This window comes from Trachurus japonicus, chromosome 5, assembly GCF_045865225.1.
Source record: "Trachurus japonicus isolate A0001 chromosome 5, Traja_1.0".
Classification (NCBI taxonomy): domain Eukaryota; kingdom Metazoa; phylum Chordata; class Actinopteri; order Carangiformes; family Carangidae; genus Trachurus; species Trachurus japonicus.
In genome coordinates, this window is record NC_140911.1 from 34,116,368 (window position 1) to 34,258,796 (window position 142,429).

The 142,429-nt window shown below is 41.5% G+C and overlaps 9 protein-coding genes across 12 annotated transcripts in view; 6 read left to right on the plus strand and 3 right to left on the minus strand.

Annotated features, from left to right (window-relative positions):
* Window positions 1–855: 855 nt before the first annotated feature.
* On the minus strand, window positions 856–6,829 carry aurka (aurora kinase A). Its single transcript, XM_085777662.1, has 9 exons — window positions 6,494–6,829; window positions 6,033–6,092; window positions 5,062–5,416; window positions 4,915–4,957; window positions 4,626–4,817; window positions 3,831–3,969; window positions 3,590–3,738; window positions 3,191–3,365; window positions 856–1,932 (listed from the first exon to the last, which is right to left on the minus strand). The coding sequence occupies exons 2-9, from the start codon at window positions 6,087–6,089 to the stop codon at window positions 1,750–1,752; spliced, it is 1,293 nt and encodes a 430-aa protein (XP_085633788.1). The 5' UTR covers window positions 6,090–6,092; window positions 6,494–6,829; the 3' UTR covers window positions 856–1,749.
* A 4,355-nt stretch (window positions 6,830–11,184) lies between these two features.
* On the minus strand, window positions 11,185–18,028 carry prelid3b (PRELI domain containing 3). 2 transcript variants are annotated; one of them, XR_015035880.1, is made up of 7 exons: window positions 17,935–18,028; window positions 16,613–16,781; window positions 14,710–14,799; window positions 14,147–14,217; window positions 13,955–14,057; window positions 12,752–13,265; window positions 11,185–12,721 (listed from the first exon to the last, which is right to left on the minus strand). XR_015035880.1 is itself a non-coding variant. In XM_085777663.1 (6 exons), exons 1-6 carry the CDS (start codon window positions 17,964–17,966, stop codon window positions 13,149–13,151), a joined length of 582 nt encoding a protein of 193 aa, XP_085633789.1. In that variant the 5' UTR covers window positions 17,967–18,028; the 3' UTR covers window positions 11,185–13,148. The 2 variants fall into 2 exon arrangements, 1 of the variants encoding a protein (XP_085633789.1); XM_085777663.1 differs by having other exon boundaries at window positions 11,185–13,265.
* Window positions 18,029–20,130: 2,102 nt separating this feature from the next.
* On the minus strand, window positions 20,131–23,220 carry tubb1 (tubulin, beta 1 class VI). The gene is made up of 4 exons (XM_085777664.1): window positions 23,124–23,220; window positions 22,240–22,348; window positions 21,974–22,084; window positions 20,131–21,656 (listed from the first exon to the last, which is right to left on the minus strand). Exons 1-4 carry the CDS (start codon window positions 23,178–23,180, stop codon window positions 20,512–20,514), a joined length of 1,422 nt encoding a protein of 473 aa, XP_085633790.1. The 5' UTR covers window positions 23,181–23,220; the 3' UTR covers window positions 20,131–20,511.
* Window positions 23,221–29,858: 6,638 nt separating this feature from the next.
* Window positions 29,859–66,157, plus strand: gnas (GNAS complex locus). Its single transcript, XM_085777681.1, has 13 exons — window positions 29,859–30,029; window positions 30,076–30,273; window positions 32,443–32,515; window positions 36,321–36,375; window positions 36,644–36,763; window positions 44,852–44,949; window positions 60,112–60,166; window positions 61,057–61,130; window positions 61,330–61,388; window positions 61,500–61,620; window positions 62,292–62,422; window positions 62,758–62,825; window positions 64,925–66,157. The coding sequence occupies exons 2-13, from the start codon at window positions 30,135–30,137 to the stop codon at window positions 65,069–65,071; spliced, it is 1,140 nt and encodes a 379-aa protein (XP_085633807.1). The 5' UTR covers window positions 29,859–30,029; window positions 30,076–30,134; the 3' UTR covers window positions 65,072–66,157.
* Window positions 66,158–71,081: 4,924 nt separating this feature from the next.
* Window positions 71,082–90,463, plus strand: ipo9 (importin 9). The gene is made up of 24 exons (XM_085777666.1): window positions 71,082–71,327; window positions 74,381–74,442; window positions 74,568–74,654; window positions 74,738–74,939; window positions 76,248–76,336; window positions 76,496–76,582; window positions 77,085–77,204; window positions 77,734–77,834; window positions 78,503–78,561; window positions 78,688–78,839; window positions 78,958–79,056; window positions 79,316–79,422; window positions 79,622–79,761; window positions 80,395–80,557; window positions 81,872–82,098; window positions 82,400–82,548; window positions 83,294–83,422; window positions 84,445–84,720; window positions 86,156–86,322; window positions 86,826–86,959; window positions 87,147–87,266; window positions 87,810–87,920; window positions 88,024–88,100; window positions 89,598–90,463. Exons 1-24 carry the CDS (start codon window positions 71,168–71,170, stop codon window positions 89,706–89,708), a joined length of 3,129 nt encoding a protein of 1,042 aa, XP_085633792.1. The 5' UTR covers window positions 71,082–71,167; the 3' UTR covers window positions 89,709–90,463.
* A 1,305-nt stretch (window positions 90,464–91,768) lies between these two features.
* shisa4 (shisa family member 4) lies at window positions 91,769–101,560 on the plus strand. Its single transcript, XM_085777667.1, has 5 exons — window positions 91,769–92,055; window positions 95,311–95,488; window positions 97,825–97,961; window positions 98,110–98,301; window positions 100,182–101,560. The coding sequence occupies exons 1-5, from the start codon at window positions 91,968–91,970 to the stop codon at window positions 100,220–100,222; spliced, it is 636 nt and encodes a 211-aa protein (XP_085633793.1). The 5' UTR covers window positions 91,769–91,967; the 3' UTR covers window positions 100,223–101,560.
* A 2,884-nt stretch (window positions 101,561–104,444) lies between these two features.
* lmod1b (leiomodin 1b (smooth muscle)) lies at window positions 104,445–108,544 on the plus strand. 2 transcript variants are annotated; one of them, XM_085777668.1, is made up of 4 exons: window positions 104,445–104,566; window positions 104,701–104,994; window positions 106,094–107,821; window positions 107,904–108,544. In XM_085777668.1, the coding sequence occupies exons 2-4, from the start codon at window positions 104,707–104,709 to the stop codon at window positions 107,928–107,930; spliced, it is 2,043 nt and encodes a 680-aa protein (XP_085633794.1). In that variant the 5' UTR covers window positions 104,445–104,566; window positions 104,701–104,706; the 3' UTR covers window positions 107,931–108,544. The 2 variants fall into 2 exon arrangements, with proteins under 2 accessions (XP_085633794.1, XP_085633795.1); XM_085777669.1 differs by having other exon boundaries at window positions 104,445–104,523.
* A 2,558-nt stretch (window positions 108,545–111,102) lies between these two features.
* timm17a (translocase of inner mitochondrial membrane 17 homolog A (yeast)) lies at window positions 111,103–116,924 on the plus strand. Its single transcript, XM_085777670.1, has 6 exons — window positions 111,103–111,156; window positions 112,632–112,731; window positions 113,036–113,099; window positions 113,559–113,687; window positions 114,431–114,541; window positions 115,983–116,924. The coding sequence occupies exons 1-6, from the start codon at window positions 111,131–111,133 to the stop codon at window positions 116,057–116,059; spliced, it is 507 nt and encodes a 168-aa protein (XP_085633796.1). The 5' UTR covers window positions 111,103–111,130; the 3' UTR covers window positions 116,060–116,924.
* Window positions 116,925–118,424: 1,500 nt separating this feature from the next.
* Window positions 118,425–142,429, plus strand: part of LOC146988044 (ras-related protein Rap-1A-like) — a 24,670-nt gene continuing 665 nt past the window's right edge. The window contains exons 1-8 of one of the 2 annotated variants that reach the window (XM_085777683.1): window positions 118,425–118,570; window positions 125,854–125,942; window positions 126,866–126,934; window positions 127,281–127,337; window positions 128,192–128,332; window positions 132,853–132,996; window positions 134,222–134,349; window positions 141,988–142,429. The exon at window positions 141,988–142,429 is cut by the window's right edge and continues 665 nt beyond it. In XM_085777683.1, the coding sequence (XP_085633809.1) occupies window positions 125,886–125,942; window positions 126,866–126,934; window positions 127,281–127,337; window positions 128,192–128,332; window positions 132,853–132,996; window positions 134,222–134,311 (558 nt within the window). In that variant the 5' untranslated portion in view covers window positions 118,425–118,570; window positions 125,854–125,885 and the 3' untranslated portion in view covers window positions 134,312–134,349; window positions 141,988–142,429. The remainder of the gene's footprint in view (window positions 118,571–125,853; window positions 125,943–126,865; window positions 126,935–127,280; window positions 127,338–128,191; window positions 128,333–132,852; window positions 132,997–134,221; window positions 134,350–141,987) is intronic. The other variant, XM_085777682.1, reaches the window with a different exon arrangement.

The following is a 142,429-nucleotide window of genomic DNA, read 5'->3' on the forward strand; positions in this document are numbered from 1 at the left end:
TGGACAGAAATAAATGTTGTGACATTTCAGAAGCTTATTGAAATGATGCCACAGCAAATGCATTCCATAATCAAAGCTGGAGGCAGCCCAATGAAATATTAGTGTTTGACTTTTGTTTTGGACGGGCAGTGTAGTATGATTACAAATATACAATTAACACAGATGTCATCAACGCATTATGTAGGCCTATTACATAAACTCAACACACCTGTAACCGTTTAGGTTTTTGGAATTTATGCTATTTGATCTGTTAGTTACAGATTGTATCTCTCGCTTGGTGCTTTTATTTGTTTGCAATACGCTACTATTTTATTTACAAGTAGCAGGGAACCAAAGGCTGCATGGTGACTGCCCGTTACAATGCCACACATCATACCTTCTGCCATAAGTTGATACCTAGTCTTGTTGGCAATCTGGTGACAAATGCATACCTGGCCACACTACAGGCTGCAAACACCCCATAATAGAGGCTGTTAACACCAAGTCATTTTGAACCAGCAACGTTCACAGAATAAATAACAAAGGGCATCAAGATAAGAGTGTCAGCTGTGATCAGACCAACCCTCTGGCTGTCTATTCAGTCAGTGAGCACATTCAGAGGTTTGGACTTGGCAGGCAAACCCAGAGTGAATATAGAGAAACTCTTCTCTCCATCCTGCTTCGTACATTAGTAAACGTTATGATTATGTGTGTTTGTTGTCAAAAATTCTTGCTTTGTGTGAGGTCATGTGAACACACTGAAGACCAGTCATGGTCAGTCAGGTGTGGTGAACTGGTACACGCCATCCAACTACCACGCTCTGCTCCAGGACAATTTTACCATGACGACATAAAAAGTGAAAACACCACAAATCATACTTATCCGAACATATTTATTAACATTTATAAAGATTGATATTAATACTCTCAAATCTGTAACTTTTTAAAAACGCAGCTATGGTCTACCTGCATTTCCCTGAACGAGCTTGCTAAAACACAGTACTTAGTTGTTGATGCCAGTGTCGATGACAGGCAGCATCTCACTGACCCTAGACATTTAGTGCAAAGTCCCTTACCAAGTACTGGACAATTGACTGAAAGCTTGTAAAGCACAGAAGACAAACTAAAGACGACACCAGTCACGACACCCGACAGCCTGCTGACATTCAGATCCATGAGTGCTCAGTAGTCATTACTACATTATTAAACGAGTATTACCCGGCACTCATGGGTCAGAACTCACCCACCTCTGAAACTCAGCCTTAATTTTGATCTTAATTGCATCCCTGTGAAACCTCGTGACTGCTTCTTTCAAAACCACATGTGGGAGTTCCTGCTACAGTAGAGTCTCCAGAAAAGCAGGAACTACCACAGAGGTGGCGCTGAGTACTTTGGAAGGTTTAAATACAGCTGACATTCAACATTGCAATAGCTTTACAACAGGTCAAGATACGGCCAGGAGATTTTACAGGTGTGCTGTTATGGTAGAAATGAAGGAGAGTTGAGGATGAGAGTGGTCTGACCCAAGTGATAGCATTTAAAAAGAAAGAAATGCATTAATAAAAATTTCATAATTAGACAAAAACAGTAAAATATTTACAGGCAATATAGACTGCCAAATAAGCAAGTGGCTCAAAATACCTGCAGACTAGAACATCCACATGAAGTGATCTGGTGGTCAATATAGCAGGACAAGCAGATTGAAATAATCAGCTGCACACTTCCACATCAGTCAGTCACTGTGACCCCATTACTAAAACCCAAAGAGGTTCATTGTTTGGGCTCATCGTTGTTCAAGGTTGTGGGCTTCTTGGTCGACTTCTCGACCACCCACGGGTGGGACAGGACGCCCTGGATGGGGAGTCGCTGCACAGGGTTGTGCTTCAACAGACGAGCAACCAGGTCTTTAGCTCCAGCGCTGATATTGGACTGGGCAGGGTAAGTGTACTCCACCTGGACAACAGAGAGAAACAGGTAAGAGAAGGGCTGTGGTATGGGGCATCAATTAACTCTTCGACAACTGAGTGACAGATGAAACAGAGTCAAAGGAGTCATAAACCTGGGTGCTTATTTTATACTCAGTTCCCATAGAAGATGAATAGGATGAATAGCTGTCTGCCTGTCCACCTTTTTCCAAACGTCAAAAATGTAAGCCAGTTATGCTCTTCCAGTAGAATTGTATGTTTACGTAAACATACAATTCCACCGGAAGAGCAAAACCGGCTTCTGTTTTTGACGTTCGGAAAAGGTAGATAACTTTAGAACATCTGCCTGTTCATCCTTTTGATATTATGCAAACACCCCAGGATAATATCAAAAGGATGAACAGGCAGATGTTGTTTTATTGTTATTACACAGTTGGAAATCTAAAGTTATCCACCTTTTTCCAAATGTCAAAAACGGAAGCCGGTTTTGCTCTTCCGGTGGAATAGTATGTTTACGTTTCCATGGTTTCAGTAGTTGTCATAGTTGCAGTAAATGCATGGATCTATTAGGGGCTGTGTCCACCAGATGCGCTTTTTGCGCTCTGAGCGCCTGCGACCAACGGCCGTGTCCACCAGACGCGCTCTCTCTCTCAGAATGCCGCCGTTACCCGGTCACAAAACGAGCCGTCGCACTTCCAAGCTGCTTGAAGAGCAGCGCGCTGTTCCAAAAGTTGAACATAATTCAACTCTGAGCGCTCTGAGCGCCGAACTCCATAGGATTTGAATGGCAAGTAGAAGCCCAGGGCTCTAAAAGCACATCCAGTGGACACGGCCCCTTAAATGCTGGCTTTTAACAACTGATGTCCATTTGTGTGATATGGATTGTTTTTTTCCCTCAGATACATTTCTGTGGATATACTTTTCTTATTTGTTTGGCATGTCCTCATAATTTATAAATATTGCCTCTATTATTTGGTTAATATGCCCTCACAATTGAATAACTGTATTAATTTATCAATAGTGTCTCTATATTATAGCTTTTGGCCCACCCTCCATCTAGTCTATGGACTCCCACCTGTAGCTCTGGTCCTTTACTGACACGCCCTGAAGAAGACCAAGACGGTCGAAACCGGTCGGTGGTTTTTACTTTTGTTCTATATGCCCTGATTAATTAAAGGCTTTTACACATCACCCTTGTCTCCTGCAAGTGAGTGCCTGAAGTAAGCTCAGTGCTTTTTCGTTCATCTAACATCTGCCTGTTGTTGAAGCATCTTTCCTGCCCTTACCCTTGATATCCTGCGGTAGGTGTCCTCGTGACTTTTTGCTTCAAAAGGGGGTTTTCCGACCAGGAACTCGTAGCAAAGGACACCCAGGCTCCACAGGTCCACTTTTTCATCATGTGTTTTTCCCTCAATCATCTCTGGAGGCAAGTAATCCAATGTTCCACACAGAGTGGACCTCCTGAAAAGGGAAATGGGAGTGGTTGATTGTTAGATACTAGGTCATCAGTGTGTAGGTTGAGACAGAAAAGGTGACCCACAGTGCAGTGAAAATTAAGATCTGACTGAAGTGACTCGCAAATGCGACTCAAACAATTTCTCCTCTCCTACAATAACTCTACAGACTCACTACAAGACTACAGATTCAACACTTCATTAAAAATGTCAAAAAGCACATGTCAATACCTGGATGAGGGTGTGTGAACAGACCAGCCAAAATCTGCAATCTTCAGCTCCCCAGTGGCCCCCAGCAGTAGGTTCTCTGGTTTGATGTCCCTGTGTATCACCTTCTTGGTGTGGCAATAGTTGAGGGCGTCTGCGAGCTCCATGATGTACTAGTGCAGCACATAACAAAGAGTATGGTGAATCAAATAAAGCTCTACCTGCACACTATACATATTACAAGGTCTTCAACTGGCAAACTTACCGTGGCACTTCTCTCCTCTGAAAAACTCCCACATCGCTGCAGCTCACCGTACAGTTCTCCCTTGGGTGCAAACTCCAGGATGAGATAGACACGAGATGCATCATGGAAGTAGCCGTAGAGGCGTAAGATATTGGGGTGCCTGCAGGATGCCGATGCAGAGGAGTGTTCGGAGAAATTTTTATGAAACATCCAACCAAGGTTTTAACTAAGTAAAGGCCAATAAAACGAAAAATGTTTCAATAGGAAATTCAAGGAAATTAATTTATAGATGAGTTCCACACTGCGAGTTCACTCCAACCCCCCCCCCCCCCAAAAAAAACGTTCAGATTTGAACCTTAAGGCAACATGACCCAAGCCAGATGCTGCTGGACACGAATGGTCTGGTTGCAAAGATAAGATATATTATTTGATGACAGTCACCAAGAAGGTACTTTAGCTACACAGCATGTACCACAGTGGCGCGGCCAAACAGAGCGCAACTAATGTTCATGAAGAGGATTTACACAAAAAACACCTGTTATACACCAGTCCTGTATATAACATGTCACAAAGGTGAACATGTCATAGTATGAACTGAATCAATCACCTTTTTTCACACGCTTACTTGCATTAAAAAAAGTAAAGTATACTAAACATATTGCATGTCATGCATGACAGCCACTCATTTCCTTGAGTTTTACTTCATGGAACACAATTACATGATTTAGATGGCCAGTGGCAACACAATCAAACTTTGATTGGCCTGACAACAGTCATAATCTCAAAAAATTCCCCAAAATTTGAATGCCACTTTACCTGAGGTGAGACTGGATTTCCACTTCTCTCCTCAGCTGGTGTTCCACCCCGGCCTTCTCCAGCTGCTTCTTGAAGAGCACCTTCAGGGCCAAGATGAATTTACTTTGTCGCTCTCTGGCCAGGTAGACATTGCCAAATTTACCTTTGCCTAAGGGTCGGCCAATGTCAAAGTTTTCCAAGCTCCAGTGGTTCCTGTGTGAGAAGAAATGTGCCCATTGGAAGAGAATTTATAAACTCACAATTATGATTTAAAGACATGCACTTTAGTACACTAAATTAGAAGACGTACTTCGATCCAGGGTAGCCTGCAGAATCACTCTTGGCAGGTTTGCCTGAAAAAGAAAAAAGGGAAGGAAATTTTAAACTGCAATATAAATGTAAACACACAACTTTTAATGGGTTTAGTCCAAAGTTAGTCCAAATGTATAACACTTACTCTGAGGCTTTTCCAGCTTTGCTGATTCTGATGGTGGTTTGGTCTGCTCACATTTCTCCTTAGCTACATGCATCTTTGGCTGGCTTTGCTGGGAACCAGGTTTGGCCTGTGGTGTAGGTTTGGCCTGTGGTGTAGGATTTACATTCTTGACAGCAGGATTCACATTTTGATCAGAGGGTTGTGTGGACTTGACAGCAACGGAGACGTGAGACGTTGGCTTCTGGTGGCTCACAGGTCGCTGAATGCGTTGAGGTCCATTTGAAACACCCAGGACTCGGTGTTGTGGAGTTGGTGCAACTATAGCCATCTGTGACTGCTGTGACACAGGAATCCTCTTTGGTCCTTCACTACTCGCCTGTAATCAAAAGGAAACCCAACACTTTAAAGTCTTATAAAGATGTCTCTTTATATTTTTATATACATATGCATGCAACAACAACATGTAACCTCTGTCTTTTGCCATTTGCTTGTGGCCCTGAGCTAAACAGATCACAGAGATTACAATTTAACACCTGTTTCAAACTGTTATCTCAAATACCACATCCCAGTTATTCAGTACTTTATTGAAAGACAGCACTATAATCTTCCACAACTACATTACTATGAGTCAGAAATGGGATGTGCCAGAAATGAGCGGATACATTGTATATAATAGTATGATTTTGTTTTACCTAAATAAAATCTGTAATTTCCCAGCTTGGGATCAATAAAGTAAAGTAAGGTAAGGTAAGGCAATTTTATTTGTATAGGCCGTGTTTACAAACAGTTAGTCTCAAAGGGCTTTACATGGCATCACAACAACATCCTCTGCCCTTAGACCCTCACATCGACTGAGGAAAAACTCCATGGAAAACACTTTTAACAAGGAAAAATTAGAGAAACCTCAGGGTGAGCAACAGAGGAGGGATCCCTCACCCAGGACGGGCAAGTATATCTATCTATCTAATCTTGGGGGTGACATTGTGTTTTACCTTTCCTTCAGGCCTTTGAAGTTTCATGTCCTTGGTCAGCCTAAGTCTGGCGTCCATATTCTGGGGAAAAGGAAATTAAGACTATTATTTTGTATCAAAATCACAGACAAGAGATGTAACGGAGTTAGGAGTAAAAATAAAACAATATTCAAATCAATCTCCTAACTTACTTCTATGTCTAACAGGCACTGTTACAGTTTTGCATTGTCATAACAAAATAGTGTTAACGATTCTTACCGACAATGCCACATTGTGCTCACCTAGAAAATAAGTGACTGTACAGAAAAAACTAAAAACACTGTCATACAAAAACACCCTAAATGTCGGATTTCTTCTTTGTGTGGCCACCGTGCTGCCGCTCCTGGACGTGTTGTCGAATGCTAACTACGTTAGCTTAGTAACCAAAGCTAACACACACACACAGCATACAAAACTTTTGTTAATCAGACAATAACACTTACCCAAAGATACTATTGCACAGTGACCCTCAACAACCACGATACGATGATATATCTAGAGTTAAAACGAGCTGAGAGAAGCTCCCAGGCAGGTTTCCCCAGCTAGCTGGCTAACAGCGACGTCGGCTACTAAGAGGTGCTGTTTGTGGCTACATAAATAAAGAAATATTATCCTCTGTGGTGGTAAGACTGTCTCTCTAATCACCCTATTGCAGGGCCAGTCCTTCCAGCAGCACGTTAGAGGCTGTTCAAATTAAAGAAAAAATCTAAATTAATAAATATACGCGAAATATACGTGTATGACTAACACTTCCCCCTCAACGCTGCCTGTTTGATTTCAAACGTCCCTCCGTTGAAAGCCTTTAAATATACCAGCGGCTGTGATTGGCTGAGGGAATGCGGTATACTCGCTCCTCATTGGCTGGGCTTATCGACGGGAGCCTCCAACACAGCAGAGGGCAGCAGCGACAGTAGTATAGATACCCAGATAGCACACATACGTCGTGCCGACGTATTCCCGACGCATCAAGTTCCGTCGCCAAGACGTCGCATGGAGAGCGTTTGCTCATTGGCAAGATATCGCCGAGACGTCGGCCTTTGATCGAGCTCGACCACCGGCCGACGTCTCGGCGATCAATAAAAGCAGGAGCGGGAGCGCCAGGCGCTCCATATATTTAGCCTATAAATAATTCATACGACCTTTATTCATTTAGGTCGGGCCTTTTGAACTAGGTAGCCTACAATATTCTACAATCCTACGTAATAAATAAATAAATTATAATCCCTGTGTGCTGCATGTACAATTAAGAGGCAAAAGTCAAGTTTAAAAAAACTTTATTCATGCTTCACTCAGGTTAGGCTACAAAACAGCATAAATTCAATCAATAAAACCGTCATCAATAGATTATAACTTGTGAGTCCTCTTCATCAGCATCTCACTCCTCGAAGGCTCCGCTGGCCCCTGACGAATCAAATGGCATTAGGCCCCCCCCTCCTCATTTCATCTGCAGAGGCTGAGAACTGAGGAAGAAAAAGAGGAGAAAGATGAGGAAGAGATGTCAGGGCCAGAACAGCAGAGTCACGGAGTGTCTACACGTACAAAGTGTGTGTGTTAACGATTAGAAATGACTGAAGAGGGACAGGTTTTATGGATATGACGTGCTCAAATAAATCAATAACAAAGTCATTCAAAAAACACACTTTTGCGTGTCTGATTAGGCAAGCACAATGATCTACTATGAGTAATATGCTAAATGACAACAGCGCAAACCGCAGTATTTAAATGAGGGTTTTGCGCGTAACCGTTTGCAAAGGGTGAGCTGCTCTGATCAGTGTTGAGCAGCAGCTGCAGGTAACTGGGAGACCTGCTGTCATTCATTGAGCTGGAGCTGCGCGCTATGGCACAGAGCTCAGGTGTGGGACACTCAGGCCACACTCGGATCTAAACGCGCTGACCAGAGGGATCACTACGGAATGAAAGCGGTGACGTCTCTCAGCCCCGGTCCCAGAGCTGAGCAGCCAGGTACTGGAGAGGGAGGAGAGGAGAGGAGCGCACTGGACGAGAGAGATGCGGCGTGCGTAACGGCGCTTAAATTACTTTGATCGCATGATCAACAAAGCTATTTAACCATCTGAACACAACTACTGGGCTCATCATTCATCACATGTAACAGCTTGGCCTGATGGTTTTATATCGCAAAGCAGCAGAGGACAACGATATCGCTGCTTTCCTGTGCGCACTGCGCAGCGCTCAATTTAAAGGGCAAGACGGCGTGGTTTGGCCTTTAACTCGTTAATCATTCCATTAGTCCAGTTTCTCCGCGAGCCGGTGCAGGTGTCGCAACGCATCACCTGACGGCGATTTTTACAAATGTATTGACTGATCGATAACATGTTAGAAGCTATAGACTATAACAAAAACAAAAAATGCATCACATTTTTGGGTATGCCAGCTTCCGGGTGGCACTGGCACACTCGTGGCTACGCCATCTCAGCTGCCTACAGCTGTTGCTGTTACTGTTTTTAACAAAGACGAAAACAGCGCTTGATTACTGAAAGGCAAAGCCCGTGTGACCACATCAAGGTGGTTGTGTCCACACACCCGTACTGGTTTATGTGACTTAAGGTGACATGTCGGCGCAGGAGGGAGTGGGAACGTGGATGCGAGCCAGTCTCCTTCAACCATGCACGGAAAAGGAGAATGATAGGAAAGGTTTTTCTAATTTATTGAGAAACGATGCCCAGGTCAGCAATGCATGACAATAAACATGTGGTTCATTTGTCCTCTCAAGTTACATAAACCAACACAGCGTGGACACACACAACTCCGCTGACGCCGGTGATGTGTAGAAAAAGTGTTTCCATTACACTTTTGCGATACAAGTTTGTATCGATTCGTCTCAAAAACTAAAAACTTTTTTGCGATATTTGAGAGTTTTTTCGAAATGTAGGTGTTTCCATTACCAGTTTTTAATTTCGATATTTAGGTTTTGCGCATTTCAAGGGGTAATGGAAACGCACCTAGTGACAGTTTCCTCATCACTAAACTTGAACCACCATCCTCCCTCACTCACGTCGTGACGACAGGACAAAGCCTTTTGGACATAGGCTACCTACCTTATATTGTAGCCGATATGCTGTGTTTTCCTCTCTGTATGCCTCTCGTTTCAGTTTTTGCCCCGGTCAATCATCTGGTGCGCATCCGCTGTTTATCAGGTGCTTGCTCACTCGCTCACTGCTCTGCGAAGTAAAAAGGAAAGAATTGGTAAAGAATTAAGGAGTGCTGGAGTAAACAATGTGTCTTATTTAATGACCAGTGAGATGACAAGTCTTCGTGGTTGCTGCTCTGTGCAGTGTCCGGTCTTGTCATAAATCACTGACAAATCAACCTGATTAAATCTCAGCAACAATCACACTCTCAAGCCCTTTCCCTCTGCCATCGTGTAAAACTTCACTTCCCTGCCTGCCACTTCTTTCTGTAATTTTGATAAGCATACACATTTGTTTTTACCAATTTCAATTGTCTCAACAGTTAACCAGAGTAGCCTAATATCATTCTCAAGTCAGCTGTCATAAGCGCGAGGACAAAAATGTAGCCTAAAAAGCGTCTGCTATCTATGTAACCATGGTGAGCTCCAGAGACCGAGTCTCCCTCCTTCACTCATCCGCACACCAGCGCCTTGTGCCCGGGCAGCAGGCCGGCCAGCCCCCCTCTAGTTCTGGAGCATTTTTTTTTTTTTTTTTTTGCTTTGACAACGGCTTACCGGTCCCGTCACTTCTACCTTTTTCCAGCCAGATAACGTCCAATAGAGGGACAAAAATAGGACTTAACATTTTATTGGTGTCGGCTGTAACCGTTATGTTAGGATAACTAACGTTAAGTTAAACTAACGTTAACGCCAAATACAGTTATAAATAAGCTGGCACCTGTGCTGGTAGCCTGTTATTTCGACCGCGTTGTACCTCGCCACTCACCGGAAACCTTTAACTTTTACAAAATAAACGAAATAGGCCTAACTTTTCTCTTTTTTTTGGCAATATATCCCAAGTAACTTACCTGAAACGCACTCCGTCGACGTCTCTGGACCAAACTGACAGGAGGTCCCGCCGTCTGTGGGCAGGTCTGCGGCCGACTTAAAGCCGACGCACCAGAGACGTTTGATGAGCTGGCACAAATGAGTATCAAATTTGAAGATATTCGCCCATGGGCCGATGCTTGACAGATGTTATAAATTATAGGGCCGACGTCAAACCTCAGGCCGACGTCGGCCAGACGTACGTGTGCTATCTGGGATAAGTAGCTATCGTCTGTTTTTCGTGCCGTTTACTCACGCCAAGCATACTTATGCAAACATACACACACGTGTTTCAAAAGATTATGCATTTCCTCGAAATGACGTTTTTAGCTATCATGTGTATTGGCTGCCTCCCCTCCACCATTTTCTTCTTCTTCTTCAGCGTTCATCATCTTCTTCAGCTTTCATCGAAGACGGTAAATAGAGTATCTTTGCTTTCATGCACTACTGCCATCTTCTGGAATTAGTTCACCCCTGCAGTTCAGTCAGATTTTTAAATCCCATTTTCAATGGGAGGCTGACGACTTGACTACGCATCTTCCTCTTTGTGCCTAATCACCACTCTTCCATTACCCATAATCGTGTCAATATTTCCATAATGTCCCATTTCTATGGTTTCTATGGCCGGCTCATATTTACTGAAATAAGCACACCCTCCACAGTGCCTGTTATGTGGTTCCCAGTACAACCCTATTTTAAACAAGAGGGGATTTTCCTCCTGCCAATTTGCCAATCACTTGTTGCTTACTGTTGAGTTTACTGCATTTTCATTTAGATTGTACTGTCTGACACCAAGGTCAGAGTCCGCTCATTGTGGGATATAATTCTAAAAAAATACCGAACCTGCAACATTATCATAGTAGTTCCATTACAGGTGGTGCATATGCAAGACTATCTTGAGGGAACAACTGCAAAATAGAGTGAAAAGAACAAATGAAATAGAAAAATCACAATGACCAGCGCACAGATAATAATTTAAATAATTTTTATTTCTACTATTCATTTCACACAGTCGGTAACTTAACAGCAACATTCTATTAACTTTGGCCCTAACTTTTGTCAAGGTAAGACTTGACCTTTATTTTCCAGAATGACATTAAATTATACACAATCTTCCTGACAATACTTGACTAGATGAAAAAGGAAGTTTAGCATCTGACCACAGTGTGGCAGCATGCGGCTCTTCCATTTCAAACATGCAACAACAATGCATCCTACTGAATGATCAATGTTAGAAGAATGCAGTTGAACTGGCCCACACCTTGGCGTTCTTACAGTATGAAGAATAACTGCTTCAGCGTTTGTACTCTGATGACAATGAGGAGAAACAGACCTTCATGCACCTTCACAGTGCCTTTTGGAATGCATACATTCAATGAACATTTCTCGACTGAACCTCCCACAGTTATTCATGCCACTATTTTAACAGAATCATGTGCACTGGACGTTTTCTTACACAGGCCACTTTACTACTTAAAAATAGCTATTAATTTGAATAAATACCCACTCACGTTAAATATCATACAATCCATCTTGAATGCAAACTCAAAAACAGAACATTTTATTTTCACAATAGTCAGTTTTCATGAGAGCAGCAGCCGAGCCCGTTTCATTCCGATTGAAACCCAACCTGAAGAATTACTGGCAAAGGTCCTCTATTTAACAGGTTAAAAATACTGCCACATTCTACAGATGGTGACAACATTTCTTTTTCACAGGCACCAGACAACTTGTTTAAGTTAAAATCTCTATCACATTTCTCAATGGCCAGCCCAAGCCGCACTCACTTCCTCAAAACGAACAGTTTTTCTAAATGCTCCTGTCATAGGTAGAAAATAATAAAACTAGAGCGTTCACTTTCACCACACAGCTGTTTGCTATATGGCGAAAGACCTTCTCAAACACACAGTGTAAAGCACATTTAATCTCTCAAACAGTAACGCGATATACCGGTATATACACAAATTATCAGCTCCCCCAGCAAGTGTAGCAGCTCTTCTTTGTTAAAACATTTTTTTAAGTGCAAATAAAAGTCACTGCTAAGTCTCCGGCTTACTCTGAGAGAGGATTCCCATGTGTACCACTTAGACTGTTTGAGTTCTGAAAACAAGTTTTTACCATTACGCTTTTTGCACATGTGTTTGAGAAGATCTTTCTACATGAAATCATTGAAAACATAAATATGGCAAGTACCTTGATCCCTTCATTTAACTTAAATACCATCATAACAATATTAGTTATTAAATAATAACAAAATACAGTTTCTACCCAGGCTTTCAGACAAACACCGCCTGGTACAGAGTGTCTTGGTATCATTGAGGTCCCGCGAGAAAACATTGTTGAGGAGATGGTTTTTTACACAACCAAACCTGACTGTGAAATGGATCATTACCATCTCACCGTCAGTTGCTGTGTTAACCCACCGTTTACTCTGACACCTGAAACCACTTCCATGTAACCTTGACGCACATTGCACTTGACCCCTGTCTCGCACACAGCTTTGTTTTCTGCCACTATGTCCCAACAGGAGTTAATCCTCGCCGTCGCTCCTATACTGTTCATCGCACTGTAACTGTTTTCCTTGCAGCTCTGTTGTTGTAAACACAGAGGTCATGCCACTTGGTTTCTGGTTTTCTTATGGCAGATGGAAACACAGCTAGCAAAGTGTTTTTTTAAGAGGCTGGACAAAAAGCATTGTGTCTCATTTGGCACTTTTCTTTACATTTTCAGTTCTTCCAATGCCTCTGATACAGCTCTGCCAACGCTACGTGTTTCCAAACACACAGATAGTAGTATGGTTTGAAAAATGTCCCTGAGTGCACCACCCATGTTTTTCTCCCCAAGTCTCTCATGGCTGCAGCCCTGCCAAGCAGCAGCTCCTGAAAAACGCTTTACAGAATCCCTTTATGATGCATCCCGCTGTTAGACATGTATCTAATGTAGATAGTAAAGTGTATGTGATGGAGGAGTTAAATAATACAAAAATCCAGAGCACCAAAACAGCACCAGTGCATCATAAAGGGAGGCTGGTTTGCACGAGTGTGCAGTTTCTCTTAGACTCTATTGGAAATTAGAGGCAGGTGTCATTTCTCAGTGACTGCAGCAGCCATCGGGGTTCGGATGGTCCCACGCGCTGTGGCTGCCAGCTCCTCGATTTCTGCATTCAGCCGTCTGATGACCCACTCCATGGCTTCACGGCCCTGAAGAAAACAAAACAAACATTAGTCTATAATTAGTCTATAATTCAAATGGGGTCGCCTGAAATGTTTAGTCATTGAAAAAAAAAAAAAACAACTAATAAAAATATATTTTTTAACTAATTATTATTCTTTTTAAATTATGATTAAAAACACCACACTCAATCTTAAACAACTGTATTCTATACTTTCTCGAATATAAATCAAGTTCAAATAAAATGCAGCATTTAAAAATATGGTGCATCTTGATTGATGGCTGCGATCATGTGACTGCAAATGATGGTGGGGTCGCCAGAAATTTGTGATGTCAAAATGGGGTCATGAGCCAAAAAAGGTTGGGATAAAGGACAAGAATTAGACCACATGTTGCCATTGGGAGCGAGCAGTCGTGTTGAAGACCCTTCCAGGGGGTCTAAAGATAAATTTCAAGTGACACGGGATGATTAAAGGGACAAAAGGAGTCAGTGAGCTTCAACTGAAGTGTTGAGTGATCAGTGTCTGTGATTGGTCACGTGACTGGAGCAAAGGGAGGATTTTGACCTTTGAAAGAAACCTACACCCCTCTTTTTATGTGTTTTGTGTGTGTGAAAACCAAAAAAACCCTTCAAGTAAAAATCTTAGAGTGTACAATTTGTGTAGTATAATTCTTGTTGTGTGTGTTAAATGTCCTTCCCAGTCTTAAGGGATCTTACCTTTCCAGCGTTAGCAGAGATGGTGCTGGCCATAACGCCCTCCAGGTAACTGCTGAGGCTGACTCCTTTGACAGAGATGATAGCCTCTTGTGTCAGTACTGTTCTGAAATGAAATGATTAAGCAAAACATATTTAAAAGTTGCCTTAAAAAATTAAATCATGTGAAATTAATCCCAACAGAGTAAAACGTACTTCTCTGGATCCTCGGGGTGTGGTTTGTATGTTAACTTCTCATCCACAGACACCATGTTTGTGAACGTTATCTATGAAGGAAACATTAAAAAGGACACAAATTTAAATAAATGTTAAGACATCACAGGCCAGAGTGAGAATAGTCAGAGAAGTTATGAATGATGACAGCAGAAAAGTGAGCTGTCGACCTGTGTAACAAGGAGGATTTCATTCCAGTGTGTCTCAAGGTTTCATACACTAAGCAGTCACTGTATGTGCAGAGTCACAAAAGGAGGAATGAGGTGTGATATGGGTGTTTGTGGATGACACATCTAAAATACAACATGTTCTATAAACACCTGTAAGAGTCTGACAAGAACATATAGTGCTAAAAAAAAAGTAGGTTAAAATGGCGACCTGTAATAGTTACATCACACAGTAACTCGAGACAGAGACTTATGACCCATGTCCTCCTAGCTAACATTATGTACTATGGTAGTATCCTATTTCTGCTGCTAGTACATCAAGATAAGTGTCTGCATACTTATGTGTGCACAATACAAACATAGGAGTCAAATACTCACATTTGTGGACTGAAGTTCAAAAGTTTTCTCTTTTGGATCCACAACCGACTGCTCCTGAACATATGTGCATGTCCGCGTGTTGCCAATGATCTGAAGACAAAGACAGAAACACAGTTTACTATCAACTCAGATGAACTGCAAGGACAATATGCAATTTGATTTCACTTGTGCTGACTTGTTTTAACTTAGAAATGATACATTCACAGATTAGTTTACTTATTCATGAATTTCTTGCTGCCCCTGCTGCTTGGGCTACACTAAAAAGCATTGCTGCACAAAGATTCATGTCCTGTATGAAATAATGCACAGATCAACTACATCTACATTTAAAGGTGTACAGAAATGGCCGTTTGTCCTGTTTGTCGCGCCGAGTTGTCACGAGCTGCAACACGAGTTTACCCGAGTAAGGAAAACGAATTTGATTGGTCGCTATCGAGCGGGCGGGATATTCAAAGCTTGGGGCGAGACCGAGCTCGGTGTGTGTGTGCGTGTCTCAGACGTTTGAATGACGGATTACGGATCCAATATCAGTGGCTGGTGAATCGTGTACAGGCTGACGTATAATCTGTGCGCCTGCATTATCCAATGCGAAAAAAAAAATACACACTTTCATCCCGGATTTACTCAAAAATAGAATTTTGCACAAAGTTTGGCCTCCATCGTCTGAAAGATGAGTTATCATATTCATTTTATGATCCAGAGTGGGCTCAAATTCAGTTTTCTTTTCTGTACACCTTTAAGTTTCTACATTAAAACGTTTTAGAATTAATATTCAGCTTCTTTGAGAAGTTATAAACCTAAGACATTTTTAGAACAATAAATCTTACATACAGCGATTCAAATCTGTTAAAATGTGATATTTCACTCATTCGGGGTAGGTTTAATTCCTTTGCCTTGAGGTTGAATGTACCAATTAAGTTTCCTCTTCCAATTCTTTGTAAGTGTCTTAAACTGAAAGAACAGTGGCACACTGACATCAGAGGAAGTTGTTGTCACGGTACATCCAGTCTAGACGTATGCACTGAGGCTCAGTAGTGATTTAGTCTGGTGCAATCTGATTAAGGGTTATGTTAATATGCTACCAATCACTGGGGCAAGTCTGTGTCCTAGACTGTCCTTGGAATTAAAGGGGCTATACTTAGACAGCAAAGGTCAGTCAAAAGAACAGCATCTGATTGCCACATGTTTACACAGGTTAAAACACGATAGAGTGACAGGACATTGTCTCTGTCGAGCCTTATCACCATCTGTGTTCACAAAGTTCAAGAAACGGGGGGAAAGTTCAATTGACATGTTGCAGAAATCCCAGAGCCTCCGTCACTGCTCCGTATTTCAGTGACCTCCAGTTTTAACTGAGCTGACACAGAGACGGAAAGTTACATCACACGTCGTCATGGGTTACACCTTGGCAATGACAAAAATGGCACTACCGTGTCCTGTACAACACGAGCCGTGGCACAAGGCCACAAACTTGCCACCTCCAGTCAGCAGCCTAGTCTGCCGCGGCCGACACCCCGGGACAGAAATAGCTGTGCAGGATAAGGTCACGCTCACTGGCTGGAAAGCATTAACCTACCTCCGGTACTAAAGGGACTGAGCCTATAACTGGATTCACATGTGCTGTTTAACAGTCTGACTTTAAAAAGTTAATTTAAGCTAGTTTTTAACATAATATGAGAAGAGTATGTGTTTTATCATTTATGTTATAATCCCTTTCACACAGTCATACCACTCTGATTAAATAACCTTAAGAAGAGTGGCCAGAACAAAGCACAAACTGACGATCATGTGTTTCTCCATTCAGAGTCACATTTCAACAATTTAAGTAGATGCAGCAAGTTTTTACCACAATGTCACAATACTGGTCAGTCACCACTTCTGATAATGGATTTCTGATACTCACCGATTTCACTATAGATGGAAGGCCCCACTCTGTGCTGAGCAGTCTTTTACTGTGGAGGCGTCCCTGTTTGTCGATGCCTCTGTCCAAAACATCCACTCCAAACACACTGGGGTTCATGGGGTTGGGATACTTCTGCATAGCAGCCTTGGTCACTGTCTCCCAAGGATGGCTGTTGAGGGAAAGACAAAAAAGTGAATTCTTAGCTGTAAAACCTTAAAACCAAACATAAAAACTCAGTGTCCTAATTCTTCTTCTTCTATTCTTTTTAAACCAACTGCTTATGTATAGTTGTGGTATGAATGTAACAATAGCCTACATATAAGCTCAAATTTGTGGATTGCATAGCCTACTGCTTTGAATTTCTTCTCCTTTACACTTCGGAGAGAAACATTCTGGTATGATGACTTAATTAAATCAGATGCCTTAGGTTAGCCTACTGAATTTTCATCACTATTTGCCCCGCTATATTTGCTGTAGGCCTATCGAAAAAACAAGACATCTGCAGAAATAATATTGGCTTCTGCTTTGCAAAAGTAGCCTAATAATTAAAAAAAAAAAGTTAGATTAATATACTGGCTTATAGTGTGTAATTAAATGTGTCTAATTTCTGCTCTTCTATCTTCGAGTTGTATCCATTTCATTTCAGTCTTTTTTTTCTTTTTGATATTGCACATTGTTCTGTAATATAATTTTTCTTATGTAGCGTCTTTGAGCACTCGTAAAAGCGTTATATACCGTAAATAAATAGTATCAAAATGTCATCACTAGGTCAGGGTCACAAGCATTGTCTACCAGCTTTTACCGTATTTTCGGATAAAAAATATGAATGAAGTGGAGCTGAATGTCTTTCTCTCAGATTACCAGGCCTCTGTAACTTATCACCAAATTAAACCAATTTTATAGTAGAAATTCTAGTCGAACGTCGTGGTGGATGGTTGCCAGGGAGACGCGCCGGCGATGCCTTATGACGAAGCGCAGCACAATGTAGGGGAAAGGTCGCGCGCCGGGGGTTGGTCCTGCCGGCTGCTTACGCAATTCCGCCGCTTTTTTTCTACAACTGGGCACCGACAGCTCTCTGTTCACCTTAACCACGACTGTACACTGTCGGTGTTAGTGTGTTACCTCCTCTAACAACGCGGTATGTATGAAAAACAGTTACACGGTTAAAAACCATGCTCGTGCTGGTCACAGGATTAGTTACGTAGCCAGCTAGCTTCCTGCATTGAGCCTGACAGTGAACCCGTGACAGCCGGGCCACCTAGCAGACACACAAAGCCGGTTTAAAAAACAGTAATGTAGGTCACCTTAACAGATATACTCACTTGAATATGTGCTCTGATGTCCAGATTTTCATGGTTTAACGAGGTGACTGGAGCTGGTGAGGCTGAAGTAGACGAGTGGATGAGCCGGGAGGTAGGCACTGTCACACTGACTGAAATCAGTGAACCACGTTCAAAGACAAGCGCAAGTCCCCTCCCACTGTACCGGCGTGGTCACATGACTCATTACGCATTTCCGAGAGTCTGCTGCATGCCGCAGGAGTTCATTGACACTGAACGACAAATCCCTTTAAATAAAACCATGTAAGTCATGAACGACAACCGAAAATGGACGATTGTATGATTGTAGCTCTGCACATTAGCGTTATAGCATGCGGTGCATTTTCTATTCAGCCGTGCAAACTAATAGACATATCGTCCATTTATAACCTCTGATGTTACACAACTCAGCCCCGTGAAGGTTAAAAGTTGTCATGTGCAACCTTGGAAGAAGAAGCAGTAACTCACGAGTGGTGGAAACTAACCACATACATGGATATAATACTGACTTATGTTATGCAGTTTTATAGCCTACATTTCAGAGCTAAAATGCTTATCCCCCCTTGTGTTTATTTGAAGCCTTACAAGCTACATTTTATATGATTATTACAAAATTATACCAGCAGTCAATATGTGATGTAACAAATTGTTATGCATAGCACTTTACAGCAGTAACATATATTAAGTAATAATAATCATCAGGCCCATCTTAATAATAATGATAACTTGCATTTATATAAGTGCCTTTCAAAATACCCAAGGCCACAGGTCTGTGAGCAAAGCACATTGTTGCACCAAGAAGAAAGTCTATAATTAAATTATTTTGAAACTGGCCATTCTACTTTTATGAGTATGTTTAGATGCTAATGCTCAAGTAAAAATTGAATGCATGGCTTCTCGCCAACAGCTACTCACTGTTTGTTTTTTTCTATTTTTATTTAATGCTTTTTCCACCCCTACTGACATAACCTTAGCCTCACTCTAGAACACCTTGTCAATGTTGCATCAAGGATTTCTGCGGGCCATAAAGGTATAATATTATATTGGCAAGTTTTTATCTATCTATCAAGAGTCAGCCAGAGGAGATTAATTATGACACAATTGACATAAACCAATCTTGATTTTCAAGATGTTGCCTGTGAGGACATCTATGAGGGGTTGCAATCTGAAGAGGTTGTGAGATGATTAACATGATATAAGTCTAAAATTATATTTTAGACATATAAATTAAGTGAATTGACGTAGTTATGGTTATTTAGTAACTTAATAGTGAATCATTTTACTTTTTCAGGAATTACAGTCAGTCTGAGTTGGTTGTAATTAGTAGAAGTGCACCCTGTGAAAAGCTGCTACAAGATGACATAGTTTAAGCTTAAAGGGTGACGAGTCAAAACTGCTCTGGCCCCCTAAATAATTTCTGTTGAATGAGCGGTAGTTTCCTTATCTCTAGTAATGCTGCTAGCCAGGCGCCTCCTGTGCTAAGAATGACAGCTCCTACACAACAATTGACAGTTTTTCACCACCCTTGATGTACAGCATTGCTAATAATGTCTTTCTGGATCAGCTGAAATATGTTACAAGTGTGTTAACTTGTGGGTTTTGGTGACATTACCACACTGGTGCAATGCTTTAGGCTCGTCAGCAAGAGCCGTGGTCCTTTCTTTGGTAACATTTAGGCTAGACATTAACCCCACATCCTTGGTGGTAAAACTAAGTTTCTCTCTTCTTGACACAATTATTATTTTGTCACTTTAAGAAGTTTGCTCTCTGTGGTGCAATACCGCCTAAATCATCATAGCCTACATTCACATGTGGGTTACATTCAGCATTATCTTCTTTACCCCTGTATATCTCTGAGCCCGCTTGACTTTATTGCAGTAGTACTGGGACATTTCCACATCACATGTGCTTATCTGCAGAGTGCAGACACTCTGGCCAAGTTACACGTAATCTCTGTGTACCAGACTTGTACCAGTGGGAGGAAACTGTGTGACAGCCAAGAAGGGTATCACTGTCGCTGTCCATCACAGCAGAGTTCAATTAGGTTGAGTTCAACTTCAAATGAAATAACTGAATGAAAAGGTACATAATTTGGGTCTTTTATAGTAGTGTTGGAATGAACACACTCTCATTTTGGTTTTACTGTTTTTATTAACAATCTTAACTTAACATAACACTCAGTGCAACTTTTACTGTAGGTCTGGAGAAAAAACAGTTAATGTTACAATTTTATTTCATTAATTGGCTGTCGATTATGAAGAGCTGATATAATACAAAAAAAATTCAATATATACATGCAGACATTTCCATAATGTTGAAATACATACTGTAAAAGTAAAGAATTTAATTCTCAAAAAGAAAAAAATGTAGACAAAAAATTCATTTGAACAATACATAAAAGATGATAAGCACTATTGTGTAAATATGTCACGGCACAATTATCTAATAAAGGCTATCTAAGTCAACCAGAGGCATCAATTTAACTACAAAATAAAAGTTCATTTTCAGACAAACATTCCCACATTTATTTTCTCTTTCTTGCAACAAGGTGTGAAACCTACACACCCAACTGCATGCCTTCTACTCATCTACAGTTTCTGTGGTTGTTTCAGTCACTGTTTCCAGTTGAACTTCTGTGCGAGACTGAACATTTGTTTTCACCGATGATGTGGGTCCCTCCTCTTCTTCATCCTCTGCTTCCCAATCTAGATCGGCCGTGGCCTCTTGATACTGCTGGTACTCTGACACCAGGTCGTTGAGGTTGCTCTCTGCCTCAGTGAACTCCATTTCATCCATGCCTTCCCCCGTGTACCAGTGAAGAAAGGCTTTCCGTCTGAACATCAAGGAGAACTGCTCACCCACACGGCGGAAAATCTCCTGAATGGCCGTGTTATTGCCGATGAAGGTGGAGGCCATTCTGAGGCCTCGTGGTGGGATGTCGCACACGGCAACCTTGACATTATGTGGGATCCAGTCCACAAAGTAGTTGCTGTTTTTCTGCTGCATTGCAAGCATTTGCTCATCTACCTCCTTGGTAGACATTTTGCCACGGAAGACACCTGCAACCGTCAGGTAGCGCCCTCGCCTTGGGTCACACGCCGTCATCATGTTGCGGGAATCGAACATCTGCTGGGTGAGCTCGGGCACAGTTAGGGCTCGATACTGTTGGCTACCACGGGCCGTCAGGGGCGCGAAACCTGGCATGAAGAAGTGAAGGCGAGGGAAGGGCACCATGTTGACCGCCAGCTTCCTCAGGTCTGCGTTGAGCTGCCCGGGGAATCTCAGGGACGTCGTGACCCCGCTCATTGTCAAGGACACTAAGTGGTTGAGGTCCCCGTAAGTTGGTGTGGTCAGCTTCAGCGTACGGAAACAGATGTCGTAGAGGGCCTCGTTGTCGATGCAGTAGGTCTCGTCCGTGTTCTCCAGGAGTTGGTGGACGGACAGAGTGGCGTTGTATGGCTCCACCACGGTATCGGATACTTTAGGAGAGGGCATGACACTGAAGGTATTCATGATGCGGTCAGGGTACTCCTCTCGGATCTTGTTGATAATGAGGGTTCCCATGCCGGAGCCAGTGCCGCCCCCCAACGAGTGAACCAGCTGGAAGCCCTGCAGGCAATCACAGCTTTCACTCTCGTTCCTCACTCTGTCAATCACCTGCTCCACCAGCTCCGCTCCCTCCGTGTAGTGGCCCTTCGCCCAGTTATTACCGGCCCCGGAGTTCCCTGCAGTACCAAAATAAAAGTGTATGGGTTTGTCTAATTCTGTCAATAGGATGAATTGAGGGGGGGGGGGATTCACATTTAATAAATATTAAAAACTGAAACGTTTTGGATTTTTATAAATACAAACAGATACAAATCAATTGTGGGATTTTCCATTCAGGGGGCATCTGCCTTCAGAGCACCAAATGTTACAGTACCATGTATAATCATAGTTGCAGAGTTTCTTTGCCACAATAATTATTAAAGTCATCTGAATTTAACTAATTAAGGTATGTAAAGTATTCTCCCTTGTGTGACTTATTTATCAGTTGCCTCACCGTGGATGAAATTGTCCGGCCTAAAAAGGGCCCCGATGCGGCTTCCTCGGACACTGTCCATGGTGCCAGGCTCCAGGTCAATAAGCAGGCCTCGGGGGACGTATTTCCCACCTGTGGAAACCATGGAATGGTCAACAACAACAAAAACATAGCACCTGAGAGCTGTGAGTAATTTTGAGCTCATCAAACAAAACGTAATACAAATTAGTAATTAGCTGTACAAATTAACGCATTTCAATTGATGCACAGTATATGCTCTCTTTTACCGTGTGCCTCATTGAAGTAGACGTTGAGCCTCTCCAGCTGGAGGTTGCTGTCGCCCTCATAGATGCCTGTTGCATTGATCCCATGTTCTTCACTGATCACTTCCCAAAACTATAAAGAGAGAGTTACAGAAGAGAAGTGTCACTGCACCTTATTGTGTTCTCTGAAACAGGGTTTAGATCTCGCATGTGTCCTCCACTGTTTTGAACCTTTAATCTACATGTCTTTTTATGCAGTTGTGTTAAAGTGTCCTCTAACATTATCAGTCCATGCAGTATGACTGTCAAATAACTGGATATAGGTTAAAATGCAATCTGTTTTATATTGTCTCTTCCCAACACACATTAAAAATCCCTTATTTACACAATGAAATTACATTAACCCTTCAACAAATGTAACTATTTGGTGAAATTGTTTAATTCTCAAAATATAATTAGGGTATGTGTCACTTTAGCTATAGCTGTATTATCTTGCAGTCCTCTCTCTTGTTTTGTGGTTGCCATGATAAAAAAAAAAAGGTCCCACCCATGCCAGCCTAGCTTTGGCTCTTATCTTGTCTTTTGCTTGACAGGGAACACCCAGTGTCACTCACAACTGGCAACATGCAGAGGACCAGTACATGTCAAAATATGCATCAGTGGTGTCACTTGTAAAGAAAATTGAAGTTACAGATGTGGGTCCTCATTTTATCTATGCCAGAGTCATAAAAAAACAAAATTAAATTTCTTATTAACAGTGACTTTAATCATCCAGCGGTAATGCTTTCTATTGCTTATAATCAAAGAGACATGTCATTAACATTGTTTTCAAAATAACATTTCAAAAGTCAGACCTGTGCATATTAAAACTTAAAGAGTGAATAAATGGAGGAGTTTTGTTTTGTTACCTTTGAGCCGATCTGGTTGCCACACTGCCCAATTTGCAGATGTACAATTTCACGCATGATGGTCAGGCTACAGTACACAGAGCAGCTGAGGGTCTCTGATAGGATACAGTCCTAAAACCGGTCTGTTATATAGTACCAGAAATGATGATGTCATCAGGGAGTCACCCCCAGCTGTTACTCTATGAAGGAACCACAAAATGCTATACTATCTACAATAATCTGTTTAAATTATTATTTTTTTTAAGATGCCAGAGTAGGCCTTACCTTTATACTATAGAGGGTTTGAAACTTGAGTTTAGTTAAGTTTAATTTATTAAATTACACATTGCTGTCTGTTGTCTTCAGTCCTGTTGTATGTTGTACTTCATATTTATCCTTTATGTATTATATCTGAATCATATATCATGTTATATATAATAAATATCTTTGCTATATGCTATATTTATAAAAGAGTCCTCTGGAAGTTCATATTATAATTCTTATAGTGATTAAGTAATACTGTATATGCAAACCATATGAAATCCAAATAAAATGTATGAATTATCAGCTGTTTCAGAAGAAAGCATTAGATTAATGATAAACAATAAAAAATAAAAAAAAAAAGATTTTGTTTCTATGGCTAAAACACATTAGCTGTACAACCACACGATCAAAAACAGGAAGGAAGTGTTGCAAAGATGATGCTCCCCTGGTGAGCATCAGAAAAAAAACACGTTTTATTAACTAATATGGTGTGGTGACCACTTCACACGCTAACACACATACATTAGACTAGAGAGTATGCTGTTCACATGTCTGGCAGGTAACAGAAAATGTTTCCAAATTATAATGTTGCAGAAAAATTTAAAAAGAAACTCAAACATTTTAAAACTTTTTTTTTCCACAGACAGATTTCTGTAACATGGAAAATTCACATACTCCCTCTCTAAAGGTCCCAGAAATGATACACAAAATAATCAGCATTTCCATTTTAGCTTTTAAGTCAGTGTAATAATAATAATAATCTTATAAAAAGGATAGTTTAGTTCCGAGATTATGTATGAAGGATGCTACCATCTAGAGGACTAATGAAGCCACAACAGATATATTATTGGATTCTGGATTATCTATGTATGATTTAATTTATTAATTTTACTGCTAATGCTAATTTCCCTGGCAGTTTATCTGTCGATCTGTTATAGATGCAGATATATGAAAGTCAGCAAGAAACAGAAAACATTTTGTCCCTCACTAAGTGGCCTGTATGTGTATTTAGTGTATATTTTCTTCCTTTGTCTTTGTGTATGTATGTTCAGCATAATATATTTAATGATATATAATAATAATAATAATAATAATAATAATAATAATAATAATAATAATAATAATAATAATAATAATAATAATAATAATAATAATGGTTTACATTTATATAGCGCTTTACTATTGATACCCGAACCATACAGAAACCATCATTCATTCATACCACATTCACACCGGATTAATGTCGAAGTTCTCGAAACCTGACACTGTATTACTGTAATAGTCAAATAGTAAAGACAATATGATTATGCACAAATCACAACAGCACAACAGGCCTCTGGGTCCTCTGGACACAGTAGACACAAACTGAAAGAAATACAAAAACTTTAATATATTTTCTGTCTCCTTAGGTTTTTTTTTTTCATTGGTCATCTTTCATTGTCATATGCGTTCCCCTCATTGCCCATGAAGTTGGTATAGCCTAGTATTTTTTTTAATTTTTTTTTTACCTCTTCTTATGAAACAATGTAATTTATTCTTGGTAGATAAAGTGTATATCTTCTCAAAACCTGGACTCAGTACATAATCATTGCGCCTGGTCAGAGTTGATAACTGATGAGTATATGAAGAGAGGAATCTGAAAACAAAATTTTTCCAACTTGATGGAAAACAGTCAGTCATTCTCTGTCTTTCTGTAGCCATTTTGTGTCACTTCTTTTCTTTGTAGCTGTCCTCTGTCTCTCTGTAGGTGCTGTAGTGTCTCTTTATGGTTCTGCTTCGGTCATTTTGTGTCTGCCTGTGGTCATTTTATGTTGTCTTGTGCATTTTTATTATAGTTTTGTATATTTTTCAGCACTCTATTACTTGCACAAACAGAAATCTGCACATAGTCAAATGTATAGTCATATGTTCTTTGTGGTAATAGGTATTACAATTTTCTACTTTTATTTTACCAACCGCTTATACCAGTGTTCACATGTAAACTAATGAAAATCATATGGGAATTTACACATAAGTCATTTCTTCATTTGCTTATTCAGTTGTCTGTTGGGGTTCATTAGAGAGCCACAGTAGCATTTAGTTGTCATTGATGACCTTTATGTGTTTTGCCCTGAGCTTCTTTCCCTTGTCTTTTGACGTATTTGTGGAGGGAGGTGTTTTGCGTGTGTGCGTGTGGGTGGGTGTATGATTTGTGATGCACACAGTTTGCATGCTTGCGTGTTAGTGCTAAAGGAGAAAAAGCCACTTCAAGTTTAACAGAGAAAAAAAAAATTCAGATCACCATTACATGTAGGTGGGTTAAACTGACAGGATATCTGGATTTTATACCACTCATTTAAATCATACTAGCTGTACTGAGCTCAAGAAAACTTTTCAGTGTATTAAACCCAAACGTTGCCATTCACAGTGTAAAATTCAGGGTAGCCTATACTATACATTAAGCTAATGATCTTTGACATTGAAAGTGATTAGGTTATTTTAAGTGATACAATGCACCTTCTGTAAACAGAAAACACAGTTAAAGCAGAAGTAAGCGATCCGGTGGTTTTGGCTAACTTCTTGTCAGCCGATGGAGTTAGCAGCCCCCGCCCTCGTCCCTACGTCACCACATTCACGCGCATCCCTTGGCTGCACACACAGAGAGGACCGCCCCTTTATGCCGTTCTCTCTCCTCATTGGATAAAGGTTGTAGGATACAAGGAAAGTTTTCTCCTCGGCTTACAGCAGAGCCGAGTGACTGACAGACCCGTGTTTCAGACCAAACACATAAGTGATTGCCGTTGGAAGATATAACTATTTAAGACTTATAATAACACAAATATTCCGCTTACTTCTGCTTTAATCCTTACCATACTTATCATACATGTGAGCAAAAATGTTTATTCAGGTGCCAGCAACTATTTGGTTGCAGCCTGACAGTACTTGTAATAATAGGCTACCTGCCCAGTGTATTTGTGCATTAACCACTTGAAGCAGTTTGATGAAACAAGAAATTAGCTCAGTATAAACTAAAATAATAAAAGTTGAGGAACCGTCAGAGTTGATAAGCTGCAGTGGAGCACATGTGAACAACTCCAGTTTACTGATGTAGAAATGTTACTTTTTGAGGCCCCTTGGGGGTCCGTGGTCCTTGGGCAGTTTTGGCCCTGTTGGTGCTGGACTTGACCCTGTTTGGTGGTGGTACTTTTAAAAATGATGCCACGACTACAGCTGCATGGGACATTCCACAGATCAAGATATTGCCTTGTTCAACAGACATCCAGCAGTAGCTAACTCAAAAACAGCTGCTGTGTTTGAACAGTCACACAATAAATTATGTAGTCTATGGCCCAGTCAACCTAAAGGCTACTTTAGTTTTGTTTGTTTTTTTGTTGCCAGTAAATGTAGGCTATGTGAAACCATTCAGTGATAGTAGCCTGTTCATGTGTAATGATAAATAGACTTATACATTATATATAATAATTGAATCTGTGGGTTTTAAGCGTTATTGATTAATGTCTTTTGGGTGGATAGGTTAATAATCATTTTGCTTCAAAGAGGGCGCCTCTCCCCTTCTGTACCTCTGCTTCATGACGCTCCGGGCAATCATGTGATCCGACCCTGCGTCAAGCGTTTACAAGGAGGGAACCGGAAAGACTGTAATCTCAACTTCAAAGTAAAAGCATCACATTTCTCTAGGCTTTTTCAAAAAAGATGAACGTAAAGATGTGATTGATTAGTCCTTATTTATTTTCGTCTAATACGTGCAATGTAAATGATGTATGTATTTCACATTGAGCAAATAATGTGAATTATAATTTATGATGTTAAATGTAATGTAGTCTTGATTAATAGGCCTAGTTTGATACTTTGGAGTAGGTCAGTTGTAGAACAATTAGTTTGATTATTTAGTTCACTAGTTCCTTAGTCTGATGGTTTAATAAATGTCAGTGTTGTTACAGCAAGAGTTATTTGTGAAATTTCTGCACCACTACCTATTACTTTTACCTGAATTATTGATTAGGTACAGTATATCTATCATCACTGTCAGATCTCTGAATGAATCCTATAAAGCCCTATAGACTTATGTGTGTTGTGAAACAAAAAAAACACAAGCTTGATAAACTAAACCATTTATCAGAGTTGGATTGTTTTTAGACTCACTTGTGAATTAACAGATTTAAACACCCATCTGAATATGATAACATTTATGATAAGCATTTAGACAGCACTGCACAATTTAGGCTGTAGCGAATCTATTACTGTAATTAAATTGTTTAGTTATGCTTTATTGACGACACTGGATGTATTATGCAACTTACTGGGTTCCAGATTGTGGAAAATCCTTCTTCAGAATGACACTTTTGTATTTTTGCCAGCTTTTTGACAGATTAGTGAGCTCTGTGTGTGTGTGTGTTGTGTCGTGCCCCCTTTTGGTTATTTTGTGACTGTGAAGTCATTTTGCATATCTTTGAAGCTGTTTTGTGTCTCTTTGTGGCCATTTTGCATCTTTTTGTGATTGTTTTGTGTTTCTCTGTGATTACTTTGCATCTCTTTGTGACTGTTTTGTGCCCCTCTGTGTCTGTTTTGCATCTCTTTGGGCCATTTTGCCTCTCCTTGAAGCCATTTTGTGCTTCTCTGTGGTCATTGTGTCTTTGCTTCTCCTTGTAGTTATTTTGTGGTAGTTCTGCATCTCTTTTGGGGAAGGTTTGCTTCTCTTTGTGGCCATTTTGATCTTCTCGAGCTTGGGTCTTTGCAGACATTTTGCACGTATTTGTTGTCTTATTGTGGTAGTTTTACATCTCTATTTGCATTACTATGTGACCTTTGTTATCTTAACTGAGCTCTTTGCCTAACAAAAAAAAAGAAAAGAAATATTCATATGCACTTGAATAGCCTATAACCTGGGATGCTCTGATCCTGTGGGCCTGTGTCCAGTCTGGCCTGCTGAATAATCCATCCATCCATTCATCTGTAAAGCAGTGGTACATTTATTTCCATTATGTATAGTAACAATCAATAAAAACGCAGTGGAACAGACCGCATTAGTTCAAACCAGTCGACCCTGACGGACTGGCAGCACGAAGCCGTGGTCGGAGCTTTATTGTGAAAGTTGCAACCGGAAGCTGAGTTTGTCGTTCCGGAAAACTTGACCACCGTTCTTCGTTCCCAGGGTTCCGTGAGAGCCGTTTGCCCCACCCCACCCCTCCAACGCTATCTATCTCAATGTACAATTCTCTGAGAAAACGGGGGCAAAAATAATTCAGAGTATTTCTGCAAAAGAAACGTTTCTCCTCTCCCCGACCGGTTGATCGGAGCGGACGCGGCCTCTCGGCAGTAAAGATGAGTGTGTCGCCGCTGGACCAGTGATTGAAAACACCGCGGTATGTTCATGTATCATGCACATGTAACCATAATCTACCATACGGATTCAAAGGGAATACAAAAAGCCGAGAGACTTGACAGCGGGCTGTACCTGCGCCAAACGGGGAAATAACGGAGGATTTCCACGAATATCACCTGGATATTGCGTTACACTCAAGGACATCCAGCTGCCAAAAAAACCGCCTTTGCTCGCCCGGAGAAGCTTTCCGATGTGAGGAGAAATACAAATTAACGTTACGGAGAGAAAAAGGACGAAGAAGGGGCCTTTTTTTTTGGGTCTGGTCAAACCCTCCGAAAAGGCAAGCACCAGCATCTGTTGACGGAGACATGAAATAATTTTGTCATCGGCTAAAACAGGATATTATTAATAAGGTTGCTTACAGCCCACCCCCCACCCTCCAAAAAACAAAAAAAAACAAAAAACGGTGTGTGTATAATGTGACGGATTTGCGATAGAGAAAGAAGCCCCGGTGTAGCCTGATGATTCACATGCCGTCATTTTAAGAGGAAATATTTATTTTTTAATTCCTCTTCATCCGTCCTCTAATGTAGAGGGTGAACGGATTGCTTACAACCCCTGAAAAAGAATAATCTAATATATATCCTATATATTCAAAGAGTGGGGGGAGAAAAAAAAAGGTCGAGAAAAAATAGGGCTTTGGTTGTGAGTGGAAATGAATTGAATGGCAGTGTGAGATATCTGCCGAAGATGGGCTCCGGAGGAGACGTTTGCTGAGAAAAAAAGAAATGAAACATACAGTAAATAGCGTGAAAATCTCTGTATTTTAAACACGCCAGCGTTTGAATTAAAAAAAACAACAACCCACCGTTGAGGAAACAGGACCACCGACGTTCATTCATGTGCATCGCAAGGCTGGAAATTTCACATCCACCCTCATATCAATGTTGATGACTTCATTGCGGATTTACAGGGAAAAACACAGGAATCAAGCGGCTGAGAGGGCGGCATCATTGCTCCTGCTCCCCCCTTTTTTTGACTGATCTCTTGTTGATTAATTGCCAGTAAATAGCCACATCCATCCATACATATCTTGTGATAAAGCCTGGTGGGGCCCACCGTCTCTACTGCCTTCCAGGTTTTTCTTTTTTTGGTTTGTTTTTTTAAAACATCTGTTTCATCTTGCATCTGGCAACATAAATGTCACCCATTTTGAGCCAGGTGTTCCTCTGCTGGGCCAGTCGAGGAATTTAGGATCCATTGATTTCCTTCTGATCAACACCCTCCCTCCTTCCTTTCTCCCTGCACCCACCAGCCCACCCGCCCACCTACCTACCTACCTACCTACCTACCTACCTACCTACCTACCCCAACCCACCCACCCACCACCCAACCAACCAACCACCCTGCCTCCCCCTTGAACCTAACACTGGGTTTTTGGGAAGATGGGCTGTCTTGGCAATAGCAAGACCGAAGACCAACGAAATGAGGAGAAGGCACAGAGGGAAGCCAACAAAAAGATAGAGAAGCAGCTCCAAAAAGACAAACAGATATACCGGGCCACTCACCGGCTACTACTATTAGGTAGGTCTTGTGAAATTTATCTTTAATATTTGTGTGAGAGTGTATGTGCATGTGCATGTGTCTCTGTCTGTGTGTGTTCGTTTTAGGCCTGGAGGTCCATTTTGTGCTAAAGTGCTGCAGCCACAAAACCATACAAGTGTATTTTCACCTGTTTATACACATATAATAGCCATTGTTTCACATCGCACTGCTGAAAAAAACTGTTTTACGACAACTTCCTCACCCTTTAACAGCGAGGCATCAACAAATGATGCAATGACATGAAGTCACTACACGGCTGCCTTTGCAGCGTCTTGACACAGGGGCAGCTGAAAACCAGGCCTGTGTCCTGCATTCATGGGTTATTATGGAGCATGATTACAGAGCATGTGAGGGACGAGCGTGGACAGACGGAGAGACGCTCGGGCACCGTGCAGAGGCCGGGAGGCTACCAATAGGCTTTTTTTTTTTTTTTTTTTTGGCATTGTTTCTTTTCTCCACATGTGTAAATGTAAACTGCAAAATTAGCACTGTGTTGTGTTTTGTGGGTGCAGCTTTAACGCCGGATGCCTTCACCTTGAGTGATTCAGGCCTGTAGACTTGATGTGTGATGCTGTCTCTCAGTCTCACCTTTTTAATAATCCTCTTCATGCCGCCCTATCTGGAGATGGATATTCTCCAGTCAGTCCTTGAAAACTATTTTCCTCTGGTTCATAATGCTATTTGTAGCCTCATCATCTAGGCCTCTATGTCATGCTACACTGGATGGACCTAAGGCCAGGCAGGGCTAGTGTCTTGCTAAGCCTCGTGGAGTACGGAGGGCAAATTGGGATTACAATTAGGATTACTAGCCTCCCTTGAATGACTGTCCCATTCATTCTAATCTGAAATTGATCCTAGATTTGTACCCTCTCACTCACATTACCAATAGCAGGCCTGTAGCCTTAGCTAGCTGCTCTAGTGTTTGGGCTAGTGGATGTTGTGGCCTGGCTCCTTTCATTTTCAGTTTGCAAGGACACATTTAGGACTTGTGTCTTCTCCTTGAAACAAACTGAAATTGTGGATAAGGGGCATTTTCTGGATTCTTTAAAGTGTTTTTGAAGGTTTAACAGTTTTTGTCCATATTCTCCTGGTTGACAGGGGAAAAAACCTAAAACCACATGACAATGTTCAGAGATGATCCTGTCTCCCAGCTGATCCCTCTTCTCTTCTTGTCACTCCATGATTGTTCTTCAGATCCATCAGTAATTGAATCAATGTAAAATCAAACAAAAAAAAAAACCCCACTCTTGTAAACCCCATACCTAAAGTACAGTTGCTAAAATTAGCAAAATGCATTTAAAGACTCTATAGAGCAAAAATATCTTACCACTGTTGTAGCCAAATATATAGGACACAATATATAACTTAAGTCACATCTGTAGGGCCATGAGAAGAAAAATTCACATTTTCCAAAAAAATATTGTACTTTTCTCTTGTGTTTCATCAAATAACGGACAATTTTACCTCTTTAAACAACTGCAAACAGTTGTTTTAGTGAAACCGCATGAGAAGTTTAGAGGAGAAATATCAGTTTCTTGGAACTACAAACTACATGTAGACGCCAGAAACAGTGCATTTTACCTATATTGGATCATAATCATATTTTTCAGTCTAAAATCTCACAGTGCGTCAAATTAATTTTATTGAAGAACAAAGAGCAGTATATCACTCTTTAATGTAATGGAGTTCAAGTATAAAGTAGCATAGTGGAAGTTGATGGGTGAAGTTTTTCAAACGTGTCCCTAAACACACCACCACAGTGATTATACCTGTTTTTTTGTTGTTTTTTTTCTTCCACCAGAAGAACAGGCAGGCCTCACCTGCTGCTTTGATTGGCTCTTTTGAGGACTCGCCATCTTGCTTGGCCCCAGCAGTATTGCTTTTGAATTAACGTAGAGCTCAGTGAATGAATGAGGGGTTTAGGTATAGGACAGTGTGGGACAGTGTGGGACAGGACATCTGTGTGGAGAAACAAAGCCCCAACTTTTCAAGTCTTCTCCTGTCCTGATCTTCTACCTGGACACCAAAACACCACCGTCCACTAAATGTTCAGACGGGTCTCCGGCTTGGGGATTTTTTTACTGTGCCCGTGTTTTTAAAGGAGTTTGTGTGATTATAAACATCTGTCTGTCTTCTCTCTACTTTCAGGGGCCGGTGAATCCGGGAAAAGCACGATAGTCAAACAGATGCGAATATTGCATGTCAATGGCTTCAACGCAGAGTAAGTGTTGGTTTCCCTCATTCTGTATTCCCACAATTCACTACACACACAAACACACACAGTTAAGGTGGTTTTGGCAGGATTAGGTATGAAAATATTTGTTACATCCTTGATAATGTGATGATGGGACTTGGGAAGCATAATTGGTGGTTTCAGCAAATACAAATGATAGGAAAAGACTTTCAATGGTACAGATGCCAAGCAGGTAGAGGCACTCAACAAGTCTGAGGAAGTTCATCTTCACGATGTGGAAAAACTGTCATCAGGACATCAACAGACAACATGACATGGGAAAAATTCAATACCCCTATTGTATTTTGGCAGGTAGAACAAGTACATTTCAACTTCAAACTGCATTCATTTAACATTAGGACACTAAATGAAAATACTCTGCAACCATTTTGATACAAGATAAACTGTTTTTTTTTTTTTTGCAATGCCAATATTCTTTGGTTTCAGTGTGTTCATACAACATCTAGTGATAGGTATCTTAGTAAATATTTTTTCTTCTGGGGTTTAGCCAGTTGAGTGGACAAATCAGTTGAAATATGATGAACATTTTTGTGACAGTACACATTGCTTGTACCTTGTATATTCTTGTGTCCTCCGACAGTTGGGCCAGTGTAATGTCAATTAGCAGCTGTCCTTCTCGGTCAGACGGAGGAAAAAAAATGTCTTCCTTTTTTGTAATATGACACTCGCATATAATCGGCTGCTTACTCGTAGGAAAACACACAATGAAAAGTCTAGATATGCCGACTCGTTCTGCTGGTAGACTTTTTTTTTTTTTTTCCATTGGCATGGAGGCGATGGACACTTGTCACCGTTTTAAGAAATTGCACAATACGGTCTATAAAGAAAAAGAAGTCAAGTGTATTGGGGCAGGTTTTTTATAGTGTTTTGGAGTAAATAGTCAAAGTTGCATGACACAAGAAGAATGCTTTATCTCTTTCAGGTTTTCATGGAAACATTGCCTGGGGTATATTTTCAAAAACTATCCTTGTGAATTTCCTAAAGCCCGATCCCACCGTGTTGATGCAATGGAAACAAAAGTCACATTTTTCTATTCTTAATCATCTGTTTCCTAGAAAGGGGTTTTGGAGTAGGATCAGGACGAGTAGGGCATCATCATGCGCTTATTTTTGGGTCATGTCGAACTAACAGATGCTCCTCGCAGACGCAGACGCTCTGGTGTAATGACGAATCCACAGTCGGCTGTGACTCCCCCCGGTCGTATTTAGCCTGGGGGGGTTTGTTGCTCTCTTTGGGCCGGGGGGGTGGGGGTGGGTGTGTGGTGGGGTTAACCTTGCTGGGTTTCCCCTCCGGGTGCAGGTCGGTGCCAGTGTGTGCAAGGTGCTGGGAGGATGAGGACAGGAGGAGATGATAGGGAGTGACACAGTAATATAGGAGATGGATAAGAAGAAGGAGTTGAGAGTTGAGGTGAGAAGAGATTTGTTATGGCAGGTAGGTGTTGTGTTTAGTTTGGGGGGTGAGAGGAGAGTGGTTTCACTGTTTAGAAAAGACTTTTAAAGGGATATTGTAACATTTTGGAAGATTCGCCTATTCACATAATCCCTCTAGGTTTAGGAGTAGGTTCATTCCCTTTGATTGTCGGTGCAAGCTGTTTTTTGATCGGTGGGGCAGAGACGCGAGCTGCTCAGCTAACGCAACGGAGGTGCACGATATTTCCACGTCTCTCTCATCAAACTCATCAAATACACAATCCAACGACTCCAAAACACTCTCGTGGACAAGTTGTGACCAGAATATTCGCCACGCTATAAAATAATCACCTATAATTATGTAACATTACGACACATGAAGCAAATACTTGGAACAACTTGCGCTTTTGAAGTCATTCTGCCCAATACAGCAGCCATATCTGGGATATAGTTTCGACTATGCATTTGCCTCAAATACAACGGTAAACGGTGAATATGCAGGTTACAACTTGTCCACGAGAGCGTTTTTGAGTTGTTGGATTGTGTATTTGATGAGTTTGATGAGGGAAAGGCAAAAATACCGATCTAAAGACAGCTTGCACCAACAATTAAAGTTAATGAACCTACTGCTAAGACTATAGGATTATGGCAGTAGGCGAATTTGCCAAAATGTTGAAATATCCCTTTAAAGATGAATCATTTATCAAAATAGTTGCTAATTTTTCCTTCAATCCCATCATTTAATCAATGAAATTGGCCGACTCTTGTGAGAAAGAGGTGAAAGTCATAGTTTCCCAGAGTTTGTGGTGACAACTTCAGATAGTCTGGTTTTGTCTGAAGAGAAATCCAAAAACCCAAAGTGATCCAATTCACTATCACAGAAACCAAAAGTAAATCATTCACATTTGAGAAGCTTAGATTTTGGATTTTTTTCTTTTAAACAACTAATTGTCTATTTAGTTTGATGCCATTTCATTTTTCTGTCAATCGACTAATGAATTAATTGACTTGTCAACGCCTGAATGTTTCCACTGCAGCAGCAACATCAGCTCAACATCTGTTTTCTGTTGTGGACAATCAGACTTGTTGGAAGTAAAAAAGTGTGGGTGACGATTCGGATGTCTTGAACCTCACATGCCAAAAAAAAAAAGAAAGATACGAGCCGTCCTTCCACATGATTAATGATAATTCTTCAGTGGTCACATCTGATACGTCTTCATATAATTGAAATGGAGGTTTGAGGTGAAAACTATGGAGATTTATTTCACTTTGTCGCCATAACCAAACAAAAACAGACAGTCGGAGCAGTTCACCAACACACAGAGACGTGTCTGTCTCCATTAAGCAAATCTAAACAGCGTTTCCAAGCTGAAACTTGGTGTTGTCCTCTGCGATTTCCTTAGTCAGGGTTTCGTTTCGATTACAGCAGCACGCTGTGATGCTGATAGTGTTGCTTTTTCAGCAAAGTCACTTTGGACAGAACACATTCATTATCAAAAGATTTTGGTCGTTTTTGCCCCGGCGCCGTAACGTGAACTAAATACACTGTAACACAACTGTGCACAGGAGGAAGAGGAGGAGGAGGAGGATGCTGTATGTTGTAGCCTGTTGCTCTGAAATAGATAAATCACACCATACAGGTTCCGGGGTTGTGTCAACAGCTCTGGGATTGTTTGATTTTAGAGGAATTTCAGTATCAAATCTTGAGTTTCAATAATCAAACTTGTCTTTTGTCAGGACGTTTGAAAGCCGCGTGACGTTGGACCGTAGCTGCTATCAGCCACAGGTTGCATAACCTGAGTCACAGCCGTGCTGTGTGGTGATGCTGGAAGTCAGTTTGTCTTTACAACAGTAAATGGACAAAACACTGAGGCTATCAGCGTATTGGGCAATACTTCAGATTCTGCTTTGTGCTTGTGGTCAGTTGTAGTTAAAAACCCGACTTAAATCACCCCTGCTAAACAGAACCAGGACCGGTTGTACTGTTCTCATATGGCATCAGCAACTGCACAGAATTCAGGACTTGCACCCGGTCAGCAAAATGAAAGTGTCTGTGCATCTGGAGCAGCTATGATACTGATGTCTGATCATTTATCTCCAGAGATCCTGGACAAGTCGATGTTACACAGCACATTCCTACCGAGACACACAAAAAACAGAAGAAACAAAACATTTCTTTAACATTATTTTGGAATAATCTGTGTTTTCTTTAGATAATAGGATCCTGTTCAGCAGCATGTGTATTTGTAGTAGACTTATATCTGCCTTGTTATTCCATATTCACCATGTTGTGTTCATGACTCTAGTCATTAATGCTTTTATGTTTGAGAAAAATAACATGAGCTTTTCTTTGTTCTTCACAGGGAGAAAAAACAGAAAATTCATGATATTAAAAACAACATTAAAGAAGCTATAGAGGTAAGAAATTTAACCTTTTAAATGATAAAGTTTGATGTTTGAGATTCTTTTTTTTCTTCTTTTAATACAGTTTCCTATCATGGTGACAACATTTGATCATTTTTGACATTATTGGTGAAAGAAAAAGGAAAAATCATAGACCACAATACAACCAGTTCCCCATCTGAAAGCTTGTGTCCCTGTATCAGTAAAAACTAATCATTCAAATCTGAAGTCATTATTAATTATCACTGATGATGTGGTGTGATTCTGTGTTCTCTCCGTGCAGACGATTGTGGCCGCCATGAATACGCTCACACCGCCCTGCCAGTTAGCCTGTCCTGCAAACCAGTGCCGAATCGATTATGTCCTGAACCAAGTAAACCAGAAGGATTTTGACTTTCCTTCGGTAAGTTGCACGTTATTGTTCAAACATACACAAGCTCTCTCCGTCTCAGACTGCAGTTTGTTTCATTCCTCGTCCAACCACCTCAGTCTTAGGCCACCTCCATGAAAGTTTCCTGTCATCATAGTTTTATATTTATATATACTTTTTTTTTTTTACCCGAGGCAGTTTGTGATGAATGGATCAACGGCTGCAGCAAAAGTTCTGGTAAATTTAGATGTAATTTTACTAATAGGTGCTAAGATTTCTTCAAAAGTGGTGTTTCACCCAGTGTCACTGCAGCAGGTCCTTCATTGGGTTATTTTTATCAAAGCTGAAGCAATTCATGCAACTGAAAATTAAAGCAATTTTAAGAAAAGTGTTACATTTCCCGAGCCTTAAATGTGAATATTTGCTGGTTCTCTAAGTCTTTACCTTATAAAACTCAAAATGTTTTGGTCTTGGACTGTTGTCGGACAGAATAACAATCGTAAACTTCTTCAATCTGGTTGATGGTGAGGTGAATTTTACACAATTTATGGATATTTTTATTTGAAGATGAACTGATCATAAGTTTCTTTGAAAACAGGGACAGTGCACATTAATAACATCACTGTAAATGCGCCAGAATTAGCCAAGAGGCTATTTTTCATCTGTAGTCAAAACTGACAAAACTGATAGTACTGCTGCCATAAACTTAATTCCAATTGCTCTGTGCAGCTGATAATCAGCTACATTTGCACCGCAGACTTATTTAAAAACAAAATAGATATTCATCAGATGTTTTGTGGTCATGCTACTATGAAAATGTGATTGTAGCACATGAAGTGTGGCCTGCTGAACCCTGCAGGTCTGTATAGGAGGGCGAGGTGCCTCACACGGCGGCCTGTGTGAGTCTGCCAGGTGTGTTTGCGCAGTGATTCAGTAATTAGCAGGTGTGTGCTCCCGCCTGGGAGGCCGTCGATTGAATGAGCCTCTCACCTGAGAGTTGCACACCGCCTATTAACACTGATTGTCTGTAATAATCCTAAATGTGTCTAGAGGGACTTGTCCTCCAGAAACACAGAGACTCTCAGGAATTCCCCCCTGAGCCGCCGTCTGCTCCCGGCGGCCTGTTAGGCAGCCGCCGCCGCCGCTCCCACTGCTGGACCGTGTTTGTGTATTAATTTACCCACACCTCCTGGATTATTATTATGAGAAATAATTTAATGGCGTTGCAGTTATACTCCAGACACAATGGGCTCTATGCACAGCTCCACTACTTCTTTAACTTAAGGCTGCTCCTTTGTTTCCTGTTTTACATTATTGGACAAACTGATTAATCCAGGTGTGTCTGACCATTGTGACTACTCAGACACACCTGGATTAATCAGTTTGTCCAATAATGTAAAACAGGAAATAAAGGAACAGCCTTAAAGCGATAGTTCACCCAAAATTCAAATTTCACTCATTATCTACTCACCCTCATGTCGACTAAGGGCTGGGAGAAGTTTCAGAGTCCTCTGTGGCTTCTCGGAGTTACGGGGGGGTTCGCACAGCAGTATTTGTCCATATAATGGTTGTGAATGGATACCACTTTCCTTCGTCCAAAAAGACACACCAAAAAACATCCAAATACCTCCATACTGCTCGTCTGTTATGTCCCTCTTGTACAGTATTGAAGCCCCGACATGAGAAATTGTTCCGAAAAAAATTAAATAAGTCTATGTTTTAAGCTTGTTCGTAGCGGAAGCTCCCAGTGTCTTAGTTCACTGCTCTTCCTGTGTCAGTGCAAATCCGGCGGAACAATTTCTCATGTTGGGGCTTCAATAAAAGACGGACATTACTGACGAGCAGTATGGAGGTATTTGGATGTTTTTTGGTGTGTCTTTTTGGACGAAGAAAAGTGGTATCCATTCACAACCATTATATGGAAAAATACTGCTGCGCAGACCCCCCCGTAACTCAGAGAAGCCACGGATAACTCTGAAAATTCTCACAGCTATTAGTCGACATGAGGGTGAGTAGATAATGAGTGAAATTTGAATTTTGGGTGAACTATCCCTTTAAGTTAAGGAAGTAGTGGAGCTGTGCATAGAGCCCATACCACTGATCAAGAACTTAATCAATGAGCCCATTGATCATCTCTCACAAATGGTTATACTATTACGAGGCTCTGTCAGACTGAGTGCTACCAGTATGAATGAGCACTGAGGATGACAATCTGAGGGATTCACTGTTGCGTCAATGATGAAACTTCAATTCAGCTGAAACAGTTTGGTTGACTTATTGATTAGAAGTTGGTCAATATAAGTAATTTGTCCTTTTTCCAACAAAGTTGCAAAACACTTTCTGGGTCAAGTTGTTGCATTTGACGACCTGGTGGTTTTCTGTTTTATTTCATTGTGAATGAAACATTTCTGAACAGTGGGTTGAACAAGATGAGACATTTGAGTGTTACGTGTTGTGCTTTAAGAAACTGTGACAGGTATTCATGACCATTTTCTGACATTTTGTAGACACATAAAGCAATTAATAGAGAAAAAAATTTAGTTTATAAAATATTTAAATTTTGACTGTTGTTAAGATGAAAGTTTTTATAGATAATTTTAATTTGTACAAAATTTCAAGTTGTTTTTTTTTTGCCAGCAAATAATTACAGAATATTTACGTTCATATGTACTCTGTCAAACTGTGGGAAATGGTCTCTTCTTCTTTATAGCTAAATGTTATTATAAAGATTATGGTAGGAAAAGATTATAACATTATTGGAAGTTCTTATTGCATTGCAATGCATTTGTTTCCTAATATAAGAAAGGTTGTGCGGAGGAAGTCACCTTGTTTTTTTCCAGCATGACAGCTTCAGTGTCAGAACTTTTTTTTTCACAGTGTCTCTGAGTTTCCAGTGAAGACTGTGTGTATTTGTGTGTAAGCAAAAGGAAGTCTCCTGATGTTGTCTCTGTTACGTCATGGCAAATTTATTATGTGGGCCTATCTCCAGTTGACCCTTCCCTCGGGCTGTTGCTCCGTCTCTAGACTTCCACCGAAGACCTGCAGGGTCTCCACAGAGGGACAAGACCAGCTATCGCAATTTTTGATCAGACCGCGGGTTTTGGTCTCTCTGATGTGTCGGAGCAGGTGTCAACGTGGTGGTAAATGCCGTTGAGGCTGCAGAACGCCTGCTGTCATTTAAAACAGTGGAGCCTGTGCTGTCATTGGTTACTAAACGTTCAACTGAAGCATCAAAGGCAAAATAGTTCTTTGTCTGAAAGGATTCGTCCTGTTGAAGTGAATGTTTAGGAAAAGAGAACAGAGTAGAAAAGTTTGCGATAGGCTCAACCTCTCCTCTGACTCCTCCACCATCTCCTCCTCCTCTTCCCGCTCCCCCTCTCCTGGCCTTAGGGCCTACTGGAAACCAGTTGGACTGGTTGACTCTGCCTTCAGCAGGGGAGGAAGAGACACAGAGACTAAGGCCTGGACTCAATCTCCCTGGTCTCTTGTTGATTTCCTTTTGAGCTTCGTGTCTAATCAATAATCCACCTAGTTATTATTCACCAAAAATATTTTTTTTTCTCCTAAAATATTAATAATAAAACAGACCATCTTTCTGCACATAAAAAAAAACTATTTTTCAGTCCGTTTTATTTCTTGTTGATTGACGCCCCCAGTGCGTGAAGTGAGAAGTGAGTGATCAAGACGCCTTTTATTTTGATAAAAATCCTTTAAAATGAAAAAGCCCTCATGAAGAGGAACAGAGGAGGGATCTGTCTCTGTGCTGTAGGTGTTGTGTATATACAGACAACACTCCACCAACCCTCTACACACTGCAGCAACGTTTCTGAAGAGTCGGCGTGTCTCTTTCGGTTGGTTACAGTGAAATAGTTGGAAATTTTTTAAAATGCATGTCCTAGTTCTTTATGATGTGCCGCATTGCTCAGCGTTCAGCATCAGATTGAGATAGCGGACGACGTAATCAGAGCCTCTTCATTTATAAAAATACTGCGGTGGATGTTTTCTCTCCATTACATAACCCACAAGTTGTAACTGTGATAAATGGAACCGATGCGCTCCGTCTCGTTCGCTCACGTGTCGAATCCAAATTTTTTTGCTGCCGTGTTGTGAAATAATGTGTGGCAGCGATTCCAGCTGCACGTGGACAATTAAAAAATATTTCCTCGCTGACACAGAGTTATGCACAGGCGGTTTGTGTAGTATGCTCATTATAGCCAAGTACAAAAACACACACAAAAAAAATTGGTGACTATGTGGCTGCCAAGTGAAAAATGTTCATTTACTGGCAAAATCAAAATTTCCCTGAAAAGATAAACGAAATATTTGGACTCTTCAAAACTGCTGTACATTGTAGATCTGCATTGGTAAATTCATAAATACTCATTGAATTGATGAATATTCTCCATTTATAACGTGTGGTACGATTTCAGGAGTCTTTCTTGGAAACTCTGACGGATGTTGACTTAAATTTATGAAGTATTCTTTACTTATCACCTCTATAATGTGCTATTTTTCGTGACCGACCTTGAATATAACAAGCAGGCACTTAAGTGTAATGACATTTTCCCAATCATGAAGGCTCTTTTAGGCAGTATCCTTGACTGATCAACAACTTTTTTAAAGGATATTATAAGGAAGGTTTCGAGAATATTACCAAAACAAAACATTAATTTTCCACTTTGACTTAAAAGCAGAGTTTTGGTCAGCGTTGGGCCTGATACCACTTTCGCAAAAAAGAATCAGTGAATCCCGATTTTTAATTAACCTCCCAGAGAGACAATCATCAGATTTGTAAGGAGAGCGCTAGGAATTGACAGATTTCTCTTCTCTTAATACAGGTTAAGTGCCACAAAAACCCAACAGCCAGACATACAGTAAGTGAAATCATACCGCTGATGTGTCACCTCGCCTCAAAAAACCTTTCCCTCAATCTAATTCTACAAAGTGGAGGAAAAAAAAAAAGGAATTAAATTCAAAATAAATGGTATGATTTTTTGCATGCGGGGTGTCTTCAGAGCTTGGTCAGCACATCTGCGGACAGGCCGGCTTCTCAGATGTTTCTTGATTTCATATTATAAGAGGCGCTTTGACATCAGCTGCTTTTTCTCTTACACTTCTCTGACTCTGACACGTACCAGCGAATAAACTTTTCCGCAGGAGAAAAACAACTGTGGCGGTGACAAACAGAAACAGAAGTTGACCCTGTTGACCTCTGCTCTTGAAATTTCACTATCTACTGTGTGTCTCTCTTTTTTTTGTTTTTTACTCTGTTGTGACTCTGGTTCTTGATTCCTGATTCCTCCTTCCTTTCAATAGAGCAAAAAATCACCTCGGTTCAGCGCTGAAATTCCCGTTGATTTCCTTTGATTTGTTAATTACAAAAGCTTTGTCACTCTTCACAGTCACATGTGAATCACTGACTTGTTATTTTTGTAATGATTAAATCCGCAGCTCATCTGTGCTCATTTTATTTTTTTCATTACTCAGCCAACCACTGTGTTGACAGAGTGATCATTCAGAAGATGAAACAAAATACTTCTTCTTGCTGCTTTCTTAGTAATAAATAGCTACTGTTGAACAAAACTGCAGCTGCAACAGTTGTTGTATTCCATCTTTAAAAAAAAAAAAAAAAGCTTCTGATTTAATCACTCAGTAAATATCAGAAAAGTGTTAAACGAAGCTCCTACAAGCTGTATCCTGAAATTGATTATTAATAGCGCACATGAAGTCTTGTACCATTTTCTACTGTCTCTTTCACTTTCTACAGTTTGAGGTTTTCTGCAGGTATTGAAAGTGTTATCTTCTCCATTTCCAAAAGGCGTCAACACTTTTTATATCCTGAAATGTTTGCATATGTGATTTTAGCTGAAACTATCTACAAAGTCCCCACTGCAGTTTTCCAGTCTGGGTATAGATACACTGTATATTTGTATTTATTTTGGTACATCCATCCATTCTTTGACTCATCCTCTTCCATACATCCAGAGGTCCAGGTTGTGTTCAGTCACTAACTAACAATGTTATCAGGAATAATAGTTTATCAAGACTGCAGGGAATGATTCATATAGATTTATAGATTTATAGATTAATAGATTAATGACAAAAAACAATCACAGTTTCCTATTGCTCAAGTAAAGTTGTCAAGTTTCTTGTTTTTCAAAAGTTACACTTAGGTGAGACAAGAAAGGATTCTCATATTTGAGAGGTTATCAAATGTTTGTCATGTTAATTTATCAGTGAATAATAAATTATTAGAATAGTTCTCGACTATTAAAGGTCCAGTGTGTAAAATGACGGGAAAACAGTTGACATCTAGCATTCCGATTCTATTATTTATTGATTAAATAATTCTATTGTTTATTTATGAGCACGAAACTCCTGAAACGTGCTCTCTGGTTGGCTGGATTTTCCATTCCATACAAACATGGCAGCGCAAGATGGCGACACTCTCAAAGCAAGACCCTTGCTATATATAAAAGAAGAGTTATAAGACTATGAAAACCAAACTGATTTTATTTTATAGCGATTGTACACTTATACAAATATATTCATTGGTAGTATATTCAGATTTTGCCAATAAACCGTGACAAATACTACACACTGGACCTTTAATCAGATAATGACCTCAGCTGTTACATGAAGCACTGACATCAATGTCAGTAAATTCATGCACTCTGTAAACAGGCGTTGTCAACCCTACTGGTTTGGACTGATGTATGATCATGAAACAAATATTACACTGGACTCTGTGTGGGGTTGAGAATACTAATCTTAATATGTTACATGTAATTTACTGAACATTGAAACATTTTATGCTCCTCTGCTGTAAGTTAACCCAGGAACTTTCTCTGATTATCATCTTCAGTACAATCTGTTATATTTTAGCCAACACAAATATCCAGTCGTCAATAGAAATAACAAAGGGAACACACTGAAAAACAAATGATTTTCCTTAACTTGGCAGCCATGACTAAACGGTATTTCTCCCAGCATTGCATCGTGGTCCAACGACAAGCAGCGTAACTTCATCCAGTTCCTGTGTCCATATCAGTCACCGACATGGTGGGGCATTGCATCGCTAAATCCCACTAAAGCTCGGCTGAAAGAAGTAATTTTTAAGAGTATACAGTTTAACTCTCAGGCTCATAATGGCTTATTTGTGCCTGGCCGCGCTGAATGTGACCGAGTGAAGATCGTAGTGAGGAGATAGGCCCCTGTGTAGTGACAGCCAAGCCTTGTGTCAGTACAAAGCTCTCCATTTCTTCATGAACTCGGTGAACTGCCCTGTTTCCTGCCTCTGTCGGAGCCCGCTCATCTGCTGCTACTCCAAACGAAGCGAGGGAATATCGCTGCCTCCTTCCATCTGTCCTTAGAAAAAAAAGTTTTCACCCCTCCACATCCAGACGAGAAAGAAATATGGTCGCAACAAGCCAGAGATACCACCCAGAGCCTGGCTTTTTCATTTACGACCAACAGTATTAGAAGTGGATGATTAACTGCCTGCTGCGTGCACTGTAGTTTATGTTTGATTATGAAAAACTTTTTTTCTCCTTTTCTCCTGAAATCACCTCTCTTTTCGGGCTGCGGCCGATGGTTGTTTTCATTATCCATTAATCTGCCTAATCTGATTGTTTTCTTGAGTCACTGGTTTATAGTTTTGTCTGTAACATGTCAGAAAATGCCTGTTGAAAGTTTCCAACAGCTGCTCTCGATGTCCTCAAATGCCTTGTTCTGTCTTAACAGCAGTGTAAAAACCTAAATAAACTGGAGTTAGCCGTCATGTATGGTAAGGAGCTGCATCCAAACCTCACTTTTGAACCAGTATATATTTGGCTTTTTTCTTTTTATTGTTCATTTGTTGGACTGGTCGGTGATTAATTTTCTCCCGATTGACTAATGGATCTGTTCTTCTCTGGAAAGAGAAGAAAAAAGAAAAAGATGGAGTGTAAGAAATGAAACTTTAGGAAGACTGCTATTTCTTTTTTAAGATTCCTGCTTTACTCACATGTAGCCTACTCTACCTCTGTTGGTGACGTCACATCTTTATTTCAGAGCCAGGCTTGCAGTTATTTGTCTGTGTGGTATGTCGTTCATCCACATCCTCTCTTTTCTCTTTTCCAGGAGTTTTATGACCATGCGAAGATCCTCTGGCAGGACGAGGGCGTGCGGGCCTGCTGGGAAAGGTCCAACGAATATCAGCTCATCGACTGTGCACAGTAGTAAGTCTCTCTTGTCCACCGCTACGTATATACACTTGCGTTTGAACATATTTCAAGGGGCGTGCTTCCCTTTGCTTTTTTTGGCAGATGAGTTCACACATCTCGGTGCGCTCACCGCAAATTCAGCGTGTGCACGCTGGGTGTTTTGCCACGTGGTTTTCGTGAGCGCAAGGTGTTTGCAAGGGTTGATGAGGTGACGGTGAACATCCGACATGAAGCTCTGATGACTGCACCTCATCACAGTCTTGTTCTGGTTCAGTTCATTACATGTTCAAATGAGGAGTGAAAATAATGTAAATCAAGGCCAGAAATATTCAGTGTTTTTCTTGTTGTTATCAAATCTTTTGAAAACACCAGAGCCCAAAAAGTGTTGGTCCAACTCAATGTTTTTTTGTTTTTTTTTTACCTACGCACCCACTCTGACCTACCTGTTCATCCTGAAGAAGTAATTCTATTAAAAAAAGTCATAAAAAATCAAATTGCAGCTTTTCCAGACATTCATGGTTCCCAGAGGATGAACAATAACAAGTGTGAGTTCATCCAGCACAATCATGGGGCCAAAATTTCAAATTCTCCAATACTTCAGTTAACTTTTGTCAATCATGACTACTGTTTATTGATTGATTTGTTGTGTTGTGTGCACTCTGAACAAAGAGGATAAACTATAACACTGGCATGTTAGTATTGTTATCAGAGCTGCCACAATGAATCGCCATATTCAAGGACAACAACAATAAAAATAAGCCGGTAGCAATTTTTAAAGTCGACAACTACATCACCCATGCATTGATTCATTTAGTGGTTTATGAAATGGATCAATAAGGATATATATTAAATATAAATCAAATCCAAATGATACCGATCCCTACACTTGGTTAGTGTTTAACCAGATATTTTTAATACCTTATGTCCCTGTAGCTGCTAAACACTCTCCTAACGTCATAGAGTCTTCTGCTGCTGCCTTTGAATTTACACTGAATATGTGTTTGAGAAAACGTCAAGGCTTGAATCTGGACTCACTGACCAGGCCGGTGTGTTATGTAAAATTTGATGATTTAAATTGATTTAATATTCATTAAAATAGTAATAGTCGATAGATTGCTGAGAAGTCAGTGGCAGCCCTAATCGTCACCGTGCATCAACGTTGTGACATTCTCACTCAGACAAAGGAGATTTGTTTGCCAGATGTTGGTGTTTGTTTTGCTAAATTTGGGGGATTTTTTTTTTGATGAAAAGAAGAATGGACGCTATCACAAAAAGTGAAGAATTCGTGGCGCTCATTTCCAGATGGTCCTGCTGTGTGTTGAGCAGGAGTTAAGACAGCACTGTTTATGTACTGGTTTTCTGCTGGGTTGCAGGCTAGTTAGCACTCACAACTATGGCGTTGACCCTGTGATCGGTGTGGATGTTGTTGGTAACAGCAACTCAGACTGAATGACTCCTGAACTGACTGTCCTTTCTTTCTTTCTTTCTTTCTTTCTTTCTTTCTTTCTTTCTTTCTTTCTTTCTTTCTTTCTTTCTTTCTTTCTTTCTTTCTTTCTTTCTTTCTTTCTTTCTTTCTTTCTTTCTTTCCTTTGGTATTTATATTATGGTATTTATCCACCTCTTTATCTCAGTCAGGCCGGCCTCTGTTATAAGGCATGCAGTAGTCACATGAAGCTGGGGCTGTTGGAGGGTGGAGGCTGACTGACTCTCTTCCATGTGCACATGCGTGTTTGTGTACAGTATGTGCTGCTGTGTCCACATGCATGTGCGAGGTCAACGGTTTTTTTTTTGTACATGTGACTTTACGCAGCGGTAGAAGGAGTTCTCTGTATCTCTACTCAAGACGTACTGACATCAGAGAGTGTTCATTCATACTGGTGTATCAGGTCACAAGTGGCATTTTTATCTTAACAGCTGGTGAAGGTAGAGACTAACTGCTCTGCAACTAACAGCAACTAGCATGTCATTTCATTATTGATGAATCTGTTGATGATTTCTCAGATTAATCGAAAATATGCCAACTTGTTGACATCTTTAAAGGTATAATGTGTAGGAATTCCCCCCATCTAGCGGTGCGGTTGCATAGCGGAACGTATTCTTGATGTTGCATTCACGTGAAATCGGGCAGATGTCAGACAGACAACAGACGCTGCATGTAACAGGATAAACAAGCCTCTATGTAAACAAGTGGACCGCCAGCATGAGGCAAAACAATACAGGAGTCACAATATGTTGTCATGGTGATGTCATATTACCCGGCCCACGTTTTATCGTCTTTCTCTCGAGTAAAATGACATCCGGTTGGTTTGCCGACGGCCGTCTGCCTGACTGCACCTGAATACAACATCACTGCCTTATGTATTTGTAATGACTTGTAACAACTCATTCTAAGGTACGAGAAATACGTATTTATGAAAGCAATATTAGATTTTTGCTAATAAAAAGCCAAATAAGTTACATATTGGGGCTTAAATGTCTTCTTCTGTCCGACCTAAAGTCCCAGCAGCCTAAAGGAGTTCAATCTGCAATCATACGGAGAAGCAGCGAATCCTGCCATGAGGTGAACATGAGGGCTTAAACAGATTGATTACCAAAGTATTTACCAATTCAACTCATCAGCCCCCAACTTAAGACCTCCCAGGATTAACCTAAGGGGTCATGAGATGATCGATAGAAGAGGGAAATAAATCAACTGCATTTCAAATATATATACTATATATATATATATATGTTGCTTTAAAAAACAGTTTTATTCATTGATGGTAAAAAAAAATAAAAAGGACACTTAACCTTTTTCAGATTTAAGCCATAATTCAAAAAGAGAATTTAAAGGAAATGGATGTAGTCCTCTTTTGTATTATCATGATCCAAATATTATCTTACATGCATGTAAGATAATGAAAATAATGAGTTGCTGTTCTGCACCTTCATAATTGTACTTGGTTACTTCACATTGCTGACTTTGTGTGTCCTTGTAGCTTTTGCGTTGCATGCATGGCCCTGTGCATGGCCACAGGTGTTTGTTGCTTACTGTGTGAGGTGTGTGCAGTATGGGTTTTTTTTGGGCGGTGGGGGTTGTGTGCCATCAGTTCAGGCTCTCTGTCTGTGTTCGTAAGAAATGTGATTGTGGTCTGACAGAGAACAACTAAAAGAGAGAAAGGACTGAAAGAGATGGATTGAAATCGCGAAACAGAGAGGGCTTCCATTGCAGGATCCTCCTCCTCTCCTCTCCTCTCCTCTCCTCTCCTCTCCTCTCCTCTCCTCTCCTCTCCTCTCCTCTCCTCTCCTCTCCTCTCCTCTCCTCTCCTTTCTCCTCCCCTCTCCTCCCCTCCCCTCCCCTCCCACACCCAGCAGCCCCAGTGTTATGGATCAGATGCTGGGCTGGGTGGCCAGACCGGAAGTGCTCCCCTCCCCCCTCTGTGTGCTTATGTAAACGGAGAAGCAGAGAAAGAGAGAGGGGAGAGCTATTTTTAACCCGGGCAGGCTGCAGAAGGAGAAAGAATGAGAGTGTGTGTTAGGAGAGAGGCAACTTCAGCATTATTGATGAAGGTTGTTAGCATTAAATGAAAATGTCAATCCTCGATCAGTGCGGGAAAAGTCAAGGCCACCCCGGCCCGCACCCCCCCCCCCCCCCCCAGCCTCTCCCTTTTTAAATAAACAAAGAATCTCATCCAGTTCATGTCATGATAGAAATAAAAAAAAGGGGAAGAAGAAGTTGATGGGGCGGTGATGCTTTGTTGTGTGTGACGAGCGGGAAGTCACTGAAGCTTCCCTGAGTGTCTTTATGCTCCGTCATACACTGGTATTTATGTGTTTTTATGAACACTTCGTGACACCTTTGTGGGTTTTCTTTTTTTTTTTTTTTTTTTTTGGTGAGGACGTTTGTCGACCTTGATCACATGTGGACGTGTTGAGTTCAGGGGCTGTCGGTAAGGTTGCTGCTGCTAACTGCTGAAAAACTCGCCATGCCAGGTCCAAACAGTGCGAGTGCATCCTCCTTTAACAGTGTGACAGAGGCGATGGGGGTTTGTTTTGTCCCAGAAGACGAGGCCTGTTTGTCAGGTTTCTATGTTTGGATATCTGTATGGATACACAGAGATCCTGAAATATTTGCGCATTCCTCTCAATTGTAAATCAGGTCTGAGATCTTTGAGAAGAAATCTCTCTCTGCAAGGAGCCACCTATAAGACGCAGCGCTTGAAAATGATTCTGAAACCATGGACACATCGAAGTCTTGCAGACTTTTATTTCTGTAAATGTATCGTACCCTAATCATTGTCATTAAATGCACTACTAAATAACTATTGTACAAATGTAGACATGCTGCTGCTGAGTCATATTTGGGAGACAGGATTTTCAAAAACACATGAAAGAACTAGTTAATGCTTATTTAGCATTAAGAAATTGAATAGATAAAACTACTGAAATATCAGTCAGTATCAAAATATTGTGTTTTTATTACAATATGGACATGCATATTTCCCTAACACCTCTTTAAGAATGAAACAAATCACATAATTTCCAGTTTTGGTGCTGAGCTGATATAACCGTGTGCCGGCTTCATATTAACAGGACAAACAGTGGCATCAATCTTCTCATCTGTCTCTGTGCAAGGAAGCAGATATGAGTGTTTCCCAAAGTGCCGAACTATTCCTTTAAATGAGAAGAGGAGAGAAAATAAATGCAAACACATGGCCCAAAAAGGAACTTGTGAAAAACACATCCAGAAATAGACGCTGCGCACACGATTATGTTTTTGTAGACATTGAACAAAGTCATGTGAAAGCAGCGTGCTAACATACAACGTGACCCTTAAACCTTCTCAACTGTCCACTTTTGGCATGATATAGACAAATCCAGTGACATGTGATGTTGTGGAACTGTTTATGTGACTCATCTTTGCATTTGCATTTCTCCATGCATTTGCACTGATTGTTATACGCACCGGGCGCTCATTGTAAGGCGTTCAGTTAGATGTGTAAAAAATCTGCTTTGAGGAAACCTCGTCATCACAGTGTGGGCACAAATAGAACATTTGAACTTAAAGCAGATAACAGCGGCACGGCCGTTTCGGCTAATGCTGTGTTCAAGGCAGGCTTTTGAAACCGTAAGTTACAGCTTCAAGTCACAACTACGACTTGGTAGCGTTCCAGGTAACCCATAGCTCGTGTTTTTACCGTCCTGTTGTCTGTGAAAGTTCCCTATAACGGCCACTCGTAACTTCCGACCCGTGAACTCGTACCAGATCGAACTGGTATGACTTCACAGGAAGGAAAAACACAAAGTACGAGTTTCCTTGAACGCACCATGAGTTAGCAGCCCCCGCCCTTGTCAGGCATCAATTGGTCCTCGTGCTACGTCACCACATTCACGCGCATCCCTTGGCTGCACACACAGCCCTTCATGCCGTTCTCTCCCCTCATTGGATAACACTTGTATCCCACAAGGAAAATTTTCTCCTCGGGTTACAGCAGAGCAGAGTGACGGAGAGACTCGTGTTTAGGCTGAAATACTTCATGTAAGTGATTGCTGACGGAAAATAGGACTATTTAGGACTTATATTAACAAAAACATTCCACTGATATCTGCTTTAAAGAGTCATGTAGTTGATGTCAGGTTGTATGAGCAACCTTGAGTCATGACCGTCTTTTATCATCCTTTAGCCAAAAGCGCTAAAAGCCTTTTATGGCCTCTGCTATGCCATTGTGTGGTTCAGTCTCACCAGCGCCACCACCAGGAAGCCTGTAAATGAATGATGACGTAGCTGTCTGAGTCCGCCGGACCGGACGTGTGAATGAGCAACAGCTTGCTGCCACATTCATCATATTAACTTATCAACAATGTTAAGTGTTGACATATTGGCATCATGTTTATAGTTAGTTTATAGTAGCTGAAAAAAAGCAGCTCTTGCAGGTCTGGGCTGGAACTTAAAGAGGAAGAAAATTAACTGACAGCAAAAAACTTGAATGTAAAAAAAAAAGAAGAACATTTGAAATTGAATACATTTTTGGCCATTTCTACCATTATTATTATGATTATATTTATTATTGCCAGCCACTGAAGCTTAACATGTCATCAACTCTCAACAGGCAAACGTCAACTTAAAGATTAAATAAAAATGAATTAGTTCTATTTTATTTTTTTCATAATTGGTTAATGATGTTGATGATGTGAATAGATGAATTTCAGCACTAAGAATATTTTTTATCATGATGTTAACACACTACTACGTCTAACACGGCTCCTGCTGCTGCTATCGAACCTGTGACGTTACAGCCCAGAAATCCTCTGAGCTGATCCCATCCGGGTTTTGTGTGAGGCCAGTTTTGGCAGGAAATCATAATTTTTATCATTATTATTATTATTATTGTTTTAACTTGTTGGCTGCAGGGAAACTGGCTGTATTATCTGGAGGATAAAATACAAACGTCCACTTTGATTTTACTGTACTCATATGTTCCTAAAAGCACTGTGTCGTTTCTGTGCTTAACTGTCGACCTCATCGTCCACTGGTTTGAGTGTGGAAACAATTGAATTTGGTGATCAGGGGAAAAATACCGTAAAGTAAACGGTAAGACACAAAGTGTTGGTGTCGGTTGGACCATAGACTTTTTTAGTAGTGAATTTGTCTTTGTCATTTTATACAGTATAAATGATAAAGGTGAAATTTGAAATAACAGACCACAGCGTTTAGACGTCAGTAGTTTGGGCCTGTTTATAATATTTAAATCTCACACCAGCTTTAAACCACATGTTCACATTCACAGGCTAGGGATGTCACCATTACTTGTTTTCACAATTAAAGCAGAAGTAAGTGATATATTTGTGTTAATATAAGTCTTAAATAGTTATATCTTCCGACAGCAATCACTTACATAGAGTGTTTAGACTGAAACACGGGTCTGTCAGTCACTCTGCTCTCCTCTGAGCCGAGGAGAAAACATTTATCGTATCCTACAGTTTTTATCCAATGAGGAGAGAGAACGGCATTCAGGGCTGTGTGTGCAGCCAAGGGACGCCGTGAATGTGGTGACGTAGGGACGAGGACTGTTATGGTGCGTTCAAGGAAACTCGTAGACTCGTGTTTTTCCGTCCTGTGAAGTTGTATCAGTTTGATCTGGTAGGAGTTCACGGGTCAGAAGTTACGAGTGGCCGTTATAGTGACTTTCACCGGTAAAACAGGTCGGAAAAACACGAGTGGGTTGCCTGAAACGCTACAAAGTCGTAAGTTGTGACTTGAAGCTGTAATTTACGATTTCAAAAGCCTGCCTGGAACGCAGCATTAGCGAAAACGACCGGATCACTCACTTCTGCTTTAATCGTAGACGCCACAATTAATTCATCGTAAAGATTCCTAAATACCGTTACTTTCACAAAAATTTGATGTTGGAACCTTATTGGCAGATGTGCGCAAAAAAAAGAGTAAATGCTCAGATACTGGTCCATTTAACTAACGTAACATTGTATTGGTAGGAATTTAAATGTTAGCGTGTCATTTTTAATTAAAAAAACAACAAAACGAAACAAAAAACGATTAAAATAAACGCAGACATTTGGTATAGATGACAATTTATGACCTGAATATTTCAAACATTTCCCCTGGGGATTAATAATTGGTCATATATTAATAGATACTTGAAATATTTTGTGTAAATTTTTGTGTAACAATGAGTAATGTAATTATATTTTTTGACTATATTTGATTTTACACATTCATAGTGTTGTGAAATTAATGCATGCATTATAATCGTTATAATCGTAGTGCCGTGATTATGTCTCTGACAATAATCATACCAAGAAAATGAAAATGTATAATGGTGACACCCGTAGTGTAGACCTCTGTCCCTGAAGTTCGAGTCTGAACATGAGAGGAGCGACGTGACGGCGCGTCTCCATCCCTCCTGTTTGCGTTACAGTACGTGTCGCCCAGCTGTGATACTGCAGCCGGCGTGTTTATTATCTGTCGATTCTTTGAAATCTTGTCCCTGCGATAATGTGCCGTCATGTGCCGGAGTCCCCCTGATTTACTTCTCCGGCATCCTCTTTCTCTCCCTCTCTCTCTCTCTCTCTCCCCCTCTCCCTCTATGATGTGTAGTGGTGTTTCAGCAGGGACAGAAAATGGCTGGGATTGAGTCTGAGTCATCGCGAGGAGTGAGGGAGAGAGGGAGAAAGAGAGAGAGAGGGGGGAGAAGAAGAAGGGATGGGCAAAGACAAACTGACTATTTTTGGTGGTGGTGGTGGTGGTGGGGTGGGGGGGTGTAGTGTAATATCTTATTGTGGTGTTATTCTCAGTATGTTCTAAAACCGTGCAGGTGTGTGTGTGTGTGTGTGTGTGTGTGTGCAGGCAGCAGATGTCTGATGTGCGGTGTGACTCAGGTACTTTCAGTCAGGCTCATCTGTCTTTAGGAAACTTCAGCGCTGCTGTCGTCTGACTGGATTGTGATGGTCTGAATGCCGTGTGACTGAGCCGCTCCCAGTTCAGCTGCTGTTCCACACCAGTGTTCCCAGTACCAGCTGTACTGTCCTCCTTTTTCTCTTTTCTTCCTTCTCTCCTTTCTGTCTTTGCTGATCTGTTCGTTCGTTCTTTCTTTCTTTCTTTCTTTTTTCAATCGTAATCTCTACGTGTTACATTTTTTCAAGTATTTTTTTGTCTGTTGCTTTTTGACTTTTCTTTTGCTCTTTGGTTAATTCATCTGTTCTCAATTTGTCTTCTTTTCTAAATTATTTCTTTTTCATATGTGCATATTCCTCCTTCTATGTTCTATCTTTACTTTTTGTCTTTCTGTCTGCTCTTTATTTATTTCTCTTTCCGTATTTTCTGAGTTGTCGACTTTGTTCTGTTTCTTATTTTTTGTTTCTTTTCTGTCTTTTTCTTTTTGTTTTGTGTCTCTCTTGCTTCTATCTTTCTGACTTTTCTTTCATTAAATTGTTGGTTCTTAATTTGTGTATTTTTTTTCTTTTGTTCATTTTTAACGTCTTTAATTTGTTCTTTGTTCCCTTTTCTGTCTGTCGTGCTTGTCTCTCTAACCCACTCCATTCCCTGCATTTCTCTCTCTCTGTATCTCTCTGTCGCTCCCTCTGTCTGTCTCTCTCTCCCCCTGTCTTCTGTCGTTCTTTCTTTCTCTCCTCTCGTCTCTGTCGTTCTCTCTTCCTTTCTTTTCTCTTTTCTCTCCCTGTCTGTCTCTCCCTCTCTCTGGCCTCACTCCAGTCACACAAGATTTGGAGCCGATTGTCTATTTATAGCGCCTGTGGTTCTGTCGCCATGACAACCAAGCTGGAGGCCAGGGCGCCAGGGAGCTATTTTTGGAGCAGCGCTGTAATGTCAGACACAGCCTTCTCTCTCTTTTCTTTCCTCCTCTTTCTCTCTCTCCTTCTCTCCCTGTGTGTGAATGTGCAGTGTGTGTGTGTGTGTGTGTGTGTGTGTGTGTGTTTGATTAAGGATCGGCTGGTGAAGCTTTTGGTTTGGTCGGCTCGCCCTGTGAACGTGCAGAGGAGCAGTAATCAGTCTGCTCGGCAGGCCCTGCACCATCTTTTCCCCCTTTTTGAGGAAGCGCCAAGACCATTTTCTGATCTGACTCGCTGCTCGTGAAGCTGCAGCTTTTCTCTCACGCACAGATTGATTTCAGTTTCCTGAAACGACAAAGCAAAGTGGTGTAAAAGTCTCTGTTTGCTCCCAGTTTGCCCGTAAAACCGGACGTTGCTTTGAATTTTAAGGTTTTGCAATGTGGCTCAATGATAGAATTTAATGCAATTCTATTTATTGAAACTCACTTTTTTTTTTTACATGCATGTATTGTGACACCTTCTTTACAAGCGTCATGAAAATTAAACAAACCTATAATTAAACTCCATGTTAAGCACCTTTAGCCTACTGCATAAATAATACCAGCAGTTTTATTAATAGAAAACCATTCTTAATTTAAATTATTGACAAATAAGGTGGACCCTATTTTTTCCCCTATTTTTAAACACTGTGATCTGTTCCCTAAGTTTATTTATGTAACATGAACAAATGTATTTGTTCTATTTTGTTTGTATTTGTATTTTCATTTACATTTTGCCACTTCATTAGCCGACGCTTTTATTTACAAGTGAGGGACATTGCTAAAGCGTGGCCAGTTTTACTAAGAGTTGAACAAAATGAGTTTTCTTTGTTAATAAACAAGGCTTGGTTTCATTGTATCCCCTTCGTGTGAACGCACAAATAAAACATTGGAATAAATGGCTTGTTTGACTGTAGAAAACCTGGTGGACGTAAGTGAACTCGGACAGATGTGGAAAGAGGCTCTTTCTGGGGGGACGTGATCCTGCTGTCCAGTGTGTGTGTGTGTGTGTGTGTGTGTGTGTGTATCACACAGCTGATCAGCAGAGCTACTCAGATTCAGGGCAAAGGTCCTTAGATGTTGTTTGTGTCACATTTAACTCATAAACGCTAATCGCTCTTTTCATGTCAAAAGAACATTGTTGAAAAAATAAACGCCGTTGGGTTTGTCGTCGCAGTAAATTGTTGAACGGTAACAGGCTGTTTTAATTTATCCACACAAGGTTAATTCGAAATCATAAATTCAAAATGTAAGCAGATATGTTAAGGTCAGCAAGCTGGGAACCTGTGCGGGATGTTTTCTCAATATTTTAATGCTTTTTTTTTTGTTTTCTCAGTAAACAAAGCTAAATAGTTCCACATATTTTCCAGTCCAGCTGTAAAGTGTGTAGCTCAGAGTAGCCTAATTCTGTGCTGAGCTGAAGTTGTATACTCGCTCATAATCTAGTTAATCCTTTGTCCTAATGCTGCCACTTTAACAAGATGAATGCATTATGTGAGTATTATCAGCTTTGTTGGGCCAGTACACGGCTGTTGATGCTGCAGCCTCTTAATGTTCCTCCCTGCACGTGAAGATCTCAGTTTAACTTAACACAAACATGTCTGTGTGTGCGCCTGTTGACAATTTCTTCTTTCTGTCTTGATTTTTATACTGTAAATGAAATATGTTGCTGGTCCTATGTTCATATCAGCCTCATGTGAGAAGGAGCTCTAGTGATCATAGGAAATAGTGAAAGACAAAAGTAGTTTTCAAAACATCCTTCTGGTTTTTGTTCTTTCTGTTTTTCTTTTTAATTTAGTCAAGCTTTATGTGTTTCTTTTAAATTCAAAAGTAAAAAAAAAAAAAAAATGCAGATTATGATTAAACAATTAAACAAAGAAATAAATTAATAGATCATTAAAAAAAAATAAAAAATACGTATTATGTGTGACTTTTTTTTATTATTTCCACATCTCCCTCACAATTGTTGAACAAGCTGACCGAAGTTAAATGCAACAAAAAGGTTTAAAAAAAGAAGCACTTTATCTTTTTGTGTAAATACTGGGTTATTTTCAATCACCAGACAAGTGTCCTGTGTGTATTTCCAGAGTTTAAGTCAGCCCGTCTGCTACCCCAGAATAACCCTGACAGGTTATACATAACACCGCAGACCTCTCTGTTACTGGGGCAGCCACTATTATTTAGTTCAACTTACTAGGCACGGTTATTATTGGCACTTCTCCTATTAATAGAGAGAACTGCTAAAAATTGAGCAGTGTGCTTGTCCTGGGCGTGTCGACGCCTCGTCCCAGAGCTGGAGATAAACAAGAGTTTGGCCTCAGCAGATGTCGGTGGCAGGCATGTGTCACTGTCAAGAGCTGCAGCTTTTAGATTCTAGCAAACCCTGTTTTTTTTTGGTGTTTTTTTAATGTTTTTCTGGAGCTGAGTGTGAGGATGTTGTGGGAGGATGAAGTCGGACTCTCGCAGGGTCTGAGCTGTGGACAGGGAGGGCAGAGAGAGGCAGCGTGGCTGAGCTGTGGTCCACTGAGGGCCCTGGGTGTGTGGTGTGGGAGCAGCTGAGCCGCTCGGCCCCTGCAGAGGGCCCATGGTACCGGGCTGGTCGGCTGCTGTTACCCCTGGACATTTTTGTCCACCTCTCACACTTTCCCAACTCCCCCACTGTCAAATAAAAGGTCACCGGGGCCTGATTTTTGGCAAGGAGGTGTATCTTTGGGGAAACTCTGGATGTCCCAAATTTCAGAATGAAAGTACATTTTTTTGGACCCGTAATGCATTTTAACCACATCCATGACCCTTCAAGTGGACAAAAATGTTAACCTCCGCCTATGGGTTTTTTAATGTAACTTAACTAACTTAACTAACAGATATCACCATGAAACTTCCCAAGTCTATTACTCACATTGAGACAAGTATTTTTTGTATTACATGTTTTGTCAAATTTTATGTTTAAATATGTAAACAGAGGCAATATCTAATGAAATATGCGCTAATTTCCAGAACCAAAATCTGAACAATGGATAAAGCCCCTTTCAAAATTCTAGTTTTATTTTGTTGACATATTATAGTCAGAAGTTTTCACCAAGGGGATTTTGTATATCTCTTTTTATCACTATGTCACCAGCCATAAACCCCATAGAAATGTTGTGTTTTTGCAGCAAAAACAACTGGCCAGGAAGGGGTTAAAAAATTTTGAGACCCATGTCAAAAATGATTTCCATGTTTAGTGTCCAGGGGTCATGGATGTGGTACAAATTGAAGGATCATCCGAGGGTTGCCTCCGTGTGTGTGTGTGTGTGTGTTTGTATATCTGTGTCTGTGTGTATTTGTGCAGAGATATGCACATGAGTTTCTTTGTTCCCCAAACTGTTTCTCTCTCTCTTGCTCTCTTCCTCTCTGACTCGGTGTCTTTTCCCTCCGTCCGTCCATCCGTCCACTACTGTACCTCCTGCAGACCCAGCCCCCTGTTCCTCTCAGTGTGTTACCTGCAGCCCTCCTGTCACATTTCACCCCTGCCTGCCACATTCCTAGTTATCTCAGAGGAGGTTACATACCTTTGCTCGGAGAGGCAGCTGCTATAGCGAGCGTCTCGTCTCTCCGGGTTGTCAGAATGGCGGGCGGGCGATCAGTCACAAACCGCCGGGTCGTGCAGGTATCAAACCCGTACCTTTTTGTCGCACCGGACGTCACCCTAAAACACTGGTCTTTCCCTGGAAAATGAGGACAAGTGAGAAGCCGGTGCATCTCGTCCCACCATCAACTGTTAGCACTTTACCATGTGAGCAGCCACGCCATTCATTAAACATGTGGCTGTAGGTTTGTGAATTAGCACCTATTGATTATATTCAATAAAAATCTAAAAATGTTTATTTCTCAGAGGGCAACACCTCCACTACACAGGGAGCCTTTCATCAAACTCAAACAGGCCAGTCAAACCACAGAGTCATTTTGTCTTTACTCTGTTTTAATCATTTTTGATCTAGCACTTGTCATATACTACAAGTGATTTTATCATTGGTTTTTACATTTTCAGTTCAGAAATGCAGATATTAAAACAAAAATAAGAAATAAAAAAGCAAATAAATATGAATTATCACAATCCCAGTATCTGGAGATTTCCTTTCTGTGGCAAATGATGGGTTACTGTTTGAAATTATTTGAACTAACTGAATTAAGATGAGTTTGAATTTATTGTGCAATGCACGATAGTAACGCACCTGAGGCAAAAGCACTGGCTTTGTCTATGCAAATCCTTATTGACCGCAGCAAATCATCGATTGGATAAGTCAAACGATGTTAACTTGCCAAACGTTTTGGTCGATCCTCATGAGTTAGTGAAGTTTGTCGTCTGCTGCTACTTAAAAAGTGTATATTTCTTACTGACTGTGTAGTTGCCGTCATCTGCTAATCGCTTAAAAACCAAAAAGAGGAATTGTTGTGGGAAAACCTGCAGTGCTCTGGACCTGATCAATGCTACATGGCTACAAGGACAATTATGATAGTTGCCGCTGTGGCTTAAAGGGACATAGTGTAACTTCTCCTGTTTTCTATTCACAAAAATCGATGATTTGCATTCACATGCAGTCGGGCAGATGTCGGTAACAAACCAGATGTCATTTTTGTCACAGAAGTCGAGTTAAAGCTGGTAAAACATGGGTCAGGTAAACAAAACAAAAAAACTTGTTTATGCCTTTACGTGCAGCGGCTGTCGTCCGTCTGCCGTCTGCCCAATTTCACGTGAATGCAGCATGAAAAATATGATTGAGTTGCTTGCGATATACAACCACAACGTTAGATGGGAGTAATTCCTACACAATGTACCTTTAAAGATAATCACCAAAATTCCTCCCCATGTAGCACCCCGCCCCAACCTGTTGTTCCTACATCATGTTTCAACTATACATTGAAAGTACTGGCAGAGGACTGCTGGGACGTTTAAAGCTCTGTCTCCTGTGTGTGTGTGTGTGTGTGTGTGTGTGTGTGTGTGTGTGTGTGTGTGTGTGTGTGTGTGTGTGTGTGTGTGTGTGTGTGTGTGTGTGTGAGTAAGGCCCATCCTGCAGCTCACATTTGCTCTGTGTTTGCATGCTTAGCAACACACAGCCTGGGACAGACACACACACACACACACACACACACACACACACACACACACACACACACACACACACACACACACAAGAGAAATGATATTGGTAGTTTCCTGGATTGATGCTCCTGCTGCGAAAGTATCCGTAGTCACTTTCTGGCCGCCTGCTATATGAGCACTGACTTGTTGCAGGCAGCACACGCCAGCAGCCGGTAACGCCGATACAGTCATGGTGAAAAAATCAGGGCGACTCGCACACCTTGCATCTGTATAGGAGCTCTGCTAATGCGAAGGCACCATAGGCCTGCGGACCCATCCATGCTTCAAACACACTGCCACAGCTCACAGATGCACACACACACACACACACACCTCTCCTCCTGTGCAAGTACTACTACAGCAGCTCCATTGACGAGGCTTCTCCCGGTCTGACAGAGCAAACGGCTGCTGGTGACTCAGACTGGCTGCCTCAGATCTCACCGTGAATTCAAACGCACGCCCCCTGGTGGCCGTGGAGGCGCTGCCGTCCTCCATTTCTCTCGCTTTCACTACTGTACTGCTGCTGTGTGTGTGTGTGTGTGTTGTGTTTTCACCATGAACATCAACACGGCGTTGTACTGTAGTTGAGCCGGTGTGGCGGCCTTGTTGTTTACAAAACTCAAGGAAATCAAAAAAACAAGAAATATACTTGCTAGTGTGAATTTACTCTACATGACTGTTTTGTTGTGTTGAGATCTAACCGGTCTGTGTTTTTCTGCTCTTTTTTTGCAGCTTCTTAGACAGGATTGATGTGGTCAGGCAGAATGACTACACACCCACCGATCAGGTGAGATGTTCAATGCAAACACTCCATTAAAAAAAATGATCTGGCTTCATTTTTTTTTATAAAGAAGGACAGAAAACATTCATTAATTTTCTAAGCAAAAAACCTGAACCTTCAGTTTCCAGCATCATAAACTGTTGAGTTTTGACCTGTACGTTTTAGAAGACATCACATTAGCCTGTTGGTAATTGCATTGTCATTTTACAGAGTTTTTAAACAATACTTAAATTAATTGAAGAAGAAAAAGAGGCAGATTAATTCCTACTTACACCCTCCCATGTGAAACTCACAAATATACAATAAATAGATTTAAACACACTGCAATTGTAAGCAGATAGATCTGTGTGTTTACTAATGTATCTGCCAATATGGGCTCATCTAAGTGTAGGCTGATTAGATACATGCCTTCACAAGAGAGGTAATTTATACATCATATCATAATGTACGTCTTCTTTTCACATATATATATAGATATATATAGATAGATGATTGCCAAGTACTTAGATAAAGTGGTAAAGTAATTAGATCTTCAGCTAATGCTGCTATGTGCTGATTATTGTCTTCCTTCACGCTGCTCCTTCCTCGATGATAAATAGTCAGAAAATGGTGAAAAATGCCCATCATCGTTTTGCTAATGCCAAAAATTATGTTTTGTGATTCATTGTTGTATTATTCAGATTATACTAACACGAAACAGAAAAGCTGCAAATGAGCAGTATTTGGTGTAGTTGTCTATTTATATAATATTATAATATATATTAACATGTTTGGTTTGAAGATGAACAGTTTTAATTTTCAAGTTTTGATTTATTGAGTCACATTTAATTTACTGTATGTTGTGTTTTCTTAACTTCCACTCACCTGTTGCTCCTCCTGTTTTGTTTTTTTTCCAGGACCTATTGAGATGCAGAGTACTGACATCTGGGATCTTCGAGACAAGATTTCAAATAGACAAAGTCAATTTCCAGTGAGTTAAGACATCATTGATTTCACTTGCTGTAAGATAAACTGTCCACATCACGTAACATCCTAATAAATGACGGTAGTTCACTGCGGATCATAATAAACCTTAAACCTCATGTAATCATATATGTTTTCTCCCAGAAATATTTGAACCTTCCATTAGAGTGAGACATCCTTGTTTCTTTCCCTCCTCTTTCTCACAGTATGTTCGATGTTGGAGGTCAGAGGGATGAGCGTAGAAAATGGATCCAGTGTTTTAACGGTAGGATGTTTGATTGTTGTGTTATTGTATGGATAATGTTAGGGTTTTTGTCCACTATTGCTATCTTAAACTCTGTATATATGTGTGTGTGTGTGTGTGTGTGTGACCCAGATGTGACAGCCATCATCTTTGTGGTGGCGAGCAGCAGCTACAACATGGTGATCAGAGAAGACAATCAGACCAACAGACTACAGGAAGCCCTCAACCTTTTCAAGAACATCTGGAACAACAGGTCAGCATCCTGAAATACACACATTCAGAGTCTTTGTCTCCGTTTCTGATTGGATAATGATCGAACATCAAACACATGGCACTTTTTTCCCCTTCATACAAACATTAAACCAGCAACACATGAACATGTGCTCATGCAGAAGGCACATGTGCAGGAAGGTTTCTGTAGACATATTTCTATAGAGTATGGTTTGAGCTGTAAGTAAACATGTAACAGTTTCTAATTCTGCAGCTCATGCATGGTAGTTGTATGTGTAGTTGTTACAATAGGACCTCATTAATGACACTTCAGCTGAGATGCACTGTACTAACCTTGCTGGGAGGTTAGCACCAGCTGCTCCTTTGTGGTAAATGTGATCTTTGCTGTGAACTGTGTCAATGTAGAAGAAACTGATGCAAATACAGTATGTTAGTGGTGTCTGTTTGTTTGTTTTCTTTCCCACACTGACAAATGTCTCTTCAGCATTCATTATCACGGTTTACAAAAAAAAACAAGTTGCTTTTCTGATGTCAGTGTAACACAACATGACCACAGCTATGGCTGCTATACAGACAAAGCTTATATTTAATGTCCCACTTACATTCAACGATCCTGTTACATGGGTCGTCGTTTCTTTTGCTGCTAAAAGAAGAAAATCTGGCACTGAACCCGTTCTTCATTTCCCTCCACAGGTGGCTACGGACAATTTCGGTAATCCTCTTCCTGAACAAACAGGACCTGCTCGCTGAGAAGGTTTTGGCAGGGAAATCTAAAATCGAAGAGTATTTCCCGGAGTTTGCACGCTACACCACACCTGATGATGGTAAGAGAGGCACTGATGTCTATTTGTGGGACATACATAACACACATGTCACACACTTGTACAGTAATCTTAAAGGATAATTCTGGTTTGACCTACATTGCTATAGCTTTCATGTGTAATAACAGATTATTACAGTCATATGGGTTATGTTTTAGATAATCACCTTATTTACGACTTGCCGGATTGTTCGACCGCACGTGTTTCCTTTTGTTTCTTTTATTGCCTCTGTTTTCCACAAGTTAGTTACTATTATTATAAACTGCTGCCGGATGTATTAATGACATCTAGGCAATAAAAGTGATTTGAATATGACCAGATTTCTCCTTGTCCAACAGCAATACCAGAGCCAGGTGAGGATCCCCGTGTCACAAGGGCAAAGTACTTCATTCGGGATGAGTTTCTGGTACGTACAAGGGTCGGTTTCTTAATTTGACTTTATCTCATAATCTTATAATTATGTTTGCTTAGCCTGGGGGTGTCAAACGTGCGGCCCCCAGGCCAATATCGGCCCGCCAGAGGGTTCAATTTGGCCTGCAGGATGAATTTGCTAAGTGTGAAAATTACATAGAAGACAAGAGATGCATAATATTGTTGAAATTGCACTTATTTTTTCCAAGAAATTTCAGGTTGATCATTATATAGTAATGTACATAATATAGTTCATTACCTATAAACATCTTAGTAACGTTCTTGTACTTCTTTACACTAAAAACAAAAGGATATTTTTTGAGTTCTTATTATTTATAGGTTATTATGATATTATTTTGCTGGTCCAGCCCACTTGAGATTTAGCCCCTGAACTAAAATGAGTTGTTTGACACCCATGGTCTGGCCCTTCTTTAGAAATTGATGTTCCTACTAAATAATGTCAATTAAGATGAACTGGATGAAGATGTACCAATATAAAACTGAAACTGGAGTTGATTAATGTTAAATTAACATTTCCAGATACAAAAACATTGTTTACCAGAAATCCAGAGGAGAGGAGTTGATGCATGTTTTTAAATCTAGGAGCAACAAAAAGCATTTAACAGGAAACCTAAAGTAAAATACATCACAGTGTGATCACAAGCCTGTGCAGCCTGGCAACCGTTTTTCTTGGATGTGCCGCACAAAAACCACAGCAGCTCAGCAGCGAAAGATGTCACCGAAAATCCAAACGGAAATCTCACAGATGGCCACTTAAATGTTCCACTCAGTCACAGTGTGTAAATGATATTTGCCAGTAGGAAATTCTCAGTAGATTGCAGTGGAGAGTGTCTCAGCATGTCCTATAACAGACTTCCAACCAACTGTGTAGCCCAGCCCTTATTTTATGAAATAAAAATTACAATAATAAGAGAAATATATCCTCATATGGAGTCAACTGTGACACCTGAACATGACAGCTTGCGATTAAGAATGTGTGAAAACTAGTTATCAAGTGAGAAAGGAAATAATAATAAGCTAAAAGTGATGGATAAACCATTGAATCAGATCAAAGTAACAGATACAATTTGTGAAAGGTGGCTAAACGTAATATATAGTTGAAATAAAGTACTATATAGTAATATATTATTACTGAAATTTCTTTATTTGGATGAACCCCTTGAGATGTACCATCTCGTTTTCATGAAAAGCATGAAAATACCAAGAGAGGAACTGGATCTGATATTAGGAGGAAGGCTATTCCAATCTGCTGGTGCTTTAAACATAAAAGCTCTTCTACCAAATGATTTAATGACATTAGGAACAGAAAAAAAGGGCTGTGATGAATGTCTGGTATGATAACTTGATGTAGTATATGGTGTAAGATACTGCTGTAGATAGGATGGGTAATTAAAGTAAATGCATTTGTTTATCAGCTGTAACCAGTGCATGTGTCTTCTCATATTCAATGTTGGCCAGTTGAGTCTAGTATACATTGTGCAGTGATGCATACAGCTCTGGAAAAAATTAAGAGACCACCTCTCCAAAATGTTCTTAATAAATCAGCCTCTCTACATGTTGAATTTCAACACAAGGACATGTTATTCTACTTAACCAGGCACTGATCATCTGATCACCTGAGCCAAATCATATTTAATGAAGATTATAAAAACCACTGTTGAGATTGAAAATTGAGATTATTCCACCACAGTGATTTCTGAAATCCTTCTAAATTAAAAACATTAGTGTTGTGTGTGTTTTTTTTGTTTTTTTTTAATCACTATGAACTTGTTTTCTTTGCATTATTCAAGGTCTAGATTAAAACACTGGACCTTTTTTGTTGTCATTATCTATAAATGACCTCAATGACAATATTTTTTATTTCAAATTTGGGAAATGTTGTCAGTAGTTTACAGAATAAAACAAAAGTGCTCATTTCACTCAAACATATAAATACTAAAACCAGAGAAACTGATCATTTTAAAATGGTCTCTTAATTTTTTTCAGAGCTGTATATAAAGTAATATATTGTTGAAAAGTAATGGATGAATTGTAAATAAGCTAACTGGTCTTTAACTTGTGTGTCTCCTCCAGAGGATCAGCACAGCCAGCGGGGACGGACGGCACTACTGTTACCCCCACTTCACCTGCGCCGTGGACACGGAAAACATCCGCCGCGTCTTCAATGACTGTCGCGACATCATACAGAGGATGCACCTACGGCAGTACGAGCTCTTGTGATGGGGCAGCGGCGTCCAGTCTACTTATCTACCTACCGACCTACCTATCTACCCCCACCCCGCCCCGCCCCGCCTCCACACGACCAGTTAGCCAATCACCCCCCCTCCCCCCAGCCCACCCCCCACTCCCCACACCCCCCTCCACTTCCACCAACTTAACCAAACAACTGAGCGAACAAGCGAGCGACTGACTGAGCGCCTGCCCTCCCTCCCCTCCCTTCCACCCTGACACCCTGAAACGTTTCCTGGTAACACGATTTCAGAAAAACAGAACAGTGGAAAGACATGTTTTTTTGTTTGTTCGTTTGTTTGTTTGTGTGTGTGTGTGTGTTTTTTTTTTTTTAAAGGAAACACAGTTAAGGATACACACCCCCCAACAACAGTTTCATCAACTATTAGCCAGGACTGATCGCCGTACTCAGTTAACACTTTGACCCAGGAACGAGGGTCGAGACTGGAATCCCTCAGTGCAGGCTATCCCTCCTTTTAGCTCTCTTTGTCTCTCTCTCTTTATCTTTCTCTCTCTCTCTCTCTCTGATATATGAACACACACACTCACAGGTACACACACACACTACGGCGAAAGACATTCAGAACCCCTTAAGATAGGTTTTAATGTCTCATATCACAGTCATATATATATATACACGCACACATACACACACAGAGACCCTTTTAAAACCAAGTCCTCCTGCTTTTACCGGTTGGCAGAGGCTGGATTGAGTCGTTGCATCCTGAGAGAGAGCTAGTTTATTCACCGCGTGCTGGAGACGAATCAGGAGGAGCAGAAGAAGAAGAAGAGGAGGAAGAAGAAGAAGAGAAAGATGGACATGAAGGGTGGCAAACTGAAACAAAGGAGGGCCGCGAGCCTTTTTTTGGTTGGTTGTTTGTTTGTTTTTGTGCCCGAGGACGGACTAATTGACTAACGGCTGCCTGTGGATGTGAGCGTGACTCGAACATAAGACCACACGGCTCACATGTCACGTTGACCCCGGCCCCCGCTCTTCAACAACAAACCCCATCGAAGAGGGACGGCAGAAAACAACCAAGAAGAAAAAAAAACCAGAAAGGAAAAAAAAAAGAAAAATACCATACAGTGCATAAATTCATGCATACCAGTGAACTTCATGCAGTGCAAAAAAATCCAAGCTATATATATATATAGATATTTATATATGTGTGTATATAAATATGTATATATATAAATATAAATATTATATATTCCTGTAATAACACAATTCAACTTTTAAGTTTTTGTTAGTTTTTACCCCATGTTGTGTGTTGGTGTACACTGTGTGTGTGATCTGCCTTTGTGCACCATTTAACCCCCCCACCCCCTCCCACCCACCCCTTCCCCCTCTGCCCTACCCACACCCATACACACATATACACACACACACACACACACACACACATAGAGAGCCGAAGCGGAAGCAGGAAGTAACGTTGCCGTGGGACCTCAACTCGGAAAAAGTCTCCATGTAAGTGGACGGGAGTCAAAATTTTATCTCGTGATCTGATTGAATTGTACCATGAGAAAAAAATATGACCTCTACCTGTTTAAAACGTCACGTTTCATGCCGAGAAATCTAATAAAATAAAAACTATTGTAAAATAAAATTCCGAAGAATTACGTATTTTTTGTGGGACACCAGATCTGTAGTCTGTAGAGCGTCGTCACCCAGAATACATTCTTCCGTTGCCGTTTTACGATAAACTGCTGATTTTTTGCCATGAAACGTGATGTTTTAAACAGGTAGAGGTCATATTTTTTTCTCATGACACAATTCAATCGGATCACGAAATAAAACTTTGACTCCCGTCCACTTACATGGAGACTTTCTCCAAATTGAGGACCCATAGCGACGTTACTTCCTGCTTCCGCTTTGGCACTCTATACACTCTGGCCCCCCCCACCCCACCCCGACCCCAGCCCCTGCTGCTATTTGACAACTACTCAACATATGGAAAATAAAGAGGAGATTTTATTTAATAAGGAAAAAATAAGAAATAAAACATCGCAAGAGGAAAGCATGAAGTAAAAGACATGACTTAACGAGACTGGATGCAACATCTTAACCTGGGAACACATGCACACACACAGATGAACACACATACACACACACACACACACGCTCCCCTCCCCTCCTCCCCTCCTCTCCCACCCCTTCATCTTATTCTCTCACCTCTCCCAGTCCCCACCTCCTCCTCCTCCTCCTCCTCCTCCCGGCTTTAAGTACATCTGTCTTTTATTTTACTGCTGGACTATTATTCTTGTACAGACTGTAAAATGTATTATTTTGTACAACTTTATTGAAGAAAAAAAAATAACTTGTAGAAGATCCCTGTGCCTTGATCACGACTGTACGTGTAAAAATGAGCTAATATGTAAGTTATGTTTCACTGCGCTGTACAGCTGGACGGGTCTGTCCCACCTTGTCCGTGCTAGCTCACCCCTCCGCTGAGGGCCAGGGGGGGGAGGGGCATTGGATCGGGGCGGAGGCCTTTCGTCTGTTGCTTAGTTTCCCTTTTTTTTTCTCCCCATATTTGTTTGTTCGTTGATTCATTTGTTTTGCTTTGACTCTCCTCTGGTTTATATAATAGGATTTGAAGAAAAAAAAATGAAGAAAAAAAAAAGATAATCAGACACACCACCTTAATGCTGTGTAGTGAAAGATACTGAACCCTAACACAATTTAATATATATAAAATATATTTCAGATTTTATATTTTATATATATATATATATGTACTGTACACTTATATCTATCTCCCTTGTGAGCTGTCCCCCAGCTTTCCTTTGCTTTCTGTCAGTAACATCTGCATACATTTTCAGAAGGTGGCGATTCTGGGTGCAGTGGGATGGGTATTAATTATTTCTTTTTTTTTATTTTAGCTTTAACTCTTTTGAAGGAGAGGGAAATATCCAATTGCAAAACATTGCTTGTTTCTACATAAACCAAATTCTTTTTGCTTAAACAAGAAGAAACGGTTGTATTAGTGTTTGGTTCATTCCTAGGCTCAGTACACTAGGTCCTCTCACCTGAGGTCCACGTCACATAAACTCAGTTATCAGTTTACTAGGTACACCTAGCTAAAACCAATGCAGTCTAATACAACAGGCCTGCATTAAACCCTACCTCTGCCATGTTTAGCAATATACTTTTTCCACCCTATTTACTTTTTATCAGGTACTAAATATTAGAAACACCTCTGTTAACATGTAAATAAGCATTATTATCATCATCATTAATCGTTATAACAGTTCAAACCTGGAAATTAGAAAGTGATTTGAAAGGAAAAATAATTGTCAATACAAAATCATATATACCACATGATAACAAACTAATCAAAGTAATGGAATTTTATGACTTATTAGAAGTGACATGAGTGAAGGATGAACTACAGGCCTGTTGCGTTAAAGGGCATTAGCTTTAGGTAGGGGCACCCAATAAACTGGCAGCGGTGGAAACTCATCAGTGTTTCTGATAAACATCAGTCTTGAGGAACATCATGGTTCATCCTACACAACTCACTTTTCGTAGTGCATGGGGTGTATTTTATCAAGACAGAGTTGGTGTCAGAGCTTCGTTCCCCAAACACACTATTGGTTGGGACAAAGGGAGGACGCTGGAGCACACAGTCGATTAATACAAATTTATTAAGGTTGGATTGGGTTAGATTGTTCACGATTATACACTCAAAAATTATTATTCCTTGTGGTATGAAAGATGAAACTGACGTGCGTATTGTAGATTGGGAAACGCTAAACACACAAACCAAGAAGAGGTGACTTTATCAAATGATTAAGAAGAAAATGAGTATGTTTTCAGCTCATAGATGGGGTTGTCGACCAGCTCAGTATTTTTATACACTATCTCCCAAAACACACCGACTGGCCTCGCTGAAAGCATGTTATATCACTGATATATTGCTGTATATAATTACTTGACTTCTTTTCAGAGTCTCAAGTCTGAGTCTCCAGGTTTACCCCTGTGCCATAATCCTTCAAATCTGCAGCTCTTTAATGCCACACAGGCTACAGCAATAAGTGAGTTTAATTTTAGCTCAAAATGAAGGGTTGTCAGTATTTGTTGCTTTTCCACATCTTTAGCATTTCCTGAGAGAGACACACAGATGCACACACACACAACATACTGTATATTATTTGAGTCATGAGTCATAGGTTAGCTTTGCACAATGCACTGATGTGTTTTAGAATCTCACAGACGCTCAAGTGTTATTGTCAGGCCTGCACACGCCCCTGTTTATTGTTGATGGCACACAGTGAATTGCAAAAGGAGTAACATGATGTAATGGCTTTCAAAAGACATCCGAACTCTGCCATGATTTGTTAACAACCTTCTGGATCAAATGAGTTGACAAACACAGAAGAAATTAAACTGGTAAGCATTTGCAGCACACGGTACAGATTGACCATCCAGAGAGAGAGAGGCCGAGACCGTGGAGTCCAATGTCACACCTCACGTTCATGGAAATCTTGGAGCAACAGGATTATGAGTTGAAGCTGGTAATTCCTCCCACAGTAACAGAATCCACTGCCACTTCCGGGGCTACGGTGTGTGCAGAGTCACGCCTCGCAAAGAATCGCACTATTGTTTCACTTCATCATGGTGCAATGCTTTTGCCATCTATGCAAAGAATGAAGAAGTGAGAGGCGTGTAATGCAGCTACAGAAATGCATGCAAGCTCCTCTGAAGCCTCAGGTGAAACTAGGCTACACCTGTTCCAAGAAGATGCAGCAAGATTTCTCTATTAGCCTACTGCAGCCATTGCACCTCCCATTGTGTCTGTGAGTAACTAGGTAGAAACTTGAATGGTATAAGATGCACCACTTTCTGTTGATTCTAAATGTACAAATAGAGGTAAAGCAACAGCTGGCTGCTGTCAGGTGATAGAGAAACACCCCAGTCCCTTTTCATAAGCAGGAATATGCTGCTGCAACTGCCTCCACTCAACTCAGGAGGACTCAAGATTGAGGAAACCTGGCTGCAGGACCATTCCTGCTGTTTGACACAGCTTGAACAGCCATCGGCCAGGTCGGACAGTGAAGTTAGATAAGAGCCGGTTTACTGTGTTCTGGATCATCACAAAGATGATGGGTGGGGTTGAGGTCAGATCTCATCAGGTTGAACCAGGAAAGGCTCCACCCCAAACTGTTGCTACAGTAAAAAGAAAAGGTATTTTGTTCATGTCTGGATGCATTAAGCAAGTTGCTTCAGTTGGCACTAGGGGCTCAGACCAAGCCATGAAAAACAATCCAAACGTACAGTCAGGCCTTTCCATACATTATATTTGCATAGGTAAACCCATATATTTAAACTGAGGGCAGGGCAGCAGCAGCTATTGTCTTTCCTTATTGCAGCTGAATAGGCTTTTCATACGAGCTATATGTTCATCCATCTTTACAACAAGACAAAACTAAGGGTTAGTCCAGTTGCCTAGAGATTCCTTTGACCTGGATGAGAATTTGCATAGACAAGAAGAGACGTAATGTTTTGCCAGCTTTGCACTCCCCTTACAAGACTGCATCTCTTTTAGTGGAAGCATCATCAACCTTTCTGGTTGGCCTATTCTAGATATGGAAGCAAACAATTGCACTAAAGGTGGGGATTTAAAGGCAAGTGAATAGCTCATTTTATATTCACTTACTAATATCCTATTTAATGCTGAAGTATAAATAACACTGTATTTATAGCAATGCCATTGAAAACAGTCTAACTGACCGCGTGTCTTTTCAATCGACAATTTGACATTGCGTCATTTTAGAGACTGAACTCAAGTTGCGGTTCAAACAGTGAAAAGACTTCATCACCCGCCGCTCCACAAGAGGGAGCCACAGTTTGAAAAACAAAGATAAACTCTAAAGAAAGAAAGAAAGAAAAAAAAACACGTGGGTCGAACCGGACACCAAAATGTGCTTCCTGCCGCAAAAACCCCGCCTCCACGTTTCCATGCATTGGCGCGCTTCCCCCCCTCCTCTGCTTTCTGCTCCTCCCCGGCTGCTGGTGGTGGTGGCGGTGGACTGACGGACTCTGTAGCGGGCTGCGGGTGAAAACACAGCAGGCTGGCAGGCATGAGTGCGGCGGGTAGTGCGCGGTCCGGTTCGGCGGCCGGCCCGGTCCAGCAGGGACTGAAAGATGCTCTGATCGAGACGCTGACAGCCATCCTGTCCCCGGTTCAAGAAGTGCGCGCCGCCGCGGAGGAGCAGATCAAAGTGCTGGAAGTGACAGAGGGTGAGTGGTGGTAGCAGCCAGTTTCTTTGAGGGAGTTGACGGGGGGGGTTAGCTTAACTTACCCGATGTTCCCACTCACTGTGACGGTGTGTGGGCCCTCTGAGGACACGGCCGGGCGCCCGGCCGGCGGACAGCTGCTGTCTGCCGCTTCTTTTTCCTTTTGGTTTTACCGCCGCTTATTTTGACTGCGTCGGCCGGGCTGAGGTGTAGCTAATAGTCCAGCCGTTAACATTAGCCGGGGGAGTCCCTCTAGCTAACATTAGGGCCGTGTTTTCAGAAGTTAGTGTTGACCAAGTTGGCCTGAAAGTCCAGGAAACGTGCCGCTCTCACCGAGGGTCTGTGGTGGTCGCAGGGCGCAGATAGTGTGTTATCATTAGCTACAGTCACAAAGTTGTGTTAAAGCACATGGGGCTGTGTGGCCTCAGCAGCACAGCAACACGGTGAACACCGAGACACAGGTTTACACCACACCTCTGTCTCAGTAAAACACGTCAACATATTTTTGCTATTAGTGACGGCTTAATGTATGTTTATGTAACGTTGTGGCAAGTGACAACTCTTGGTGTTAAATCTGAAACTATAGCAACGCGAGTAACGTTCGAGTCCAGTAACGTCACGTTACTACAGGAACGTTAGAATGACAGAAGCAGGTCCTGCTCTGTCCTACAGCCACCCCGACCGTTAGCGTTACACATGGACAGAGGCCGGAACTGAGTGGTGGTCCCAAAAATGTGGCCAACTCCTTCTTATTCAGTTCCATGGTCACTATGGCAACAGTATGGATGATGGATTTTCCCGCGAAGATGTCTTCCTGGGGGGATCCCGCCTTACAGGCTGCCAGTGTCCTCCATCATCACCAGTGGGCTAGAGAGCTGCTACAGTTGATCAATCCAGACGCTGATCTACTGATCAATAGGCACATTTGATAATTGAATAATCACAAGAGGGGAAAGGGTGCGCAGGTTTAAGCCCCTCATTTTTGTCCCGTATGATCATTTATTGGATAGCACTTGGTTTTGGATTGTCATTCAGACAAAGTCATCACTTTGGACTCAAATGAATAATCAACAAGTTCAAGGATTATGACAATAATCATTAGTTTTAGCTCTAATCATCAGCAACATCGGGATACACATGAGAGAAGGACAAAGAGCAACACTGTACTACCAGTTTATTCTTTTTTACTGGAGGGTAAAGCAAAAGCACACTGAACATTAACATTACTGAATACGAAGCATTCTTACACTGTGTGGGAGCATCATTATCTGTTCTGTACATTACTGGAGTAAAGAACTACCCTTAATGCTCTTTCTTGCTTTTCCAAACCTCCATGCTGTGCTGATTGGGTTAGAGTTCATGTTTGAGTTGTACAGCTATTATTTTAAATGTACTAGCGCAGTGTCACATTTGTCTCTGGTTTATAATAACTTAACATCAGTGAGATTGTACAATGGCCTTCATGGTCTAGCTTGGTGCAGTGGAGCATCATCAGGTCAGAGAAAGGTCTTCTCCAGTCTAGTGTCACAAAGTTCAAAACATACTTTTTATATGTCATAGTGCGTTGAGATTTCCTGTAGTGGAAAATGAAGTCTGTCAGACCGAAGCATGAAAATCAGCTTTATAGTACAGTTCAGTCAGTGACAGCTGGTGTATGCCAACAGAGGTGGTAATATACCTTTGGCTACAACCTAATAATAATATGTGATTATAAACAGTGAAACAGTTACAAAGGTGTGTTAAAGAAAGCCCTAGAAATGTATGTGATTTCCTCCCCAGTTCAGTCCTCTGGTAGGCAAATAAACAGAATCAGAATCTGGCTGTTTTTTTTTTTTTACCATTTATTAATGAGTTTAAATAATAGTCATTAAAGTTTTACCCGACCGCCTTAGATGTTGAAATTGCCATCATACCCTGTGTAAGTTATTGTGATGGCTGGTTGGTGCACAGGGGGAACATAACGGCCTTAACAAACCACTGCCTTTTTTTTTTTATTCTGCCAAAGGACTAAACCAGGACAGATGGATACAGTATCTAGTGACTGTAGCTTACACTCCACTAGACTTCCTATTGTCTGTCCAGCGATCCTCGTGCCCATGGTGAAAGGCAAATTGTGCAGACTGTCTGTCGACGGCACCGCAGCGTCGCAGCGAGGCCGACCCTTTCAGCTGGCCCCTCTCTAAGGCAGCCGCGCTGCAGGACTGTCAGCATTAACATTGTCTTCTGGCGCCTGATGTCACTCTTACTAAAACCCAGCGAGAGGGACAGAGCTGGGTTCACAGCTGAGGTTGACGCTGAATCTGAACTCTTGTTTTTCTTTTTTTTTCTCTGCATGGCGGCCAGGCCAGGTTCAAACCAGGCTGGTGTTAGCAGCTGTATAGTTTCTGGATTTTAACACCACTTCTAACCTAGATAAGCCAAACCTGGTACTTGTGCCGGTGCCCAGGCTCCTCATGATGATGACACCTGGACATTTGAAGCGTTTTGCACTCATCACATGATTGTTTATTGACCTACATCTTTGAGAGAATTAAGCTCATTTCACTTGGCATCACACAGTGCCTTATTGTCACTGTTTCAGTGTCTGTGTTCCCAGGAATTCACTAGGGATGGAATTGGATTCGTGGGGGGAAAAAACAGAAAAACCAAACCACCCCCGTATACTTTAATTTCTTAACAGGAAATGGATTCACAGTGAAAATAGATGTTGTAAACAACTACCGGTAATTGAATACTACAACTACTTCCCTTTAAAAAATATCGGATAATTATTTGTTTAAAGTCACCACTTATAATCGTTGATCAGTGGTTACAACTTTGATTAGCCACCTAAACCTTTAATCAATACCAGCAAGAGAAATAAACTAAGAGTTATTTACCCTCAACTTTTCATTGATATTTCTTCTTACTTCTTATTTCAGTAGGCCGTGTGTTGGATCTGCTGTTATGCTGCTGTCCTATATACCTATATACTATATATATATATATATATATAATCTTGTCATATATACCTATATGAATTTTTTATTCTCTGTTCTGATATGTTCATGTTGTAGAGTTTGGCGTCCACCTGGCAGAACTCACAGTTGATACTCAAGGAGCACTCGCCATCCGTCAGGTGAGCAGGAAAAAATAACAGCAAAGACTTTTTTTAAGGAGCTTTTAGAGAAACAGTATAAATATGAGCACAAAAGGCAATTGTGGTGTACGTCGATTACATGATGTTATGTCTCACTGTTACAGTTAGCATCAGTCATCCTGAAACAGTATGTGGAGACTCACTGGTGTTCCCAGTCTGAGAAATTCAGGCCTCCTGAAACCACAGATCAGGTAAAGCTCATCTTCTGCTTCTTTTAGTCTTAAGTTTACGCTTGAGCCACATTTCGTTAAACTCCACCAACCTGCTCCACCAGGCTAAAGCCGCGATCAGGGAGCTGCTCCCAGGGGGTCTGCGGGAGTCCATCAGCAAAGTCCGCTCCAGTGTTGCGTACGCCGTGTCAGCCATCGCCCACTGGGACTGGCCTGAAGCCTGGCCGCAGCTCTTCACCCTGCTGATGGAGATGCTGGTCAGCGGAGATGTCAATGCTGTGCATGGCGCCATGAGGGTCCTCACAGGTGTGTCGTTGGTGTTTTTTTCCTGAGGGGAGAAGCAGTGATACTTCTTTCAACATTATTGTCAGTTCATATCACATTTGTTTACATATAATAATCTACATACCATAATGTGATTTGTGTGAACAGATTTGAACTGCATTTTAGACTTAAAAGCTAGTTGTAATTCATAATAAGAACTCGTGCCAGATCTGATGCTGATCTTTTGTTGTCAAACCACAGCAACACATGGTTTTTAAAGTGTTTAAGCGCTTACAGTTAAGTGACTCATAAAAATGCCAAATTACACAGAAAAGTCACAGTCAGTTTCACACAGTGGTTTAAAACTAAAAAGTGGAAAGGAGCCAGTGGTTCAGGACGGGTAGACTGTAATGACTGATGCCAGAGTTATCCAGGGAGAGAAAAAGGTGTCAGTGCAGAGTGCACCCCTGTTTTACATTGTGTTTGACAAATAGATGTGTCACTTAATGGTTTTACTGTATTGGGACCTGTACTGTCATTTTTCTCTGTCATCAGTTTGCTTTTTGGTGCAAATATACCGTAGAGATGACCAAATAGTCACCGGCGTGCAAATACGCTCCTGTGCTCTAATAGCTGCCGGGGTCCGAGCTCGTTCGGCATAATAAACGCTGGTTCAATTAAATGCCCGGGCGATTAAGTGTTTACCATAGTCTTGCACAGAAAAAAAAATGTTTTTTTTTAACAGCGTATCACCGGCTTTCACCTCTCTCAGTCAGCCCCTCTTCCCGCTCTCTCTCGCATGCAGGCGGGGACACACACACACAGACACACAAACACAGGTGCGCTAGTGGGACTGGTCGCGCTGGACTGCTAATAGACAAAGACAAATAGATAAATGCGCTAATGTACAGTGTTGAAATTACCGCAATCGACCCCCCCTCCCGCAGTCGCTCATAACACTGATCTGATTGGCTGCTCTGATCAGCTCCCTGTGTCGCGGTAACACAGACAAACTGTTTTTGTATTTATTGTCTGATGTCAATAAAGATGTGTCGGGGGGGAAAAGTAGTTTTGTTCCAGTGGTCCTATGGTGACCTTCTTGATCTTTGTATGATGGTCTGGTGCTGCTCATTGCAAAAATTGTAGCCTTTTGCAAAATACTGGTTCTTATAAAGGCCTGGGCTCCAAGTCGATTTAGCATATTAAACGCACGGGCTACTAAATGGTCATCTACGGTATGCTTTTTTCTTCCCCAATTCACTTTTTGTGCCTTTTAGAATTTTCCCTTTGAACAGGGATAATAATTTATTCCCAGTTTATTTTATGTAACTGTTGGTATCACATTTCCAGAGTTTACCCGGGAGGTGACAGACACACAGATGCCGCTGGTGGCTCCAGTCATTCTACCTGAAATGTACAAGATCTTCACCATGGCCGAGGTACTGCCACCGTTTGTCCTTTTCTGCTCACTGCAGGGTTAAAGAAAACATGGTGATATGAATCAGAGAGCAAAAGTGTGGATTGTAACATGAAGTTGACTCTGTTATCTCTGGACAAACACTAACTTTGGGTTGATTCATCTGCTCTAACTGATGCAGATTTACAGCATTCGCACCCGCTCCAGAGCAGTGGAGATATTCACCACCTGTGCCAACCTCATCTGTGCAATTGAAGAGCTTGAAAAGGTGAGACAATCACAGTTAGACATGTGATACTTTTATTTTGTAAATTTCCCCATTATGCGACTGATAAAGGGATATCTTATGTTATCTTATCTCAGGAGGAATAATTACATAATTTATTTAATCTAAATTCTTTTACCATGGGAAATGATGAGATAAGATAGGATATACTTTATTGATCCCAGGGTGGGGAATTACTGTTATACCAGTAGGCATATAACACAATAGAAAAACAGAAGAATAGAAATTAGAAAATAGAAACAATTTTTGAATAAAACCATATATACATAATGTATAGAATAGTATCTACAAATAAATAAGGAGTACTATGTGTTATATACACTGTTGATTGTGGTACACAGTCTTAAGTTTGGAATGTACTAAATGAAGGTTGACCTTGTTGATTTGCAGATCATAATGCATTAAAAGAGATTGATTGTTTTTAGATGAGTTATGTGTCAATATTGTGGGATAAATGTAACTGTTTCTCTCTCTGTGTGTTTAGGGTGCAGCCAAAGCGTTGATCTTCCCTGTGGTGCAGCAGTTCACTGAAGCATTTGTGCAGGCTCTCCAGATGCCTGATGGACCCTCGTCTGACAGCGGTCTAAAGATGGAAGTCCTCAAGGTGAGAGACTGTAGAGGCCCGAGGGTTGTCAGGTTCTGCTGTTGTCAGTGAAAACCTGTGTATTCAGCTGCTAATGAATTCCTGCAGTTTTTTGTCATAATCAGAACAAGTCTAGAAATGAGTCCTGGACAGTAAATCTTGGTTCAAATTAGGGCTTAGACGATTAATCTTATTTTTTTTTATCGTCATTGCAGTGTCAACATGCACTATAAACACTTTACAGGAACTGTATGGTTAATATGCACACTTGAATATTTGCTTTTTTATCGCAAGTCATATAGTCATCGCGATATTGAACCGTGATATCACACATCGCACATTTTGCTGATATCGTGCTGGCCTAGTTCAGATATAACTATACAAAGTACGACTTTGGTAAGTTGTAATTTGAGGTCATTTGTATAGAGTAGTTGGGGTATATACAACTATTGTTAGGAAATGTATCATTTCAAGTAATAAGCACTTTGGAAGTAAACTGTGTTGTAACTACTATAAGACTTTAAACCTGCATTTGTTCTTCCTCTCTCAGGCAGTGACAGCGTTGGTAAAGAACTTCCCCAAACCTATGGTGTCCTCCATGCAGCAAATACTACCCATTGTGTGGAACACACTCACTGAAAGTGCTGCTTTATATCCTTCACAAAGTCAACTGTGTATTAGCTAGTACCAAACTGGGCTGATTGTTGCTCTTTTCTGTGTGCTAGAAAACATATTTACTTTCATTTTTGGGGGAAAGAGCACAATATAACTGGAGATTTGACTTCCTTTTCGTGAAAGAGCTGCTCCATGCTTGTTGTGTATGTACTTGTGTTCTTGTGGTTACAGAGCAGTCTCTCTAAAGCACTAATCCACCGCACGGCAGCAGCTACATGGAAGTCACCTGCTTGGTCAGCAAAATCAAAACACTTTGACATGTTTAGAGAAAGAATGTGTTGCTCTAGGCTGCAGAAAGTAAAGTATGCAGAGAATAAAATCTGTTCCTCGGATAATCTTTGCACACATTTTCATCTGATATATTGCACAAAGTTAGAAGGAGAAAAAAAATCCTGAAGTCTTTACATTTCAATGTACCATGGCTGGACATTATGTCATCGTACTGGCATCCGTGACCTAATACCTACACCACAGGGAGCCCCCATAGACTACTAGAGGATGTGGTTACATTTTAGAGCACCTTTCTACATTCATCTGTTAGCATTCTTGATGACAAGCTGTTAGTACTGTGTTTATCACAGGACATGAAGGGATCCAAGTTAGAAATATTTATAAGACTAAGTATTCCTTAACCAGATGTTCACTTATGTAAGAACAGAAGTCAACTACACAGAGGAAGTAGACGATCCCATAGACTCAGATGGTGAGCACAATTCCTATTATCCCATTTTGCGTTCACCTCTGTACATGAACGTGACAAAGGATAAAATGTTTATTGTATGAACACTTCTAATCTTACCTCTGATTATTATTATTATCTATTTAACAGGTGAGGTTCTGGGTTTTGAAAATCTAGTGTTCAGCATCTTCGAGTTTGTTCACACGCTGCTGGAGAACAACAAGTTCAAGAGCACGGTGAAGAAGGCCCTGCCCGAACTCATCTACTACGTCATCCTGTACATGCAGATCACTGAAGACCAGGTGAGGAAAAGCTGCCACAAATGGCCAATGGGAACTGTGAAGTTGTATGTAGTACAGTATTTATATCTACTATTCTTTTAAAATGCTGATGTGAGGCCTGACGTGTTTGTTTCTCCAGATCAAAGTGTGGACAGCTAACCCCCAGCAATTTGTAGAGGATGAGGATGATGACACTTTCTCCTACTCTGTCAGGATCTCTGCTCAGGACCTGCTGCTGGTGAGATACTGTAAAAAACAAACCAAAAAAAAAAACTATTAATGTGAACATACAAAATTTCTCCAACGAATATGCAATGGACAAATTAAAGGCCAAACTCTGTGTTACAACTTGGACTGAGCTGTGCAGTCACATGTAAAATGTTCCCTAACTTCTTTAAGGTTGCAGTGGTTTCGTAGCAACTCTTTGTTGACTGTGCGGCCCCTGGTCGACCCTGAGACTGTGTACAGTGATGGTAATCTTTGACCTGTCCTTCCAGGCTGTGGCTGCAGAGTTTCAGAATGAAAGCGCAGCGGCGCTGGCAGCAGCGGCGACCAGACACCTCCAGGAGGCAGAGCAGGCCAAAAACAGTGGCAATGAGCACTGGTGAGGAGCAACTCTGCACTAACACTTCTCTCTGCTCTCTGTCTGAAAACTTCCCAGTGTCTGGTCTTCAGTCTCGGTGTCTAATGTGAATCAAAGCCACATTCCCGCTTAGTCTCTAGCTACCAAACAAGACACTGCAGGTTTAATGTTAACTCTTTGTAACTTGATGACAGCTTGACGGAACTTTCTTTTCTACTAGGTGGAAGATCCATGAGGCGTGCATGTTGGCTCTCGGCTCGGTCAAAACCATCATCACAGAGAACGTTAAGAACGGCCGTATCCAGTTCGACATGCACGGTTTCCTGGCCAGTGTTATCCTCGCTGATCTCAACCTGGCAGGTGAGCCTGACACTGATGATTTTGGAGGTGTAAGAAGTGATGTATCAAGAAGGCGTCTAAAATGTACTAACTTTGTCAAGTTTAATAGAGAGAGATGATTTTGAGGAACTTAACATCGATGATAGTTTTTTGCCCCTGTAAGTGCATTAAAGAGGAACTGTGCAGGATTTTTAGCGTAACTATGCTACATTTTTACCTTTATTGAACAGCTCTGGAGTAACTGTGATGGTGATAAATAAGTGGAGGCTTTCTGCCTTCCACGTAGCGTTTCTTGGCTGAAAAACAACTTTGCAAGATCAGCACACACAAACGCTCCCCGTAACCAGTAAACTTTTGTTTATGACGGATAAGACTACACAAATATACACGTTGTAACATTGTATATGATATATAACGTTATGTACCATTCTAATGATTGATTTCTTGCTGGCTTTGTTGTAAACAAATGCACATGGCCAGGAGGAGGGTTAGCAAAACCATGGAAAAGCGACCAGACTTGCATAGTTCCCCTTTCATTCCTCCAAAGGACCATATTACAATATTGTAAAAATGTACATGAGAATTATCAAATTAAACTTAAAATCATCTCTGTTTTGCCTCTCTCTTGTTTTGTTTTTTTCCTCCCCTCACCAGCGGCGTCTCCCTTCCTCCTCGGCCGAGCTCTGTGGGCGGCCAGTCGCTTCACGGCAGCCATGTCTCCCGAGCTCATCCAGCAGTTCCTCCAGGCCACCGTCAGCGGGCTTCACGACAGCCAGCCTCCCTCCGTCCGCATCTCTGCGGTCAGGGCCATCTGGGGGTGAGCACGCCTTGTGGTTTTAAAACTCTGCGTTGATATTTCTGTGATCTAACACGGTCAGTGTCAGGCTGCAGTTTGACGGCAGCGAGGGCAGACAAAACCTGGCTCGTCATTTTAACTGGTAACTGTTGATTTTGTCTGCTGAAATAACGGCTGTGTCTTGCAGATGTGTATCCTTGTTTGTATTCTTGGCTTTTTATTAGCAAAAATCAAATATTGCTTTCATAAATATGCATTTCACTGAAAGCTTTCTCGTACCTTAGAATGAGTTGTTACAAGTCGTTACAAATACATAAGTGGGCGACGCACAGAACCGATTCGGCCATGTTGCATCGCCATTTTTTCCGTTCAGTGGCAGCGTGACCGTAGGTAACCATGGAAACTCACCGGAGATGTCGGCTCGGGGAGAATGTTTTCCAGGTAGCGCCTGTTAAAACTGTCACCACTGTGTAGTGTGAGGAAGGACGGAGGTACTGGTGTTGCATTCAGGTGCAGTCAGGCAGACGGCCGTCGGCAAACCAACCGGATGTCATTTTACTCAACGAGAGAAAGACGGTAAAACGTGGGTCAGGTAAACATTATGACAACATATTGTCATGCCTGTATTGTTTTGCCTCGTGCTGGCGGCCACTTGTTTACATAGAGGCTGTTACATGCAGCGTCTGTTGTCTGTCTGACGTCTGCCCGATTTCAAGTGAATGCAACATCAAGAATACGTTCAGATATGCAACCGCACCGCTAGATGGGGGGAACTCCTACACATTACTACATTACAGGGGCGGCAGTGGCTCAGGTGGTAGAGCGGGTCGTCCAATGATCAGAGGGCTGGCGGTTCGAATCCCGCTCTGTCCTTGGGCAAGACACCTTACCCTGATGGGTTGTGGTTCGCGCCTTGCGCGATGGGTGTGAATGTGTGTGTGAATGGGTGAATGCGATGTATGATATACTGTAAAGCGCTTTGGGTATCGTTCAGGTATAGTAAAGCGCTATATAAATACAGACCATTTACCATTTACCATTTACTACTGCTCCACACACACAGCTCAACATCTGGATAAATCCTAAGTGGGGCAGTGTTGCTGTGAACAATCAGTGGTCTTGGAAGGACATTGCCAACAGTAGATGAGACAGTTTAGATTCTTCTAATTTCTTCTAATCTCAGTTAGTATCAATATGTTTTAAATATTACATCTCTTTTTACAGAGAAACTATTTTCTGTCAATGTTTTTGACAGTAATCAACATGTATGGTGAGCAGCTACAAGCATCTGGTGTCTACTTAGCATTTTTACATGTCATTTCTCCAATTCTGCAGGTACTGTGACCAGCTGAAGCTGTCGGAGAGCACCCATGTCCTCCAGCCCTTCCTCCCCAGCATCTTAGAGGGTCTGGTCCAGCTGGCCGCCCAGTTCAGCTCGGAGGTGCTCACGCTGGTCATGGAAACGCTGTGCATCGTCTGCACCGTCGACCCAGCCTTCACCACCAGCGCAGAGAACAAGATCTGCCCACTCACCATTGCTATTTTCCTTAAATATAACAATGGTACTGAAAAAAACACATTCTCTTCCAGACTGTTCTCTTTTCCTTTTGGGTTTTCTACATCGCTTGTCTTTCAGTGGTTCTAATATATTTAAATGTTAAACAGAGGATTGGAATTTCCATTTCCATTGTTGTGTCTGATATTTGTTACATGGATTAGCTGTATACAGTGAGAGGGGGGAAACAGTTTCTCTTGCAACAAGGTGTTTCTCAGAGAAGACGTGAACACGTTTAGTTAAGATACACGTAGATTTGATTTGTGTCTTATCTTTTCTCAGGACGTGTTTCCCTCTCTCCTCCTCAGACCCTGTGGTGGCGTCTCTGGCTCAGGACATCTTTAAGGAACTGGCGCAGATCGAAGGCTGCCAGGGCCCCATGCAGATGCGCCTCATCCCCACCCTGGTCAGCATCATGCAGGCTCCCCCCGACAAGATCCCCACTGGACTCTGTGCTGTAAGTGTCACAAAAGTTATTACATTCTGTCCTCCCTTTTTGGTCCAGAACAAGATACAACAACAACAAATGGCAAGGTTGCCTTGAAATGTGTATGTCAAATAATGTGTCACTGTCAGGTAAAACTCTCTCCCTTGACCAACACTCTGGTGCATAACCAAATTTCTGGAAAAAAAAAAAAAATTGTAGGGAATGTTCATTGTAACCTGACAATGAAATTCATTGTTTCTCCAGCAGTTGGCCCCGTCCTTTGTCCAGCTTCTTATCTTTGTTGCGCCCCTGCCAGTGTCTTCACAAATAACCATTGATCGCCTCTCATAATGCACCAGTAAATTGGCCAATAATTGTCTGATTTATGTGTTTCAAAATCATAAACGGCAGTTGTTGGCAGACAAATTGTAGTGTGGGCATGTCGTCCATCTGGCACACACTCTCGGTTAGTTTCAGATATCACTGATGGTTTATAGACTGGACACGAGGCTGAAATGGAGCCTTCACCACACTCATCTAGCACAAAGTAAAAGACTAATGTAATTAGTAGATGAAACCTGTCATTTACTTTACACAGTGCATTTTATCATGTATGTTTCTTATGTGCTTTTTCACGACAGTATATTCTATTGTCAATAGTAATCTGATGAAATCATTTTCAGAAGACTGATCAGCGATCAATTCCTCAAAAACAGGAATTGCTTCATTCCCACTCTCCTCCTCACTGTGTCCCCTTCCTCTCTCTGCACCACAGACGTCCATAGACATCTTGACCACAGTTGTGCGAAACACCAAAGCCCCCCTGTCAGAGATGCTGGTGTGCCAGGCGTTCCCTGTGGTGGCACAGTGCACCCTACGTACTGACGACAACACCATAATGCAGGTAAAACCATGTGTTTCTTCTTTTTTCTTTCATTCAAGTGCAGCAGCACTTCATTTGCACATGAGCACGTTGAATACGGTAGGAGATAGATGGTGGTGTTGTACGTTACGTTTATGTGACGTTGCGTTAGTCCAAGGAATTGGGTCACAAAAGCAAGCCGACATGTTTGTAAAACTAGATCTAATTCAAAGTCGAGTTGATGCGCTCTGTGTGTTCACGTGCAGTCGGAAGCTCCCGTTTGTATCATAAACACAGGAATATCAACTCTTGACTTGCTTGAAGTAAACATTTTTTCCACAGACAGTGTCAGGTGGCTACTCAAACATGCACCCAGAAGTTTATTTACTTCAAGCAAGTCAAGAGTTGATATTCCTGTGTTTATGACACAAATAGGAGCTTTCGACTGCACGTGAACACACCGAGTGCGTCAACCTGGGTCTCGCGCGAGACTCCAGGAGACTTTGAATTAGATCTAGTTTTACAAACATGTCGACTTGCTTTAAGTAAATAAACTTCTGGGTGCATGTTTGAGTCGCCATCTGACGCTGTCTGTGGGAAAAATTGCAGCTTTGAGGGATGTAAACAGCCTAAGCAGCGGAACTTCCATCCACTCCCATTCATCGCTGCCGTGGCGATGTGGGGACAGACACAACTACCGCAAAACATGAGCAATTAAACTGAAAATCTTCAGATTCCTTCTTTTAGACCTAAAATGTTAGGAAAATACAGCCCCGGGTTTTTTGCTCGGAATTGTCCTTTAAATTTGCATGTGAACATACTGACAGACCAATGGCAGCAAAACAAGATCCACATTACAGTGAGTAGAAGTTAGATCATGTCTAACTCAGTCCATTGTTGTCAACCATGAAGACCTCCGATTCTCATCGGACTTGTTAGAAAGAATATAAAAATACAATGAACAAACATCGCAAAGTCCAAAATCTCTGATCCGAACACCCTCTGACTTAACAACCGCCCTGCTTTCACTCCTCTTTCATCACCGTCCTTCCTCCCCTCTCCAGAACGGCGGCGAGTGCCTGCGGGCGTACGTGTCCGTGGCCCTGGAGCAGGTGGCCCAGTGGAGGGACGAGCAGGGGAACAGCGGCCTCTGGTACGTCATGCAGGTGGTCAACCAGCTGCTGGACCCCCGCACCTCCGAGTTCACGGCTGCCTTCGTGGGCAGGTTGGTGTCCACCCTGATCTCTCGGGCGGGAACCGAGCTCGGGGAACAGCTGGACCAGATCCTCCGAGCGATCCTGAGCAAGATGCAGCAAGCAGAGACTCTGAGCGTCATGCAGGTAGGAGGGGAGAGGAAAACTAATGACTGTAATGTGATTATGTAGATGCAGCTGGGTTGTAAATTACCTCGGCAGCTCTAAGTTCATCACACTGAAGCCTCATTAATCATGTGAGTGTTGGACAAACTTTTGTTAGTAGTTTAAGCATTAGGGATCGACTGATATGTTTATATCAGGGCCAATACCGATTCCAATTAATAGTAATCAGGAAAACCAAAAACTTATATTTCTACAACGTTGATATCAAGTCAAGTGGGCACCACTACCAAAATTACGACCAAGTTGTTTTCGGACATAAACATACAACAAGACTGACGCACATAAATACATGAGGGAGTATTCTAATGAATTTTTCCAGTCAGAAAGATGTTTTTCTGATTATACCGACACGTGTGAGTGCGAGTGGGAGCGCTTGATTAAAATAACCACCTACACTGCAATGCTGACAAAAATATATATTGTATGTTATCGAGGCTATAATCATGATTGAGAAGGAGGAGATTGCCTTGCACAGCACAGATCAGAACCTCACAATGGTGCCGGTGGTGTCAGGAATAAAGTCCAAAAAAAGGAAGGAGTTCCACTGCACACAAAGGGGTCGTATAAACACTGATTTATTATTTAAAAAGTCAAGCAGCAACGCGTTTCACCCGTGTGGGCTTCATCAGGCTTGTGGCTCAGACACAACCACTGCCCCTTGTAGGTTCTTACTGCTACTACAAAAATATACATCGATCTGAATTCAACACCATAAACAAGAGAAGAAAGAGTAAAAATAACATACTTCCAAGGGGCAGTGGTTGTGTCAGAGTTATCGCAATGACGTCATAATTTCCTGATATCGGGCCGATAATTACCGTGCACCCCGGGCCCTAATTATTGGATATCAGTGAGAAAAAAAACAGCTGATACCGATTATCGTAAAAATGCAGAATATCCACCGGTATTATTGGCTCTGCTGATAATCGGTCGATCCCTGCATAATCATCCATTATCCATACTGAAATGTAACAGTTCATTCCTAATACTGATAAATTCCCATTCAGATCAGCTGAATGCCTTTTATATCACATGCTGGAGGAGTGAGAGGACATGTTGTTGTGATCAAGCTGAAAGAAATTATCCAACTAACTTGCAAATCTCCTGAAATAATAATTTGCAATATCTGGCTGACAGCAGTGAGCCATGTGATAAATTAAACATTTGTGTGTTTAATTGGCTCGTCCACTATGTGTGCCGGTTTGTGTTTGTTGATGCTCGTAGTAAGTCCTGTTGTGCGCATTGAAGCACAAATGAATGATAGACGAGACCCTGGGCCTTGTTTGTGTTATTTATTGCTGCCACCACTGTTTAATTTCCAGCAGATGCAGTTATGCCCACCACCTCACTTTCTCTCCTCCCCTGCCCTTTTCTCTCTCCCTCTCCCTCTCTGTAGTCTCTGATCATGGTGTTTGCTCACCTGGTTCACTCCCAGCTGGAGCCTCTGTTGGAGTTTTTATGTAGTCTGCCCGGGCCGACAGGGAAACCCGCTCTGGAGTTTGTCATGACAGAGTGGATGAGCAGACAGCACCTCTTCTACGGACAGTATGAAGGCAAAGTCAGGTCAGACCACATTTATATTCAAATCTACAGTAATAACAGGTTCCATCTACAGTCCGTCATATGTCCTTTAGAGAAGCAGTAGTTTTCATGTGTTTTGAATTGTGCCCTCCACACACACTTAAACAGTATTGATATGAAGAGAAAAAACACAGAACATTCATTATGTGCAGGTGGCACAAGTGTGGCAGCCGTTGTTATTTTCCGTTCCTGTAGATGGCGACATCGACATTTTCTATATATGCTGATGTCACTTGCCCTGTGCTCAGGCACTAGTGGTCAATACTAATTACGTTTTTTGAGTTGTTGATTCATTTGAATGTTTATCCCCCTCCGCAATCATAAATTCACAGTTTGCGCTTCCAATCTAAATCCACTAACAGCTAGAACTGAAATGAGGCAAATCAGACCTGAAGCAAGGATAAGAAGTGTCCCTCCTCTCTCTTCTCTCCACCCTGGCCACATATTTCAAACTTAACGGGACCTTTGTTTCTGTTTTCCTGCAGCACGGTGGCGCTGTGTAAGCTGCTGCAGCACGGCCTCAACACCGACGACAAGCGTCTGCAGGACATTGTGGTGAAGGGAGAGGAGATCTACAGCCCAGACGACGGCATCCGCACACGATCCAAATCTGCCAAAAGTAAAGCCCCTTACAAACTAGAGCTGCTACTTTACTTGACTACATAGGGCTGTGTAGTTGTATGTAACTGTGTGACAAATGTATTGTTAAAGAGACTTCAATAATGCTATTGCATACACAGTATACAGTACTATATGCAGTGATGTCAAGAGGTTTACCACATTCACTTTGGGTTTCTCCCGTACAGACCCAGAGCGGTGGACCAACATTCCTTTGCTAGTGAAGATCTTTAAGCTGATCATCAATGAGCTGTCGACAGTAGTGGAGGCGAACGCCAGCAGGGCGAACGCAGCAGACTGGAGCCAAGGTGAGTACAAATAGTACAAATCCTTCTCTCACACTCATTGATCTAAAGCTCCTACAGGTTCTCAAAGTTGAGGCCTTCCTGCAGTGGGACAGATTCTGTGTTACACATCTGTTACCATGTCCTACAGTTAATGATGTGATCAGAGGGTGTAAAGTGTAAAGTGCTCAGATTGGTAGACATTGCTTTTATTGTCTTTTAGACTTAGAGATACTTTATTGATCCCAAAGGAAATTCAAGTATCCAGCAGGCACATAATACAATATATTATATTATTAAAGGGAATTGTAGAGCAAAAATAAAACATTATAAGAAAGTAAGAAAAAAAAGTACACTATATAAATCCATATAAAATTATGTACATCAATATGTTACGAGATAAAATACTAAAAAATAGAATAGATAGTTTTTTCTTCAGTTGCACAGTGTATACATTATGTATGTTTAATTTGGTACAGTTTTTACTGAGTCGTTTGTTACTTATTTAATGCCAACCTAAAGAATAGAAAAGCAGACACTAAAGTCATCAACGGTTCTGTGTTTCAGACTCCAGTGGGATGTGGGAGGAGCAGGAGGAGGATGAGGGAGATGATGACGAGGAGGATGAAGGGCTAGCAGGGCAACTGCTTTCAGATCTCATTGCCTCCAACAAATATGGTAAGAGTGTCTCCACTGTGCACCACCTTCCTTGTTTCTTATGCTTTATTTCACATTACCAATTGAACTTTTCCTCATAGCCCTGTTTTTTTTTCTCCCACAGATGATGATTATTATGAGGACGATGAGGAGGACGATCCAGATGCCTTGAAAGACCCCATATATCAGATTGATCTGCAGGTATAGTCTCTTAACCTTTGATTTCACATCTTTTTCTCAAACATGACATTATTGGGACAAAAACAGAGACGGATAGTTCCACCTCATCCTCACATCGAAGCTGTAACCATGGACACCTGCTTTAACATAAGTGGGAGGCAGAGTATAGGCCAGCACTGATCTGACAAACATGCAGGCATCGACAAAAGAAAACAGGGGAATACTGTATATTAGTTATGTAAATATTAGGGCCGGGACTTTAACGCGTTGATTAAGAACAAGTTCAACTTCAAGTCAGAGGAAAAATGTTTAGGGTGTTTTTACCATTCCTAAATGTAAAAATGGGTCACATTGACTCCTCTTTTTCTTTTCAATAATCCTGCCTATCCGGCACCTGGCCTAAAATAGGCATTGGATGTGTGCACAACCTCCCTGTTTTTCTGTCACATTGGACCCTCAACATTATTTAAAGGTTAAATAACGTGTTACTTAAACATTTTTCATTGTGCTGTGCTCTACAAATAAACTAACAAATACTAGTGTAGAGTCCTGCAATGTTTAGCTTAAATTTTCCCCTTAAATTTAGGTTCTCAGGAAAATTGCTGCTTATCAGTTAATCGTTAATCGATCGATAAGGTCCATCAACTAACGATTAATGAATTAATCAATAATTTGCATCCCTAGTCTGTTGGTCTTGGTTAAGTACCACCATGAAAACAAAATAAACAATGTTTTGTTGCTTAAAGGGACAACGAGGAGTTTCTATTTGGTTATAAAAAAGTCTCACGTTAATGTGGATGAATCTCCGCTACCCACACTTGTTAATGGGCCCATTTTCGATCAATATGTCGTTCTGTCTCTATCGTTATTTTGTTATTATTAGTGGTGGCGGAAATGCTGGTTGAGCCGACCGGCGTTTCCTTCGTGGCGAGTCATGAGAATAACGCCGCCAAATCGCCGTTTATGGTCGGAACTACGACGGTATGTGATCGTCTTCGAACCTCTGACTTTAATTGTTGATGAATGAAAACATGAGTCCGTCTTGCGCCGGTCAAAGAATTTTACGGTGCGCGCGGAGGCTCATAAATGTAGTGTGAAAACGCTTCGCTTTTCCAAAACTCCTCATTGTCCCTTTAAGCTTATGTATTATTCAATGGTATACAAAAATACATGTGAAAAAAATTGCTTCTCACTGTTCTCAGGTCAAATATGTATATGTGATTAAAAATGTGATTAATTAATTACAAAGCCTCTAATTAATTAGATTAATTTTTAATCGAGTCCTAGTAAATATACACTCAGAGGCCACTATCAGGTCAGGTGCATGTGTAAAATAAATTGACACTGAATAAATACAAAGTTAACAAAATTCAATGTCTGTTAATGATAACGGAAATGACCCGAGTTCTTACTTAATTGCAGCTGTACTGGATGAGTCAGCGCATATTGAGTGATGTTATTAATGTGAGACAGTGTCAATGTGAAAAGACCTAACCTGTGGAATGTGTCCTCTCCCAGGCTTACCTGACAGACTTCCTGACACAGTTCGCCCAGCAGCCGTGTTACAGTATGTTCTCAGGTCACCTCAACAACGCCGAGAGACAAACCCTGCAGTCTATAGGTCTCTAGCCCCTCCCCCCGTCTGTCTGTCTGCCACCCCAAGACATCATCTTCCATCTACAGTGCCCTGAAACCCTCCTCTCATCGCCCCATCACTTAACGCTCTTATGATGAATTTACAACCTAGCAAAAGAAACGAAGAAAACATTATTTTGGATGTCGGTCCTGGCAGAGGGAGAGGGCAGGGTGCACTTGACCCAGAACTCCCCTGTTTCTCCACACTTGTGATGGGATGAAGGACCTTGCAGATGTTAAAGTGAGGAGGATGAGGAGGTGAGAGACTGCACAAGAAGGTCAGAGGACTCGCCTTTCTGGAGTAATTTCAGACTGGACAAGAGGATCGAAAAGGAGTCTCCAGGCTTCACAGTTGGACAGGTGAACCATGAAATATGAACGGACTATTTTGCCATGTCCTGTTTGTAACTTAGCCCGTTATTTTTGTGTATCTGTATAAAAAACATGAAATGCAACATGAAAAACACTTCCAAGAGACTTTACACTGATTGAAAGAAAGGAAAAAAAAACATCCCAATCTTCGGAGAGGGAGAGAAGCGTTGACGGCCTTATAGTCCAGAATATGTCGACTGTTTCAGACAAGAAATGAAAAGCTCTTAGACCAGCTATCATGTACCGGGGTACGGTGGGTATTTGGGAATTCACACTGTTACCATGGTGAGTCACAGCCTTGTCATTTCCTTGTGCCCACTGCAATTTGGGATCAAGAAATTTCTAAATAAAAGTCCCAAATGGACAACATTTCCAGACCGAGTTCCAGACTTATTTCTTGTCTTCTTCACCTCAGTAAAAATATTTGATGTTTTTGTTTGTTTGTTTGTCATTTATTTGTCATGTATTCCACACACTGAAAGTCCCCTCTGAGGGAAATGAATGAGATTTGACTCATCACGTCACATCTGTAATTCTTCAGAGAACCTACTCTCAATATTCAAAATTGAGGTGAGAAATGGTAACCCTGAGGGCAGTGTTGTTATCACTTTCCTTTTTATCATTTAGTACATGGGAAATTTAGCAAACTGGGAGAAATCTTTTGATTTACAACCAGACCTTTTCTTTTCAACCAAAAGAAAAGGTCTGGATAAGATGATTGAGTGGGTCAATGACTGGGTCTTCAAAGTGTCTATAGATAAAACTAAATATTTGATATTTTGCTATAACATGAAAAAAGTTTACCGTAGTATGTTTAGATGAATGGATGACATAAGATATTGTTATAAGAGTAGAGTACACAGGAGATTTAACTACAGTGTGGAAAAGAAGCATTAAGTGATTGGTGTGCTAACAGAATGAATGCAAAGGTCAGTCTTTGATTCTAGGTGTGGAGAACATGTGGTTGAGCAGCTCCTACAGTCATTACCTGGACACAGAATTGGTAAAACAGATTACAACAAATGATTTCAATGCAATGTAAATCCAATTTCTATGGAGTAAACCCTGGCAGCCCCTGGGCAAGTAACCCATTGACTATTACTCCACACCTGAAGAGCTTCAATATCAGAGCCAGACTGTATGTAAAGTAGTGCTGCTGATATTATTATATTCATAACAATGACATGAAATGTCAAAAGATAACGAAACAATGCCAAGTATGACTTTGCAGGGTCCAAACTCAAGTCTTCAAATGCCTATTTTATTTGACCAAACCCAATATAACATGACAAAGAGAGACAGCAAATCTTTCCCCCTGATACTGGAATGTCAGTGTACCTTTTTGCATGGACATTGGCGAAGTGATTAGTTATTTATTTATATAATATGTAGGGCTTTTTTCTGTGATTGAATAATCAATTGATCCAGCCCTACAATCAATGATCACACCTGAACCTCTTTCTTGAAAGTACAGGCACTACGTGGACTGCTATTGTGTATGTGTGTGTGTGTTTTTTTTTAATAGTTTCACTTTAATTGCACGTTTTATTTTGTTTGTACCATCACAAATCTTGAGACGCAGCTTCTGCATTGGACTTTCACGCCCCTCACAACTCGCCCTTGCAGAAACAATAGCGCTCATTTCCGACGCTCCGTGCAGCCCGTGAACGCAGCATCCTGCTCATCCCGCTGAGCGGCGTCACAGCCGCGATGTGTCATTTCGACGGATAAACTGCCGACCGTCGGAGCCGTCCCGTCGCCCGTGCTGCTCCAGCGCCACGATAATGACTGAGGACGACCGCTAGCCTCAACACCCGAGCTTGTTTCCAGCGACTACAGCGACTCACCTTTGATTTTGTTATCGCTCGGTTCAAAGCCAGGATGGGGATGATGGTCTTTCCGGCGGGCAACATGTCCCTCATCTCGGTGACTGTGGCGCTGCTCGCCATCGTCCTCAGCTCTTCTCAGGGTAAGATTATGGCTCTCCATCCAGGCCGCGCCGCCGCTGCCCGCCGCTCACGGTTAACCGGCTGCAGCCTGCTGCTAACGTCTGTCCTCGGCCGTTATTTGTATGTAACCGGGCCGTGAAGCAACAGCCGCCACCGGAGCCCGTAACATCACCAGCAGGCAGCAGCAGCACCCCGCGGGGTCTCACGCTGCTCTCCGGCTGTTTACTAGTGAACCTCGGTGTTTATCTAAGGCCTGGACCACTGAGACTGACCTGCTCAGTGTTTAGCCTGCACCGGTCTCACCGGTTTATGCATGTTCAACTTAAACAGTTTGCATTTTCAAACATTTACAGCATAACGTTAAGTTTGTAGAAGGTGCTACACCACCAGTGCTGTTTGATACATCAAGTAGGCTAACGTTAGTGAACCACAAAACCAGGTTCAACATGTTAGACAAAGTGAGTAGTTCAGTCATTGTTTAAGCAAAGATGCCATTTTTGTTGGGAGCATCTCGGATGTGAAGCTGTCAGGTTGTGATAGCACTGTGAATATATTTAGGCTATGTTTTTGACCGGGTGTCACACAAAAAAGTTTTAAAAATTATTTGAAAAAAATACATTAGAATAATATAATGAGGTACAATAATCAACCATGAAAAAAAACATTAAATGTACCTTAGCACTTTTTATTTTTTGTTTTTCAAAATAATGTAATTTTTAAAGAATGCAAATATTTCATTCTTTTCCAACATCTCTCTGTCAAATTTTATTTATGTAGTAGGCTACCTTTTACATGGACTGGAGCAACAGTTCATGACATGTAACTGACAGGTCCATAACAACACTACGTCAGCAGCTGGCGGCTGTTTTCATTATGGTTTCATCTGCAGATTATCTTCTTGATTTACTGATAAAGTGCTCGGTTTGTAAAATGTTAGAAAAATGAAGCAAAATTCTTCATTCTAGAGTTCTTGATGACATGTCCAAACATATTTGTCCAACCAACAGGACAACCCCTAACAATGTGACGGAGATCAGGGGAAAACAGCAAATCTTAATACTTTAGAGGGTGAAAACAGGATTCTCTTTGACATTTGTTTGATAAAAAATGACCTTTAGTAAGTAGAAGTAGAACTGAGATGATTAGTCAGTTGCAAAAAAATTCTTAATGTGATTTCACTCAACTAAATATTTTTGGGTAATGCAGTTTGTGATGTGTCTGTCTTGTGTTCTGAAGGGAGGTGTTTCTGTTCATCCTCAGTGATATCAATTAAGAGGACAGTAATTTTCCCTCAGCATAAGACATTACAGTTCAACAACAGCACCATAGCCTCCAAAAACGACCATAAAGCTGAATCAAAAACAAAAATTGGACAGTTGTTTTATTAGCCTGGATCAGTTCAGATAACCGTAACTAATACACTGCCAACTGAGGGTTAACTAAGAGGCTTTGCCTATTGTGTCACTGTATGTGACAAACTCATTTCAAGACCGTCTGCTGGGTTAGCAAACTGTAGAATATGTTTTGTGAGCACTCAAAATTATATCGAAATTTTTATGTACTGCAGATTTGTCTACTGATAATGTAGCTTCCATTGTTTTTGCATACTGTAAAGTCTTTTGTAGGGTCCAAGATGCTTGATGGTATGTGTCAGGCTTCAGAAAAGTTGTGTTGAATGTACAAGACCAGTGTGACTTTTAGCATCCTGCACTGCACATGTGGTGTTGCCCTAAATTACTGTATACATTGTTCAGACCATAATCACACATACTCCTCTCAGTTTAGTCCAGGATGTATGTGTTTATTCTTCTGAAAGACAGAATACTCTCTCAGTAGGCGTGGACCATTGTCTTTCACGCTAGAGATTACAAACTGAGAGTTGAGTGTTATTATTCCACTTTTCTGACTTTTGAAACGCACACAGAAGCTGATTTCCTGGGGCAGGATTACTATATTGATCCTCAATCATACTCAATCATTCAGGTCTTTTTTTGTGACAAATTTGACAAATATTTGATGGTTCCAGGTTCTATAATGTGAAGATTTGCTTGGTTTACTTCTTTTAAATCATAATAAATTGAATATGTTGGAGCTCTGGATCTCTTGGATGGGTGATATCATCCATCCTCAGCTGTAGGACACTGTAAACTCTAAATCTTTTTACTATTTTCCAAATGATTACCGGTAGTCAATTTAAAAATTGATAATGGAAATGATTGTTAGTTGCAGTCCTATGATGAGTAAATCGTCTCCTTTGCCATTTCAGACAGTCAAGTCTTAAAGGGATAGTTCAACATTTTGGCAAATTGGCCCATTGCCATAATCGCTCTAGTCATAGCAGTAGGTTTGTTACCTTTAATTGTCGGTGCAAGCTATTTTTAGAACAGCGGAGCGGAGCGGCAGGCTGCTCGGGGCTATACTATGGAGGCATCAAATTAATCAAATATACAACCCAACAACTCAAAAACGCTGTCGTGGACATGGACAAGTTGTGAGCTGCACAACCACCACGCTATGAGATAATAACGGAACGTTACGAGACAGAGTTGTTTTAGAGGGAAATTCATGCAAAACCGCTGATGCGCGTTGCGTTCAGGGACAATTTTTCAGCAAGCAGACTCTGTATTTACCCTGTATTTACCTCAAAAACAGCTCTGTTTCGTAACGTTCCATTATTATCTCATAGCGTGGTGAATGTGCAGGTCACAACTTGTCCACAAAAGCGTTTTGGAGTTTTGGGATTTTGTATTTGATGAGTTTGATGAGGGAAACCAAGAAATTCCTTTAGCCTCCATAGCGTAGCTCTGAGCAGCTCACTGCTCCGCTCCGCCGTTCTAAAAATAGCTTACACCGACAAATAAAGGTAACGAACCTACTGCTATGACTATAGGGATTATGGCAATGGGCCAATTTGCCAAAATGTTGAACTATCCCTTTAAATCTCCTGGTTACCTCACTTGAGCTCTGATCAGTTTTCAACCTCAGCCACAGGGACGTGTTGAATAATGCATTATGACTTTGTTTGGCCTGGAATAAGAAAGACGAGAGAAGAGCCGGTACAAGTTTGAAATAAATATTTATTTTCTCCCGAGGGCAGGACAAAGCCAGATCTGTAAACGAACGTTCAGGAGCTTTTCTCGCTTTTTTGGGAAACTGTGTGATTAAACGCTCTAACTGAGCGACGTGAAGTAAGGATCACTCCCACTCTCCCTGCTTCCCTCTTTTCTTCTTTCCGCTCTTCTGATCATATCCCCCTTGTTGCTCTCGCCTTGCAGTCAGCGGGAACGAGGACTGTCTGTGGTATGTGGACAAAAACGGCACCTGGCACAACGGCTTCGACTGCCCTCTCATCACTTTCTGCTGTGGGAACTGCCACCGGCGCTACTGCTGCCTGGACGCCTTCAAGATGATCACAGAGAAGGAGCAGAAACGCTGCATGCTCTTCCAGTTCAGGTGGGGTCAACAACAACAACACAATCATCTGGCTCTTTATTGAACGCTAGTATATTTCTGCATACTCCGAAAACAAGAGTCAGTGTTTGTGTTCACATGCCGACGCTATCAGTGCAGGATCACCCATCCCTTTGTTTATTTAAAGCAGGCACAATCTGCACCAAAGATAAGACATCTATGAACATATCCATATGCACCTCACGACAATTTGTGCCACAGAAAAGGGTCTGAATACATCTGCTGAATGAGAGAATTTACTTAGATTTTTAATAATGGGTTATTGAGTGTAAATAAAAATGAATATACAATGCAATAACTCTTGCAAAAACTGAAGACATTCATTTTAATAGCACTGTATGCTATTAAAATGAGTTTAAGAAAAAAGCAAGTGCTTAAAGTTTATTTTAAAGGTACATTGTGTAGGAATTACTCCATCTAGCGTTGCGGTTGTGTATCACAAGCAACTCAATCGTATTTTTCATGCTGCATTCACGTGAAATTGGGCAGACGGCAGACGGACGACAGCCGCTGCACATAACGGCATAAACAAGCCTCTATGTAAACAAGTGGTCCGTCAGCACGAGGCAAAACAATACACGTGACAATATGTTGTCATGGTATGATTACTGATTAATGAAAAACATACTTTTAAAGGAAATAATCGATTTTCGTGAATAGATAACAGGAGAAGTTACGCAATGTCCCTTTAACATCATTATAGTTATATTCCTACTTTATATGAGGTAATAATAATAATAATAGTACAGATAGACTGAGAGATGTGGGGCCAGTTCCTTATGGCCCACTGGCTGCATTTTTGACAGAACGACATTGCTTTGGTCCTCAGAGTGTAATATCTTCTCATTAGTCGTCCTATCACATCAGCTCTCTGTGCGTTGTTCAGTGGTGTTTAATTCTCCCTTGCGAGGGATGGTGATAACGCCGGGCTGAGCACGCTGGTACCTGAGAGGTTGCAACATGACAGTTTTCCTCCTCGGCACTGGAAATCATCCATCACTATTCTGTAGCGAGCAGGCAACTCGCAGCTTATTAAGCCCAGTGGGAGATGAGATCAGTGGGCGGCGGGGGGGCTGTGATGAAATGGAGGGCTTTTGTTGCTTCACCGCGAGGTGATGAGATCTGCTAGAGGAGCGAGGAGATGAAGGGCGTTTGTCATTATACTGATATGATTTTCCGTGGGTCTGAATCACGCCGGGGCTTCTTTAAAGGGGACATATTATGGAAATACCACTTTTTGAAGGCTCTTTAACATGTATTTGGGTGTTCAGGGTTTCCCCCAGAAAACTTGTTAAGCCCGCTGGTAGGGTGGCACCGGCGGCCTACCGGTGCCCAAGTGTGTTATTTTGTGACAGGGGCCTGACCCTGACCACTGACTGATGGCAGGGCCCTATAGGTAACAGATTCATTAATGGAGTAATAGAATTTAGAAGGTGTGATTTCATAAGGCTTTAAGATCAATGTTAAAAGTTAACTGGTGAAAATATTATCATTATCATGTCTTATTATAACTAAGACATTTATGTAACATATCAGATTGCACTCTTGAAATGCTGTCAAACCAACCACAAAAATAAATAAATAATGAAAATACTATTTAAATAAATAATATCAACTGTCTGCACTAAAGACTGAAAAAACAACTGCCTGGTGTCTCCAATGTTAAAGTCTAGCCTTATTTCTCAGAGATTTTTACAATCTCAAGTCATGTAAACGTGGCGTAACACGCGTCTTTTTCTGGTCAGTCGTCATGGAAACGAGACAGTTATGGATCTACCAAAGATACTCTATCTACTGTTTGGACCAGAGTGAAAACAAACATGTGTAACGCAAACCTTACAAGCTGTTTGTTTTGCCTTCCAGCCCCCAAAATGTGAGAATTGACAAAAAAATCTGTAATGTGCAGGCTCCCTTGGTTGAAATCCAGGTGGTTTTACAAGATGTTCCTTCAGTTGTCTTCCAGTGATGTAACTAGGTTTCGAATTTGCATAATCCCACCCCTACCTGGTACCAGTAGAAGGGGGCGGGGCAAACAGTGGCTCATTTGCATTTAAAGGGACAGGCACTGAAACCAGCCGTTCTGAACAGGACTGTTTTGAGAGGATGAAAAGAGCTGTGATGTTTGATCCTTGGGGTATTTTGACCAAAGCATGTCACAGACAAATGTCTTTAAGACACCTGGGAGCTATTTTAATTTGTGGAAAAGGGGCATAATATGTCTCCTTTAAAGTGAGCTCTTATTAGCAAGACAGAGGCAACGTGAGATTAGCAAATCCTTCACCCTCCTCTTCCTCCTCCTCTCCTCCTCCTCTCCTCAGCCCCACCACTTTAGCCGGCATTGCCTCCTCCATCCTCCTGTTTGTGGCCATCATTGCCACCATGGTGTGCTGCTTCATGTGCTCGTGCTGTTACCTCTACCAGAGAAGACAGCAGCGGGGCAGGACACCTTATGATGGTAAGACCTCTACACTTTGGATCAAGTCAGATTTTAATTTTAATATCCAAGAATCATAAAATCTGTCCCTGTGCAGCGCCGTGACACCCTCTCTCCTTAGGCCTTGGTGTTTTCCTTCACTATAGTCTGTGTGTCTCTGAACCCACAGCCCAGCAGATCCCCATGGCCAGCTACCCACTGGAGCCCATGTACGATGCTTATGGAAAACCGCTGGGCCCCTCCGACTATCCCCATGCAGCTTATCCAATGGCGCCCCAGTACCCTGGAATGCCCCCGCACTACCCAATGATGCAGCCTGGACCGTATCCACCACACCCAATGGATCCTGCATACAGCCAGGGTGAGACAAGCTGAGCTTTAAAGGGATAGTTTAACATTTTGGCAAATTGGCCCATTGCCATAATCCCTATAGTTTTAGGAGTAGATTCGTTACCTTTATTTGTCGGTGCTAGGTATTTTTAGAATGGTGGAGCAAAGCCGCTCAGAGTTACGCTACGGAGGCTAATGGGATTTCTTGGTTTCCCTCATCAAACTTTTCAAATATACAATACAACAACAACTCAAAACACTCTGGTGGACAAGTTGTGACCTATTCACCAGGCTATGAGGTGTCATGACCGGCTCAGAAAGCCATGGCAAAAGATGGTGAGACGCGGGTAAATGCAAAGAATAATAATATTTATTTTAACGAAGTAACCAAATCATAATAATACAATGAGGTGTGAAGGTGTGAGTATCAGTGTGTCTGTTGATGGATGCATGTGAACGATATGTGTGTGGATTGTTGTGAAGTGCAAACACAAAGACAACCAGGCCAAAGCCAACCAAACACCAAAACGCTGAAGCCGGAGGTCAGCAGGCCCGTCTGGAGAGAGAGGCTGAGAGTGAGGCCGCCTTTTCAAGGCTTCTGGGAGACTGGCCAGGTGCTCCCAGATTAACGCCCCGCCCACTGACTGGATACCTGCAGGTAGAGCAGAGAAACACAGAGCAGGCCCTAGAGGACGGCAGGGAGCCGTCACAGAGGTAATAACGGACGTGAAGAGACGGAGTTGTTTTAGAGGTAAATTCATGCAAAACCACTCAGTACGTTTACATGACACTTGAAAAAAATGAATTTTTGCCTTAATCCGACTATAACTGGACAACTGAAGTGCATGTAAATGCCTTAGTCCAACTAAAGTCGGAGTTCTCCAACTCCGATTAAGACACCCAGATAATGCGATTGGAATTCGATTTTCTCCGTCATGTATACTCCTTAGTCGGAAGCTTAGACTGAAGCTGGACAATGCATGTGCGCATGCTCCACAACAGTAGAGACGGCACAAAGTGGAGCAGAGAAGCCGCCCGAACCTGGCAAAGTAAAGAAAAAAACCCAATGTCAGAGCTGATTCAATGCATTTCACACAGCGCGACCAGCTAGAGTGTTTTATAAAAAAAAAAGAGAGAGAGAGAGAGGAAGCCCTTACCCTATTCTCAGCGCGAATCCGGCCCAGACTAGTGCGTCTGGTCGGGAACTGCAGTTGAGAATTTATTATTAAGCTTACTAAGTTGTTTATATTCAGTTTTTTACGAGGTGACAGAAAAGTCAACAGGACAGGGGGGCGTATTAACCCGCTGAAACAACAGGTGAGGCCGCATGAGGGGGCGCCGATTTTCTCGGTTGCATGTAAATTGAGACAAGGACAGAAGTCTGATTAGACGCAAAAATAGAATTTTGAGCATAGCTCGATTAAGCTCTGCATGTAAACATACTGACTGATGCGCATTCCCGTCAGGGGCAGTTTTTCAGCAAGCAGTCTCTGTATTTGCCTCGAAAACAACTCCGTCTCGTAACGCTCCGTTACTATAGAATAGAATAGAATATACTTTATTAATCCCTTGCAGGAAATTCTTTCGTCACATCGTCACATATCTCATAGCATGGTGAATGTGCAGGTCACAACTTGTCCACAAGAGCGTTTTGTAGTTGTTGGATTGTGTATTTGATGAGTTTGATTAGGAAACCAAGAAATCCCATTAGCCTCTGCTCCACTGTTCTAAAAATAGCTTGCACCGACAATTAAAGGTAATGAACCTACCAATACAATAGGGATTATGGTAATGGGCCTATTTGCCAAAATTATGAACTATCCCTTTAAACTGTTGGAACTTTTAAGAAAAGTGTCTAAAATGTCCTCATCTGACTTTGTTTTCTCTTTTTTTAACTTCTTTGTGTTTCAGCTCCTCCCCCTTACTCTCCACCTCAGTATCCTGGTCACTGATGGGCTCCTACTACACACACGCACACACGCATACACACACACACACACAGAGTGGGAAACAACAGCTGAGAGACACGACTGTTTCGAAAAGGAGAAAGCAGCAACACTCTCACACACTCCAACACAGACACACGACAATAAACACTACAGCTTGACTAGCAGTGGTTTGCCTGTAAAAGAGAATGAGGAGGAGGCACTTTAAGGTGTTTTATTTTTCTTTCATGGTTTATTTACAATGTTGTCCTACTTTTACATAGTATTTATGTTAATGAAATTCTGATCTGAAACGTGACGTCTGATCGCTCCGGGGTCGGTTGAAAGTGAGGAGGTATCCGTCTGCCATCTGGACTCCGTGCTGCCACCTCTGCCCTCTGACACACTCACCTCAGTGGCAGGGTGTTACCTAAAGAGAGGGCTCATTACATTCCAGAAGAGAGGTAAAAAAAAAAAAAGAAGGATTTACAACGGAGATAATGCGCTCCCTTTTTATTCGTCACAGGGGGAAATGCTTTACTACTGAATTTGAACTGCCTAAGACGACATTCCAGGTCATCCCAGTCACTGATCCACAGTCTCCAAGTTACGATTACACCATGTCTTTATTGATCTGTCTGTTTTGAAAAACAAATTGGAAATATGGGACGCGCGATTGATTTAAAAAGGTGATGTGTGTAGGTTCAAGGCAGTTTGATGCTGCCTTAGATTTGCTCACTGGTTTCCATGGTTCTCCTACTCTGTGTACGATCACCTTGTTTGTTTCAACTTTGTCTCCTTTTGACGACTTACTTCATGGTAATATATTAGCTGCACTGTTCTAATAACATCTCAACATCGGCATGCTACCCAGTGAAAGCTATCTGTTCCCCTCCTGCTTCTTTTCTCATTTTGAATGAATTTAGAAACGAGTCTCTTGAGATTTAATCCCATAATGCCAGGTACAGTGTTTTTATAGTGGCATAACTCTTGTTTATTTCTTGTAACATATCAGGTCAGGGGAGCTGCAGGCCATGCTGCTTGATAAAGCAGAATGTCCCACCTTATAATGATTAACCATGGGGGGAAAAAAACGAGAGAATAACTATTTAAATACATATTTTGTAAATCTGTTCTTCAGCTGAATATTTTATGATAATGTAACAGGTTATTTTAAAATAATGTATTGTTATTGTAACAAAAGATTTGATGTTTTGGCATCTTTCCATTTGGTATTTATTATCCTTGAGGTTACCTTTTACTGTGAATGGGTTCTCACCTTCTGGACTAAGCTACAAAGCCAAATATCACTACTGTTGAAAGAGTAGGTTTGGTTAACCACCTTTCTTTAAAGCTTTGGCATTTTGGGAGATATAGCTTATTTGCTCTCTTGCTGACGAGACCACTGATAACACACTGGTGAGAAGAGGTGCTCCGATCTTTTACCTCAATAAATGTAGCAATAACACTCTGTAGAAATATTCGGTTATGAGAAGTCTTACACTCAGTGTATAAATATCTCAGCGGCAAAATTGCAATTGCAACTTCTTTGTGAGCTGCTGGATCACTTCATTTACAATACATCATGGTTTGTTCGCTGATTATATTATGTGTTAGTGTGAATAAGCAAAGAACTAAACCTGTCTAATATACTGTATTTAGCATCCAAGTTCAGTATGTCCCCTGAGGTCAAATGAAAACAGCTAAGCATAGTGCTGATAAATTAAAGTACAAGTTCTTGAGTAAAAGTACGTTGTCACATTCCATCACTGTTACAATGCTGCATTTATGCAATGTGGCAAAATGGGGAAATATATTGTTATTTAAACTTGGGAAAAGATTTTGTCACTGTCAGAATTTCCCAGTTTTCATTGCACTTAAAAGTTGAGTGTGACATAAATGGTTTTGCTGAGTTAGTACCTTTAATTATGGTTTAAACAATATGACATGAATGCACTTGCTGCAAGTCAATGGTATGTCTTCCAGTCATGATAGAGGCTGGTGTATAAAGCCATATATGATTAACTGCCATTAATGCACTTAACACAGGGGTGTAAGGGAGTGGCTTTTTTTTTTTTTTTTTACCTTCAGACAGCTACTTATTCCAGTGTCATTCAGCTCTGTAGTTAAGTGAATTCACATGTTGAGATTTATTTACCATTAAAAATTACTATCACACATTTTTATTAAGTAAGTAGATGAGAATCGTAAAAGGAAATTTGTCCAGCCTGGCAAATATATTCAGTGATAATCACCTCATAAATGGTAATACATTTCTGTTTTGTACATGATGCATTGTGCATTAGCTGCTTTTCACAGTAAAAGGTGTCAGTACCAACCCTAGGTTTAACCAGATTTCTGTGATACTGCCCACCCTTGTGGTTCGGACGTGAGGAAGCCAATAGGTGCATTTCCCAATATGTCAAACTATTCTTTTGGAATATGCTCTTACAAATTTGGGCTCCAGTGAGGTCAGGGCCTGTAACAGTGGATTCATTTATCAGTAATTGGGTCTAGTTTGGCATTTTGTCCAGACAAAAACAGCCCTGTGCTCTTGTAAGATGTTTGAACTGTAAAACAGGACGTCTGAAGCATGTGTTGTATATTTAACTGACTGCTAATACGTGATGTCTGGATTCATCTTTATTTAGGTGTAATGTATCTCGACCTGAAAGTCAAATGAGGCACATTAAAAAACAAACAAAAAAAACAGTTATATACTGTAGTGCTGATTACAGAAGCCTGGGTTTTCTCAAACGTTTCCTTGAGACTTCGAGCTGTACCTCGTCTCACCTCTTAACCATGCGATGAATCAGACGACAGTTATTCCCGCTAGTTTACAGAAATAAACTCAATGGCGAGGTCCATGTGTACAGATCTGTTGAGCCTTTGTAAAGCACAAACAGAACGGCTGGAGTTCTCTGTGGAAGATGCTTTATTATGTAATTTGACCTGACACTTGATCAATGATGTTTCTGTTTGTTTGTGCTTCTAAACCAACTCCATGAGCGTGTTTAATGAAACTGACGTCAGTTGGCAAAATAACTTGTCTGGATTGGCTTTTTGTCTGTTGTCATATGGATGGTATGACATTGTAATATACAGTAAGTGAAATGTTTTTATTTCTATTAACATAAAATTTAACTTTGGAATGTAAAATACAACAGTCTGCTGTGTCCTTTGTTGCATTTGTTGATTTGAAATATATAATTGGATTATAATAACATGTGTATACATAATCTTGACCACTAGATGTCCATATTAACCTCCAGCTGATGTTGTATATCTCCAGGTGTTGGTGGGTTGATTTATTTCACTCATTTCACCGCAAGCAACATCCAACACATTCAGATTTAAAAAAACAAACAAACAGAACACCTCTTGATTGCTGTGAAACATATTATTTGACATTTACATTTGTATTCAAGTGTGTGCGAAATGGAATTATAGTTTAGCTGTAACAAAAATTTTAGTGACATATATTAACATTACTCAGTTTATATTACTTTATATTGTTAATCACTTAGGCCTAGTTATTGTTATTTTACACTCAAGCTTTCAATTGATGTTATTCTTTTTAACAATTGAATTATTCTCTATTCCATAAATGCACCTCTTTAAAATAATGAAACCACATGCACACGCTTTTTTTTTTTTTTTTTTACTTTTGGGTACTTTCAGGTAGTAAATTGGTTTTTTGACCTAATATGTGGTTTGAGCTGCTCAGCCTCCAAATTCTAGAGCGTGTAATTTAATAAAAACAGTGGGATATTTTCATTTCATTTTTCTCCACATATTGAACTGAGCATGTGAATCTGATAGAAGTAATTCATCCCTCTAATCAGTGGCTTTCTGCTGGAAGATAAAGAGTGCCTGCAGAAACAACGTTATATTTTAATTTCAGCTGTTTCCCATAATTTGGTTTGTTTGTTTTTAATAAGCAACACATTGTGAAATATTCTTTAAAGTAACAGGAATCCCTCTTATTATGGCAGCAGACCTGATGTAGAATTCACAGTTGTTAAAATTAATCATTACTAGGGGAGATAATCAGGAGCTGGTCCCAATATAAACATGAACTGTGTAATAGAAAGTCTCAGTAACTCTGCTCTGGCATCTATGTAAACTTCAGCCCTTCCCATTACCTTTTAAGGAGTGTGTACCCTGAACTAAATATGGACATGCACTTTCACAGGATTTCGAAGAATGTCCAGCCTCACAGTCGACTTTGATGATGTGAGGCTCTTGCAGTTTGTCACTGGTACCCCTCAGTGCAACACTGAGTCTACCCTCTTTGCACCAGGATTGATGCCTCTGGTGGCTTTTTGGTGAGCAGGACGCATCGGGACAGCAGGACATCAGCTTTGGCCCGTGAGAACGCACGTCTGATTTGAAATAAAGGGATTTACTGTGCCAACTCCCATCAGCACCATCATATTTCTCTCCTCTCCTCCACGGGTGTAGCCTTTACCTCAGTTTGATTTTTTTTTTTTTTTTTTTTGTAGACAACCATGTCCAGGAGAAAGGTGAGAGGCCTGACCCGTACGGGGCGCCAGGTCAGCGAGGACCCGGACCTGGACAACCTGCTGTCCACCCTGTCCCCTGAGGAAGTGGAGGAGCTGGAGAAGACCATGATGAAAGTGCCTGACATCAACCCAGACGATGGAAAGGTCCTTGTCCAGGGGGAGAACCAACCTGCTCAGCTGCCTACGAGCAATAACGTCCGGGATGCTAAACTGGACAGCAAAAGGGACAGTGACACTAAAGGGAGGCTCAGTCAGAGGGAACAGTCAATCGAGGTTAGTGGATGATTAAAGTTACTCCTTAGCTGCTTGTGGCTTTTAAATGAAAGAAACTGAGTGATTTGTGGATTCATGTTTTGTTTTATGAAGATACATTGCAGTCCTTCCTGTAGTTTCCAGTTGAAACAGCTTGAATAATGGTTGACATTAAAGGGCTTCATAAAATCCAACAACAATGTATGACTGATGGATTACAGTGTTACATAACATCCAGTGTCCCCAGGTATTCTAATGATAGCTTCCGTGTGCTATTTTTCATTTGACTTGAAGCAACCTGCCAAGTGGACCTCATGCACTTTGAGTCCAGTCCATCAGCTCATAAATACTGGTCCCAAGAGTTGGCTTTGGTGCCAGGAAAAATATTGTCTTCCCCCCTCTGAGGCATGCTTACATCCATTTCACATTATCAACACTCTCCTCACAAGCAGAGAAACAGCCTCATGAAATTCACTTCTATTGCTCCCATGTCACGCTATAAAAGATTTTTTTTTTGAACACAAAGAGCCATCTCCTGGTTGTGTGTCGCGAAGCCAGACTTCTAGCAGTTTCTGTGTTTAAAGGAGAGGCACTTCAGTCGGCCCTGTGGAGCTTCTTAATCCCAGCCTGATGGAATTCCTTGGTTGATTGCTCCTACACTCACTGCCTTTTAAGGATACATCTGCCAGGGCCGCGGCCTCGCACAGCAAAACAGATGGAGACTCACAAATCAAACACTTAGCAAGCTACCCGCCGCAAATGTATCCCTGCGCTATAAAAATGGCTCCTTGTCCTTTTGCTGACTGTAAACACACATGCCATACTGTGCCAGGGAGAATGTGTGTTTACATCAGCAGATGGCAGAAGGAGCTGTTTTACAGTGACAAAGTATAGTATTTACGCAAGTATTTGCATGGTTGGGTGGTATATCATCCTACACATGTCGTGCAGAATATTCTTTATGTCTAGCAAGTCTTTGAAGGTGTCTTTCAGTTCTGGAAATTGACGATTATGATTACTTTGGTGTAGGAAATAGTTTAAAATAACCCTGTCTGACCCTAATCCAGCATAATATAAAAATCACTTCTCACGTCACACTTCTCTATTTGCCGTCCCACAGGGTGACCCGAAGAAGGAGAGCCGGAAGCAGGAATACCTGAGGAAGATGGGCCTGAGCCAGGAGGGGGCTGATGACAACAAAGCAGGGTTAAGAAGACAAGGCAGTGTCGCAGGTGAAAGAGACACCAAGGTGGACGACAGAAACAGCAAAGGTCCTGAAAGTTCAAAAGAGGAGCGAAGTAGCAGGCTTTCCAGTAGGTACAGGATGCAGGAGAGCAAAGACAGCGGCGCGAAAGACGAGGCGAGCGAGAAAGAGAAGTGCGAAGACAACAGGCTAAGAGACAGGAGGGACAACAGAGAGAGCACAGGTAGCAAAACAAAGGATATGATCTCCAAGCTGCAGGACAAGAAGGAAGACAGCAAAGAGAAGGAGAGGAAAGAAGACTGCAGGAGAAAAGATGACAGCAAAACCAAAGACATTATCTCTAAGCTACGAGAAAAAAGTGAAAAGGAAGTGGGCAAAGAAAAGGAGAGGGAGAGGAAATCGGAGGGATTCAGGACTTCAGGACTTGTCTCTAAAATGTTGGAGAAGCAGAACAAAGTACAAGAAAACCAAGAGAGTAAAACAGAGGAAAAGAAGCCAAAAGCAGAGGAGAAAAAAGCTGAAGATAAAAACAAACCGGAGGTCAAACTCGAGCGACAACCATCTGTAAAGGGTGAGGTGCAGGTGAAAAATGACAAGGCAGAAAAAAGAACAGATCGAGAAGAGCTGGTCAACCACAGTGACCACGTGAAAGAGAAGGAGAAGGTGATTAGCACAGAGAAGAAAGCGGAGGAGAAAAAGGAGAAAGATGTCGGCAAAGGAAAAGCTAAAGCTGAGGGAACTGAGAAAGTTGGCAACTGTGTTGCTAAAAACACTCCCAACAGCAAGGCCAAGGAGGAAGAGGGGGACGAAGAGTCGAGCATGTTTGATGAGCTGATGGAGCAGGTTCGGAGCAACGACCCCACCCTCACTGAGCTCAACGTCAACAACTCGGAGGTCATCAAGACCAAGACGCTCATCGAGTTTGCGGAGGCTCTGCAGAACAACACCCACGTGAAAACATTCGCTTTGGCCAACTGTCGCGCAGACGACCACGTGGCCTACGCCATCGGCGGCACAATACGCAAAAACAAGACCATCACCAGCATCAACGTCGACTCCAACCTCCTCACGGGCAAAGGCATCCTGTCTCTGATCCAGGCGCTGCAGCACAACGCCACGCTGACCGAGCTTCGCTTCCAGAACCAGCGTCACGTCTGCGGCGGGAAGACTGAGATGGAGATGACCAAAATCCTGAAGGAAAACACCACCCTGCTCAAACTGGGCTACCACTTTGAGTTAGCCGGGCCCAGAATGACCACGACAAACATACTGAGTCGCAACATGGACCGGCAGAGACAGAAGCGCCTGCAGGAGCAGAAGCAGGCCCAGGCCAACGGGGAGAAGAAGGGGACGCTGGAGGTGCCCAAGACGGGAGGTGGAGGATCTCTGAGGAGCTCGCCTAAAGCCTCCCCCAAACCTTCTCCCATACCGTCACCCATGCCCTCACCCAAGCTGACGCCTAAAAGGGGAGCTGGAGGTCCACCGCCACCTCCACCTCCCCCTGGAGGTGGACCTCCGCCCCCTCCGCCTCCTATGCTGGAGGTCAACAACATGAGGAACTCTCTGACTCCAGGTCGTGGTAAGAACTCAAGGGACCAACTGCTCGCCTCCATCAGAGGGAGCGATATGAAACAACTCAAGAAGGTGCGTATAACGGGTTTATGGAAAAAGTAAAGCTCAGCCAGGGTACAAGCAGACATACTTAGGTTTTTTTTTTTCTCCACAGGTGCCGGTGCCAAAGTGGTTGCAGTAACATTTCCTGTTGGAATATGAAGTGAGAAAGAAGAGAGAGGGGGAGAACCACCATCAAGGAGATGAACTCGACATTCACCCCCCCGGCTGCAGTTGAAGAGCTGTTCTGTGGGACAGATGGAGGAGGAAGTGAAACACGAGATGCCCTTCGGTTGGATGAAAAGCCCTCACTATGAGTTCTCCCCTCAAACACTGGACCAAAAGGACTCTGTGGAGAATGAGTGATGCAGGGCTCTCTATTAGCCGACTGCAGAGAGTGCCATGAGTTTTTGTGGTTGCTTCTCCTTATGTTCATATTGACGCTTTGCTGGTTATTTGCACTAGATTATATGAAGCCGATCATATAACATGTTGGCTTGTGTATGCATCTGAATGTCAGCGTGGTGGGAGTGTGCGATGAGCTTAATAAGAGATTCAAATAACTCTTTTTAAAATTCTAATATACAAAAGTTTATCATTGATATAGTGGACATTAATTTGACCATTTATTTATTTGTGGAGAGGGAAGCCACCTTATACTTGTCGGTTGTAAATCTGATCAAACTGGGAATTCTGAAATGGTGGAAATATCAGGGAATTAACAAACATGGCGGTCTGACTTAAGAAAACCTGGTTTAAGAAAAAAAAAAAGGTCAAGGTGGTCCTTGATTTGTGTGTCTCATTGCCAAATCTCAAGACATCTCAGGCAGGGTTTAATGGATTGGAAAGCAGCCCAGTGGAAACCTGGTGCATGACGAAAGAGTTTAAGCATGGAAATAATTACATAATGCATTTTTTATCAGGAAGTGCAAATGGCTGTCCTTCAGTATCTGATGTTATATTGTGTACAGATTCATTCTAGCCTGGGTGTTTGAATACCTTACATAACTTTTTATGTAATGCATCTACATGTCTTAACCTTTTGGGGGATTTTGAAAAAAAAAAAAAACATTACTGGTTTATATCAACGCTCCTGTTGATTTACATCGTACTTTTAAGTGAATGTCATTTCTAAAGGAGGTTAATGTGATAAACAAAAGTCCGAGTGGCACTCATACTGTATATGTGACCACTGTGATGAAAGATTCTCTGCCATATTTGATTACACATGCCTTTCTTACAGAGCCTGTATGTCTTCAATAAAAGATTCTGGTACGTCTGCAAAGACAAAACACACGTGTAATGTTATGCCTGGCTGACATCATCAAGAGGAATATGTGTAGTAGCCTATATATACAGAATGAAATTAAATGACTGTGGCAATATTTATGAGTATATTAATCAAGGTATGTGTTTATTAATACATGTTGAGCTGTCATTTATCTCATTTGGTTTGTGGTCTACATCATGTTGCATGCTGTATTTCCATAATCCACTGTGTACATTCAACCTGAGATCTAGGTGTTGCCGGGAGGATATACAAAAACTACAAAACTGGACTAAGCTGCAACAGAAAGCATGTCTCTGAATAGGTTTAAAGGGCTTCCACTCTTGTGATCTGTGTGTGTGAATTCTGACAACTGAGTTACATAAGTTCATTTATGAACTCCTCCATCATTATAAACACACGTGTCCCAGCAACCAGCAATGAAAAATGTTTAGAGAATCTGTTGCTGTTTCCATAACATCCTTGAGGCTGCAGGGAAACAGTGGGAGTTGTCTAGTGTGTCCTCACCAGCTGGTGAGACAGCCGTCATCCTGGATGTTCAGGACAAGAGAAGAACAGCACCAGTAGTAGCTACAGGCCGGTTTGTGTCTATTGCTCTGCCTCGGCCTCTGCATCCATGAAATGCCTATATTTGGTCATTTCTCAATGAAGGCTTTGCTCTGCAAGTCATTCCTTTCTCGTTCCTAATAATGGGCAGCAGGCCAGTGGTCTGTCTCTTGGCTGTAGTTGCTCCCCTGACCAACGGCACTGATCTCAGACAGAGGAAAGGGTTAGTGAAGAGGAGAGGGAAAGAAAACTGGTTGTTCAGAGAAAAGGGGCTAAGATGAGAATTCTCATCACTGGTGTTCAGAAAATAACTCATGCATATCTATAGTGTAGTAGATCTTGTTTTAGTGTTTACAGTAGGTTTGCAGTATAGCCTACCAGTCCAGTCTTCAAGTTAACTATAGCCTACATGTTGATGTTCTTAATTGACGAGGCTTTTCCCCCGCTGCTGCTTCTCTGGAGAATTCCTCTCTTGTTGATTTGATTTGCAATCGAATTAGAAAAAATACATGAGGTAAGAGTAGCCTATTAGGTAAAAAATAAAAAATAAAAAAGGTCTTGGCTGACCCTTTTTATGTGACTTTATATTGTGCTTCTGCTTCAGTTCAATGGTGCATATCCACAAACAACTAATTTATTGTGGCCTCTGTGGATTCGGCTGTCCTGTGCCAATTGCGACTTTTCCCCTCTACCCTGCTCTGTAGGCCTAATGACCTTCTTTATACCTATTTATAGGACTCTCTGTAGGGCTCTGTAGGAAACTGCACCTTAAAAAAAAACATGCATAGCCTACACTCAAACAAGCTGACAATCAGTGAACCTTCATCAATGATCAGCACGTGCGCATCACAAACATAGGCTACCACAACACAAGTTTGAAGAAGTGGATACGGTGTCGAAATAGATCCATTAGTTCTAATACCATGTTCTACCAAAACACAACCTGGTGATGGTGTTAGTAGCAGTGCTTGGCTGGTTCAAGTCGCGTGCCTCCAAGGGACCAGTTTGCTTTTTCACAGGCAAAGCCGCGCGCGCTCCTCAAACAAACCACCGCGGCTCCTTCTTCTTCTGGTTTGATTGGTGGTTGACAACGGGCTGGCGGCTGCATACCGCCACCCCGCCACCGACCGGACTCGTTGCAGAACCTATGGGAGCTGCTTTACTTCAAACTCACGTTCACTATTAAATATAACCCAATTTCCCTGCAAACACATGCGGCTACGGTGTTAAAGGCATATTAACTTGATAGTGAATTAGGCTAAAATTTGGGTTAGAAACATATGTATGGTTAGAAATTATTCCAGAATAGTTTTCACATTATATATTAAATATTAAATATACCATGTATACGTACGTTCACTTCGCGTGCAGGGATAATCGGCATTTTTTACTTTTCATATGATTTGTTGACAAAGACTGACACTGTGGGATCCTTTAACACAACACGTGACGTCGTTACGTCAGATTATCGATAAGCGTTACGTCAGAGGGAACAGCGAAAGAACAAAATGGAGGAATATGCTAGAGAACCATGGTGAGTCTTTGAAACAGGAAAAAACATGCTTAATCGGTTGTGTTTTCCATAGTCCAGTCCACATCTTTGTTTGAAGTGACTGTCGCGTTAAGTGTGTGTAATGACTTTAACGGTACAAAGAGTGTTTTACTCCAAACGGTTAAGATCCTTCTGGTTAGCTGGTGTTAGCAGGGATGCTAATTTTACATAGATCTGCGCTAGCAGTATGGACTGTCTTAAGACCGCAGCTGCTAAATCACGTTGTTAGTGACCTTGTCGGTGTTTTAGTTGGCGGAGTCATGTGTCATTACACTGACAGAGATAATATCTGTTCAGTTTCATGGATGACCTGCAGTGAATGTGAGACACTATAGTAAAAATCCTAACTATGTAAAAAGAGGGTTGATCAAGATATTGCCTTAGCATGTGTAAGCTAGGCAAGGCAGCGACGTGGGGGCTCATGTGTAGGGGGGCAACATGAGCATTGCACAACATCTGGAGAAATCCAACCTCATGGGATTTCAAAATTACACGTGTCGATGTCGATTTAACACGGTGCCGTGCTGTGGGTCAATTAGTGACTCGTTTGTAACTATGATCTGGTATCATGTAGCGTTAGTAAGACACTTCTGGTTCAGTGACAATGTTACAATCGGTGTCACCAGAACAGGTTTGTTTACCTTAGGTTGTCATAATTGTTTTTACAGTTAAAACCAAGTAAATATTAGATAAAGCTTGAATTTCTACTCTGCTCACATTCATGTAAAAGTTAACTTCATCAGGTAGCCTTTGAAACACAAGCTGCAGAGCTGCACACCTGTTCTTAGTAAATGTTCTACTATGTGCTCATCACAACATGAAGGTGACTTTCACAGTGAGTCTTAAGGCCAAAAACAAATGATTGCGGGTCCCAAAGCCACTCATTTATAGTCTATTTGGTAAATTAGATTGCGATGGAGCTCTTATATTGTGGTAAAATCTGCAAAGTTCAGTTTTAAATCCAAACAAACAGGTGTATGTAAAGGATCAATTGAACTAAAAATGATTATTATTATTGACCAGTCTGCTGATTATTTTTCCAGCATTCATCAGTAGGTAATGTCACAAGTTCTTAACTTTTGTCAAGTTTTTGTTGTTCAAATCAAGGCGTATTGAATGGCTGTTATCTATCCAAACAATTTGAACTGGATGTTTTCATCTCATCACTGGATCTCTGGATGTTAGGAGATTTTTGTGTCATGGTCTAGTGACTTGTTCAGGAGTGCATTGGGTGGACAATTCACTTGTACTTCTTAGTAGCCTGCACTAAATTAAAATATCAAAGGTACTTCATTGAGATGTTTGTTTTTTGTTTGTTCAGTTAAATGTGGTTTAGTAATAAAATGGGTAATATAGGCCTATGGTCTTCTTATTCTGTAATAACAACTTCAGTATTTGTCTTTGTGTGAATATTAAATGACAATGAACTTTGGTTAATGGCTGTGTTATTCCTGTAGCCCCTGGAGGATTGTGGACGACTGTGGGGGGGCCTTCACCATGGGAGCTATTGGAGGAGGAATATTCCAGGCAGTAAAAGGTTTCAGAAATGCACCTTCAGTAAGTTCAGCTCCCTGTATTGCCTCCAGTTTTATATAACAATTATTGATAACTTGGCTTCATATACCACTGTGTACAACATGAGCCTGTGTTGAAGCTCACTCACAATCAGAAGACGATAGTGTTGACATTGTCTGATCATTATTGACACCATAGAATATGTGTCTAAATTGGAACTGTGCTGCATCGTCAGCTTTGTATCATAATGACATTTGCATCGTGTCGGGCTAAATAAATCAATGACTTCGATATACACAGTGTTGGAATATTTTCCATTGATCTTTGTTTCTAATTGCTCTCATAGGGAATGAGCCACAGAATGAAAGGTAGCATGACTGCCATCAAGACCAGAGCCCCACAGCTTGGAGGTAAGAAGAAATGTTGAAAGGTTACTTTGCCCTCCTTTGCAAAGAACTAGATCTGTAGTCAGCTTGGTCTTATTTAGTTAGAATTACAAAGTTTTTGTAGGGATCAGTTAGCTATTAATTGTATGATTAATAATTATACAGGTATAAGTAAAACAAGTCAGTCCCAGTCCATTCTCAGAAACTTCTGCTGCATAGTCCACTTTTCTCCTGTCCATCTGCATGCTCAGTGTTACTCATAATCATTTTTTCATTGAGATTTGACTTAGTATGTTGCATTTGCAGCTCTCTTTTTGAAACTTACACTATATGGACATTTAACGCCGTTTTCTGTGATCCATTAAAAACTCTTCCCTCTGGCAAAATAGATGCAAATTGTGCAATCATTTTGGATAACGTTTGGTGAGCATTTGATGCTGAAGGATGAATATGAATACAAGGCATGTTTCTTTTGGATTGCAGGTAGCTTCGCCGTATGGGGAGGCCTCTTCTCTATGATCGACTGTGGTTTAGTAAAAGTGCGAGGAAAGGAAGATCCCTGGAACTCAATAACAAGTGGGGCCATGACGGGAGCTATCCTCGCTGCAAGAAGTGAGTAAGCCTCGAGGAAGCTGGCAGTTGAGAGTCAACAACAGAAAAGCACATGCTGTTTTAGGCAACTTGGTAATTGGTATACAATGAGCTCATCTTCTCAGAGAGACACGTTGCTCCTCAATGTGAACTTCAAAACTGTCCAATAGGAATGGAGAAATCATAACATTAACGCTGATCGATGATCTAGTTTTATAAACTAGAATCCCTCCAAGCTGCTATGTACTGTATGAAGTCTGTAACATGATACAACAACAGACGTCAAGGCAAACAGCAGCCCATGTCGCAATGAGCACCCTATATTCAGCTGTGGTCATGTAGCATTAAAATCAGATCAGATGTCACCTTGTTTTACTCTACAAGACTAATCCTGGGAAACAATCATGGCACTGCTGTTCCAGTAAGGCCTGTTTGCAGATTATCTTTCACTTGATTAGAGAAGCTTGCATTTTGTTTGGGCTCTGTGTGTGATTTCACACGTCCACATGGAAACTGAATCAAAATTTTGCTCACCTTTTGCAACCCATTTGATTTTTCACCTGATCCAAGCTCTTCCCAGGACCATGTTGGTTGTCACAGATCAGGCTTGATTGTGTCTGCTCCACATTTAGAGGTTTAATCAGACATAAATGAGTGAAAACAGCTCACAGTCTCTGTATCTTTATCGTTACCTTTCATTGTTTACCTTTTTAAAACATGATGAAAATTGAACAGTGGTTGACCTTTTCACTGCTCCTCTGCAGACGGTCCAGTTGCCATGGTGGGATCGGCAGCCATGGGAGGCATTCTGCTGGCGTTGATAGAGGGTGCTGGGATCTTGCTCACTAGGTTCGCCTCTTCACAGTTCCCAACTGGTGAGTGAAGCTTCACATATTTTAAGTTGGCACTGTAGAACTAACTGATCAAGTTATAATGATTTAAGGTTAATTTTATTTGTTCATTCCAATCCTGGGATTGGAAAGGACCAGGATGAAGAGCATTTACAATTCCTGCTTACATCAGATGAGATGCCATAATAATGAATCAGTTTACAGCCAACCATATACAAATCAAAATCCATATCTATTCCTTTTTTTGACATGTTTTTATATAATTTCCCTACTTTTTTGAATTTATTAAAGGATAGCCCCTTGAGATGTAGCATCTCATTTTCAAGGAGGAGGTCAAGACAGACATAGACATAGAACACATAACAACAATACACTACATTACATTATAGACATACATAACATGACAGATACAAACAAGTACAGACATCTTGCTGACACACCACCCCTACCAGAGACGTTCTATATTGTACATAAGTCCAACAAACGAAATAACGAAAAGGGAGAAAGAAAGAATAACAATTAATTAATTAATTAATTAAAACATTGCAATCTGTTTTAAGATATAAGTTTAGTGACATCCTGAATCAATGAAAAGAGGTAAAAGAACGCAAAGAAGGAGGGAGGTCATTCCAGTCCGATGGGGCTTTATATTGGAATGACCTTTTACCAACCTCTTTTGAGAATCTAGGAACAAAGAAAAAAGGGAAGTTCATATGTCTGAGTGGGTATGGCAAATTGTATGAAATCATAAGTTCTTTTAAAGGGACAACGAGGAGTTTTGGAAAAGCAAAGCGTTTTCACACTACATTTATGAGCCTCCGCGCGCACCGTGAAATTCTTTGACCGGCGCAAGACAGACTCATGTTTTCATTCATCAAGAATTAAAGTCAGAGGTTCGAAGACGATCACATACCGTCGTAGTTCCGACCATAAACGGCGATTCGGCGGCGTTATTCTCATGACTCGCCACGAAACCGAAAGTAAAGAAACGGCGTTTCCGCCACCACTAATAATAACAAAATAACGATAGAGACAAAACGATATATTTATCGAAAATGGGCCCATTAACAAGTGTGGGTAGCGGAGATTCATCCACATTAACGTGAGGGTAACACTTATGCTTTCTGTAAATGTATGTTTTTTGTATTTTGTATTATTTATGTGAAACTTTGGACGTCGTGGGACGCAAGACAAATTTCAGAAGTGATCTGATAATTAAAGTATAATCTTAATCTTAATCTTAATCTTAACGTGAGACTTTTTTATAACCAAATAGAAATTCCTCGTTGTCCCTTTAAATAAGGAGGACAACTGAAATAAATATGCTTATACTCCCTCTTAAATTGAAAAATATTTTAAAATATTTTTTCCTCGACTGTTATTAGGTTATTGTCACTTAATTAACAGGCCTCTGATCGGCTGTCTTATCTTCACACTCTGAAGTTGACCTGTTCTTTCTCTCCAGGGCCCCAGTTTGCAGAGGAACCCGCCCCTGCTCCCATGCCCACCCCTTCCTTTGGAGACTACAGACAATATCAGTGAGAGGACCCCCGCACCCCCCCTCCGTGTCTTTATCCACTAGGCCTTTTTGAATTCCTTGCTGAAGTTAGAAGAAGAAATTGGGATGTAAAAAATACCACACATCAAACAATAGAAACTGCACCTGGTTTTATATGGACTGTGTCAGAAGTGAAGGACAGAATACATCTTCATTTTCCTTCTCTCAAGAGCCATGTACATTTCTGCCTTTTGCCATTCTCAGCCTTGTCATGTGCGTCTGTTTCACCCAACAATATTGTCTGGTGTGCTGAGATTTATTGTTTGATGTTTGTGGGCTTGTGGGGAAGAGGCGTGTTTTTCTATTTTGTTCATACAAACTGCATGTAGCCCAACAAGGGAGTCGAGCACAGACAAACTCTGGATGATGTTGAATCTTGCAAAAACACATGTCACACATGGAACGCAATAAATTATACTTATATAAGTATAATACTTATGTGTATATACAGTAAAACCTTTCTGCTCGTGTTCAGTCATGTTAGTCCTTATTTGCCTTAAAATATGTCACCTGCTTGTGCTGGCCCCTGACATTTGGCCGGCCTTTTTGATTTTTATTCAGAAACATGAAGGCAAACATCTATCAAATACATTGCTATTCCTTAATATTAGTTTGTTTTAAAGTGTTTTATTTATTTGAGGTTGTAAAGAGTTGTACCGGATTGTTGTATTCTATCTGACAGTGCTTTTGCATTCAACACAGAGGAGTGAAAGAAGACTGCTAATGACAAAGGATGGCATAGACAGTACAAATAGATGGCAAAACTCGAGCAAGGGATTGATGCATATACTGTATTAAATCTGTATGACAGATTGTATTATGGTACATTAAAATGAATTGTAAAATCTGTCTTGTAGAGTTCTGGTTTGAATAATGAACGGTTTAGATCAAGAGTGATTGCTGGATTGTTTATCTTCCACTAGAGGGAGCTCCTCCCAAACATATCCACACACCAGTGCTTCTCTTCACCTGCCCCAAATCTGTGTGACTGACTCTCGGGACACAGAAGGGAACACTTTTCTCTCGCATTCCTGTGTGTCTGTGTCACCCACCTGTTATCTGTTTGAAGCCCGCTTGGTGTAGGTACAGGTGAAGGACACTGGATGATTGGCGGGCTGGGGAGGGGACAATGATGCAACTGCTACATCATCAGTTCAATATGTGTGAGGGGTCAGGGATTGTTCACGCATGGCAGTGCTCTCGACCAACACGTCATGGAATGATAATGATAATCATTTCCACTGAAAATTAAAAAGAACAATTGTCTTGTGGTTTAACCTAAAAATAAAAAATAATAGAAATCTTGAATGATAAGACCATCAGAAGACCTTACTACCACACATCTTGTATATCCACCTACTAGGTCTGGAAGTAAACTAAAGCTGACTATTATTTTCTTGATTAATCAAAGTAATAGTTTGATCTTAAAAATGCCATAAATCTAGAGGAATGCTTGTCTTTATTTATTCATTGACAATCTCATCTTGACATTTAGATGTTGTTTCCAGCCCTTAATGCAAAACTCATAAATATTCAGCGCAGTCACGTGAGATTTTTTTTTTTACTGTAAAAAGAACTTAACAAGCGATAAAAGATGATTGCTATTTAATTTTCTTTTTTGATAGACACTCCCTTGAGGAGCTTGTAAGTAGATGATATCAAACACAATCAACATCTCTTCAAGGAAAATGTCAATGAAATGACTTAACAGCTATTTATGAAGACTTACAACTTAACATAGTCTTGCCTTGTGCTGACTCTATTCCATTTATGACACTGAGATGTAACAGTGGTCATTTCAATAATGCAATACCTACTGTAGGCATTATGCATGCACATGTGTGATATATAAATTGAAAAAATGGGAGCACTTCACAAGCTTGTCTCTTTTTCACATCTGACCTCTGGTGCAGATGTTTTAGTCCACTTGTTCCTGCAGCCATCACCACACACTTTTTATACATGTCATATAGGCTATACTGCTATATGCTTGATGGTGATGCTGTATGTGAATAGAAATTCCTTATTTGTAGGCTCAGCTCATCGGTGGGTTTTGTCCTTTGATGGGAAGTCTCGACAGTCAGAGTAATAGGGAGTGTCACAGGATTTATCCTTTACTGTAAATCCCGGACCAAATGTGCAGCTGATTTGAAATGTATCACTTGCTTTAAATAAATAAAATCTCTGTGTGTATATGTGTGTGGGTGTATATTTGTATTAACACTCATCATTACTCTGCAGTCCGTTATCATGCAAATGATGCGGGACGGGAGGCCCATGTGTCATGCCCTTTTAAGAAAAATGAGAAATAGTGGGGAGTGACGTCTGTGCGCGCACAGGCCGGAGGCGAACTGACACTTGCGGAGCGGCGAGAGACAGCGAGCGAGAAACGGTGAGTGCAAATACCAAACTTTGGCAGCTGCTAGACGCCGTCAAAGAAGTCGTTTGCCTGGGCGCAAGTCACGTCGACACTTGCGGGACAATAAGCAGACACGGTAGAGTGCGCAGCGTGTGTTTTATTTGTCGGATAAACGAGAAGAATTGTCCGCAAGTACAAAAACGGGAGTGTGCACTCCCATTTTAGTCAAGGCCGGGCGGAAGGGCAGGCAGCGTTAGCAGTCGCTTTGCCTTTCCCGAGCGAATAACACCGACATGCGGCTCGGTTTGGAGCCTGCCAAGCCCGGTGGACGTTTGAGCTGTGAAATGCGTTTGATTGCTGCGTGTTGCCGACAGCCCGGCTGTGTTTTGACCATACAGCGAGGACGGGAATGTGTCGGCTAGCTAGCTGGCTCGGTTGCTAACGAGCAGCAGCTAGCGGTTCGTGAAGTGTCGGCCCGTCGCAGGCAGTTGGAGCTAGTCAGCTAGTTAGCAGCCTCCTGCTAACGAGCTGGATAACGGGACTTAGAGTAGATGCTGGTGTGTAACTGGACTGTTTATGGACAGATGCTGGGCTCAGTGGCCAGGATTATAGATTATGGTATTTTTTTTTAAGGATTTATCAGTAAGCGGGTTTTATGATTTGAACTGATTTTGATTAATGTTGGGGGAAGCTGCGCTTGTTATAAGCACACACATCGACGGAGTGTCGGTCTGTGTGTGGTGTTAGTCAGAGCCACAGATTGCAGGGACTTAGCATGACCTGGAGTGATAAACATATGCTACTGCTGTAAGCAAATTAGGTAGATTCACAGTTAGATAACACAAGAGCTCAGATGATTTTCTCTTGTCTGGGGTCCGAGCTTGTTTTTGAAGCCTGTTGCAGGTTTTCATGTGCTGCAGAGGAGAGCGCTGAGAAACAGGAAAGGTGCGTTAACGTTACAATACTCATCATCTTTGAACTACTTTATTGATAATGGATTATCCCAGGAGGGCATCAGCAGATCTTAGAAAGTCTTATGAAACATTGTACCCAGCTTCCCTTAAAAGAAGACCTCGGGAGGTATGAGACAGACTTAAATTTGATTTACAAATCTTAAATATTTTGTGTTGCCTCGCACAGGCAGCGATCTTTAGTCATAAATTGACTCTGAATCCAATTTCAGGGCTTCAGGGAAGCAAAATGCACCATTTTAAACAATCAGTAGTATTGTTGTAATAATGCATTCATGGACTTTTTTTCTGCTGAGTTTCCTGTAGCTAAAACTGTCACAGCTGCTCACACGAGGAGCTAAAAAAACTTGTCAGCCACATTGTCCCTCCTGGTTCTCCATCATACTTTCACACTTGGGTTTAATGTGGTGTTGAAAAGGTCCTTAAAAGTTTTAGATTTCGATTCTGCCGATCCTCCCATGCTTCTATGAAGCAGACATTTCTCTTAGGGGGGGTCGAAGGCACAGTTTTTCACTCTGTAGATGGAGCCAATACACCTCCCTCATCCTGTGCCCTCTGCCGCTTCATAACTGAAAGTTTTGATATTGAGATAGAAGCTATTAAAACCACTTCCCCTTGTTCTATACAAGCCTGTTGTCTGGAGTCTTGAACAGGAACAGAGACTGGAAGAGGCTATTTTAGTAGGCAGCTACTCCTTTTCCATCCTATCAGCATGAAGCCTTCTTGTGCTCTGGAAAGAGGATGTGGTTACAGGTCAAGGCCCCAGTGACACAGATGCATTTGGCTGATGGTGTTTGTCAGTTACAGATCTTTGTCATAATTAAGTCACAGCGAAGTTTAGAATCCCTAACTGAAGTTTTGCTCTGACTCATGGGGTCATCCAAGGCTGTGGTGGGCCTGAAAAGAGATGCAGGGACAATGCGACTGTATACTAGGAACAGTTGGTTCTTTAAGCCTTAAGGTTTTTAGTTTTTAGTTTTTAGTGTAGACTAGGTTGTTAATTAAGTGTGACAAGAGATGAACAAATGTCGGCGTACTCTCTTGAAGGTAGATATTGGAAACGTCTCTATAAAAGTCGATTCCTGAAGGCAGGTCATACCCTTCACATGAGGATCAGCTTTTTAAAAAAGAAATAGGCTAATACAGTACTTGTCACTGAATATATTTCTATTTTTTTTAAAAGCTCTGTTGCTAGCACTTTATTTGATGGGCTTGTCATCTCTTAACTTTCTGGGAAGTTTTCTGGGATGAATTATGTAACGTGGGACTAATTTCAGGTAAATTGGAGACAGAGCTCAATTGTTACACTTTCAATTAGTTGTTTCCAATTAACTGCTAAACTAGGGCACAGCAGGTCAGCTGAACATGTAAATATGTAGACCACAGGCAATCCTGTAGTCATGTAACATGAATAGCAACATGAACCTTTGTTTTACAGCTCCATTATTAGGGACTAATGTAGTTTGGTGGAGACTGAAATTGTCATTGTCATTTCAGTTCATTGTGTTGAGTTAATCATGAGTTTCTGTTAAAGAAATGTAAACCACAGAGAATATTATCACTCATTGATTTATTATCAAAAGCTAAATTGTGCAGGTTGTGAGTGTCTTTCAGCTGATGGCTGTTTATTTGACCTCTAATTAATACAGAATGACACTGTTCAACATTATTTTTGGAAAAGCTGTAACACAAGCATCATGATGAAATATTGAACACTTTTAAACTTGTGTTTGAGAGAAAAAGATCTTTTGATAGAAACTGTGCGGGAAATCCTCACTTACAAGAATCGGCCAGGATATAAGTTTCAAATGAGTCGCCTTTAAAAGTGAAGCGTCAGTTCTCCGTAAAGTTTGCTCACTCTCTTTCTTTGACAGGTTTTCTCTCGTGGGTAGCATCTGGGTTATTCCCCCAAACTTTGTGGGTTTCCCGTGTTAAGCTTGCTGTGAACATTTAACGTGAAGTGTGGTTTTGGTAGAGAGGTAATGAGTAACTAGGAGCTTATCAACTTCAAAACACACTCCGTTGGAGCAGTTATTATCTCACGCTGTTTTTTTCTACCCTTAAACCTCGGGGGGATACACTTTTTTTTTTTTTTTTAACAGTGTAGCTGCTGTAATTGTCATGTGGGTCAACAAGCAAGCAAATAAGATGCCGCAAGAGTTGGTATCATGCTGCTAGCTTAAGCAGCGGATGTGTGCATTTTCACCATCCGCACTGTGTGGAAGATAGAGAGGGCAGCTGTCAATCACGCTGCCTGCTGAGTCAGTTGCTGTGACAGCTTCTCCGCTGTCGGATTAGCCTCACCAGAACAGGAAATAGTAGATCCCGAGTGTTGTAGTCTATCTAGCTGTGGAGGCTCCTGCTCTCCAGTTTGAGTTTTGTAGCTGATGCGGACTCGCATATCCCCGCTAGCAGCACCCACCTCGTCCAATTTCCAGCCTTAGATGGATACATACCTCCGGCTGTAGAGGGTGAGTGATGCAGTGATGTCATGGTGGAGCATGTTTTCTGTGGCATGTGGCTTTCCCTCTCTCCTTATTTGCTGGGGTTACTACGAGAGCCGAGGACTGGCCTGGCCGCGATGTGTTTGTTTTGTTGGGAATGACAGTGTGTAGTCGAGGGCGGTGGAAACAAGGAGAGGGTTTGGTGTTAAAGGGAGATGTCCTTACATGGCCTTGTGTGTGTGCGGGCACACTTGTGTGTTTGTGTGCGTTTGCGAGCCTGGACATCAGTTCGTCGAGAGAGTACAGCGTTGTGTATGTGTGTGTAGTTTTCCTGGTATGAAAATTTGTATGCAGAATAGGTGTCAGAGTAAGAGCATCCTCTTCAGCCACTGGTGTTGTTTTTGCCTTGGGTAGAAAAGGCTGCAGCTAAGGAAAGCTCTAAAAGACAGGATTTCAAAGGAAACAGGTGTTGTTCACTGCATGAATGCTAAGGGGAAAAAATCTTTGAGTGTTGATCAGTGTTGTCATTTGGTTTCAGGAAGGTGGTATGTCTTGGCTGGGAGAAAGCACAACCACTTTGCCATCCTCAAGAGCATGAATCAAGACACTTAGGCCGAGAGAGTTTGTCCTTCACTCCTACTCGAGCTTGGTAACATACTTGCAACCTTGCCTTTTAAAAAAAATAGTTTGATGCTCAATGAAGCGTGACAGCTTCAAAACTTTGTCTTTACTTGCAGGCAGAAGTAGTCTCATCCTCAGATGACCTGCCAAGCCTCATACAGCATTATAACATACACATGAAATAAAAACACAGGTGAATGTTGCAGGGGTTAGAAACATTCTTGAAGTACCGACTTCATCAACACTGCTGCACAGATGAGCTGTGTGACGCTGTTCAACAAGTTGTTTTCATGCCAAACTTTCAAAATCTTAATTGAAAGGAAAATGCTTAGGTTGGCCAATTTTCTGCGGTGCTAAGCACTTAAAGTTACATAAGGAGAAAGAATGATCTGTATTAGTTCCCCATTTAGTCACTCAACTGGTTGCGAAACACGTGAATCTCAGTGGCATTCAGACACTTATCTTCACTATCAACATGGTGTAAAAACACTACGGAGTGCATTTGGCTCATATTCAATTAACGTATTAAAACAAACACAGAAACGTATTTTTGTTCAGGATATTATTCAAAAAGGAAAAATAAGATTCACTAGATAATTTTGCATGTTTGGGGTTGGAAAATGTTATCAGAAGTGATTCTGAGAGCCAAACGTGACTTGTCCTTGTTTTGACAACAAAGAAAAGTAGCAACAGAACTTTTTTTTTTTTTAAACGGTTGTACATAGATATTAAACGGATCTACTCGGGTGATTTATTGGCCCAAAAATAAAACCCATGGCATATTTTATACAGGGTTCCTACGCAAGTATGGAAAAGTTGATTTATACATTTCCAGGTCTGGAAAAGTATGGAAAATAGAAACTATGGAAATATATTTATCTTAATCTGGGTTTGGTCTTATCTGACGTTATTTGGATTAATTATTTTGTGTGTGCAATTGTACCTAGCTACAATCTCTTATAAATTATTTGGCATGGCATACACATTCAGAATAATGGAAACAAAAGATTAATTCCACAATTTATTTACATGATACACATCTAATTGCTCAAATGTCACAAATTATTTGAATTTTTTTAACAGGAAATCTGTAAATTAGGGTCTGAAAAAAGTATGGAATTTGGAAATTTCAAATGTGTAGGAACCCTGTATATACCTCACTTTTGCTCAAGGAGTGAATTTAAAGATGGCACATTCATCTTCGGAGGGGCTCCGTCCTTTCTAACGACCTTTTGAAGCAGTCACATACTGTAATAATCTAACAGCCGGAGCGGGCTTCTGACGTCATCCGTCTTCACCGGGGTCAGTCCACAGCGTCCATGCAAAAGAAACATGATGTGTGCAGATAGCTGACAAAGTGAGGCCGAGCCTAAATCAAAGTGTGACATTGTCTGTACGACATTGTGTATGTGACACTGTGCATGCACTTGACTCTGCACTCGAGTGTTTACATGAGAGCGCAGCAGAGAGCGTTTGCATAGCACTCGTGCAGCCCTGTTCTTTTTCCTCTCCTTCCAGCGGCTCCTCCCTTAGGCGAGGAGAACTTCTTTGTGTGCGGAGGGATTAGTGAATATGAATTATTCACAGTCGGGGCTTCATATCCCGCATGGTCACTGCTTGTGATTGAAACTGGAGGTCCTTAGTCCTTTGTCCACCTCCCCTGTGTATTTGGATGGAGTGTGCTGTAAAAAGAACAGTGTAGGAGGGATCATCTGCTTCCCACAGTGGCTGGCGATTAGCTTTTGATGGTTTGTAAAAAAAAAAAAGGGTTGATTATCAAGCCAGGCTATACAGTCGTCTTTGGGGCCTGATTTTTTTTTAACATAAGCCACTTTCTGATTTTCCACCACGGTCATGATGCCAAACGAGCTGCACTTTCACTGACCCAAAAGAATTACACCCTCTTCTTCAGGACCAAGGTTCACTAAGCCACCAGTTCTCTGTTGTGGAGGGAAAAGAAACCGGGTTAAACCGTTCAGAGGGAAGTCTGCAAATGACGAAGGCACATGCCAAGCTTGTATCAATTATTGAAACGTGTGGTACCGAGGGTTGGCAACGTCAGCACCAATTAGTTTGTTAATTGATAAGTCAAACGACAGAAGAATATGCAATTCATCAAGCAAAGCCTCTGGTCTCAGCTTCTCCAATCTGATAAGTTCTCTGCTTGTATGTCTTTGAAAGCTGAATATATTTTGGCTTTAGACCATTAGTGGGATGAGGCAAAACATTTGAAGATGTGGCTGATGGATGGGAACGACTGATCCACAATCTAAGAAATGAATCTTGTTATTCAATCATCATAATATAATCATCATTAGCTGTAAGTGTCTCCTTAGTTGAGTGTGGTGATGTGTTTTTAAACCATCAAATATCTCAGAATCAGAATAACAAATTAATTGTGTTTACATGGGGGGGGGGGGGGGGTAATGTCAACACTCACACGTCACAACTCGTCTAATTATAAGCATGTACTGTACATCCATTACTGAATAAGGTCAGTTTTTCATATTGTTGAAGGAAAAGTGTTGTTCAATTTAATCTATTTCTTTAGTTGGGTTAAAATGTTTAGCCTTCTTCATTTAAAACGCTGTTCACCGTCAACCAACAGTTTTGATGAGTTGATCTGAAGTCAGGTCAGGAGACAGAGCAGCAGAAATCCCCGCTCTGCATCCAGCTACAACTAAACTTCAGTGAGGCAGTCTCTGCTGCCCAGCTTGTAGTGACCCAGTTGGCTAACTCTTCTGACTTTACGCCACAATGTGTGCCAATGATTCAAAGCCTGCATGTCTCTTAAAGGGATATTCCAGTGATTTCACAATTTCCTCCCCAAAGCAGTTTCCACTTCCCTCAGCTGTTTTCTGTCATTAGTCAAAACGACGGACACTATATTGCCGTTTTTTTCTTCTTCTTCTTCTTCTTTTTACAATACCAAAAATGAGTCAATGGCTAAAAATCTGACAGCAGGGTGTGTTTTGGTGTGTGAGGGCCAGATGATTGTGTCATTAGGAGCAATATCTGCCAGATCCATGTATCATCTCCCCTTCAGTTCCCCCCGTACTCGTACACCTCACAGCTGGTTCGTGTTAGAGAGGGGTCACATACTCTTCACCTCCTCCACCCTGAAGCAGCTCCACTTATGGGTGTTCCCTCTATTGTTGTGCTGCGTCTTGTCCATAACCTCCAGGAATGACTAGAATCCCTCTTTACTAGAGAGGAAAAAAATCCGGAGACCAGACAGGGGGAAAATTCCTTTGTTTTGTTTGACGAAGAAAGTTTGACTTGACTTGAGCAGAACTTTTAGTTTTTAGTTTCATTTCTCTTTCTTCTCACGCCTTTCTCATCTTGTTTGTGCCATTCTGCTTCTGCTTGTTTGTCCACTACAGACTGTTGGGCTGTCCAGTGAAGCGATCCCGCCATGCGTGAATACAAGCTAGTGGTGTTAGGCTCTGGAGGTGTGGGCAAGTCCGCTCTGGTGAGTATCCAGACTCCCCTGACCCCCTTCCTGCCTCCCTCTGTCTCTACTCCTGTGCAGTGTGTTTCCTAAAGACTCTCTCAGACAACTGTCGGTGAAATGGCAATGAAATGTTTTACTAGCTTTCAGACAAACGCCGGTGGCAAAAGAAGGTAAGGCAAATTAGGGTGGATGATTTTTTTTTTAATCCTACAGGAAACCACAAGAGAACAGATGAAAGAGTCCTTTTCCTGGTTTTCTACTTGTGTTTCCTCACAAGTGTTCACGCCTACTGTCTTCTCGGCCAGTTTTATGCAGTTCTCTTTAAAAAACATCTAGCTACGTCTGCAGCAGCCAGTAGTTCTCATCCATCTCTTGATTTCTAGTTACAGGAATCATGCACCATTTTACTGTAAAACAATTCAAAGCCAAATTCCATTAAGGTAGATTTTTTTTTTAATCCATTTTTCAGCTTTTTTCCCATGGGTTTGATGAAGAGCAAACACAACATTTCAAACTTTCATGTCTTTTGTTTTCATTACAAGTTTGTCAGGACAACATGCATGTCTGTGAAATGTTATATGCCCAGCTTATCCAACTTGGACCAGGTGTCAAAGTCGGATTAATCCCTCAAACTGGCAGGCTGACATGTTGAGACCTTAAGACGTTATCAGGTGAACTCAGTCTACCCTGAATGTAAACCTGCCACTAAGCTCAGGGCTTTATATAGCTCAGTCCAAACCTTGCATTTGCATAAAGTCACTGTTAATAAAATGAATTTACAGTGGCTTTATTTTGACTCCTCTGATGAACCTCATCATTCCGCATATCTGAGCTTGAAGACAAGGCGCTTGGGGTCAGATTTTCTTCTGTGGACATTTTGTTCCTGTGCCTGAAAGGTCACATTGATCTGATGTCGGCTTGTTCTGTCTCTTCTATTGCAGACAGTTCAGTTTGTACAGGGAATCTTTGTGGAAAAATATGACCCTACAATAGAAGACTCATACAGAAAGGTGAGTGTCCCGCGAGGGGGGGAGAGAGGGAGAGGCAGTGAGCGCCTGCTTGGAATGAGCTGATTGTTAGCAGCTGCTCTGAAAGTTCACGTCATGATATTGTGCTCTTGTTTTCTCTCATGTAACCCCTTTCATTTCTGTTTTCCTTCTCTTTCTCTCCTCCTGCTTTGCATTTTTTATTCCCCCCTCTCTCTCTCTCTTCTCTCTCTTTTGCTTTAGGTTAGTTGTCTCTTGGTATTTATTGTATGCAGGAATTTAAACATGGAATATGATGTGCCCAGTGACCTGAAATTAAGTTTTAGATTATCTAATCTTATTGCTGTGTTTCTTTTCTTTTCTTTTCCAGCAAGTGGAGGTAGACGGGCAGCAATGTATGCTTGAAATTCTCGACACAGCAGGCACAGTAAGTCAGCTCCTTGCCATTAAAAGCTCAGTCAATATCCAGCTTTTCTGTGTATCCAGAATGAGTCACTGTATTGAACAGGCACTGGTCTTTCTGGAAGGGTCATTTACTTTGAGGAAAAACAGGGCTGGTGCAGATAAGTTACACTTGATGGGATGTAAAAGTATAGAGATAAAGGAAGAAGTTGGATTTTACTGGTAAAGAAATAACATTCAAAGATTTAGCAACCAAGTTATCATAACCTTACGTTTCCCCCCTACACAAGTCTATGCTTCCTCAGTATGGGTTGTTTTAATGTCTATCTAGTTCAAACTTGTTAAATAACATACTTTAAATGGTGTAAGTAGGTTGCTACTGTTTTGATGGTGGGCAAGCAACAGGTGGAGGTCAGCGGGTGCTGCTAGTGTTGCACGTCTGCACAATGCTGTGAAAAGAATTTGACAGAGAGCCAACAGTCTTTTATGCATCAACTAGGGCTGCACCTAATCAATGATTATTGGATGAAATCTGATGATCTATAAAATATCTGCAGATAATTTAAAAAATGCTTGCTGTGTGTGACAAACCATCCAAAACCCGAGCACATTTTTTAAGTTTATTATAAAGAAAGACAAGGACAGTGAATCCCCCACATCAAATGTTTCCCTCTCTGACTTGAAAAGCAGCTGACTCATTTTTGGCTCAGAAACATCTGCTGTATGTCACGGATGTCGGAGCAGGTCACACTGTTGTGACTTTATGCTAAATGTAACAGACTTTAAGTAAATCATCTTCAACAAACAGGATATAAAATACCAGGAGGAATATGACAGAGCTCATGCCTGTTCTTCCTCTGCATTTTCTCCGCCGTGTAGGAGCAGTTCACAGCAATGAGGGACTTGTACATGAAGAACGGCCAAGGCTTTGCCCTGGTATACTCCATCACAGCACAGTCCACCTTCAACGACCTCCAGGACCTGAGAGAACAGATTCTACGAGTAAAGGACACAGAGGATGTAAGTACACAGTCTGCAGACTTGGGCTTCCAAGCGCAATTATAGCAACTCAATTCAGCTCAGCACATTTTAACATTGTTATCTCTCACTTTATTCTTTTCTATGTAATAACGGGATATGCCGTAGACACCAGATACAGAGGGAAATAGTACAGATAGGTTACAAGTGCCCCACTTTCATGTTCTCAGCCACCTACATTGTTCACGGACCTGATCACGCTGTTGCTATGGATACTATTCAACACTGTAATCGTTGCATCTTATGCCAGTAATTATAAATTTGAATTATCTCAACATAATGCTGGCAGTGTCATGGTGTTAGGTCTGTGTTGTCTGTGGAGTACAAACAATGAGGAAGCACTGAGTGAAACTTGTGCACTGCATGTGGGCTAGCATTAGCTAATACTACCGTCATGGAGGTCCCTGTGGTTTGTTTACTTCATCTTTGTTTAACATGGAAACACAACACTGGTCCCCAACTTAATCGCAGTCTGGTAAAAAAAAGTAGGGCAACGTCTTTATCTCACTCGGAGATGTTAAACTGCTTTTTCTTTTCTTTCTGAAATACACTGTGGGACAGGGCAAATAAAAAGAGGATGTGTCATGTAATTATCATGCCCCTATGCTGTTTGTCACCAACACATTTCCATTTTTCCGTATCTCTGGTAAATTGCGAGGCAGTCGGAGTGAGTAAACCCTCCAACCCCTTTTCTGGTGGGGCAGTGCGTCAGCAGAATCTAAGATGCCCTTTTTTGGTGATCTCTGGAGGGAATGAATGTTACCATAACCCTCACTCTCTCACTCTTTCCTCCCCTCTCCTGCTCTCTGTTCCCTGTCAACCACCAGTGAAGCTCCTCTGCAGTGTGGTCCAGAAGCTTTTCACCACACTTTTGTCCGTTTTTATTGTCCATCTATCTATCTGTCGTCCTCTCGCTCCTCTTCATCTGTTTCAACGCTAGTATACTTTCCCCCCCACCCACTCCTGTTTTTGTATTTTGACTGGCCTTTTCAGTGCCTGTTGCTCTGCATATCCCCCTCCTCTCTATGGCCTGCCTTGTGGTCTTAACTGTGGTCTGGCACTCTGTGCTGGTGATTGGACTGTCAGGGATGATGTGCAAGGAAAGCCTCAGCTCATCAAAAACACACTGGATCGTGAGGCTGTGGTGCTTCATTAGAGCCACCGTGGTTAAGGAGCTGAGGTTAGCCTCAGGCTAACAGATGGATTGCAGGATCAGTGGCTCCCCAACATGCAAGAAAACAGTTGATGTCCCTTTTTCTTCTCGGTTGCCTTCTTTTTTATATCCCCTTTATTTAAACAGTTGTGCTTATCTAGCAATTACGTCCACTCTGTCAGCTATCAGTCCAGTGGTGGTTTAAGCCTTTTTTTTTTTTACCTATGATGGCGGCGGTGACATCTGTTTATCTTTCTTTGCCCCTTGCAGGAATGCACGACCAAAGGAAATGCTTAACATGTTTTACTTCTTTTTTTCTTTTTTCATCCAGGAGGACAGATTTCTTATTCAGTGAAAGCTTTAAAGCCATTGCAGAGCTGAAGCAGACACTCGAGTTGCTGCTACAGCTGTTCCCATTCTCAGCACCGCCACGCACCATTTACCGCAAAGCTGGCAAAATGCACAGACGCACCTAATGTTGCCAAGCTCAATTAAAAAAGCCTTTTAATGACTGTACATTGAACACAGTGGGGCCAAATTCCATCTCCTTAAATACAGTCGTTAGGAGTCAAGAATAAAGTAGTCACCAGTGTATTAAAAGCTCACTTCCCTTTACTTCCTTCCACAGTTCTTATGTAAGAGAGGTCTTATGACTTTTCCGGGCCATCTCAGTCTCTGCTTGTCTGACTAGGATGGTACTAATAACCGACTCCATGCTTGTGACGCACCATGCCATTTGGAGCGACTGGCTCCATTCATTGAAACTAGTCTATAGTGTCCTGTTCTGTGTTCCCCGCAAGCCAATCTCTAGCATGCCATTGTGGGCGGGATAGGACCTGTCTGTAGCATGTTAACAGCGTCTGAGCAGCGTCTCTGTGGGCTGTGCAGATTCTTCAAGTAGGCTAACGCTGCCTCGTGTGCTGCTGACACTGAGCATTTTTTCTTGCCCCGCATACTTTCATCCTTCCATCCCCTCTCTCCATCCTTTTCATCCCAGCTTGGCTCGGAGTTCGTATTAGGAGGGCATACCACCGCTTCTCCCAGGACCCCTGGGAGAAATGTCATTCAGCAGTCCAGTGCGAAGGCTTGTTTGGATATCAAACATCAAGCAGCAACCTCCGTGGGGTTAATCTAAACATCGTAGTTTCCTGTCGTCTGCCCCACAGCCCAGAGAGACCAAGAGAGAGGGAAAAGGGGGGAAAAAAAGAGACCCTCAAATATTCATTCTATAGCTTCAAAAAGCATTACCAGGAATGTGGGCATACCGCTGTCAAATACAACCTCCGAACAGTAAACTTGTGGCTGGGGAAGGGTCTGAAGTATGAACAAGTTAGCGCATGTCAGGTTACTACCATATTGCTTACAAAACTCCAGTTTTTCCAGAGCCACAAGACAAGTCTGGGGGCTGTTTCTGGTTCAGAAGAGGGTAGTGAAGACAGGATTTCCCAGGCATGGATTTATTTGTTGCTGGCCCACCACAAATAGATTTCCCCAGCTGATATGTTATTGGCGCCTGACGTGCTGCAACTAGCAAAGTTTTCCACTAGTTAGATTACGTCTGTTAATTGCTTCACTTCAACATCAGCATGGATATCCTGTGAAACTTTAGAGAGACCTGTCATCCAACCTGAGCCCTGACACTTTGTGTGTTGTCACAAGGTTTAACGGTGGGGGGTTTTATTGTAAAGCCTTGTTTAGATGTGATCATGTGAGTATGGGCAAATGCGTGCTCCTACAAACAAACAGTCTGACACTATCATGTAATTCCAGGGAGCAGCCAGAGCGTGGAATCCAACTGAAATGTTCGAAAACATTCAGGAAGGAAAGCGATGTTATCCCGGCTGGGCGGGGCCGCCATGGCTTCCTCCGGGCCAGCGTGCTCCCTAGATAGCCGGTCAGGAAACAGCAGGCAGGATGAGACGCATCCCGACACCCTGACTGCCCCCCAGCTCTGCCCAGTGTGACAGCTAGGGCTGAAGTTTTGCCCAGAATATTCTCTCTTCCTCAGAGAGTTTTTGTTTTTTTGACCTTGGTTGTTCAAACATCTGGCCGAGTGCACAAAAGAAGAAGTGCTGGGTGTTTGGGAGATTCCAGGACCAGCTGGACCTTATGTCTGGCAGTTTTGCTTTTAGTTTGAGTAAGAAAAGGATTTCCTTTCTACAGAAAGAAAACAAAAATAAACTACTTTCATGGGTAGTTCATATTGATTTTTTAAATCTCTTGTTGTGTAAGCTAAACGATTTTCTTTGCCTTCCCAGAGGGATGGATCGATTTTTCTAAATAGTTTGTGACCTTCCCACATTCAGGCTCCAGATTGAAATGAATGGGGTTCTTAATTATTATATCTCCTCTTTTGTACATTGAGATTGAACATGTACTTCACTTTCTTTGCTGTGAAAAATTGCCCTGATATTGATCTTTATGGGTAGGCAATTATTGAACTCACTGATGTGACTACACTCAGGTCTGTTGAGAGTCATTGTGTTGTTGGTTCAATTTCCTGTGCGAGAGTGCAGGAGGTGTGAAAGCACACACTACCTGGACACAAGTCGATTTTTCTTCTTTCTTCCGTCTTTTCCTGCTGCTGCTGCTGCTGCTGCTGCTATGAAGGTGTGTTGTTCACAGAAGCACAGCAGACGCCGCAGCGCCAATTTATTCAAGCCCGTTTCCAACAGTCTGTGTTGCATTTCGTCTTTTCGATAAACCACCTTCCCACCACAGTCGAGTTTTAAATGTGTTTGGAGCATCCAAGCGTGATCAGGACGTTGTGCTTTGTTTTTAGGCACTTTTGAATTTTGGTGTATTTTCCCCATGTGTTCAGTTATATCTTTTGATTTTGGAATTGACATTGAACCACAGGTCTCATATTAACACTTCTACCAAAAACATTTAAATTGCTACTTTGCCATAACTCCCTGTCTCACTCACCTTGTTTTCACCACTTGAATTCCTTCTTGTATTTCATGTTCACTTACCACCCCTGCTTTTCTTTATTATCCTTTCTATTGGCTCACTCGACATTTTCCCCCTTCACTAAATATTCCTCTCCTCTCTCCTTCTTCACCCTCCTTTTCCTCTATTTATTTTTGTAGACTTACTTAAGGAGCCATGGACTTAGCACTCAAAATAAATGTCACACACATGCATTTGATCAAATCAGGTGTTTGTCTTCACCCCTCACTGATAATTTTGTGTTTTAATTATGTTTTCCTCTGTTGTACGTAATTAACTCACTCAATCTATTTTAGTTTCTTTCATGAAGCAGGTTTAATTTATTTTTACAAGACAATCACATCATTTGCCTCAGGAGGATTAATTATTTTTTTTTTCTTCCTTGTTTTGTCTTCAGGTGCCGATGATCCTGGTGGGGAACAAGTGCGACTTGGAGGACGAGCGTGTGGTGGGGAAGGAGCAGGGCCAGAACCTGGCCAGACAGTGGAACCACTGTGCCTTTTTAGAGTCCTCTGCTAAGTCAAAGATCAACGTCCTCGATGTGAGTGCGCACAGAATCAAACCACTGCTGACCCTGTCTGCACTGTAAACAACCAGCTCTCTCACACCTGCCTCACTACAGTACATTCATACTCAGGGATGCAAACAGCGCGCCGAAAAGCGAAACTCGCTTTTTTCATGACCAATTAGGTGACTTGTGTGAATCGTTCAGATCCGAAGAGTTTTTGTTTTTGAGGGGAGGGGGGGGGGTCTCAGCGTCTCAGCTGGGGTCAGTAAAATGTTTTTCTAACAGGCTGACAGTGACAATCACGTGAAACTGAGGCGAACTCATTCATGGTTGTCTCTGATTATACTGATAACAGCCGACCTCCAATGTAGACGCGCGACATGCGCGCTCATTACCCAAAGCGGCGCGTATCCGCGTGCAGTCGGTGCGACGGCGACGCCGTTTCCCCCCCCCTTCCCGTCCGTGGAGCTGTGCGCCGCGGACATGCACGGTTCTCTACGTTGCTGTGTCAGGCAGGTGTTTCCACGGAGCTCTGCCCCGTTTCAGAGGTGAAGGAAGCCCTGAGTGGAAAGACGTCGCCTCCGCGATGTAGAATGTGTTCAATTAAAGTGAAACTAACACATTATATAGGCCTATATGTCCATTACACACTGAATGAAACATCCCATGTCTTTATTTATTCAGTTTATTTTAATAGTAATAATTATGACTAACATTCAGTGAAGACCTAAAATTCAGTATCTCCAAAATTGAAATATTGCAAAGGATTTTTTTTTAAGCATTTGTAATATAGAAATGTTGGCCTTCTGAAATCTGTCCATCTATATGCACTCAATACTTGGTTGGGGTTGAACTACTGGAAATTTACTTTTCCATGATATTGTAATGTTTGTTAATGGTGAGCACCCCCCCCCAGACAATTCCTCTCTTTTTTGGTCCTGACCCGTTTGCATCCCTGCATACTAATCCGGCAAGAATTGTATTAAATTGATTATAACTCTTAATTGCCAAATAACTTTTACTGTATATTATAATATTTTGTCCTAGCAATAGTAAAGTTTATCTCAGATGTTAGTAGTAATAACCTCAACTGCATGAAAACCTGCTGCTCAGTGATTCACACTCTGACATCAATCCACTTAGTGATAATGCTTTAAGTGATTTGTTAAGAGAGCTGTGGAGAGGTTGTACTGTGTGAAAGTGGAAAGATGAGTTTACCAAGTGTGTAATTTGTCTTTTTTCCTGTTGTCTCTCTTAGATCTTCTATGACCTGGTCAGACAGATAAATAGGAAAACGCCAGTGGAAAAGAAGAAGGCAAAAAAGAAATCCAACTGTGTCCTGCTTTAAAGACCCCCCCTCCAGCCCCTGCAGCAGCTCTGAGCCAGGTGTGTGCGTGTGCATGTGTGTAGCAGCTGCCATATATATAAGGACATGACGTGCAGATATGCTGTCAGGTTAATTTCTTTCATGTAATAGTCTCGTTCTTCCTGTGTCATCTTAACTACAGACGGACAAACTCATAATAGAAACTGATGAAAGATAAAGTACGACATGAAGCAGCACCATCATGCAGAGCTCACATTTATTTGCTCACAGGGTATCCACAGGTCAACAAGTCTCAAAAGACCTTAACCTTGATTTCTTATTAATTTAAGGATACAAAATGTCTTAAAATTGTTTAGAATCCAAAAGATCTTCATTTCAAAATGATGCAGACATTCATTAGGAAGCACAACCTTTCACAGGATTGAATCGTTGTCCATTGTCCAAGCGGAGATGGTTTTTCACTCATCGTTATTGCCCACAGTGTTTGGCTGGTTGTCTACAGCCACCTGCTCCCCTGGTGTGGTGATTTTTTGTATTTTTTTATAGTTTTTTAAAAGCCCCATATATGTTTCCAGAAAACTGTGCATCATGCCAACACTTGCTGTGCCTTCTTGTGCTCAGGGATCTGAGGGCTTAAGGAATATCAGAGAAACCTTTTTGGAGATGCAGTTCAGAGTGTTAGCCCCCCCTTCAGGCAGCTGGGGGTGCAACAGATGCTGTAGGTGGTGGAAATGGAAATTACAACAAAATAAGTTACTGTAATGGAAGAAAAGCTGACCTTGACTGAATTATTTGTATAACAACAGATTACTCAGGACGTCTTGCTCATGGTTTGGATGTGTCTTGTTACTTTGTATAAATGACTGCAGTTGTCATCCTTTAACAAACAGTATTATTTCTGTGGCTAATGAAAGCACTTGCTTTACCACCCAAAACGTATTTGGGTGGTAAAGCAAGTGCTTTCATTAGCCTTTTTATGGTTGAGTGAATGAGTCACTTTGTGGTGGCTGTATTTAAATAAGAACCTTACAGGCAGCTGCAGCTGGTTTGGTTTCAGGAAATCCTGATCTGCCATCAGGTCGATTCCAGAAAAATCAGAATCGCTTCTGCTTCTCATATTCTTTCTTCAATTTTCTCACAGTATTATTATTTTTTTTGTTTAAAGCAGAAGTAAGCGATCCGGTTGTTTTGGCTAACTTCTTGTCAGCCGATGGAGTTAGCAGCCCCCGCCCTCGTCCCTACGTCACCACATTCACGCGCATCCCTTGGCTGCACACACAGAGAGGACCGCCCCTTTATGCCGTTTTCTCTCCTCATTGGATAAAGGTTGTAGGATACAAGGAAAGTTTTCTCCTCGGCTTACAGTAGAGCAGAGTGACTGACAGACCCGTGTTTCAGACCAAACACTCTATGTAAGTGATTGCTGTCGGAAGATAGAACTATTTAAGACTTATATTAACACAAACATTCCGCTTACTTCTGCTTTAACAATTCAGCCGAATGCTGGTGACGAGGATGTCTGAAAACTGTCATGTTCAGTAACCCAGACTGTTGGTCCCTGATCCCAATTCTGAGCAGATACACATTTTTTAACTGGCCTTCGGTGACATTTGTAAAAAGTGGATATATTTTCCTTTGTACTGTAATTGTTGTTGGAGTTTTTGTTTTGCTTTTACAAATCCATGTGTGTATGTGTGTTATTTTAGCTGGAGGTGGGCAAAGTGAACAAGATCACTCGTCACAGTGGTTTCTATTTTTATTTCGAAATCCTATTATGTTTCGCAATACGGTAAATCTGCCAAAATCACCACAAAGAAGTCATGCTTATTGATTTGCAGCTCTGCCAGTAATGACCTTTTAACAGTGAGAAATGGTAAAGGCACTGACTCTGCAGGGTTATATATATAACTCCTCGCTCTACTCTTTACTACGAGCTTCTGATAAGATTTAACCCCAGTTAAACCATCCCTGCAGTGATTTAGAAAGTCACAGTAAAGAATGTTTCGACCCTAATGTGGAAAATTTCCTTTAGAAGATCAGTTTAGGTTCAGTCAGTTGAGGAAATCTTGTGAGATCTTATGATGTGCATCCACCCTCACATGGCGATTACTGAGTCGGGCCTCAGTGTTTCCAAACATTCAAGGTTGTGAAGTCTGAAGGCTCGAAACCAACTCGGTTGTTTTGCTGTTGGCAGTGGTGAGCTGCTGATGATAGCTGCTTCCCATGGCCACATTCAACGTCAGGGGGGGAAAAGTCTGTTGAATCGCAACACTTCCTCAAAATCAGTTTCAACAACTTAATGTGTTTCTGTAGTCTCGCTGCGATGAATCATTCAAACAGAGATAATGGAGCACACATTTGAGCAGTCTCCCCTCGATGAGGTAATGGTTGTGTTGCACTCTGATGTACAGGCAAAAGGTGACATGCTTCATCTCACACTGACACAGTTTCTGCGTTAAGTGTCCATGATTATGGGGGTTTCTCTTTCCTTGAAGCTTTTGGCCTTGATACTTCTTTTGTGATACTTGGCCTGCTTGTTGATGCAGAACCTTCTTTAGAAAACGCTCCAGCCTTAATCTCCGGCTGCCTTCTGTTTGACCACCACTTCATTTGGTAAGTGAGACTAATGGACAGCACGATGGCAGAATGAGTGGCGAGACTATGACCTTCGATTGCAGGACGTCAGTACAAGCTGTCATTTCTGTGGGTGTAAGTCAAGCTGAAGCGTCCTCGTGCAAGATGTAGACTCCGAACTATGGTTAGGGATCCTGTCCTCTAGCTGATCCCTGTCTCTGAATGGACAAATCATCTCCAGTTACTATGGCATTGTCCTCAGCTTATAAGGTGCACATAGGGAGCTTCCTCTGTCCTCATGTAAACCTCTTCTGCTTTACTCTCCTGTATTGTTTCTAGAAAGCACCCACACAGGCTGCAGAACAGCCAGATCTAAACAGCACCAATATAAAAACAGATAAATAGTTTACTTTCTGCTAGACTTGAATCTTTGTGCAATCTATTGCCATTAAAGAGTGAGTAGAATGGAAAATAAAAGTACAAAATGTCAAAGCTAATTATGTGTTAAAGGGACTATGAGGAGTTTTGGAAAGCGAAGTGTTTCCCGTGAGCCTCCGTGCGCACGGGAAATTCTTGAACTGGCGCAAGACGGATGAAAACGAAAGCATTTGCCAAGAATGTTTTCATTAATCACGAATGAAAGTCGGTGGTTCGAAGACGAATACCGCCGTAGTTCCGACCATAAACGGCAATCTGGCGGCGTTATTCCCGCCGGGCAACGTCCGAAACTAGGAAATGCTCGGCGAGTCGACCACTAAATAAAAATATCAAAATAACTATAAAGACAAAACGATATATTTATCGAAAATGGACCGATTAACAAGTGTGGGTAACGTAGATTCATCCACATTAATAAGAGACTCTTTTATAACCAAAAGCCAACTCCTAGGGGTCTCTTTAAGATAAAGAGCAAATAAAAATAATTTGTATTATTAGGTTGGTTAAATGTGCAGATGCAATTAACGGTGTTCAGATGTTACATAAAAATGTGCTTTTGATTAGAAGTAAGTTCTTTTTCAAGGAATTACATTTTTCTACCTGAACCACCAGCTTAGGTGTTTGTTTGTTTTTTCAGGTGTCTTGGTCATTGTGTAGTTTCTCATTGTGTCTCTCAGTTCCTGTTCACACATTGAGTTTAACAGTGTTGTCAGGACAAAGCTTGAGCGTTGCCAAACCCGCGACAAAGATTTTACATCTACCTTGTTCAGTTACTTTTAACTTGCAGTGTGGGGGGAAAAAGAAAAAACTTTTGATATTGCCGATAACACCGGATTAGCGAAACAGACAGTACCATTGTGCCCAGCCCAGACATCAGGGTCGCTAAGCCACCCACCGCGTTCCTCGTCTGAATCCATCTGTGTTGTGGGCAGTTCGAGGTCCAGAGTGTGTGAGAGTGGGGACTCTGTCAGCAGGCCCCGGGGCGGTGTCTGTCCCCACTGCCCCCGTTCACACGCTGGCCAGCCCAATGAACCAACACTAATGGGATTACAGCCCCACTGTTCCACTGCTCACAACACACTACCTCACTATACACTGCCAGAGAGAGAGCCCCTCTTACAGTGCCAGCCTGGGATGGGGCAGGGAGAAAGTTACAGGGACATTTCATTCTGTGGCCACTTCCCTGTTTGATGACCTCATGAGCTTTGAACTGTGTGTCTGATGGTACTGTATTCCCTGGGGCCAGGAACTGACAGCGGGCCTCTGGCGGGATGCCATATTTATTCTGTAGGTGATGGATATGAGTATTTATAGTTGTGCTCTGCGTAGGATATCTTACATTTGTTTATTTATTTAACTTTATTTATTTTTGTACTGTAGTAGTCAGTTAGAGAGTAGCTAAGAACCGGAGAAAAATTCCTTGTATGTGCTCACACATACCTGGCAATAAAACCTGATTCTGATGTATGCCAAAAGGAAGACAGTTTGTACAGATTTAAAGAGAAATTAAGCAGGATTTCTCCCGTGGCTTTGCTACATTTCTACCTGAATCAAAAAGCTCCGGAGTAATTGTGATAGTTAACTACATGACTTGTGACTTGTTACGAGTGAGAATGGAGGCTCTCTGCCTTCCACGTCTCATGGCTGAAAACCAACCTTGCAACATTAGTGTAGTACCTGACCATCGCCCCGGTGTCCCAGCTCTCGTCTCTACACACCGCGACACAAACGCGCTCCATAACATACGGTTAAGACTACACAAATATACATGTTGTAAAATCGTATATGATATATATATATATATATATATATAACGTTATCCACTGCTCCATGGATTGATTTTTCGCCGGCTTCGTTTTAAACAAATGCACATGGCTGAGAGGAGGGTTAGCAAAACAGCGGAAAAGCTACCAGACTTGCCCCATGTTTCTTGGAAAACTCTGGACAGACATTTTGGGCTTAGTTCCAGAAAGCGACTCTTAACTTGGCACCATGTTGAGTCGGATGTACCCACATGTTGTTTTATCACCGCGACACAAGACTTCATCAGACTTTATAGACTCTGTAATTGAGCTCTCAGTTCTGTTTTCTGTTTTCCCCTTTGAATGGTGCTTCAGCTGGGAATTTTGTACCCAACTCTCTGACAGACAGGACACTGGGCCTTTTTCACGGCAGACATTTGGACCTGTCACAGGTATAAAGCTCATTAGCACAATACTAGCACAATTCTTAAATTGAATACACCCACCACCATTTCTCTTGTTAAAGACCTGAGCAGTCAAATGTCTGCAGTAAAAATGGTCTCTTGGTTCATCCCCTAGTTAGTTCCCCCTCTATTTCCTGAGATCAGTCAAACGCATTCCTTGCCCAGTTGGAGTCCCCATAAATGACCGGAGAGGCCGCCACTCCAGGAGGCAGCTGGGCATGGATTTGCAGGATTGTGCATATGCTTATTTCTATTTCTACTCAACCTGTGCCCCACCCTCAGATGTTGCCATTGGTAAAAACTTTAGACCGTTAGGGATTTGATAAGACAAACGCAGACCTTCTCGCCACTGGCTCTCAACATCCAACCACGCAAACCTTGTTTTAATGACGAAGCTAAAAGCAGCGCCGGTGTGTCAAGCTGAGCAAAGAGGGCAGTAAAAGCAGCTGCACTAATACTGCATTCGTCTCATGTGGGAGGGAAGGTAACGATGAGAGAGATTCCCATGTTTATGACTTGCAAGCACTCATGTCTTCAAAGAGTGTCATCACAACTGACAAGGAAATTGCTAAAAAATACTTAATGGACATTACACAATAGTGCAATTTGATGTGTGTTGATGTTGTGGGATGGTTTAGTGCCCAGTTGAACATGTCGGTGTTAAAAAATCCTGGACATGTTGATCGATCCACATTTAATTTCATTGTAACTTGTGGATTTCTGTGGCTGTAATTGCAACTTGGATATAGATGTAAACACTGTCAAATATGAAACAGGTAATTATATGTAATGTGAATATGAAATGTGAACACTACTGTGAGATCAGGCGGTAAGAAGATGATAAATGCGGAGGAGGACCAAAGCAGAGCCAGACAGGCATCTTCCTCCGTTGCTCATGTACCCTTGTTATGCATCCCCGAAGGAGCTCCACAGACTCCCTCCTATGTCTTTTTTGGAAGGTATCAGGAGGGATCCCTGGACTGTAAGCCATGGCGGCTGGTCAGAAGTTAGGAGCAAAATAAAGCAGTGTTCACTCTGAGCTTCCTTACACGTCCATTTGTCCTGAAAGTGTTTCTGGGGAGAAGGGATTAGGAAATGGAACAGGAAATTGGTAAATGGACATTCTTCGTCCTTCTCAACTCTCTCATTCACTGCAAGCCTTTTAGTCCCTGCTCCAGTGTGAGAGACACTAATATAAATATATGATTTAAATGGGATAAAGTCAAATCTACATTTTTACAGTCTTTTCAGAGACGGAGAGACCATTAGATGTTTTTCAAAACCCTGGGTGGTGTAAATCGTCCAAGAACTGTCCTTAAAGGACCAGTGTGTAGGCTGGAGAGGGATCTGTGGGCAGAGAAGGTATATAATATTCATAATTATGTTTTCATTACTGTTTAATCTGACACTAAGAATCATTGCATTTTCATTAGCAAAGAATGAGCCTTTCATATTCACAACAGGAGTGAATCCTCCTCTGCGTTTCTACAGTGGAGCCAGAACAGATACACTGAACACTGGCTCTGGAGACAGTCGTGTGTGTTTTAATGTTCCCTCAAGGCCACTCTAGGTTTCCTCAGATGTCTGGAGATGAAGGGGTGATGTTAGGGTTTTCAGGTCATTGCATTCTGCAGCCTCACCACTAGATGCCGCTAAATCACACACAAAGTGAACTTAGACTTTGAATCAGAAGGCAAAAACAAAAAGTCGGACATGGAGTTTATGCAATTTTATGTTATGTTGTGTTCAATACTGAACCATCTGTTCATAAACGCCGTCCAATGCTAAGAATACCCATCAGTTTGGCCCAATGCTGACACAATGTGCAAGCTCTCCCCTTGAAAATGCAGCAACAAAGCTTACGTAAGCCCTCTTAAATAATTTTGAGGCTGAGGCCATGTGTTGACACTTGGAAGCAAACCTCTGCTGCAAGACACTCTGCTGTTAGAGGGAGTACTTCAGAGAAATAATAAAAATAAGGAGAAATTATTCTTATCTGTCGCTGCACATAGGATTGTGCAAACAGATGTAGTAGAGCTGAACAGTTAATCACAGATCACAATATGGCAGTGCAATATTCAAATCTCAGGAGTAATAGCAATGGCGGTACCATCAAACGAAGGTGGAATATGTCACAACCATCAGAGAACCTGGGGAACACGCGTTTGCTACAAAGCTCAACAAAATGTTATAATTTCTATACATTTTGATATAGTCTTTTTTAGAGAAAATCAAATGCGTCGCTCACACTGCAGTCTCGGCATAAGCCAAAAAATTAGATAAATTAACTGTTTTTTTTTGTCTGTTTTTTTGCATCTTGTTCAAATGTGCCCTAAGATGTGATGTTACTGAGCGGCCAGCAGGGGGCAGTGACTGCCAACTGCTGGTGTCAAGGAGATTTATTGGTGTGAGTTATAGATGATACAGAAACGAGGACTAAACCACAGCACTGTTTTGTTTTTGTGTTTTTTTTAAACAGAAATGCTGTAATGAAGAACTGTTGCCCTGATTGGAACGTGCCAGCATTCCAACAGTCCCGACCCCCGACCCCTCCCTCCATCAGCCATAAACGGTGAATCAGCTGACTGAACTGCTCCTATCAAAGATGAGGATGATCTGCACGAGAGAGAGAGAAAGAGAGAGAGAGTGAGAAAGATAGAGATGGAGAGAAAAAAGATAGAAAAAGACAGTGAGAGAGAGAAGACTCTGGTCTCTCGCCTCCAAGGACCTTCCTCTGTGTCTCAGTTTCAGTGTGAACCCTGAACGGACGGTCTCCATTTCTGCACCAACAAAACAAAAAACACCACAAACTGATGATAATGACAGTAGAAAAAAAAGTGTCCATGAGCCGCCTACATGTACATGGCCAGAGAGCAGCCCCTTATTTTCTTTTTCTTTTTTTTTTTGACAGTTTAACAAAA

Excerpts from the sequence above, each read along its gene's own strand:
- prelid3b (XM_085777663.1), bottom strand. The coding sequence starts at position 17,966 with ATGAAAATCTGGACATCAGAGCACATATTCAA. Across the intron at positions 14,800-16,612 it reads TTCCATCTATAGTGAAATCG|ATCATTGGCAACACGCGGAC; the intron begins GTGAGTATCAGA and ends CTTTGTCTTCAG. Across the intron at positions 13,266-13,954 it reads TCTCTGCTAACGCTGGAAAG|GGCCGTGAAGCCATGGAGTG; the intron begins GTAAGATCCCTT and ends TGTTTTCTTCAG.
- timm17a (XM_085777670.1), top strand. The coding sequence starts at position 111,131 with ATGGAGGAATATGCTAGAGAACCATG. Across the intron at positions 113,100-113,558 it reads CAGAGCCCCACAGCTTGGAG|GTAGCTTCGCCGTATGGGGA; the intron begins GTAAGAAGAAAT and ends TTTGGATTGCAG. Across the intron at positions 113,688-114,430 it reads AGCTATCCTCGCTGCAAGAA|ACGGTCCAGTTGCCATGGTG; the intron begins GTGAGTAAGCCT and ends GCTCCTCTGCAG.
- shisa4 (XM_085777667.1), top strand. The coding sequence starts at position 91,968 with ATGGGGATGATGGTCTTTCCGGCGGGCAACATGTCCCTCATCTCGGTG. Across the intron at positions 92,056-95,310 it reads CGTCCTCAGCTCTTCTCAGG|TCAGCGGGAACGAGGACTGT; the intron begins GTAAGATTATGG and ends CTCGCCTTGCAG. Across the intron at positions 95,489-97,824 it reads TGCATGCTCTTCCAGTTCAG|CCCCACCACTTTAGCCGGCA; the intron begins GTGGGGTCAACA and ends TCCTCTCCTCAG.
- aurka (XM_085777662.1), bottom strand. The coding sequence starts at position 6,089 with ATGGACGCCAGACTTAGGCTGACCAAGGACATGAAACTTCAAAGGCCT. Across the intron at positions 5,417-6,032 it reads TTCAAAGGCCTGAAGGAAAG|GCGAGTAGTGAAGGACCAAA; the intron begins GTAAAACACAAT and ends TTTTGATTACAG. Across the intron at positions 1,933-3,190 it reads CCTACCGCAGGATATCAAGG|GTGGAGTACACTTACCCTGC; the intron begins GTAAGGGCAGGA and ends TCTGTTGTCCAG.
- lmod1b (XM_085777668.1), top strand. The coding sequence starts at position 104,707 with ATGTCCAGGAGAAAGGTGAGAGGCCTGACCCGTACGGGGCGCCAGGTC. Across the intron at positions 104,995-106,093 it reads AGAGGGAACAGTCAATCGAG|GGTGACCCGAAGAAGGAGAG; the intron begins GTTAGTGGATGA and ends GCCGTCCCACAG. Across the intron at positions 107,822-107,903 it reads ATATGAAACAACTCAAGAAG|GTGCCGGTGCCAAAGTGGTT; the intron begins GTGCGTATAACG and ends TTTTCTCCACAG.
- gnas (XM_085777681.1), top strand. The coding sequence starts at position 30,135 with ATGGGCTGTCTTGGCAATAGCAAGACCGAAGACCAACGAAATGAGGAG. Across the intron at positions 60,167-61,056 it reads ACTACACACCCACCGATCAG|GACCTATTGAGATGCAGAGT; the intron begins GTGAGATGTTCA and ends TTTTTTTTCCAG. Across the intron at positions 61,621-62,291 it reads AAGAACATCTGGAACAACAG|GTGGCTACGGACAATTTCGG; the intron begins GTCAGCATCCTG and ends TTCCCTCCACAG.
- ipo9 (XM_085777666.1), top strand. The coding sequence starts at position 71,168 with ATGAGTGCGGCGGGTAGTGCGCGGTCCGGTTCGGCGGCCGGCCCGGTC. Across the intron at positions 82,099-82,399 it reads TTTCCTTAAATATAACAATG|ACCCTGTGGTGGCGTCTCTG; the intron begins GTACTGAAAAAA and ends TCTCCTCCTCAG. Across the intron at positions 83,423-84,444 it reads ACGACAACACCATAATGCAG|AACGGCGGCGAGTGCCTGCG; the intron begins GTAAAACCATGT and ends TCCCCTCTCCAG.
- tubb1 (XM_085777664.1), bottom strand. The coding sequence starts at position 23,180 with ATGCGTGAAATTGTACATCTGCAAATTGGGCAGTGTGGCAACCAGATC. Across the intron at positions 22,085-22,239 it reads CTACTTCAATGAGGCACACG|GTGGGAAATACGTCCCCCGA; the intron begins GTAAAAGAGAGC and ends TGGTTTCCACAG. Across the intron at positions 21,657-21,973 it reads GCCGGACAATTTCATCCACG|GGAACTCCGGGGCCGGTAAT; the intron begins GTGAGGCAACTG and ends TTGGTACTGCAG.